At 40.5% G+C, this 144,179-nt stretch overlaps 1 protein-coding gene across 4 annotated transcripts; it reads left to right on the top strand.

The window, feature by feature from the left end:
* The first annotated feature begins 38,997 nt into the window (after positions 1 to 38,997).
* LOC148023213 (uncharacterized) lies at positions 38,998 to 124,099 on the top strand. 4 transcript variants are annotated; one of them, XM_087696214.1, is made up of 19 exons: positions 39,005 to 39,286; positions 39,414 to 39,846; positions 39,923 to 40,008; positions 40,121 to 40,624; positions 40,716 to 40,901; positions 41,026 to 41,139; positions 41,277 to 41,335; positions 41,422 to 41,488; positions 41,631 to 41,682; positions 41,783 to 41,875; positions 72,968 to 73,051; positions 73,193 to 73,620; positions 95,929 to 95,990; positions 96,118 to 96,187; positions 118,993 to 119,073; positions 119,681 to 119,782; positions 121,411 to 121,601; positions 123,072 to 123,234; positions 123,312 to 124,099. In XM_087696214.1, the coding sequence occupies exons 2-19, from the start codon at positions 39,795 to 39,797 to the stop codon at positions 123,501 to 123,503; spliced, it is 2,586 nt and encodes an 861-aa protein (XP_087552340.1). In that variant the 5' UTR covers positions 39,005 to 39,286; positions 39,414 to 39,794; the 3' UTR covers positions 123,504 to 124,099. The 4 variants fall into 4 exon arrangements, with proteins under 4 accessions (XP_087552342.1, XP_087552340.1, XP_087552339.1 ...); XM_087696213.1 differs by having other exon boundaries at positions 39,005 to 39,846; XM_087696215.1 differs by having other exon boundaries at positions 39,006 to 39,850; positions 39,939 to 40,008.
* Positions 124,100 to 144,179: the final 20,080 nt, after the last annotated feature.

Genomic DNA, 144,179 nt, shown 5'->3' with positions numbered 1-144,179 from the left:
AGGAGAGAATTCTGACTTTTGTTGCCAGAAGAGGGCTCAATCTATCATCACCTGATCAAGGACAAGAGTAATTGCTGTCGCATGTTGCCTGGAGGACGCCAGCTGCTACTGGACAACCTTCTGGTGCTGTCACCTGCTGTCTAGAGGTCCCCTAGCTACTCTAACTTGACTTCTCTTACCTGAGAGCCTCCTGTATAGCAGCTGTCCACCTTCAGAATGGCCAACCTTAGCCTCCACCAGCCCCTAAACAACCTGTTCCTAGCTTGCATGGGCAAGTTACTTCCCTAGCTGCCAAGTGGCATAATATCCAATGTAAAACTAAGCCTCTAAACTCAATTTCTAGTCATTTTTAAATTGGTTAGAAAATAAAATTCATTTTTACCCTTGCCCATTGATTCGCATGTGTCCATCCACATTTAAATGCTAAGCCCTTTGAACTTGAAAGTTGTTTATACTTTCATTTGGCCTTAGTCTACACATTAAATGTTTAATTTTTGCCTAGGCCACATGATTCCGCAAGTCATTTCAAAGGCCTGTTTAATGTACTTGTCCAACATAACTTATGACAACTTTGGCCATTGTCCCCCATTGCAAACTTAAAGAGTTTTGGGCTATCATCATGCCCCAACAGAAATTTGCACTTCATATGTGCACAAATTAGTAATGCCAAAACTAAGTATTAAACATACACATCCCTCCACAAGCACCACCCCTTAATAGAGAGGATATCCCAAAGTTGTGGGAAGCTTTTACCAAGGTACAACTATATTTATTGGACATTAGCAACAATGGAAGCCACAAAGATTAAGGTAGAGGTGTGTTTGTGGAAGAGCATTGGATTCAGACTATACATTACAAGGGCATCCGGCTCATAGAGGTAGGACCATGTGGGTCTTTGTGAGAGTGGATGATGCATTCGATGGTTGGTTGATCATCTATGCCTCAAATGGCTAGCACAATAGGAGATAGCTGTCATCTACCCTCTACAATCCTTACCCCAAGCCAACAATTTGATAAGCTGGAAGCCTTTTTTTCCTTCTTGTGATCGTCAAAGGACCCCACTCTAGTGTGAGTATTCCAAACCACCTATACCAAGATGAAGTCCTCAAAGAGTCAATCACATAGAATTGAGGAGCTAGGCCTTTCTTAGTTGGATATGTAGCTAAAAACTTGGAGGAGAACCTACAAGAGATTAGCTCATGCTTTGGAGAAGCCACAATGAGGAGACAAGGTCCTCCAGAGAAGAACGAGTGTTAAAGCATCAAAATGGTAGCAAAGAGGATGCATGCTCCCATAGAAGAGATTGATGTTATGAAGGAAGCTAGATCAAAATTTAGAGTTTGTATGAGAGCTCTTTGTTTAGAGATATAGTTTATTGATACAAGTTTTGCTGCATTACACAATCCAAACACTCTAAACAGGGAGTGCAAAAACTTAAGAGAGCTAGCATTAAGACCTCAAGAGGCAAGGTAGATGGCCCAAGAGTACTACATAGCCTTTTCTCTTTAATCAATACTTGAGATTAGAGCCTAGCGACTTTCTTAGACAAAGGATCCATCTTCTTTGGGGAGGATTCTTCACGCAGGGTGATTTCTTAATTGATTCGTTTACTTTTTGGAAGCTATTGCAGGAGATTAAAAGACAATGACTATAGGGTCTAAGAGGGGCCAAAGTTATAATAGAGTCAATGATAGAGGAGTCTCTCTCTATTAGAGAACTACGACAAGCACACCTTAGACGTTGATAGGTTTTCCTCTCTAGAGAGGACATTCTACTTGAGTTTATTGCAACTAGCAAAGATGAGATTTTTACTTTCATAGTGGAGGATGACACCCAAGAGCATTAAGAGAGAGAACTTGGACCATGTAGAGATCACAAGCTACTCTAGGCAGAGGATCTGAGTAGTGGCATACTGTGAGGGGAGATGGTACACAAACCCAACCCCATTTGTTTGGTTGATCCATTCCTTGATAAACTATCCAATGTAGCCTTCTTTAGTTGCACCATTAGGTTGGGGAGGATCATATAGGTGAGCAAGATCAAAGCAAAGTCGGCAACCACTTATCATTGGTATAGACAAGCTATCCCAAATTCACTTTTTTGGCAAACTTTTAAAGAAGACTACATGACTCCTTCATGTTTGCAAAAATCTCTGAAACAACCAAAAGCTTGTAGTAGACTCGCCTTCATACCTTCATGCATTGTGGTATGATTGCCTCATCTCGTTTGTGGTCACATGATTCAAGTGTGGCTCCTTCGATCTACTCTTGTTGCTCAATCACGACCAAAAGAGAAGGCACGGAGAAGGAGATATGGTAGCCTCAACCTCAACTCCAACTCTCACTCCTCAAGCTATTGTAAAAGGAGAAGAAGAGAACACAAGGCAAGAGAGAATCTTCACTCTCCAAAGTCACTCACTCCCTCAATCTCACTCTCTCACTCTCCCTCACTCTCAATGTGATGTATAAGAAGGTAGAATGGAAGCAAGAAAAGGAGAGCTTTGAAAATTACACGCACCTCAATGAGCATTTCTATTCACTTTTTTGCCTATATACATGGATTATGGATCTTTGGTTCCCTCCATAAGTTGGATGCCCTTCCACTTTTTAGGCTCTTAACCAATACCCTTTAATACATGCACACATCTTATGTTAGTCGGGCTAGTCCTATCAAAAGTGAATAGAACTACAACCTCTCATGATTACGGGCTCCCCTATCTACTTAAAGATTACTTTACAATTTGAACAACAAGAGCGAGTGTGACTCTCAAATGTCATTACAATATTAGTGTAAACGAAAGTTGTTGGCTCTTATACAAATAATGGTGTCCCAAGTATTTTGGTGCTATTGGAAAATTATAATCCCTTTGAAATTAATTTCAGCATGTCACACTTTTACTCGACTCGCATTCTTCTTTACCATTTGTAGTTAATATAGTATGCCCATCTTAGGCGAGTGCGATTCTTATGGTACTCACCTACCAAATTCTCTTTTTCATAGGGAACCTCAACAAGAGGACATGTTTAGATGAAAAGAAGGGGTGGTAGACCAACCTCTCTTTGCTCTCCTTTTCCATGTAACAAGTCATTGGGACATCGTGCCACCCAACTTTGTTGTCGCTTGCCAATAAATACATTGTTACTTTTGTCAAAACTCTTCTTGCTACACACTTTATCTAGCATTACTCATGCTTTGGATGTCCAATAGCGCAAGGGGCTATCATCGCAAGGGTTGAGGTTTGTAGGCTAGTCACTCTTTTTTTTTAATTTTTTGCTAAAGAGCTCAACAATCCAATTAATCTCCCTAACTTCCAACTTGAACTCTTCATGGAATAGTAGCCACAGCTTCCAATTCTACCTCTCCATGTTCCATAGGTCTATCCACTTATTCATTCCCTTTGTAGGGATAGACTTTGAAAGTGACTCCTTGTGCAGGCATGGACAAAAACATTCTTCAAAGGTTGTAGATTTGATCAAGTTAGGTTGTGGTAAGGTAGGGTCCCTTCTAATGTTGCTCGTCCATTTGGACTTGCACAAGATTTCCTTTCAATGAAGAGAATCATGGTAGTATCTAATCCTTCAATCTTGAGCTTGATGTCATTGCAAATGAGATGATCGGAAAATTCAATCTCCTTGAATGAAGGCCGACATTTTGTGTGCTCAACAAAATGGTGTATCATCAAACACCAAGGTCAAGTCTAATCTAGCCCTTAGAGTAGGAAAAAGTAGAGTCTTCCAAATTTTGAAGTGAGATGTTCAAGACCTCTTATCTTTAGTATTGATTAAAGCCACTCTATCTCGCTTTCACTTGCATGGTGTTGAAAACTTGCTCAAGTATGATGCACTATTGATTAGAGAGTTGAAAGCTTGATTGATCATGAGTTGCACTTAGGGCACTTGAATTGTCGCTTAACATATTGGATAAGAAAAGTAAAAGCATATTTGTGCACACATGATTTGTCATGAGAATTTGGGAAAGAATTGTGGATGCCACTAATCTTGCAAAAGAAACCATTTGACAAGAAGTTGCAAAGAAGCACAAAGAGAAAACAAATTGTGATTGCACTAAACAAAACTACCAAAGAGGGACAAGTGTACTTGTGAAACAATATCTAGAAAACAAGAAATCGCACCAAAACATATGTCAACACAAGAGGGATTGATGCATAATTAAGAACACTCAAAGAAATAATAGTGGAGCAAGAGAAATTCTAAAAGAGCGCACTAGAAAGTGAACTCGCTTAGCAATAGGGCTCATAGTTTAAACAAAAACACAAGGATGAAAACAAGGGAAGCCCTTGCCATAATGAAAGAAAAACAAGGACCATAGTGCTTAACAAGCCTCTCTATTAAACAAGGGCAAAACAAGAAAACCATTTCAACACCTAGCATGCGATATATTGAACATAAATTTAGACCAAGACGTGTCTTCTTCGAGAGCCATTGTCTCACTGTTTGAACTAGTTAAAGATATTGCATGTAGAGAGGACAGTGTAAGAAATACTAGCAAACTTGGACAAGGGGGGAGAGGAGACTAGGGAATGCTCTACTAATGCAAGTTGCTAGATTCTTATAGCTGCAACAAATAGGTAGGCAAAGAAGTGAGGATGATGAACTAAATTAGGTCCAATGGCTCTCAATGATTAGCAAGATGAATGTGACCATGACCAAATGTTGAGAGAGAACAAGCCCTCAAAGTAGCCTTCACTTGTTCCAAACTTCTCATTAAACAACTATTGGATAACTCTGCCAATAGACAAAATAGCACCACTATAGCAGTCTCAACCTTAACTAGATTTGAAGTCACACTTAACACTTGGAATAAAAGTAAGATCCCCATCATTGTGAAGCAAATAGAAAAGTACAAAGAGGATGGCAATCCCTATAGTTTTGTGGAGTATTTTGAGCAAGTTTGCAAGGCCAACAACCTCTAGGAATCAAACAAGAAGACCTCTTCATTAAACAATTCTCAGAAGTAAGATTCATTGATTACCTCATAGCCGCTCATGAATGTAAGCTAGAAAGACAAGGAGGGGAGTCCATGATTATATCACTTATGTTTAGAGTCTATATGAGAGGATTCCCATTGTTGAAAAACCCACACAAAGAGGGTCTCCCTGGGCTTCATATATGGGATTAGTGACAAAAAGCTTTACAAAGCCCTATCAAGCAATTCAAATTTGCAACAAGATGTGTTGATCAAGGTATCTGAGGAGGAAGTACGGGTGGATAACTTATTGAAAGAATGGAGTGCAAAGGCTATTCAACATGTAAGAGCCATCACTATTCTTAGTGAGAGATCCACTATATGAAGTGAGCAACCAATCTATGAAACAAGAGAAAGGAAAGGGGATAAAACCTAATATAAGTAATGGTGGGACTAAAGCTAGAGACGGCAAAACTCCAAGATGTGCTAAAGCAACCCACTAGACCTCATGTGCAATGCACCCACTACAAAAGGAACCACCTCCTGACAAAATGCCTTGATTTACAAGTGCGCACTTGCATAAACTATGGGAGATATGGGCCCAAGGCCATACATTGCCAAATGCCTAGAAGACTACCATATCTCCAACCCTACCCATGACAAGTCGATCCATTGGATATGCATCTCAACTTTGGACAAGGAGATTTGTTGGCATTATCGACACCTAACAAATGGCGATGCACAAATCCTAGGGTAGAAATCAATCCAACAAGAATACCCAAACCACATCATGGGCCCATTGCCATTCACCCGCCAAGTGATGCATGTGGAAGATCCAATGGTTGATCTTAATGGACCTCAAACTAGTTCCTGTGATGGCATTGGGTAAAGGAAAAGGTCAAGGTACAAGAGGTGTGCAATCACAAGAGTTTCTCACATTTTGGAACTATTAAAATACGAGGCACGTGTCATCAAGATGCACAAAAAGAGAGCAAGCAAATAAGGAGACGTTAAACATCAATGTCTCGAATGTGCATTACCCATCTTCACACACTCAATGCATATAGTTAGCCCTTCCAAGCATGGAAATTATTGCAACTTTTGTTAGAGGTGTAGCAAGGGTGTATGAGGGAAGGTGAGATGTGAATGGAACTAGAGAATTAACCCTATGCTACATCCATATTGGGGGGATGATGTTAGAAGTATAGCATGGGAACCCTATCTAACGAAGGGTGCATGAGGGAAGGTGAGGTGTGAATGGACCAGAGGACAAGGGAAACCCTAACCCTAGCTCCCAATGGCCATATAAACAGCCTAAAGGTCGCTCTAAGTAGATGAGAGAGTGTACCTTAGTTGCACTTGAGCAACTTACTAAGCAATATCTTTTTCTTGTGCTTGAGCTCTCTCCTCCCTCTTGTGCACACATTTTTATGCTCCCGCTCTAATATTTCAACAACTTTTAGTAATGGTAACCTCGCCACTACCATACATAGCATGCCAATGATGTCTTCCATGAACAAAAGTGATATATTTGGAGAGGGGATAACACCTTACTCTACAGTCTATGAGAGCAAAAAGACATTAAGCAAAAATTGCCAAGCAAAACAACGCATCCTAAAAGTGACTCGAAGCAGTGGATCCCAAAAGTAAAAAGCTCTAACAAAGAAGTTGCTACATCCATAACTTAATAGTTAGGATCTACTATCTATAAATTGAGACTAAGGCATCGCCAATACAAGAAGAGAACCATCTCAAAGCTACAATGGGTCCCCAAGGTCTTATTGTGTGCTTAAATTTATTATGTCGAGGACATATGGATCTAGCTTCCCAAGATTTTACAACCATTTTCTACCATGAAAACTACCAAGACATCCTACACAATGATACATCTGTCTCAATACCATTAAAATCCCACACAGTCAGTCCTACAACCTCAAGTTGCAGTATTAGCATGACAAAGAAACAACGTAAACCTACATGACTATTTATAGGAAGAAAGAGATTGGAGGCTTTTATAGGATCCAAAAGCAAAAAATCCCACTACATGTGCCAACCACATGTAAATAAGTGCCACAATGATCTCTGTGAAATGACAACATTGATTGTGCAAAAGAAGGCACCACAATAGCTATGGACTGATACCATCACACAAACTCGTGACACTTTAAAAGGAGAAGAACAAAAAAGACTCAGTGAGAATCATCCCATCTTGCTCTTCATTAGAGCAACAATAGCTAATGGCTACTATAGTCATAACAGAGGAACTGGTAGCAAATGAGATTTCAAAAGAAAAGGTGCTACATGACTATGTAATCACCTCCTTCAAAATGAGTTGCCTAGAGATTGCACAATGAGAAACTTTTCTACAAAAGTGGATTACTCAATGTGTGTAGTGGGAATGGATAGGCTATCAAATAATGACAAACATGGAACAACAAGACCAGAAATCAAGACTAGTGAGTATGATCCAACCTATGTTGCTTCTACATCCTCTAGGATGCTTGTGATAATCTAAAATAGACCTCTAGAAGATCACATTATGCTACATCCATATTGGGGGGATGATGTTAGAAGTATAGCATGGGAACCCTATCTAACGAAGGGTGCATGAGGGAAGGTGAGGTGTGAATGGACTAGAGGACAGGGGAAACCCTAACCCTAGCTCCCAATGGCCATATAAACAGCCTAAAGGTCGCTCTAAGTAGATGAGAGAGTGTACCTTAGTTGCACTTGAGCAACTTACTAAGCAATATCTTTTTCTTGTGCTTGAGCTCTCTCCTCCCTCTTGTGCACACATTTTTATGCTCCCGCTCTAATATTTCAACAACTTTTAGTAATGGTAACCTCGCCACTACCATACATAGCATGCCAATGATGTCTTCCATGAACAAAAGTGATATATTTGGAGAGGGGATAACACCTTACTCTACAGTCTATGAGAGCAAAAAGACATTAAGCAAAAATTGCCAAGCAAAACAACGCATCCTAAAAGTGACTCGAAGCAGTGGATCCCAAAAGTAAAAAGCTCTAACAAAGAAGTTGCTACATCCATAACTTAATAGTTAGGATCTACTATCTATAAATTGAGACTAAGGCATCGCCAATACAAGAAGAGAACCATCTCAAAGCTACAATGGGTCCCCAAGGTCTTATTGTGTGCTTAAATTTATTATGTCGAGGACATATGGATCTAGCTTCCTAAGATTTTACAACCATTTTCTACCATGAAAACTACCAAGACATCCTACACAATGATACATCTGTCTCAATACCATTAAAATCCCACACAGTCAGTCCTACAACCTCAAGTTGCAGTATTAGCATGACAAAGAAACAACGTAAACCTACATGACTATTTATAGGAAGAAAGAGATTGGAGGCTTTTATAGGATCCAAAAGCAAAAAATCCCACTACATGTGCCAACCACATGTAAATAAGTGCCACAATGATCTCTGTGAAATGACAACATTGATTGTGCAAAAGAAGGCACCACAATAGCTATGGACTGATACCATCACACAAACTCGTGACACTTTAAAAGGAGAAGAACAAAAAAGACTCAGTGAGAATCATCCCATCTTGCTCTTCATTAGAGCAACAATAGCTAATGGCTACTATAGTCATAACAGAGGAACTGGTAGCAAATGAGATTTCAAAAGAAAAGGTGCTACATGACTATGTAATCACCTCCTTCAAAATGAGTTGCCTAGAGATAATGCACAGTGAGAAACTTTTCTACAAAAGTAGATTACTCAATGTGTGTAGTGGGAATGGATAGGCTATCAAATAATGACAAACATGGAACAACAAGACCAGAAATCAAGACTAGTGAGTATGATCCAACCTATGTTGTTCTACATCCTCTAGGATGCTTGTGATAATCTATAATAGACCTCTAGAAGATCACATTATGCTACATCCATATTTGGGCCAAATCCTAAGTAAAGAGGAGTTTCATGTATCCAATCATCAGATAGGCTCATGTGATTTATTAAGTGATATCCTAACCTACATAACCCACATTGGCATACACCCTTATAATATGGATCACTATGTGGTGATTGAGCACAATCCTAACTTTTATGGATGGTTGTTGTTATAGGGTTTGTCAAGTGTGAATGAACTCACGTTCACTCCTTGTAAGTAAATAAAATCTCTATTTGTATCAATGATTCATTAAATTTTTTGTTATAAAATATTTTTTAAGAAAGAGTTACATCCTTGAATTTTTATTTGGCCACATCCTCATCCACTCCTATGATACTCATCAATGCTCATGAAGTGCATGGGGAACCTCAATATACAAATCCACAATTAGCATGCAAGGTAACTTTAAAATTTCCTAAGTTTGTACTAAAATCAACTACATGATGCTCTCACATCTTCACCAAGTGGATGAAGGCAACACAGGTCGCTGAATCTTGTAATCTCATCACCCTAAGCCACCAATGGCAACCATTCCTCTTTAAGAAACCATCAGCTACAACACCAACAAGTGAAACCTATGTGGAAGAACCAACTGAAATGAGACTTCAACGACCCATGTGCAGAGATCATCCTCACATGCAAGTATGCCTTGCTAGGAATGTCTGTTGAATACTCTCTCTTCCCATAACCAAGACCTAATAACAACAATTAGATTGAGAAGAAAAGCTTCCATCAATGGTGAAAGCTTCCTTCATTCACTAGGCCTCAATCTTTAAGATGCCTTGCTTCAAGTCCCAAGAACCACCCAGCCTCAAGTCCCATGAACCACCCAATCACTACCTCTTAGACATCAGCCAGGTTATCCCACCCACGAAGACTACTATCCTCTTGTACTATGTTGTATATCAAAATGAAAAGGAGAGAGAGAAGAAAATAAGAAAAGGAAAATAAAAATATGCACTCATTGACACGGTATCATATCTAGGGATCCTCAAGATAGTTATGTCTGATGGCCTTGATCAATTAGTTCCATCCCTAACCCCCTAACCTTGCCCCCTATTTTCCCATGTAAACTCAAGGCATGTCAAGGGTAGGACACACCTAAAGAGTCTTGGCTCATCTATGTTTAGACATGTCCCCTTGAGTCATTGATATAATTCTTTCCCTTTTCACTACCAACACAATGATATTGGAAGTAATTCATTCTACAAGTCAGCTGGGAGTCGCCCAGCATTGCAACCTTACACGGCACTACAGTCCCTACTCATGGAAGCATAACAAAAGACCATCAACCTCTATACCCATGACTATGAGCTCCACTCTAGTCAATTAGCTCAAGATTTTCCTTCATAATTATCTTGACTATCTCTTAGCAATGACCATTCTTCGCATCACTTATCCATCAACTAGTGCCTCATCTCATCAGCGAGACGATCAACAAGTGAAAGCCATAAAGTTGCCTTCTAACTACAAAATAGCCTATGTAAGCACGTGTACTCAGTAAATTTACCATAACCTATACACAGATTAGGACATCAAGTGTTTGGCAGCACTCTAAGGCTTGCGTGGAGGCCTGAAGTTCAATCCATCTCCCAATCCATCAATATTTCCTTTAGCACTCCCCTAAGAAGAGATCGCAAGAGGCTTTCCCTTACAAGTACAACTAAATCTCGTAATGTGTAAATTCTACCTTGACCTAAAATCCTCCACAACGACCAGCTTCGACCATTTTGTTAAATCCAACCACTCTATAAAATAGATCCCAATCTTAAGAGCCCATCTCATACCAACCACCACTTCTTGCTTGATATCTAGCCTCCAAAGGACTCTAATACCCACAGCGAGCTCCAATGACAATCACTACTCTCCTCACAATAGCCATACCACTATCCCCTACACTCCTCGTCTTTAGTGCAAGTTGTAGCATGCTACCTTTGACAAAGAGTGTCATGGGATTGGCACTCGGGTAAGAGAGGGTAATGTCAATTGTAAAGGGAAAGGGGGGGGGGGGCCTAGAATTCACAAAAATAGATACTATAAGGTGGAAAAAAGCAAATAAATTTGCAAATTTGACAAAGCATCATGTGTCAAAATTATTTTGGAAACTCATTCTGGCACGCATACAAAAAAAAAGTGAATATCTACAATTATATTATTATTTGTAATAATATTTTGAGACCAGTTATAGTACCCATGCAAGTTGTATTATTTTTTGCTAGAAAGGAAGACCTGCAACTCGACAAGGGCAGAGGTGCTAGCTTCCTTCACTTTTGGAGTGGTCGGTGTAATCCAAATATGTATGCATAAAGTGAGAACAACTAGCTAAGAGTTGAAAACAAGGGAGGGACAGCCAACGTCAATGGAATCCTAATGTATAAAAGCCAAAAGGTGAATAGATAAGCTCATTTTTTTAATGTGTAATCTTGAGAGCATTCTTCTCCTTCTTGCTTCTACTCTATGCTATTGTACTTCTTCTTGAGAGTGAGGAAGAGTAAGAGTTTGAAAGTGAGGGAAAGAATGAGGACTTGGAAATTGAAGCTTCTCTTTTGCTTGGTGCTTTTCTCTTCTTTCCCTCCATCTTAAGTGAGAAGCGATTGGATGACAAGTTGGGTTGCTTCTCTTCTTCTTCATGTTTGCTCTTATGGATCAATTTGGGAGCTATGGAGTAATGGAGATGGATCAATGATCATTGCATGGATTGTAGAGCCACTTGTGAGCATTCACATTGTTGTATCAAGGAGAAGGTAAGAAGGTGAGCTCACTACACCCTTATTAATTTGTTTGTTCTATGTGAGAGGTGGCCATTTTCAAAATGGGACAAGTACTTGAAACAATAGGTAGTCTGTCAAGTCCAACATGGAGCTTACAAAAGCTCCAATGCAAACCTTGATCATTGAGTACTATTACAACAATGTTAAATTGTGTTTATTCTTGAGGGCATGAAAAAAGAATTTATTAGGCCCCGCTCTATCTATGCTCCATCTAGCTTTGAGTTGAAGCTTTGCCAATTCAACTCCTAAGGACTCTTGGTATTTTAAGAAATCTTCAATGTCTTGAAGTAGTCTCTTTAGGTGCAAGTAGTCTGGAGAAATCTCCAATGCCCCCAATGCAACCTACATCCACATTGGATGCCTTCACAAACATTTTTCTTCCCCTCCTGGCCTTATTGCATCTATAGCCCTTTGATAAGCCAATCACAACTTCAATGCACCCATTTCAATTAGTGGCCAGGTCTACATGAGCATCCAAACTTTCTTTCTAGATCCTTTGAACTACTTGCATCATGGAGTCTCCTTCAGGAAAGAGATGTTGAGTTTGAAGGGGGTGGACTGCCTTTGGACTGTATGCAAAAAACTAGATTAAAATAAAATATTATTGTTTGGGGTAAAGGCACCTCCGCCTAGCCACCTGTGTATTACTACACTGACAGTACCCGCCACTGCACACTCCAGGTGGCGAGCGCCCGTCATAGTCACTTATTCTTTATTCTTTTAGTAACAATTTGAATAAACGAAGGCCCGGCCACGCATTGTGGTTGTTGGAGTTTCCACTTTTGAGTCTCTCTCTCTCTCTCTCTCTCTCTCTCTCTCTCTCTCTCTCTCTCTCTCTCTGCTCTTCATCTCATCTCTCTCTCTCTCTCTCTTCTTCCTCCTGGGTTTCACTTCCCTTTCAACCGGTATCACAGCAAAGGCATTGGAGCTTGCCCGACATTCTCTTCAGCCCGAATTTGAAGAGCTTCAACCTGAGCTTCAATGGCAGCCATGGCACCTTCATTTGCAAGTACATTTTGATCTCCCGCCTCCTCCCCGAGATTTTGGACCTTCATCGGCTTCTTCTCAGGCTGCATTGGAGCCCCCTTGACCTTGCCAAGTGCCCCCGAGGGCTGTTGTAGATCCCCCATCCCCCAGGAACAGTGAGCGCAATTTTTGGCGCATTTTTAGGGGGCTGGGCTGATCTCCTCCTCAACATTTCCCTGCTCCTCCTCGGCTTCCCGACACTCTTGGCAACCTTCCCGAGCATTGCTTGACTCCCCGGCATTGGTGCTTGACTCTCGGTGATCGATTCGAGTGCTTCCCCCTTCAGCCCTTCGTTGTATACATAGTCCCAGGACTGTCAAAACAGGGCAGCACTTGACATTTACTATTTAATGCTTCTTGGCATTGCCCGTTTAATGCCTATTGATGTCCAGTGATGCCCGGATGTTATGGGATGCTATGTTTATGCTTTGGGACTGATTTGGAGCAAATTTGAGCACCGTTTGAGCTTCATATAATAGTAAATTGCTTGCTGTAATACAATGGGCTGAAGCTCATTTACTTGGTGTATGCATTGGTTCATGGATACGAGGTGCTTCTTAGAGGTTTGAATTATCATAATACCGATGTATCTAGAGGTTGCCAAATGCTTCTTCTTGGTTCTGGAATGCTTTTCAGCTTGTATTAAGCTTCGACTTGGTTGTTCTTCACTGGCATTTGGCTTCAGTTGGCATACTTTGGACTAGTCTATGCCTATTGTCACTGCTTGACATTTAGACTTCTTGCATTTATTCCTTGGTCCAGATAAGGATGCCACTTGGTTTGCCCGTCCTTGACAATTACTTGGAGCTTTATCTTCAAATGTATTTGAGCATTTTGGATCTACTAGGCATTACATTTGGTTGTCAGTTACATGCTCTTTGTATGCTTTCAGGCTTATGCTTTACGGGTCTGAGATAGCTTGGGATTTATGCTACGGATGTACCCTACTCGGATTTGGCATGTCTAATGCTATGTATTTGATTTATTAGAGTGTTTCTTGCTCTCTTTGCATCTGACTTCACTTCCAATGGGCGCCTCTTGGTATATTCGCATGTACACAGAGTCTTATTTACAAATGAGCTCGAGCTTGTGGGACAATTACATGCATTTTCTCTTTTGAGAGCTTTATATCTGCAGTTTGTCTGTAGTGGGCTGATTTGATACACCTATTGGGGTAGACACCTATCTCTATCACAGGTTTGTCAGTTTTGTATGTATCTTAGATGGTTATGTATTGAGCTTCTTGCTCTATCGGTTATGTTTGTGCTTGGTCTCTTCTCTTACCTCGAGACCCATTACATGCATGACTTCTAGACCTATGAGATGTCTCTTACCTGACAAGTTATTGGTTTGACAGTTCTTGGTACCTTCTTGTCCTTGGAAACTCACTGTTGGATATATCTTATTACCTGGCAATTGCAGTGACATATGTATAAGTGATTGCTTCATTTTGGGACAGTTTTACATACTGCTGTCATTTATTACAGCAAGCTGAAATCTGCAGATTTTGAGCACTTCTATGAGGGTAATGCTTACTATTTGATATTATCTTGGTCATATTTGGTGGACAGGTGCTTCTCTTGGTGAAATCCACCCTTTCAGCAAGTTTTATCAATGGTATTAGTGCATTTTTTGCTAAATACAGCAACCTGCAATTTTGCTTTTTTGCTTTGATTTGGGACAGTATGGCTGGTCATCTGAAAGATACAGCTCTCTTTAACATTGCCAAGTTGGATGGTACCAACTATGGGTATTGGAAGTCCCAAATATGGCAGGTTTTGGTGCAGAAGTTGCAAATTAAACCCTTGTGTTTCAAGGGTGTTAAACCTAAGGATACGGATGATGATGTTTGGATGGAAGTTGATGAGCTATGCAAGTCTGCCATTATTTTGATAATCTCAGAAGAAGTCTATCATAATGTTGCTGAAGATGAAAATCAGAGTGCATGGGATTTATGGGAGAAGATTCATGAGCTCTATGCGTAGCAGAGTCCCGTGTCATAGATGTATTGGCTGAAGCAGTTAATTGACATTCTCATGAAGGAGGGGACCTCCCTTCTTTCATCTCATTTCAGTCAGTTTCATGCTATCATGAAGAGTCTGTTGTCACAGCTGTTGTCACAGGGTATTGAGTTCAAAGACAACTTACACCTGTTGTTTCTGCTTGGCACCTTGCCTGAATCATGGGATGTATTCCATACTGCCATATGCACGAACAAGCTTGATGGGCTGAAAATCAAAGATCTTGAGAGTGCTTTATTGACTGAGGAAATCAACAGAAGAAACAATGATGCTTCCCGCCCTTCACATGCATTGATTGTTAGAGGTGGTAGAAATGGCAGGCATGATAATGATCATAAGGGCAGGGGCTCTCAGAAGTCCAAGTCCAAGTCACGTGGTCGCAATAAGTCCCATGGATGGAAGTCTGATCTTACCTGTCATTATTGTGGGAAAGCATGACATATTAGGCCGCAATGCCATAAAATGCGCGATGATAAGCGCAAGGAAAAGGGAAAATAAAAAGTATAAGAAAAGTCTTCTGAGGGCAGTATTGCACCTACAAAGTCCAATGTGAAGATAGAAGAGATTAATGTCATGCATGCCACTGATTCAGATGATGATTACATATTTGCAGCTTCTTCATGTGATGCCTTACCGACTTTTGAGATACATTCTATGTATGCATAGTGCTGACTCTTGGATTCGGGTGCGTCCTTTCATGTGACACCCTGTAGAGATTGGTTTCATACCTATCGTACCATGTCTGGTTCTGTGCATCTTGGTGATGACAGGTCTCTTGACATTGTGGGCATCGGAGATGTTCGGTTGTAGTTTCCTTCTGGAAGTTCTTTTGTTTTGCATGATGTACGCCATGTACCTGCATTGACTCGCAGCCTTATACCAGCTGGACAGCTTGATGATGCAGGATATATCGTGTCCTTTGGAGACTTTGCATGGAAGATTACTCGTGGCAGGCTTGTACTTGCAAGAGGTGCCAAGAGTGACAGCCTCTATCCCTTACTTGTATCTAGAGCTACATTGGATCATGTTTTGTCTGTGGGTTCTATTCCCCATGTATCCCTTTGGCATGCTTGTTTGGGGCATATGTCTCTTAAAGAATGAAAATGCTCCGTGCTTTGCAATATCTTCCGCCTTTTGACTCTTCACATTTTGATTCTTGTGATCATTGTTTGTATGGCAGACAGACTAGAAATACGCATAAAAAATATGGTAAGAAATGCATGGGTGAGCCCTTGACTCTTGTGCACTCAAATGTATGTGAGCCCATGCCCTGTCAATCACTTGGTGGGGCGAAGTACTTTGTTTCTTTCATAGATGATTGCTCACGTAAGGTTTGGGCTTATCCCATAAAGAGAAAATCCGGCGTCTTAGACACATTTCAGCATTGGCTTGCATTGGCGGAGAACCAGCCTGAGAAAAGGCTCAAATCCCTAAGGTCAGATAATGGGGGTGAATATGTATCATGTGCTTTTAAGTAGTTTTGTGATGAACGGGGTATTAAGTGTCAATTGACCTCCCCTTACACCCCACCCCAGAATGGTATGGCTGAACGCATGAATAGGACCATTCATGAAAGGATCCGTAGCATGCTTAGCCAGGCTGGCTTACCACATCACTTTTGAGCTGAGGTAGTTACTACTGCAATGCATCTCATTAACAGGTCACCTAGCAGTGGCATTGACTTTCAGGTTGCAGAGAAGGTATGGGCAGGCAAGCCCCCGTCTTATGATCATTTGCATGTCTTTGGATGTGAGGCATTCTGCCATGTGCCCAAGGACAAACGCAATAAGCTGGATCCTAAAAGTGTTAAATGCATTTTCATTGGCTATGGAGATGCAAGAGAGATGGGTTACCGACTATGGGATCTCCAGGCGCGGAAAGTTATACGCAGTCATGATGTCATCTTTCATGAGGGAAAAATGCATATGCAACCTGAGAAAGTAGTTGAGGTACGCAGAGTTATCTTTCAAGAGGAGCCACCTGCTCCCGTTCAGCCCGCGCTCCATGGCCAGCTAGACAACATGCAACATCACCTGATACTCATGGCCCAGATGTTAGGCATGCTGATGTTAGACAGGATGTCGGTCAGGCAGCAGAGCATGGATTGAGGCGTTCTACTAGAGATAGATGACCTCCTGACCGTTTTGCTCCCTCTATGGATTATGTATTGGTTACAGATGCAGGAGAGCCTCTCACTTATGATGAGGCTATGCACAGGGGTTATTGTCACTCTTGAGAGAGGGCTATGCAGTCTAAACTTAACTCATTACATAAGAATCAGACTTGGGATTTGGTTTCCTTGCCTCAAGGTAAGAAGGCTTTGCCATGCAAGTGGGTGTACAAGCTGAAAAGTACCCCTTGGACACCCCAAGCCGGCATACAACGCTCGATTGGTTGCTAAGGGTTTTAAGCAGGAGCATGGTGTTGACTTTGATGAGGTCTTTTCTCCTATGTTCAAGATGACCACCCTACGCTTAGTCTTGACCTTGGTTGCACAACTTGACCTGGACTTGTACCAGATGGATGTCAAGATGGCTTTTCTATATGGGGACTTGCATGATGAGATTTACATGGAATAGCTTAAGGGCTTTGTAGTCCCTGGCAAGGAACACCTAATGTGCAAACTAAAGAAGGTCTATATGGCTTGAAGCAGGCACCTAGGGAATGGTACCATAAGTTTGGTGCATTCATGCAGTCACAGGGCTACAACCGCAGTGCTATGGATCCGTGCTTGTACACGAAGAAAGTCCGTGACGGTTCTTTACTGATTTTGGTACTCTATGTGGATGACATGCTTTTAGCAGGGACAGCTCATGAGGAGCTAGATGCTCTTAAGGCTCAGCTCAAGAAGAGCTTTCAGATGAAAGATCTGGGATAGGCCTCTCATATACCTGGTATGTGCATTACGTGCGATCAATCTCAGGGACTACTCTATCTGTCAGAGAGAGTATATTCATAAAGTCCTTGAGCTCTTCCACATGCAGGATGTTAAGCCTATTGGCTATCCATTACCTTCTCATGTGAAGGTTTCACAGGCCGATTGTCCACAAACAGATGAGCAGAGGGCCGAGATGGCCAATATTCCCTATGCATCAGCCATGGGTAGTCCTATGTATGCCATGATAGCCACTTGTCCAGATATAGCTTTTGCAGTTGGAGTTGTGGCACATTATATGGCTACACCTGGCAAGAAACATGCCATAGAGGGTATCATGAAGGGTACAGCAAATATGTACCGTTGCTATGGTAGCCAGGATACAAGAGTCATGGGGTACATTGACTCTGATTATGTAGGACATGTAGATAGTAGGAAGTCCACTGCTATGTGTTCACTTATGTTGGAGGGGCTATCTCTTAGATGTCTAGGGCATAGAAGTGTACAGCTCTTTCTACTACAGAGGCCGAATATATTGCAGCCACAGAGGCTTGCAAGGAGGCTATCTGGTTAGGCCATTTGATTGCATACCTTGGTATGGCAAATGCTATGCCTACACTGCATTCGGATTCTATGAGTGCCATTCAGTTGGCCCATTTTAGGGAAAACTATACATGGCTACAATCAAGAGACCTATGAAACTACACCACCTACGAATGTGAAGAAAAAAACTATCATAGAATTTAATTCCTTATATAATTAGCATTTGCATATCCAAGGGTAGATACATCCTTCCTTCCAAAGCATATGTACATAACTCTAGTATCATTCAAGTATCTCATGATACTCTTCATTGATTTTTAATGCTTCTTACTAGGGTTTTCATATACCCACTACACTTTCATTGTATAAGCAATGTCTAGATGCATAGCATCCACAGCATACATATAGCTACCAACTACGGATGCATAAGGAATTTTAGCCATTTCATCCTTTTTCTCATCTAACTTAGGGTTGTCCTTTGGGCTAAGGTTCAAATATAGAGGCAATGAAACACTAAGAGCCTTCTATCTCTCCTCTCTCTCTCTCTCTCTAAATTGAAATAGTTATCTTTCCAATGTACTTTTATTGAGATAAAGAGTATCTTTTTGTCTCTATCCCACATAATGTGCATGTTAAGAATATGACCAATATTCCCCAAGTTCTTCATATCAAAGGGTTTATGCAACATTTTTCTTAATGCATCCACATCCATGACTAACTTCTCACATGTCATCCACATAAAGAATCAACATCATAAGACCAATCCATAGCATTTTGTGTGTATAAGCAATGATCGATCTCATGCTTAGTGTATCCTTGAAACCTCATGAAGGCATCAAATTTATGGTAACACTTAGGAGCCTATTTTAGACAATAGAGCTTGTATACCAAGTGTTCCTTGCCTCCCACAACAAATGCCTATGGTTGTTGCACATAGATATCCTCATGCAAATCTCCATGTAAGAAAGTTGCCTTTGTATTAATCTAAACAAGCTCTGTATCATTTTTGGTAACCAATGCAAGTACCATATGAAGGGTGGTCATCTTGACTACTAGCAAGATTATATCATCAAAGTCTATTCCCTTCTCTTGCTTGAATCCATTGGCCACCAATCTTTCCTTATATTTAGGCAATACATTAGATAGAGATACTTTCAATGTGTAGACCCACTTACATGTCAATGCATGCTTGCCCTTAGGCAAAGGAAACAACTTCCAAGTAGCATTCTTTGCCAAGAAGTCAATCTCCAACTTCATAGCCTTCATCTACTTATGACTCGATCCCTAGTCATTGCATTAACATAGTAAGAAGGTTCACTACAATCAGTAACCATGACATAGTCTAGAGATTATGTCTATCTCTCTAAAGGTCTAGAAGTTCACGTATAGCATCTCAAATCTAGCTCAACCTAAGCCCTTGGCTATCCCATCTATCAATCTCAATGTGAGGCTCCCCACACATATGCGGTGCTCCCACCTCAACACTTTAACCTTACCTGGCTATCCAAGCCCTACATCATGTGGAATAGGTCATATATTCTACTCATATGATGGTTTTCCATCCTCATGAAACACTTTAAAAACTTAGCTTTTGATTTTTCAAAAATAGTAAATAGGTTCTAAAATTTTTGAGAAATTTTACAAACATTCCCAACAATATACCCTATGTATCTCAATTGTCTTAATGGCTGCTTATGCATTTTTTCCTCATTATAAATGATATCATATATGTGGTGCTCCCACCTCATGTGGAATATGTTATAAAGTTTGCTCATATAATGGATGTCCATTCTCTTGAAATACTACCATGTGTATCTCAATTGCCTTAATGGCCTACTTATGCATCTTGTCCTCATTAAAAATGACATCATGAATGCATATTGCCTTCCTAGATTTAGGACCCCAAAGCCGATAACCCATCTTACCTAAATCACCATATCCAAGAATGATGCACTTTTTGGATTTAGGATTAAGCTTGTTTCACTTATACTTAACAATATGTATATATGTCTCATAGCCAAACACTTGCACACATGCTCATAAAAAGGTATCTTACTAGACCATGTCTAAGAAATATTTTCATCCAACGGCTTGCTAGGTGACCTATTTTTTTATCAAGTAAACAATTTTCTTAATAGCTTTAATCCAAAAACCATGTGTATGGCCTGCATCAGATAGTATACCATGGACCCGTCCCATTTGTTTTCTCAACCACCCCATTTTAAGCTGAGATTTTTGGAGCTACTAATGATTGTTTAATGCCACACATGTCACAAAAGTTTTGAAAAGCATAAGAGGTATACTCTCCACCATTATTAGTTTACAAGCATTTGAACTTCTTTCCTAACTCATTCTTAGCATAAGCTAAGAATTTTTTGAAGATATCCAAGACATCACTCTTCGTGTGAAGGGCAAACACCCACATATTTCTAATGGCATCATCAATGAATGATTATGTATAAAAAATTTCATGTAAAGTTATGTGAGAGAAAATGTCACATATCTATAATGATGCAGTACCAGATGGATTAAGCCAGCTAGACCAACATTAACCATTGGAAGATGTCACTAGATCTCTAGCGAAGGTTTTACATGATGCAGCTTTAGAGGCATTCCCATGTAAGATGGGCTCTATTGCAGTACGCAAATGTACTACCCCTCAAAATGCTTGGTATGCTGATGACTACAGACAAACTAGGACCTACCTCTATAGAGGGATATTACATTAGGGACATGCACACACAAGCAGGCACGGAATGTCATTCGTCATCTTGTGTGGAAAAAGAAGAGAGATTATTTAGCCAAACTAGAGTTAGAGATATATCAACTCTTTTTTAGTAGAGATAGCAAGAAGGCATGGAAGAAATTTCATGGGAGACAACCTCCAATTCAATTGACATCACCTATGGTATGGCATGAACAAGCTAGGGCACTATATGATGTTCCATCACAAGAGGAGATACCTTGTCCATCAAACTCTAGGCCAACACAGTGTGCTTTCTTTTCAGAAAAGATGGTGAGTTATGTCATTTGGAGGTTGAAGAATGGGAGAGCACATGATCAAGCTAGCCTTGTTGCAGAGCATTTTGCACATGTATGTTATACACTGACCCCTATCTTGGCTAATCTCTTCAATAGAGATGTATGTAAGGGGTTTCGAGTAAGTTGGTGTGACCACACAATAGTGTCGATTTTTTAGAGTGGAGATCCATTGGTCATTAACAACTACCGTACTATTATGATTGGCCATATGCTAACAAAGATATATGCCTCTATTGTGGAGCATGAGTTGAGTTGGTGGGTTGAAACAAAGAAAATACGGTCTACAGGACAAGCTGGCTTCTGCCTTGGATACAATACACTAGACCATATATTCATACTAAGGGCCTTGATTGAGGAGGGACGATTATGGAGGCAAAAAATCTATTGTTGTTTTGTGGATTTCTGCAAGGCTTTTGATATTGTACCACATGCAAGACTCATGCAAAGGTTTCGATTCATTGGGGTCCCAAAGAATATGCATTGTATGAAACTATGATAGGGAGAGTACAAGTGCCTGGAGGCACAACAGACTTATTGTCTAGCACGGTTGGTGTAAAGCAAGGCTGTCCCCTCTCTCCTTTGCTGTTTGGAATATACATTGATGAGATTTCTAATTACATACAAAGATGGGGTGATATGGGAGCCAGCTTGGTTGGGGTATTGATACCAATTTTGTTATATGCAATCGATATAGTGCTTATCTCAAATTCACCTAAGGGACTACAATGACATCTGGATGCATTGCATGTATTCTGTGAAGATAAAGATCTCAAGCTTAATCTTGCAAGGTCTAAAATTATGGTCTTTAACACCTCGACAGCTTGGGTGACACACTTAGAGCATCACTTTATGTATGATGGTCAGCCTGTGGAAATGGTTAAACAATATGTATACCTCATGGTCACTTTCAAAGGGCCACAGTTTTCATGGAAGGAGACTTTGGAGGCTAGGCTTGCATGGGCATATGGAGCTTTGGGTACTCTAGAGCAGTAGTGTGTACACATACAGTTTCAAGAGCCTCGTATCGAATTGTGGCTTTTTGACACTTTAGTTATGCCCACACTACTCTATGGGACAGCCATTTGGGCCCCAAGCCTTTATCATACTAGATGGATGCCTTTTATGGATTGTGATGGACCGGAAGCACAAAATTGTGATGGCTGGGAACATATGGAAAGACCATCGGTCATTATAATAGCACATATGATAAGGGCAAAAACTTCAATACCACAAGAGATCATCTAAGCAGAATTGGGCACTGCACCCATGGTAGTTGAGGCATTATTCCAAGCAATTACTTTCCTCAAGAGTATATGGCAGCTCCCTAAAGACTGGTATCCTAGACTAGCTCTAAAGTCTTCGAGACAACTTCTAGCAGAGGGAGATAGACAGTGTTGGTATGCACATATGAGCACATGGCTAAACTTACATGGCATGAGTACAGATAGGCTTCCATTGTTCGATTATAGCCTTGACTTTCCTACTTTGAGTCTTAGTCGTGTAGAGCCGAATAGTGTGATCAGAACAGACATCACTAAAGTGGAGACACAAAGTGGACTCCAAGTTGATATTGGTCAGATTCACACCTCATCACATCAATTAATGATTGAGACATGTCGATGAAGCCATGTTGTAGCTGATGAGAGGATGTGCCAACTTTGTGGATTGGAGCCAGAAACAGAGGAGCACTACATGAGATGTATTGTATATTGTGATATCCGAGGCCACTATCATTGCCTCTTTAAGAAGAGCTTTAGACCACTAAGATGGGTGATGGACTATGAGGACCAAAGATGTTTGGGTATTTTCTTATTGGAGCTGCAATGGCGCATAGCCATATTGTTACAGGATAGGAGGCGACCCCAGCCTCATCCACCCCTCCCAGAGAGCAATTACAGACTTTTTTAGTGTAGTTGAACCCCAAGCTCCTGCCACCCCAGACATTACATCTCCTACTGATAGGTGTCATCAAGGGACATCATTAGGTGGCATCACAGTTGTTGACAGAGCTGCAGCATTATGTAGAGCAAACGCCCTAGAGTACCTACTTGGCAACATAGGCATGCCCATATGTGACACATTCACATCACGATTCCTTGTTATAGATGCAGATTGGCACGCTGACTCAGTCAAAGGTAGCTTGCAGAGTCTCAGTAGATTCCATAGATAGAGGGGGAGATACTCTACACTCTTTTTAATCTTTTTAAACCTAATTTTTCTAGCTTTTTTCGTTTTCCATACTTCTCGTTCCAATCTACTATGTAGACCTACACATAAACTTTATCTCTTCTTCTATGATGAGAGATGATGATACCAATTGTATTGGTTATTGTCGAGCTTTTCTGGGTGTGGCAACTTCACCTTTGCCTAACTCCCCATTCCTAAGGGTCCCTTCTCGGCAAAGGAAAGGGAAAGTTTGAGGAAGCACCCACCAACCACCAAACCAACACACAACACGACTCAACTCTAGTCCATGAATCAGGTATCCCCATATCTCTCCCTAATAATGTTTAAATACATGGAATCGAGTTTAATATTCCATTTATAGCCCTCTCCAATGGAGTAAGAGCACCAATTGAGTATCTTGAGCTGTGGATCAAGAACAACCAGGCTTCAATTGGCTATAGAATCCAATCCATACTATGGAACTATTCCCGCATGGGTTGCTCGCCCCAAACAGTTTTCAATATGAAAATGGTTTCCTAAAACATTCTTGGGTCACATAAAAGGGTTTCCAAAACCCCTATTGATATAATATTAATGATAAAGTGGTTTCTTTTTCCTATACATGGAAATTGACTTGGCACTGAGAGCCAAAAAGGGAAGTGGGGCCTAGAGATCGTTGGGTTTTTTTTTGTGGAAACACCGATGGGGGTATTTTTCTCAAAAAACTGGCTGGTTTTGAAGAAAAACCAATAGCCCCATGTGACCTAGAACGGTTCCTGATTTTTGGGAAAAACTTGTTGAAAACCCCCTCTCAAAAATCGAGGCAAGAACAACTCCTATATCTTTTAAATGATTACATGTTCTTCTTATTTGAGACTGAAGAAATGGCTCTTGCTCTGTTGGAGCACAGACAATGGATGCTAAGAAATGCCCCCCTTTCGCTCTCTTTAAAAGGATTGAAGGCCATGTGGGTTCTAAACCCTCTCAAGTGCCATTTGGGTTGAATTACCCAATCTACCTCTCAATCTTTACCCTTTCTTAAAGACCCTAGTGGCCCCTTTAGGTAAGTTGTTAGGTCACAGACCTACCAACTCCTGCAATCAAGATGGCATCCACAAGTTCTAATAGAAATCGACATTAACCAAAAGCTTCATGAATTCCTTATTATTTTTTACTTTATTCGGAATCCCTGAGGCAACCTATAATTTACAACAACCTTCCTAATGCATGTTTTAAATGTTTAAAAGTAGGGCACTACACAAGGGATTGTCCATATTTAAAGTCAAAGGTAGAACCGCAACAACCTCATACACAAGCAGAAAAGCCAGATGATGGCTTTCAAATTGTGCATAAAAAAGAAATAATAAGAAAATAGTGCAAAAAAAGAACAAGAATACAAAATACAAAAATAATAAATATACTTCATTGCTAATGGAGTTGTCGGATGAATATAAGGAACCAATATTGAAATTACCATGGTCGAGGGCCGCCCAAGATAAGGAGAGCTAGCCAACTGCTCAAGATAACCCTAAGATTGACCTTATTGAACAAGCCAATGATGTGGAGATGACTAATGCACAAGAGGAGGAACTTCCCTAAGGTGATGAATTCCTTGCATACCCCATACCTACATAAATCCGCATTAAAATGAAAGAAGCAAAACCCTCCTATAGCCCCAAGAGGCGATATTGTAAGGTGCTCATAGCAATAGCAATACCTTTGGCAAAAGAGGGTGACTTGAAGAAAGGAAATCAAAAAAGTCTCTCTAAATTAAAAATGATCATATCATTAAAGATTATCTCCTATAATTCTAAAGATCTAACTTATATTAAGAGACATAGGGTGATCAAGAGCTACTTTAAAGATATGCTACCCCCACATGATAGCCTATGTCTTCAAGAAATCAAAACAAATAAGAATAGACCAGAGAAAAACTGGAAGCCATTTCTAACAATTTCAAGTGGTTCTACATGAACCACAACTGAGGAGGGGCACCCATTTGGTATTAATTAGAGGACTTGTCATTGAGGTGTCTAGAGACTTGACTAATATATGGGTGGCTTTGCAATAAAAGAAGAAGAGGAATTTGTTATAGTCTCCATGTATTTGTTATGCAATAACCAATGCTAATGAAAGAACTAACATCTAGGAGGGGCTCCTTAACATCTAGTGTCCTATCATGTCGGTTAGTGAATTTAATATGGTAGAAGACCTGGAGGATAAGTTCCAAAAGAAAGGGTAGGTTATCAATGGTAGGGAATAAAATTGTTGGGACACTTGCAAAACATTTCACAATCTAGTCAATCTAAGCTAGGAATTAGAATTCACCTAGACTAATAACCAAAAAGGAACCTAAGAGAAGCAAGGCTTGATCGATCATACACTTCTAAACTTTGTTAGCTATAGCAACAAAATCTTATGAGACATGTGTGATCACTTCTCAATATAGCTAAACACTCTCTAATATGTATGATCACTTCCTGATACAACTAAACACTCTCTAATAGTCTACAAATGATAAGGGCTAGGTGGTCCCATCTAGATCCTAAACTCTTCAAACTAACACCTATAAGGGAAATTATACGTAAGATATGGACTCAATCCTTTGAAGGGAAAACTCAACTAGCGAGAGCTTGGAGCACTACAATTAGAAATTTGCAAGATTTGTATGAGAAACTAAAAGAACTATCACTTTTAAAATAACAGAAAATGAGAATAGAAAATACGCATGATGCCAACGTGTAAAAATAGAAGTGGATAGGGAAAAACACATAGTTACAATGAGAACTTATTAAAGTAAGGCAAGAACTTAGATGTCGTGAAGAAGAAGAAGAAGCTGAAGGCTTCAAATTTTACAAGAACCTGGTGGGATGGAAGGGTGGATAAACACACAAAAGAAATATTCTCTATTCTCAATAAGAAAAGTGAAAGAGACATTATCCCTATGCTCAAAAAGGAAGATGGCAATGTAGCTAAGAATAATGGGGAGAACCTCTTAATAGCCAATGACTTTTTTGAAATGATCTTTAGTAGCTTGAGCCTAGCAAATGGATAGGTAGCATCTACTAAAGCCCAAATAGCTAGAACCAAAAAGATAGTAGTACTGCACTCCTTGGCTGAAATTCTTGATGGAGATCTAACAACTATTGAGATTGGAAACACAATTGACTCATTGGCCAAAGGGAAAAGTCTTGCATTGACTCACTGGCTAAATTTTTTAATGGGGATCGAGATTGGAGACACGATTAACTCATTAGCCAAATGTAAAAGTCTACGATTGGATGACTTACCTAATGAATCCTACAAAGATTTCAAAGACATCAATGCTCCCCTCTATAGAGTATATGAAAGGAAGCTATGAGGTTTGGGGCCCTTCTATCAATATTAATGAGGGGGTAATACAATTGATACATCCTATCAATCTCTTGACTATGGATTCTTTGAAGGTAATTACCTCAAGTGTCAATACCTCCAAGGATATATCATATTCAAGAATCTTTATTTTTCCAAACCAATTTGGATGCATGTATAAGCTCTTCCAAATGAGTAGCCTTCAACATTGTTTTAAGTGATCTCTCGATTCTCCTATTAGTTGAACTCAAATCGGCTTTGATCCACAACTTGATTGCTGAGCAAGACATCTACTTGGGTTTGGGCTTTAAACTTCAATGTTGCACACAAGACAAATTCGGAATGTGAGAATCAATTCAAGGTAATCTTGGCTTTCCTACACTCTATTCAATTGCCATTAGTCTATTTGTCTTTATTCCTAGTCACATTGATTTTCCCACTCAAATACATATTGATGAACTAACATGTACATTTCATAAGTCTATACGCATACTACTTGTGGATGATAAAATGATGCCCATGTAGTAGCTACACTACTTGGATCTAGGCACATTCATTCAATCCCATGCACTCGACCCGCACTTGGTGCACCTTGCATCTACACTAGGGGACCTTAAGTGCCCACCTCAACTACCAAGTGCTCATTCCTTGCATCTATATTAGGGGACCTTAAGTGCCCACCTCAACTATCAAGTGCTCATTCCTAGCAATTCATTGTTACCTAGTAGAGAGGAGCATCAACTACAATACCAAATTTGTGTATCCTACTTTGAATGGTATACCCATACTCCTTGCCTAGTGCAAGTAGACATAAAATTGAGAATTAGTCCATACATCCTTATAATGGGACAAGACTTTTCCTTGCCCAAACTAGCATGCATCTAGCTGACGAACTAAGTAATAGTGCATATTTGGAGTCAAACCCACCAAGAGCACCCCAGAAGCACACTTTCTTGGAAGTGATTAAAAAGCCACATATGCATAAGAACCTAACCAAGCCACCTAGAACCTAGCATCAAACTCAACTCTTAGACATGCACACTAGCTTGAGTAGTTAGGTTCTTACCACTCAATCACACTAACATGTAGTTATCACGCATATACTAGTCCATGCCACACACCCTAGAAGTTAAATTAAGAGCACATCTTCCCTAAGACTACTATACGCACATGTCGTAGGCACCCTCATCATGTATTCTCAACTAACTAGCATTTGGCATGTAAGCACCCTATAGCATAAGCATAGCCTTTGCCAATTAGGATATTAATCCCTGATCTTAGCATAAGCATACCCTTTTCCAATTAGGATTTCAATCCCACATCCTAGCCACCATCCATAGACAAGGCATTCCCTGTAGGCAATTGAGGTGCTAGGAGTACACTTCCTTCTAGGTATATATACACCCATGCTCCTAGTGTTAGATCAGTCCCCTTGACATGCTAGTTGTCCACAAGCAAACCATTTTCCCCATGAAGCACCACATTAACCATACACACACTTGAGCCTGGGACAAACTCACTACTCCACTAGTGGACTGAGCTCTCTTGCACAATTATAATTAAGTGTACAATACTTAGGGTGTGGGACCTCTAGCTCACACAGCCATAGACTTAGTGAGATAGTTGATACATTATCTTAAGGATATATAACACCTTCAATACTATACAAAAGGTAGGCTTGCATAAGCCATTGCAATGGTGAGTAACACCACCTAGGGCATTCAACAATTGATTACTAAACCTAGCCACCACTACTTATGCTCTATTAGACTACCGATGCATCCTTCTAGGTTTTGATTTCATCCATCCATACTAATGTGATCCCTTAGGCACCTTAGATATACTTAGATCTTTTAGGAGCACTCTAACTTAGGGTTAAAAACTCATGAGGAACATGCTTTGGTCCCAACTTAGCAAACTCACCACATCCAAACACAACACACTTGATTTAGGTCACAAAGAATCAAGCCTCACATTTCTCAATCTTACATGTATAAGTTGACTACAATTGTCAAGAGGTTAAAGGATTGAGGTTGCAAGGAATAGTGGATTGAAAACTAAGACACCATAAGGCATGGTTGGAAGTGTACCAAGACCATTGTAGTGATTTAAAAGCCAACAATTGAGTCAACACATCTAAGACAGAGCAAAACCAAGAATTAGAATTGATTGCAATATTTGTGATCTAGTCACCTAACCACTCTATCTAAGCTCAATTGGGCAACAACCTAATCAATTCTCACAAGTTGCACAAAAATAAGTTGTACTCACCTCTTTTGATTATGATCAGTTGAATGATCTATTCTTAAGCATTGTTGCTTGAATTGAGTTAGTATTGAGCAACTCGCTCAATCTCTCATCAAGTAAGAACCTACTTGGGGAAGCTAGTAAGAACCTACTAGGGGAAACTAGGTGACGTGAGAGCTTGCACGTGGACCTATTGAGCTTTAGGACCAACAAGAACATTGAGAGGGTCAAAAAGCTCAACATCTATAATAAAGTGACCCTCAGGTATACAAATCCTAGAAGACACAAAGCATATAAGGGGTACTAAATGCCCAGAACCACGAGCAATCACCATCACATGGCCTAGAGAGAAAAAGCCTCACCATGAGCAAGACACACATGAGGAACTAGAATTTATTCTACCTCATTAGCCATCAAGGGCAACTAAGGCAGCAACACACCCAACACTTACATGCTAAAGAATACACCCTCTATCTCCATTCCTTAGGCCAAGTTCATCAACCTCATAGAAGCCCTAGTCAACCAAGAAGAGCCCAAAACAATCTTGGAGTCAAATTCAAACATTGAAAACCTAGGATTTGAACCCACTAATTTCCTATTGGAAATCCAATAGTTAATTACACAATATTGCCAATGCATAAGAGGATCATGTAGGGAGGTTGGTGGAGGATATATTGTGGATGTAGAGGAAGAGAGAAATTTGAGTATGGACCCCTTGATACAAGTGGCTAGGTTCACTTGAATGCAATGACTCGACAATCATAGCAAAGAGATGGAACCAAAACAAGTCAAACGAATCTTAAACCTATCAAGATGACCCAAGCTCAAAGAAAATGTAGAGGAGGTTGGACCATCAAATGCAAAGCTCACCACCTCTAAGCTCCTAATCAAGTGGCTATTAGATACAAGTGTAGTGTAAAGAAACAATGTTGCTCTCTTACTACTTTATCACAAAGTAAGTCAAGAAGTACAAGGCAAGTGATGACCCGTGTAGTTTCATTGAACAATTTGAGCAAGTCTATGAGGTGATAACCTCCAAGATGTTGACAAAAGATTACATGCCTTTGAGTTATGTGTAGGTGGTAAAAGGTCAAACTTAAGTTTACTGGCTTGAGAGTAACTCTAATATGCTTAGGAATCTATTCATAAAAGGATTCTCCAAATTAGATTACATGAATAACCTCATCATCAAACTCAATAATGTAGGTCAAAAGGACAAAGATGAAATTTGGGGCTACATCACACATGTGCATATTGTCTAGAAGGGAATCCTTGCAAGTTGACAAATCCACTCAAGGGACCGTAACAATATTTTTCATTAATGGGATAAAGAAAGAAGGGCTTTGTAAGGCATTAGTGAGCAGCTTAAGCTTCAGGCATGACATGTTGGCTAATGTGTACAAAGAATCCATAAGAGTCAATGATTTGTTAAAGAAAGGGAACATCAAAGCTATTAAACCCATAGACATTACGCAATCCATAACAAAAGACCAACGACCTATAGTGAACAAACTATATTTGAAGAGCTAGAAAAAGAGAAGGAGATAGGTCTCTCTCAACAAATGTCCAATCTCAAGTTGGAGCTTGCCAAGCTACATGAGGCTTTGTAGGAATACATGATGAGGCCTAATGTACAATGCATACATTGTAGAGACATCCATCTCTTGGTTGAATATCGTGAGTCTCAAACAAGATGGTGCACAAATTGCAAGAGATTTTGGGCATGACACAACCAAATCCTGATTGCCAAGGAGATTACCATACCCTCAACCCTATTAGTAAAACCCATATCCAATGAGAAGGTAGTTTCACTATGGTAAAGGAGCTCCATTGGTGATTCCCACTCCAAATTTATTAAAGATTGGCTCCACCTAAGGTGGATATTGAGACCCCCTACACCAATCATAACACTTCCAAAAAGTAATGCTCCCATTCACACTGTGGAGCAATTGTTGGACAAATAATTGTAATCTAAACCCCCTATATCTTATATGACAAAGAGGGAAATCTATTCCTTATGGATTACCAACTAGTTCTAGTGATGGCATTGGGTAGAGGAAGGGGTCAAGATTTTGGAGGCATGTAGCCTCAAGAACTAGTTACTTGTTGGGATTGTACCCACCTTGAGTACATTTTTTCTTAATGCTTAGAAAAGAAATAAGCTAGCAAAGACAAGGTTGACTAAGATGCCCTAAATGCAATGTCACACACTTATATGGTGATTGTCTAAGGTGAAAAGCTTCTACCAACAAGGCCATCATTTCAATAGTTCCATGAGGTCTATTTAGTGTGGAATCCTTTAATGACAAAGTAGTATCAATCTTGCTCGATATAATGATGAGAGCATAAGCAAAGTAAGCAATAATAAAAATACTTGGGCCAAGCAACTTAACTGCTTCATTGATTTTAAAAAAAACAAAAAGCAAGAGAAGAAGAGATAAATATAAGCTCAAACTTAAAAGGGACAAAACCACCATGCTCATCATAAGAAGATCAATCATGGATATGGAAGTAGAAGCCTTGGCTTCCAAGATAGAAAAGAAAGGAAGCACTAAGATTAGAGAGTATCCTAACTCAAATTGATAGATGCAATTCATAGAAAAGGTCAAAAGCTAGGTGGAAGAGGCCCATGTGCACCTTAAAGACTTAGATTCAATATTGGATCATGACACAAGAGCTCTTAAGTAGAGAGCCACCATCCGCGACTTACATCAATTCTATGGAAAACCAATTTTCTCATCCTACTGCTTAAGAGCAGGACAAAAAGCCAACCATATTTTACCATGGACTAGGTCCTAGAGCCTAGAGGTTTAGGAAGCATTATTATAAGGAAGTAGTTGCAGATTTATTGGCCACTCTATCCTCAGTGTCTTTACCACTAGGTCTACTGATGAAGTAAGATTATGTGATGTGGCAAGCCCTTTAAACATGGATTGATGGACTTGCACAGTGAATTACTAATCAAAATATATAAAAGCTTAATCCTAAGATACTAATTGCTTTAGAACTATCTTGGGATCTATATTTTAGTCCCTTATATAAAATTACTTTGGTAAGATCAATAATATGTGTTTGGATGTCCCCTATTTTTATCATCAGCTCATGGAGTGTTGCTAAGTTAGTTAGTTGTGATTTTTCTATCACTTTCTCCTTTCCCTTCCAATAACTGTTCTCTCCTCTTTCAGCTAGCATTTCTATTAGTGAAATGGATTGATCTTTTTTGTGCATTGCTTCCTTGAAAGATTATTGTATGGTCCTTTCATATTCCTCTTGGCTTTATTTTATCCTAGAATTTAGCTTTTTCCACTCCTTTTTAGACCCCTTCTTAGCAACACAAATTATCAATTGCTACTTTTCAATTTTCCCTTCATTAGAGTCTCCTAAGGTCAAGCTCAATTCCTCTTTGCTCCCTTTTTTGCCTCTTCATTAGGGTTGGGGTTCTCTACTTCTTCTCTCTTCCTCTTTTCCCTCTCTCGAGTGCCACTTGTACCATTCAAATACTCGTTCCTAATGTGAATTCAAAATTTTAGCTTCCAAGTGTGTATCTAAATGCAACATTCAAATCACTTTCTTTAATTTATGGAAATATGAAGAAGAATAATAATAAGAATAAGAAGGGAAGAGCTTTGCCCATGTTGGTCCCTCACCCTCCCTCACACACTCTCCCTCTCTCTCCCCTCTCCCCCCCCCCCCCCCACGTAAGCAAGATAGAGAAGTAAGAAGCAGGAAGAGAGATCCATAAGTTTGCACACCACGAGAATGAGCTTATCCATTTACTTTCTAGCTTTTATACATAAGCTTTGAGTTGGGTTTCCCTTCGAGTCAAGCACCTATCCTTTCTATTAGTCATCCCTATTTAGATTCCATTGACTACTCTGAAAGTGAACATAAGTTAGTACCTACACCCTTGTTGAGTTATAGGTCTTCCTTCCCAATAGAAAATATTGTAACTTCCATAAGCGTTACACTTGGCTCTCAAAATATTATCACAAATAATTATAAGGCCATGGTATTAACCAAAATATATCACACACACATGCTTGAAATGATCAATTTCTAAAGTATTTGTGCGACCTTGCACCTTGATTTGTGCTTTCATTGCCTTTTCACCTTTGTTGGCCTTTGCCATTTGTCGATTGCTTGCTACCAATTGCCCCTTTGGCCATGAGGGAGTTACATATTGAGAGGAATTGTTCTTAACCATAGGCATCACACCATCATTAGATTTCACTAAGGTCCCTCTTTTTACATGCCTATTGCATCTAGTCATTATGAGGGGGATACTTATTGAGAGGCACAATTCTTAACCATAGGTATCATATCATTATTAGGTTTCACTAAGATCCTAAAGGTCAACATTTTGTTTCAAGAATCCCTCATGGTGAGTGCTTTAAATACATACTTTAATGGACTAGGACATGGCATGGTTGGCTTACTATGAATGCTTTTTGTTTGATAGTTGTATGGAAAATTTAACCACATTGGTAGGTGCAAGCTTATTGTTGTGACAAGTTTTTTCCACTTTATCAATTCAAATGTTTGTCTTGGATCATGTACTGACTCATGGAGTGTTCACACTACTCATGTGTCTCCAAGGACATAAGATTTGAATAATTTGTTCGATTTTTAAGATAGATGCTAAGTGGAAGAAAGTGAAGTAGCTACACTAGACAATGGATGTAGAAAAGCTTAAGGAAAAGTGGAGACCAAGAAGATCCTGTCCAAAGTTTTAAAGACAAATTGTAAGTTATATCCTCTATTGGCATTTGGATACTTCTTGGAAATAGTTTGCACATAATGCAACTATAAGTGGCTAGCTAACCTAGAATGCTTATAGAATCAAGCAAGCCCCACAATCAACCTCAAAAGACTCTAATTAGGAGGCAAATGACACATTAGATCATACATATAGTGTCAAAGTTTTGAAACATATGGAACAACTTACACTCTTTTGCCATTTTAAAACCCTTCTCCTCATCAAAGTGAGATTAGGATAGATCATACATATCTTGCACCATTGTTTGAAAAATTTTAAATGTGAGAAAGAATCTTCTCAAACATATGAGTAAGATAAACAGAGTCAAATTAATCTCCTCATAATGAAACAATAATAGCTAATGGGGTTGTAGTGGTGATTAGAATGAGCACAATGGGTCATTTGACTAGAAATGTTTGTTTTGGATGACTAATATTTTATGAGCAACATAAATTTGATAACTCTTAAATTGAATGTAAATGATACGATCACGCACAATGTTCTAGTGCCCTAATTCATGTAAACAATTTCATGTGGAAATGATTAGATGGACTTGACTAGCTTTGACATTTGTTTGTGCTTTCATCAAGTAAATTGACTTCAATTGCTTGTGATAACTTATATTTATCGAGAGACTTTACAATTGGCTACCTAATAGCAAACTCTAAACATAATGACCTCACTACAACCTTCAAAAACTATATAAGAAACCAAAATAAGCATAAATGTTATGGGAGAGGAATGAAAGTTCTACAAATTACTATTTATACTCAAAAATCAATGGAACTTATGAACTGTTCCATTATTTTAGACTAAATATTCCTCACAGTGATGGAAATTCCTTACAATATGTCATTGAAGATGTTAATTCCAATGTTTTTCTTTCTATCGCTAGACTCCATGTCATCTTTGCATGTGTCAATTTATATGCATGAGATGTTCATATAAGATTATCAATCTAAACAAAAGTCATGGTATGACAAGGCATGTTCCAAGTCAAACTATGCATCGTGACTATGGATTAATGCATCACAACTATGGATTGCACACCAAAATCCAACTAATATGAAAATTTTGATAAGATCTTTCTGTTACCTCTCCTTGCCCCATTATTCACAAGCTCTACATTCCCTTGTTTTGGCATTAACTTGAGAAAAACTACAAAAAATAGACACACAAAAGGTGTTGGTTTTGTTCCTTATCTTTGTTCTAGCTTTTTGTTAATCTCATTAGAACTTATTAATTTGAGACTATTGGAGGACTACTTTGTGTTTATTAGAGGCATCTCACTCGTGGTATTAGAGCAATGGTTTTTAAAAAGATAAGTGATCAATGAATAAATTGAATAACAACACTAGTTTGAATGAAACTCGTTTGTTTGTTTTCCACTTACTATAATAAATGAGCTATGACCCATATAAATTTGGAGAATAAGATGTTGCATGGTTGAGGGAGATTTTCCTACTAATGTATTAGATGGCCATAGATTTAGAAAACTTCTATATCAAAAAGCCATATTTGAGAATTGGAGAAGATAGAAATGTATTTAGAAAAGCATAAACTACCTTACAAAAGGCAAGGAGTTACTTGCATATCATAGAAGATTACGGTGGTGAAGTTTAGTGGAATCATGATTCATAGAGCTTGTCAACGCATACTTGTGTGTGCATACTCTAGAAGTTCATCCTTATGGAAGCTATGGAGTTTTATAAGATGTTGGTAGTTTTCTTGGAAGGCAAATGGTTATGAGCATGTTTTAGAAGTTTATGCTTATGAAAGCCATAAAATTTCACAAAATGTTAGTGAAATATTCATTTAAGTATGTATTGCCATAGCAACTTGATCACAATACAACTTTCACTATAACTATTGTCTTAATTATTTGTCATACAAGTATGAATTTCTTGGATTTATTTGCATGGTGAAAATATGTGTAAAATAAAGCTCTCACTTTTGTGATTTTGGAAGGCCTTCATGCATGCTAGAGAGCATTTTTGGCGTCTAAGCAACTCAATAGGAATAGACTAGTACAAGTATGAAATCCCTAGAATTTTTTGCATGGTAGCAATATGTGTAAAATAAAGGTCTCACTTTTGTGATTTTGGAGGGTTTTCATGCATGCTAGAGAGCACTTCTCATGTTTAAGTAAGTAACTCAATAGGAATAGAGTAGCACATTACAAGGATTGCACACCAAGGAAGTGTTAGCAAAGTAGTTCTTTTGTATGGAGCGTATTATTTGGAGATATGCATCATGAGGAACTAAAGGGACCAAATAAACAACTACATTCAAAACTTTGAGACTCTTCAATGAAGAACAATTCAATCAAATATTGAAGAAGCTTTGAGCATTTAAAAAATATTGAAGATGCTTTCAAAGTTGGAATTATCAAAATTGCTAGGATGTAGTTGTTTAGTTGTTGATTAGTCAACTAAATTAATTCTAAGGTAAGATGTCCCTAAAAAACATGTCCTATGAATACTTTTGCTATATTAGTTTCTTCACCCATAAAACCATCCAAATGCTCAAATGGACTTTCACATATATGACATCTTACAATGACATGCTTAAAATGTAGCTTGAAATAACTTGGCACCTTGTTAAAGTGTGGATTGTCGTGTTTTGAAGACTACCAGCTTCCATTGTTAATGGAAAAATGTCATTTAGATTGCACAGACTATGAGCTTTCATTGTTTTGGAAAAACGTCGCTTAGAGAGTGAACGTTCATTATCCTATGGGGGCCTCTTCTATGAAATCGAGAAGCATGGCTATTAGGTAACATGCAAAAAGTCATACTTGAAAGGTTTAAGGATTGGAGTGGAAAACAAGGCACTATATTAGAAAACTTTAGAAAATTGTTAGAAAGGGGACAGTGTGCCCACACATGCAAGGTCCACATGATAAAAGCAAATGCTTTTTTGATCAATTAGAAGAAAGGCAAGGTAAAATTTTGTTTTTGAAGGGTACAACTGAGAATATTTCACTTTGAGGATTAGGGTGCAATACTGATAATGACCTTCAAGTAAGTCACCCTTAACTCTGAATATTCATGAAATTATTACTTTAGATTTTATTTGTGAGATCGGACTTGTACTTTATTGAATGTGTACACTTTTGCATTCTTACCTATTAGAGTTGTTGTTATTACAAAGGTAACCATCATTTACATATTTTTGAAGGACCTTTTCAATGCCAAACTTAAATCTTACACTACCATATTTGGATTTATATTGGCCTATCTAGACCTTTCATTGTGCAAATAATGTAAGTTGACGATGATTGCAATGGCTATTCTCAAGGATGGTAAATTTCTACATCCCCACTTAGTTAGGGCTAGCTAACACATGTTTTCAAATGCTTATAAAAATAGAAGGAATATCAACGAGACTTTCATCATGACATTTGTGAGTAATAATCCCATCATGTCTCAAAATTTGATATCAAAATATTCACATACTCCATTAAAAGGATCTTTAACCTTATTTAAGGTGAAGACCATAAGGTCATTCCATCACCATGGGTAAACTCTTTGGAGGTTCTAGTGCAATATGTTAAAGTTATTTATTTAGATATTTGAGTATCCACTCAAACTCTCTACTCATTGTGGAGCCAAGCCATGGCTACCCATATCAATGTCTTATACAACTCAAGGTGTTTTTGATGGGGTCACCTTTTGTAAAAGCTAATACCAATGGGGAAGATTGTAAGTATGCCATATGCCTAAAATATTGTAAATACTATATGTCAACGTACTTGAAGGAATAAGAGATGCACCTAGCTCACTCATAGGGATGAAATGTGTTGTGAAAATTTGGTGCTTTTTGTAGCAATGACCATCTCTAGTATTTCCTTTGGATCCGGCTCCTCTCCTCTCACTCCTTTATCACTAAAGTCTCTTGGATGTTCATTGTAGGTATCATGGGATATTATTTTCTTTTGAAAGGCAAATATATAATGTGCTAGTTTACTATGCAAATGTGTTATTGGCATAGCTTGTGAGCACTTGGAGATAAGACAACTTGAGGGCTAAAGCACCATGTGAGCAACCCAATTTAGGGTTTTGAAGATTTAACCTTCTAAAACTCATGCACCTCCCTTCCACGTGGGATTGTTGGTGGTTCTTAGATAATCAAATTGATTGAAAACTACAAATCAATAGATTGAGATTCACAATTTTAACACACAAAAGGCATAGGGATTGATGTTTGAACTAATGGGATCTACCATACTCAAGGTGCTTTATATAAGGTAAAGGAGCATACGACACTAAACAAAAAGTGATAACTCTTAGAAGAATTTTCCATTTTGAGGCCAAAAAAAATAAATCATCATATGGTTAGCTTCATTCAATTAAGATGCATTCAAGGACCCCACCGGCAATAGTTTTTATCATGTTACTTGGTATTTATATAAGACATTATGCATATTTTTGGAGGTTAAAAATGACATGGTCGTAGGGTTAGCAATATGGCATTTTCTAGAGAAACATATAATAACACCCAAGCAATATTCCAAGAATATAGCTCTTTAAAAACCATAACATTGGTGGTAGACATGTCTCACTATTGGAGCCCGCCTTGTTATTGGCCCTTTTTCAAATGCAAAACTAGTATTATGTTAGCAATAATACTTACATCGTCTAACAAAAGAGCCATGCACAAGCCAAAATCTCTCAAACCCCTTACTAAGGGGTTTCAAGGTAGACCTCAAAGGCACGATTATTCTTTCACAATGCTTTAAATGTAGCTACTAGACAAACTTCGTAGCACATAACCTAGACAAAACTTTAAACAACTTTTTTATTGGCTAATGTGATGTATGTATTATATATTGAAATATTAACATTAGAATCAGAGTCGAGTAGGCTTCAACTTTACATTGGACAAACTTCAAACGATTTTTACCTTAGAAAAATTTTGATAATAGAAAGGCGTTTATTGGATTAAGTAAGGTGTGAGGATGACGTTGACAATGACATATCTTTTCCGAGGACTTCTATCTATAGTTCAACCAAGAGAGAAGAAGAAGAAGAAGAAGAAAGACAAAACATAGATGTAGATTTTGATTCAAGTTAGAAAGAAGAAGATAAACATGGATGTAGATTTTGATTCAAGTTATAATATTGAAGATCATTATCCACATGAAGTTTTGGACATTTTTCCACGTGCGTAAAGGGGCTCTTTTTCCTTGCTTTTCCCTTATGTGTAGAACATGATGAGCTTATGTTGAGGAGACATCGCATACCTAGCGAGGGCTACCGGCTCGAGGGCGGGGCCCGCCCGCACGCCGGGCTGGCAACCCCCTTGCAAAAGCTCATGATGTTATCATAATTCACATCACAATGGTAGAATTATTAGTAATTCACATCAGAATGGTAGACTTATAGTAGGAATTTGTCTAAAACGTCTTCTTATGATCCATCGTCCTGACTCCTCTGCCTTCCTTAAGTCCCCTTCTTCTTCATCGTGGATGCGTCATCATCATTGATGTTAGTCGTCATCATTGCCACCACCATTGACGTCGCACCTCGAGCTTGCAAGACATACCTGGCGCGCACACAGCTTTGTGCGCAGACGTGCATCGGCCATTGCCCGATCGTCTCTCTACGGTAGACCAGCACCATTGCCGTGCAGGTGCAGGCCTTTCTTTTCCCCCTTCCCTTGTCCGTTTTTCCCTTCCATTACATCCTCAGGACTGGATCGCCAGCATTTCTTCCGAAATCAGAAGCTCCTGATACTGTCCATCCAGCATTTGTTTCAGAAGCACACGCCACGGGGAGATTTTTGCCGTTTCATCATTCCATCGGGTCTGGATCGCCAGCATTTCATTCGAAACCGGGAGCTCTCGATGCTTTATCCGGCACTGGTTTCAGAGACACACGCCACAGGAAAATGCTTGTCTTTTAGATCCTTGATCTGATTGAGGAGCACCATCCCGAGCATACATTATCTCGCAGAGTCCATTGTGGACGCAACCGTGACCTTCGCGTAAAGCACACAGGAGCAGGAACGCCATCTCCAGCTCGCATATGCCAAGGAACTGTCCCAAAATCTTAACATGGAGGGACCTCAAAATGCAAGCTAAAGATGAGAAGGGGAACAGGGGGCATATTCATGACCTGATTTTTATATTAATGTCGGAATGGCCCCACGTGGCCCCAAACCTTCAGCTCCTGTCTCAAACTCAGAACTGAGTAGGTACTGTCTCTCTGTTTTTTTAACCTGATATCCTTTGTAATGCCATGGATTTCTCAACACAATGTTAATCAGACAACCTGCCAATTAGGGATGTTTATGGCTTCACTGTGCGCCCTCACCATTTCCAGCGCTACAAAGAGTACGCTGTTATTTACAAGGTAAATTTTTGATCTGTGATCACGTTGGGTAACTTGGAGTTTTACTTGCATTCTGTTGCTGCCTTAAAATTGCAAGGGCAAAGACCATTAATATCTTTTTGCACATCCATAGGAAGAAGAAGCAGAAAGGTCTGCCAGATGGGAACGCTTTCTCACAAATTATAGCCAGTCTGTCTCACCAGCAGAACATGATGCTGATTCAGGGGACTCACGGACAGAGGATGATGAGCCAACAGGGACTGCAAGAACTGATGGGGAGAGTAAATTAGAGACATGGGGAAAAATACGCCCCAGTTTGTGGCCAGTGGAATGTGCTTTATTCTCACGCTTCAAGAAGAAGAAGAAGAAGAAGACCACGTTATCTGAGAATCATGACTCTGAAGAGCTAGCACTGCCCAAAACTGAAAGCTCACCTCAAAACTGCAATGCGTTATCTGGAGATGAATCAGAGGAAGAATTTTATGATGTTGAACGATCTGATGCAGTGCAGGATGGTTCTCAGAGCTTATCTGAGGCACCTATCAAAGACACAGAACAAGAGGAAGAAGCATGCCCTTGGAAGGATGAGCTGGATGCCTTGGTGCAAGGGGGTGTTCCAATGGCTTTGAGGGGGGAGGTATCTGCTACTTGTACCTTGCTTTGCAGGTCAGCATTCTTAGTTAGTGTTAGGCAATCATCTTATGTCTTGGGATTGGGCATTCATACAGCTGTGGCAAGTGTTCGTGGGAACAAGGGCCCGGAGAACAAAGGGTCACTACCAAGCTCTTTTGACATTGTTGGCAGACGGTGGTGGTGATAGTGATGGGGTTGGAGGCCTTTACAATGGCTCCTCAGCCAACTATAGCCTTTCAGACTCTGGGATACTTGAAAAGTGGACCAGCCAAATTGAGAAGGTTCAAAGAGAACGATCTTTTCATAATTCTTTTCTGCACTCTGCTCATATGCATGAAATTATTTGGTTTATTATAGCCAATGGGTTTCCAGACTTCAGATTTTACCTGGCCTTGCATTGTATAGGACCTTCCAAGGACGTTCCCTGGCCATCCAGCTCTGGATGAAGATGGAAGAAATGCACTTCGCCGATTGCTAACAGCATATGCTCGCCATAATCCCGATGTTGGATACTGTCAGGTATAAGTGTTGGTTATGGTGATTCATTCTGTTACCTCCTAATGCATGTGGAATTTGAAATAAATTGCTCAATGGAGGCTTAGTTCATGTATTGCCCTGTAAACTAATTGATCAGTACTGGTTGGCGTTGTTTGTAGGCAATGAATTTCTTTGCAGCACTTCTTTTGTTGATGATGCCAGAAGAAAATGCTTTCTGGTATGTGTCAGTCTCGTAAATTATATCCTCTTTTCTTGGTTCTTTTAACACTTTTACCCTTTCTAAGCCATGTATTTTTCTCACAGGACTTTGGCTGGCTTTATAGATGATTATTTTGAGGGTTACTATTCAGAAAGGATGTTAGAGTCTCAGGTTTGAGTGCTCACATTTTGTAGCCATCATTTTCTGTTATGTTTGATTGAGCACTAGCAAATATCAAAATATTTATCCTGCAGATGGATGTATTTTCTTGTGCTCCTTGATTTGCTATTTTGATTTGAAAATGTCGATGCAGGTCGATCAGCTGGTTTTAGAGGATCTGGTGCGCAAATACTTCCCAAGACTAGGTGAACAAATACTTCCATATAGTTACTTCCTTGTCATTACTTTTAGCATGTTCGCCTGAAAGGATCACTGCTTGAGACAGTTTTTGTGGTTCTATGCCAGTGTCTCATCTGGATACCCTTGGAGTGCAGGTGGCCTGGGTTACTGGGCCATGGTTCTTATCTGTATTTGTCAATATACTACCTTGGGAAAGTGGTGCGTACTGTCTTTTGAATGTCTCCATAGTCAAGTTTCAAGGAACTTTGCTTTGTTGCTTCTGTTTGTTACTGGCATATGTTCGATTTAAATGTTTGTGGGACAAATATTTTTTGTCAAAGACCTAGAGATATAACTCGAGGCTTGAGCAACTCAACTGTGTCTTTGTTTTAAGTAGTATAATTGCCTATTAGTGCCCTTCGATTCGATGGACGTATTGCAAAGTATGACTGTTTCAAGTGATGTGGCTGCTTGATAACAGCAGCATAATGACACCGTTGCCTTGACAGGAATGTTTCACTTCTTTTTTGCATTAGTGATGAGTGAAAGTTTTGCGAAATCCTGTGGAACATGATCTGAGGTGATTGATGCGGGTGAGAACGGTTGAAGGAGAGAGGGTCTGTCCTCCTTAGGGCAATATACTCTTGCAGCTTCATGTGTTCATTTTGCTTATGAATTTCCAGCAACTTGTCTTGAGGCGTTGGAGGCATGGAGTAATCATGAGTGTTAATAGAGGCTTATTGCGTGACAGGATTGCTAAAGCCTCTAACGCGTCTTAAAGAGCTTGGCTTTGGGATGAGCTTAGGAGGGTGATGACCTATTGGCATGTTGTTCTTTGGCCTTCACATGTGCAACCAGTGTGGTGTTTGAAAGGTTGAAGTTATATGTTTGTGTGAACAAGGCTTGGATTGTCTCTCATTGAAAGAATGTCCAAGAAGTATTCTTTATCCACATGGTGGATTTTTTTTTGGGTAAGCTTTAAGAGGCATTTTAGTGCATTTAGCTTACAATAGAGAGGAAGGAGATGCTACTTGTCTGATTTGCAGCCATTGGAGGATCTTCTAAGGTAGCTAGGGGTAGAAGAAGAACAATCAATAGCAGATGATAGCATCTACAGGTTGTTGAGATAGGGTAGAAGTAGTAAATGATTGATTTTCTTCAGTTCTTTGCATCTATAAGCTGTTGAGACAGGATTAGTAGCAGTAAATGACTGATTTTCTTTAGTTCTTCGTGAAAAAAGTCTAAATTTTCTCTCCTCTACATTCTCTCATCTCCCCGCCTTTCCACAGCCTTGCTCTGAAGATTACAGCATTGAGATTACTAGAGGTTGAGAAATTGCAGATTTCTCTGTTGTAAATCCTAATCTGCAGTAGAAATTAGGGTTTAAGAGCAGTCTCAGGAAGCGTGCTAGAAATTGGAAGCTCCAAGACTTGGATTTAACAGGGTTGAAGTTGTTTTCAGTCAAATTCAAGTGGAGGGACCAGCAAATCAATGAATTTGGGGCATTTTTCATCTCCATCAAAGCAAGTGATGGCTAATTGATTTTCTGAATCAAGGGGTAAATCAGATTGAAGACTTGCCGGTCATTTTAGACTGCAACGGGACTTGGAATACCGAAAGGGATTGAGAGAATCCCATTGTACATCAACTTCTTTTTTAATTAAGTTAAAGAGATACTGAAAGGGGTGTCAATTTTGGGAGCAACAGGGTGTCCATTATCCAAGATTGTAAGTTAATTTGCATTTCTTGGTTTTGTAATAAATGTTACTAATATAACTAAGTTGTAATGAAGGAATTACCACCCATCTAGGAAAGGAAGGCTAGTTTCAAGGTTCCATTGTCGGGGTACCACTCGATCCCTTGATTTGGTGGGTTTGAGGCACCTGATTGCAAGCCAAAGCTTTGTGCTAGTGCTAATTTTTACTCTCAGCTGAGACATTACAGCAATATGTCTTCATACAGTGAGATGGACTCGAGCAGTGATGATGTCTCTTAGTATAAACATTCACATGGGAATGAAGGAAATGCAATGCTTGACTTGACCTTGGATAAGGCTTAGACCATGGACAACAAGTTGAAAATGTTGCTGTTGGGCAAGATGGATGACCTTCAGGGCATAAGGAGGCCGATGACTAGCAAAGCGAGGAATTTGATGACTAGTTTAAGAATCAGCTAAGGGCAGTAGAAAATCTCTTTGCTGAATTGGCAAAGAATCCTCAATTTACTCGATTTTCGAATGCTCCAAAGAAGGATAACAAAGGCAAGAAGAAGAAGAAGACGTCTTCTACACGTTCGAGACAGCAAGATGCATCGAAGATAATGCCAAACCCTTCATTTGAAGCTCCCAAAGATGCTAATGAAACTAAATAGTTGGTAGTTACGGGGCAAGGAATGCAAATGTAAGGCCATCACAGAAGTGCCAATCCGATGGATTTTGGATAGTCGGGCATGCACGTTATGATGGGGAAGCTAGGATATTTTGGTGGAAGCACGATCTTTCATGCTATGTTTGGACAAGGACCACATACGGGAATGTATGGCACAAATCCCTATGGTACGCAATAACCAATGCATGGTGTGCAAGGTCCAATGTATTCGGGTATGGTTGGAAGTATGCAAAACCCTATGTATGGCAGCATTGACTTGATTCCTAGGGCACAAAGTAGCATGTTTAGTATTGCATTTGCACCCTAGAATGCTTATGGGGCTCGAGGAATGAATGCTGGTCATGAAAATGCTTCGTTTGGCATTGGTTTTGATGTAAATTCAGCAAATGCATCCTTTTTGTAGCAGGCAGTGTATGGCAACTTGATACTTGAAGGGGCAGCAAAAGACTATGATGAGGGTGGAAAAGCAGTGAAGTTTGAGTCTTTCAATGGTGTACAAGATAGGCTGAAAACTTTGACTTTCATTTAGTAGTTTGATGCAGCCTATTCAGGGGGGAACTTCAGGAGTCCTCGAAGATAGACTGAAAGCTTTGACTTTCATTCAACAATTTGATGAAGTCTATTTAGGGGGGAACTTCAGGAGTCCTTAAGATTCAAAAGGCAGCCACTTTTTTGAAAGGGAATGCATTACAATGGTGGTCCACTCTTTTGATGCAAGGTAGAGCATGGTCAATGTGGATACAATTCAAGCAAATGTTTGCATCAAATTGGTTGACAAGTACCTTTGAGGTGGACATCATGACAGCTTGGAATAAGCTGGATGCTAAGGACTACAATAATTTGAAGCAATATAATATGAAGTTTTGGGATGCATTGCTACCTATTACTTCTTATCGCCCCGTACCCCTTCTTGAGCAAGTGAAAAAATATGTTTGTGGACTGTCCAAAGGAATCATGGATTTTTGCATTAAATCCATCGTGTCTAGCATGTCTCAGCTCATAGAGACTGTTGCTATAGCCAATGCTTTGTTGCGTGAAAAGGATTCGAGCTTCCTAGAGAGTGGGGAGAAGTCGAACAAAAAGAAGATTAACTTTTAAGGTTGAGAACATAGTTGTCAGGTACGAAAGGTACGATATGGTACGGTACGATAAAATACGGTACTAATTGGTACCTTATGATTTTATAAGGTACGATACGATATTAGTAAAAAAAAGATGATTTTTTAAATAACAAAAATCATAAAACATTAAATGATAGATCATAGAATACATGTTTAAAGTGGAATTAGCCATTTCATTACAAAATAAGATGAATACATGTGGATGACCATCATGGTCGCATGGGCTACGCAAAACATGCGATACAACTACAGTCGACAGTCTAGTATATGTGATACAAAAAAAAAGAGAGACCTATGTCATATGAATCTATAATGAGGCATCACTACCATCATCATCATCATCATCATCATGAGAACCATCTGAGTGCTCATCAAGAGAGTCTGAAGATGACTCCTCGGCATCCGATGATGAGACACACTCATACTTATCCTCACTGATGAGGTTACCATCATTATCAAATGATGGCTCCCTAGGTGGCGGCTGTGTAGGCAAGGGGGGGATGTCATCATGAGGCACAGGATGTGAGCTACTAGAGCCCCACCTTACATATGTGTGCAAGCCACTTGAACCACCCCTCCTCGATGATAGAGGGCGTGGAATGACCATGCCCTTGCTACCACCTACTGGAACTCCTCGCCCATGAGCACGTTGACTGCGAGTGTCACGAGTATCTGTTGCTATAAGCTCTTTATAGAGCTCTGCGAAAATCATCTCCTTCTTGTCCACCTCCTTATGTATACTCGGAAGAGTGTCGCCCGTCAACTTAAATGTATCAACATTCACCTACACAATGCAGTGATGCATGTAAGATTGATCATTGTAAATGCTAAAGTCTAAATTGTAAAGAATAAAGTTTAAACTTCAAAGTTCAAAGTTTAAAAGTTAAAACAACAAATTTTAAATGTTATGGTTAAGTGTTTAAACTTTACCTGCTTTGGACTACCCATGCTCATCATAGCCCTCATCATGCGTAAGTTAGTGCGGCAATAGACTAGCCGCTCTAACTGTCGTGTGCGAAGCCGATTACGAATCTTTGTGTGAATGAGAGAATAGGCACTCCAGTTTCTCTCATATGCACCCGAAGAGCAATCCTGGGCAAGGACCCTCATGGCTAAGGGCTAAAGGGTCTCTAGTACGTATCCAAAGCTTTGCCACCAAAATAAAGGCTTTACAAGTGACTCTCTCCTCCAACAAGTGGGAGAAGCAAAAGCCACATGCCCTCTCTGATCTGCGTAGCATCCTAGCTCCTCTAGCACTGCATTGTGGTCATCCACAGGGACCACACGAGTTAAATAAGCAAGTTAGTCTGAACGCAACTCTCTATCATGCATGACCGCTAGTGACTTGTAGGCCGGATGTACCGATGCGGTAAAACCATGGATGGGCTTATACATCCACGTCCATCTCCTCTCTGCTATCTCTTAAACATGTGCACGATGTGTCTTTGTGATCACTGTACAAGCACGTGCCTTCGCCAATGCCGCTCTAAAGAAGTGAACGAGAAGGCCCATGGTGGACCCCTCGCAATTACTCATACATAACACCCTATAAAAGGGAGTCACGACAATGACAACTGCGTGGACTTTTTGCCAAAACGCAAGGTGGACCGCACCTCATAAAGACACTCCAGCAATAACCACATGTAAACAAAGCAAGTTGAAGAAGGCTTCTTCAACTCCAGTGTGCTATGCTCACGATACATCGCAAGCACCTTTACCTTTACCGTGAAGAATGTGACAATTGATGTAGCTTTGTGGACCACCCTCTTTACCCACTTGAGCTTCCCAATGTCCTCCATGAGCAAGTCCAAACAATGACTTGCACATGGAGTCCATACAATCATAGGGAACTCGGCCTCAAGCAAACGGCCCATCCGTTGACAATTCGATGCATTGTCGGTAACAACTTGCGCCACATTTGAGGGGCCCACCTACAACCACAATTTACAAATTACAAGTTATGTATAAATCAAATTTCAATCATGAATCATGATATTATCATAATGAAAGAAAGTGAAACAAATTTAAAACGCACATTGCAATGTATACCTCAATGATAGCTTGTCGAATGTGGCGGTAGATGAATGAGCCCGTCATTTTTCTCCCCCTCTTGCCGGTATCTACGGCCTGCAAAAAGTAAGTGCCAAGTGGACATGAGACGAGTATGTTGATGATGCCCTGTTTCTTACGATCACTCCATCCGTCGGTGAGAATGGAGCAACCATATTTTATCCATGCGGCCCGAATAGGATCAAGGGCTCTATCAATCCTCTCCTTCTCTTCATTAATCTTTATCGTCCTCATGTCATTGCATGTGAGACCGATCCATCTTTCACATAGACCCACATTGGCAATGGCTTTTACCATATTTTTGCATTGCTCTTGCTTTAGGACATTGAATGCAAGATTGCACTCAATCACCGTGCGTGCAATTTCAATGTTCGCAAGTCGTCTTTCTTTAAGAAAGGCAACCGATCCACGCACATGATCGGGAGCTTAAGAGAGGGACGATTGTCTCTCCGGCATCGCACGAGCCTCCACTTTGTCTTTTACCGGAGCCAGATGCAAATGTGGAGCATCCACCACCAGTGGTAGAGGCCTCTTCCGCGTCAGTTGAAGATACGCCCACATTGGATGCTTCCTCGCTAGTAGGCATAGGAGTTGGTGCCGATAAGCCACTTCCTCCTCCTCTTGTGGATCCCCCTCTCATCTTGGCGAGAATCTCCTCCGCAATGTTTTGAGGGATCTCCTTGCATGGAGCAACTTGCCCCCCCGTCTTGGAAAGATGTTGGAGAAGCCGAGTTGCACCTCTTGTATAGCGCTTCCCGCAATACTTGCATGTCCAATGGTGGGAGTTGGACTTCTTTGTGTCCCTCTCCACATGGATCGCATGCAAATTGAAGGCCTCGTGCTTTTCACGAGTCATGGTGCCAATGACGGATAAAGAGGCCCGAGAGAGAGAGAGAGAGAGAGAGAGAGAGAGAGAGAGAGAGAGAGAGAGAGAGAGAGAGCGCTAGCTACCAATGTTAACTTATTTCCTGCCATTGCTGCCGTGGACGCCTACTACTTTGAAGGCTCTCACTCATCCCATTCGTTTCATGCTATGGAAGAAGGATTCCTTGCAGGCAGGCATTTCATGGATTTCATGGTCACATACATGCACCCCTAAACGCATGGGTGGTGGCGCTATTTTGGATGCAGAAACTCATATGTTGGCTCTTCGTTGGTCTCTTTTTCGTGCCATGTGTGTGGATCATCACCCGTGGACCATCATAGCCCGTTATTTTCTTGAGGACAGCGGGCTACGCCATGGTAACACACGGCTTCGGGCCTCCTGGTGGCATGTCCTTAATGCTGACTCTCGATTTTCCAGTCCCTCTTCTTCTTTGTTACTGCACTTGGTCGGCTCTTGGAAAGTGGTGCTCCAAAAGGCCCGTTGGCATCCAGTAGGGGACCGCTTGCAGACTAACTCCTTTCAGCTGGAATTGTTGGCAGTATCCAGATTACTTTCATGGGAAGACAAACATCAGCTCAGACCGAGATTTAACCGCATGGCCCGTTTAGGTGTGACGTCGATTGCGGATGCTACCCTTGCCACTCGCAATGTCCTTGCATCGTTTCGGACTGCTAGGAGACTCTTCAGGATCCCGCGCGGATACCGTGGTTTATGGGAAAAGCTTTTGTTGGAGCTTCAGGGTAGGCAACCCTTTCCTGCCTTGGTTGTGGATCGTCCTTGGCAGGACTGGGACCTTGCAGGTCGGTTGAGTCTGGAAAAGGCCTCTACTAATCAGGTGTATCATCTTCTCATTCAAGATCACCATTGGCTGGGTGTGAAAGCTAATACTGTTTGGGGACTGCGGAAATCGATGTCATGGTGGCAGGCGACGCTGATGGAGGGCTGGCGGAATAAGGCACCTTTCAAATGCAAAGTCTTTCTTTGGCGGGTAATGATTGGTGGTCTTCCTCTTGCCTCGGCCCTTTCCAAGTGTCGAATCTCGAATGGCAATTGTTTCTTTTGTACCACTACTGCGGAATCGGCCCGACATCGTTTTCTTTCTTGCCCGCTCGCCAAGAATATCTGGTTACTCTTGTCGCACATCTGGCGCGCGGTGGTGGGGTCCTCACTAACTCCTTTCGATTGGGTTTTTGTGCGCCCAAAGTACCCCACACCGCCACAGTTACATATGCAGATCTTATTTCACTTTTTCAGATACTGGGGATGCTGGCACATTTGGACAACGTGCAATGCTTTTCTCTTTGATTCGGCCTCTAATGTACCGAGACATATTGCCAAGCTTAAAGGGCTCTTGCATTGGCAGCTAGATCTCATTCGACACTCCGACTTGCTCCCTCGGGAGGATTTGCATCCCTGGCATATGACAATTACCTCTGGGTCGTTGCCATGATTGGTGTAACCTTTTTAGTGTATTAGTATGGGGATTTCCCACACGTTGGCCTAGGGCCCTCGTGTCTCTTGTAATCATGTAATCATGTGATCTTGTACCTTTTTTCGTAATTAATACAATTACCTTTTACGAAAAAAAAAGAGAGAGAGAGAGAGATGCTTGAGTCTCGACTCTTGAAAGTTGAGAGGGAGACTTGAGAGGCCCGAGGGTTGGGGTAAAGTTGAAAGAGCAAGAGTGAGAGAGAGAGAGATTCTTGAGTCTGGACTCTTGAAAGTTGAGAGGGAGACTTGAGAGGCTCGAGGGTTGGGGTAAAGTTGAAAGAGCAAGAGTGAGAGAGAGGGGATGGGAGATGAGAATGGCAAATGCTTTGATAGGGTGCACCGTGCAGGATAGAGGGAATGGGAGATGAGATTTGAGAATGGCAAATGCTTCGATAGGGTGCGGGAAAGAGGAGATGGGAGGTGACTCGTGAGTCGTGAGATTCGAGAATGACAAATCACACGTCCATTCAAGAATCGAGCGACGAGATCCAAGAGAGGAAGATGAGAATGGTAAGTCACAAGTGCTTGCTGAATTGGTGTGCAAGCATGGAGGAGAGGAGCACCTTTTGTAGATGAGAGAAGGGTCAAAGTTCAAACAGTCAAAGAGGAGTCAACGGTCAAAGAGAGGGCTGCCAGCTAGAAGGAATCCAAAGAGGGCTGGGGAGGGGAGTGCATGGCTGGAAAAGGGGGTGGGGTGAGGTATCCAAGGCTTCCTACCCCCCAAAAAGTGCCATGCAGGCACGTAGAGAAAATGCAGAGGCGCAGAAAACGCGGGACGCGGGATCCAAGTGGCGCATGCGACGTAGCCAAAATAGGCCCAAAAATTCGTATGGACACGTACCGTACGAACTAGTCCGTACCTCATACGAAGGCAACTATGGTTGAGAAAATGAAAAAATCTGAAAATCAGGCTGAAAAGAGACCAAAACAACAAAGAAAGGGCTCAAAAACATTGGCACAACATAGAGAATTGATGGCAGCAAATGAATGTTTTATTTGTGAATAAGAGGGTCACATTGCAAGGGACTGTTCCAATAGGCAGCAAGCTGGAAAATTAGAAAATCAAGGAGTTTCTAAAGGAAAGAAGCCCAAAACATTAGTGGGATTGGTGCTCAATGTTGTTAGTGATTAGCACAATGATGATGCTACTAAGTTGTGCATACCATAGGGTTAAATTAGGGATCAACATGTATTGATTTTCTTTGATAATGGTGCATGAGCCAACTTCATCTTTGTTGACATAGTAGCCTATCTAGGCATCAGAGAGGATGAGATGGAACCCATGGGGGAAGTTGGAATGGCATGTAAAGGCCATGCAGAGCTCGTCACACCTCTCATTGGAAAGCTTTGGTTACATATATAGGGATATGTGGACAGCGAAGATTGCTCCACTTGAGGGTTGTGATGTATTGCTTGGTATGCCATGGTGTCACTATATGCATGTAGTGATTGATTCTCGTGCAAAAAGATCACTATTCAACATAAGGAAAATATACTTACACTTGATATAAAGTTGAAAGGCCTGTCACTGTTGTATTTGTATAGTTGCCATTCCTAAAGTAATGAAAAATCATCTTTCAACGTACTTGGTTTTTACTAAGGATAAAGATGATAGTGAGAATGTCGGGAACATGTCTAAGTTAGAGAAGGATCGCATGTCATTTTTGAAAATATATGTTGATTGCTTCTCTCAGTCACTTCTAGGGCAGCTACTACCTGAAAGGCCAGAAGGCATAGATCTTATCCTTGGAAGTAGCCCACCTAATAAGCCACCCTAAAGAGTCAATGCAGCCCAATAGAAGGAGATTGTGAATCAGGTGAATGAACTGCTAGAAAAAGGGTTGATTCAGGCCAACTCATCTCCTTTTTGTTCTCCAATGCTTTTGGTGCAAAAAAAGGATGGTTCATGGCATATGTGCATTGATTATCGTGCTCTGAATAAGATTATGATAAAGAATGGCTTTTTGATTCCTCGGATCCATAATGTTATGGATAGATTGCAAGGGACAGCCAAATTCAGCCGTATAGATTTGAAAAGTGGGCATCATTAGATACGCATTAGACCGGAAGATGTACATAAAAAAGCTATCAGGACATCTTTTGGATTGTATGAGTTTCTTGTTATGCCTTTTGGACTTACGAATGCTCCTGTTACTTTAAATCGGATGATGGATCGCATCTTCAAGCCACATAGAGGATTTATGGATACTTTCTTTGATGACATGATTGTCTATTCAAAGAACGAGACAGAGCATAGAAGACACTTGGACATTGTGTTTAATGAATTACATGAGCATAGGTTGGTTATCAATGACAAGAAAAGTGAATTCTTCTTGAATGAAATTCATTTTTTGAGGCATATCGTATTGGCTGATGGTATTTACATGGACTCTGCAAAGGTTAAGACAAACGATCATTGCCACCTTTGAGGAATGTGCATGAGATCCGTAGCTTCTTGGGCTTTATGTTTTTACTACAGAAAGTATGTACGCGAGTTTGCCGAAATTGCATCTTCGTTGTATACTTTGCAAAGGAATGATGTGCCATTTAGATGGACAATAGTGAAAATTTCAACATTTGAAAAGTTGAAGGAAAAGATGACTTTGGATCTTGTGCTTGTGTTGCTCGATCTAAGAAAGTCATTCTAGTTGAATGTGATCATGTGGTAATAACATTGGGTTTATTGTTATATAGGACGATCGAGTTGTGGCTTTTGAGAGCGGAATTCTCCACGCTACACAAAATAATTTGTAGGTCTATGAGAAAGAGCTCTTGGGTGTAATTCATGCATTGTCTACGTGGAAAGATTATTTGTTGGGGATTGATTTTACTGTGTAGATAAACCATAAAACTTTAAGGTACTTTTTGACACAGACAAAGTTGTCAAAGAAGCATATGAGATAGGTAAATTTTCTCTCTATGTTTCACTTTTAGATTGTACATATTGATGGTAAAAAGAATATTGTGGCCGATGCACTGTTATGTAAGTCACAAATTTCAGTCGTTAGCATGGTTTATTAGATTGAGTTGGATGCCATGAAAAAGCAATATGTTGTTGATTCGGACTTTGCTAATGTTTATAATAAGCTTTGCAATGGCCAAAGGCATGAACACTTTGTGCTAAGAGATGGATTTTTGATGATGCATGGGTTATTGTGTGTCACAAAGTAGTTAAGGTCTAGAGTTATCATTGAAAGTCATGCTCTTCTGTATGCAGGACATAGAGATATTGATGCCACGGTCAAGGCAATGGAGCATTTCTTTTATTGGCCAGCTTTGAGGCATGATGTAGAACAATTTGTTAAGACATGTATCGTATGTCAGAAGGTAAAGGATGATAGGCAAAAGATACCGGGTTTGTTGCAGCCCTTGCCTATTCCAGATAGCCTTTACCTATAGGGAATGATGGGATACGGACTATCGTTTGAAGGTTTAGTAAACAAGCCGATTTTATTCCGGTGGGGAAAAAAATAAATGCTGATCATATGGCACGATTGTTTTTGCAATACATCTTTAAGTATCATGGTATGTTAGAGTCGATCATTAGTGATCGAGATCCTCGGATGACCAGTTTATTTTGGAAGGGATTGTTTGAGAATATGGGTATTACGTTGAAACTCTCATCATCCTTCCATTCGTAGACAGATGGTTAGTCTGTGGAATAAAATTCCACAGCGTTAGATCTTTTGAGGTGCTATGTTTTAGACCACAGGACATAGTGGGAGCAATATTTGCCCTTGGTTGAGTTTGCTTACAACAACATAGTGTATAGTTCCACAGGTAAAGCTCTATTTGAGGTGGTTAAGGGTGACAAGAAGATACCACCTATTTTGCAAATCAAGGATACGATCTTTGAGACTGATCATTATGTGGAAAACTTGGATGTAGCCTATGTAAAGATAAAATATGCACTTAAGAGATTGCAAGAAAAGCAAAAGAGGACAGCTGATCGCCATGGACGTGCTTTGCAGTTTGTAGAGGGTGATTATGTATTGTTGTATTTTGAAAAGGCAAGGCTGAAAAAGATGAAAGGAAGAGAAAGATTGTATTTGAAGTCGAGTATGAGATACTATGGGCCCTTCCAAGTATTGGAGAAGATTAGCGATGTGGTATATCGGCCGAAATTACCCCCACATCAGCGGATACACAATGCCTTTTATGTTAGTTTGTTTAGGTCTTTTCATGGTGATGTATCAGAGGATATGTCTGCTCAAATTCAGCCTGAGGTTGAGGAGTTGGATGAGATTTTGGTACATGAGCAAATTTTGGCACATAATAAAAGAAAGGTCAAAGGTAAAGTTTCAAGGAGGTACTTGGTGAAATTTCAGAATTATTTACCAATGGATGCCAAATGGATGGAAGAGGATGACTTGGTAGACCATTCTTAGTTGTTGCAGCTTTACCTAGATACCTTTCAATTAGAGCCGACTTTAGTTTGGGCTCTGTCAGGTTGAGCAGAGCAGGGGTCCAGAGTATTGCCTAATGCTCAAGGGGGAGGTAGCACTTCCACTCCTCTAGTTACACACAACTCATGTATGTAGTGGATCTCAGATGCATTCAGCATGCATCCAAGGTTCCATGTTGATGGTATGTTTGCCATGAGGTCCTACTTAGTGCACTAGTCATTGTGAGATGTATACAGATGAGTATGAGTTTCACCCAAGCATTGAAACTATACTTTTGCATTAGCTTATGATCAAATTGGCATGAATTTTGCCTCAAGTTTGAGAAAAAAAATTTGATCAATTTCAGCTCAGTTTTTGGTCAGCTTGAGGACCGTTTATGGTCACTTTTGGGATCAGTTTTGCATCAGTTTTTGCAATGAGTTTGTGATTAGTTTGGGGTCACATTTGCAGCAGTTTGTGATTAGTTCTCAGATCAATAAGCGATTAGTTTATGATTGGATTATGCTCAGTTTTCAATGGTTTATATCTGGTTCCATAGACAACATCATATGTTGTGATACCATTGATGTTTTAGTCATGGTTTATACTTGGTTATGCTATGGTATGGTTTGGTTTTGCTAGATGAGTTGAGCTCATGAGAAATAGACATGTCACATGATAATTTGACAATGTTTTTGAGATTCTTTGTGAGTCTTATGTCATGTTATGTTGGCTGGTAATTTTCAACATGTGTTGGGTTTATGGAATGGTTGAGCAACAATGTGCAATGTTCTGCTAACTATGATGCCTTGTGGAAATTGCAGTTTACTATTTTGCTTTTGATGCATCTAGCAGTGCAATCAAGGATGATTGCAAGGATTTTAAGGGGGAGGGTTGTCATGAGGACATGTATTTTCGAAACCTCACTTAACATGTGGATTAATTTTTAATCACACGATTAAAGTAAATGTTGCAGATGTGAGGTGTAACTGGGATTAGAATAAATGTATGAGGTTAAGACTCCAGGAAATCACGAGATGTCAAAGGCAAAAGTTGCTATAAGTTATGATTCACAGGTACTTGGTGGTATCTGTTGCCAGTTTTGTTGGCCGAGGTCATTCATTTGGCCACGAGTGTCAGTTATGACACTAGAGAAGTGTCAATCTAATGGTCAAAGATGGTGTAGGGACACACTCGGGAATGAAAGTTGCTTAGCCAATTTAATTATTGGCTAGTCAGATTATTTTTCAAGGCACTAACATAATTGTTAGATTAATTTAAGTATTTAAAGACTAAAAATTAATATGTAATTATGGATAATGTTGGAAAAACCATTTGAAAAGGCTGCCATTTGTCAAAAATGCCCATGCAAGACTGAAAAACGTCTTCAGAGGCTGGAGAGAGACATTTTAGTGCATTCAACTTGCAAGAGAGAGGGAGGAGATGTTAGTGGTCTAATTTGTAGCCATTGGAGGACCTTCTGAGGCAGCCAGGGGCAAGAAAAGACCAATTATTAGCAAGTGACAGCATCTATAGGCTGTTGAGAAAGGACAGAAGTAGTAAATGATTGATTTTCTTCAGTTCTTTGCATCTATAAGTTATTGAGACAAGGTAGTAGCAATAAATGGCTGATTTTCTTCAGTTCTTCGCGAAGAAAGTTTGAATGTTCTCTTTCCTCAGCATTCTCTCTCATCTCCTCGTCTTTCCACAGCCTTGCTCCAAAGATTATAGCATTGAGATCACCAGAGATTGAGAAATTTCAGATTTCTCTGCTATAAGCAGAAATTAGGGTTTAGCGGTAGCAGCCTGGGAAGCGTGCCAAAAATTGGAAGCTCCAAGTCTTGTATTCAATAGGGCTGAAGTTGTTTTAAATCAAATTCAGGTGGAGGGACCAACAAATCAATGAATTTGGAGCATTTTGCATCTCCATCAAAGCGGATGAAGGCCAATTGACTATCCTAATCAAGGGGCAAATCAGATTGAAGACTTGCTGGTCATTTTGGACAGGAAGGGAAGTTGGAATACGGAAAGGAATTGGGAAAATCTCATTGTACATCAACTTCTTCTTCAATTAAGTTAAACAAATACTGAAAGGGGCATTAGTTTTGGGGGTAGCAGGGTGTTGATTGTCCAAGATTATAGGTTAATTTACATTTCTCAAATTTGTAATAAATGTTACTGCTATAACTAAGTTGTAATGAGAGAATTACCACCCATCCACGGAAGGAAGGCTGATTTCAGAGAGTGGGAGGGCACATCACCTATGTGTAGGTAAAAAAAGGGGCCAAACCCCAAACAAGGTCAAAATCCTAAAAATGGTCAAAAGCGCCCAAAAAATAATGCACTAATGTGCCTTCCATCTAAAGTGTCTAAAACACATAGAATGAAATATAAATACAATATTAGATCTCCTAATGTCCTTGTTTGATTCAGATTGAGGCTCGCAAGTAGGCGATGTCTACACAAGATACACATGATTGCTAATACCCCCTCTCAAATCTTGGATGTGGTAGAAAGCCAAAGGAGATGAGGATCCGAGGGTGGTAGAAAGAGTGCCAATGCTGATGAAGTCTGTCGATGAAGAATGCTAGCCAAGGAGCAAGACTCTGTCCCCATGGAAAGATTCGATCAAATAGATGACTACCAAAGGACAAGGGAAACGGAGAGGCCTTGAACGGATCACTCTTGAAAACTCAAGTCGAGGATAGGTGAGCCAAGCTTTCAACCCAACTATGAGACGATAGTGAGAAACTATCGAAGGTGCCATAAGTTACATAGAAACAATAGTGACCAAGGGCTAAGTAGCAAGGATGGTGGCTTGGTAACGAAGAAAAGAGGTCGTTGCTTAAAGGAAAGGTCCAAAGGAGATCGAAAACCCAAGAAATTCCTCACGATCTTAGGAAGCCCCCTCTAAAACTCAAAGGGTTAGGAAATCCATAGCCGCATCACTAATATTGTCCCCCTTTGAAAGGGGTACGAGGGAACCACTAGAGGAGATTGTGGGGGATGGGATGGAACCTGTTGGATAAATGGTGCACAATTATGAATAGGTGTAACTACAAAAAGCTGCGTAAGAGGACTCTTCACAATGGGAGGGGAATGGAGTATAGACAGCCCTCTCTCTAGCCAACCTATCACAAAAGTGGCTCTTGTAGAAAAATCCTTAATGAAGATGGTCGGCTTGGTAAAGACAATGCGGCTTGTGGGTCTTGAGTCTAGGAAGGCTAGAAACTGAGAGAAGATGGAAGCCGAAGTAAGGAACATGGAGGGCATTAGAAACAGAGCTCAATGGATGGTCAAACAATAGAGGCAAGGTGCCAACACCGCTAATAGGCATTGAAGAGATGTCACCAATAGTGACGATACCCTTCGACGGATAGGGATCCTACAACAAATCACCTTGAGGACTTGTTGAACTCAATGCACCAGTATCAAAGAGCCAAGGTTGCTCAAAAGATGAGACAATCGAAGAAGGCTCCTCCACCAATAAATGTGTAGAAACATGGTCTTGGTAGTAATAGTGGGTGAGGAAGTAGAGGTAGATGAAGGCTTTAATGTAGATCCACCCTTCACTCTCGGATGAAGGTGAGGGTATTTCCTCCAACACTTCTTCTCAGGGTGCGAGGTCTTCCCACAATGAGAACACATGGGATATCCTTGGCTCTTTCCCACAAAATCTGTAACAGAGTTTTAAAATGACTCCAACTTCTTCCTCTCGCACTTCCATGGGCACGGGCTTCGTAAGAATTTGGCTCACTACGACATGCATCTTGCTCAAGCGCCAATGGGACTAGCTCCTACCAAGTGAGTGTTGTGCTGTTTTTAGTCTTTCTCTCTCCTGTTGTATGCGTTTTTTTATCTTTCTCTCTCCTCATTGTTGTCTGCATCAGATCCAGCTTCTCACTGTTGCGTTTGCTGGTGTTCGACATTTGGAGGCTGCCTTGCTGCGATTTGGGATCCGTTCAGAGTACAACACACTTTTTAGCTCATTACCCCTGCTTGGTAGGAAACCCCCTCGCCTTGCCATGACGCGGCGCCTCCTCTCCTCGTCGCGATTGTCTTTGCGTACGTCGTGCCTGGCCCCTCCCTCTGCCTCGCTTTCACGTGATACCCCCTCCTCACGATGCGAGGTTTTTTGGGAGCCGAGGGTGTGCCATGTTGTGGGGGGGCTCGGTGAAGCGGGGTTTTCCGAGGAGGGAGGGCGTGCCATGTTGCGCGGGCGGGTTGTTGGAGCGGGGATTTCTGAGGAGGGAGGGTGTGCCATGTCGCGGGGGGGTTGGGTGGTGCCATGTCGTGGGGGGGTTTTTTGAGGAGGTCCGTCGGGGGGTGGGTGGTTCCATGTCGCGGGAGGGGGTTGTGTGCAGTGGGGTGTGTGTGTGCCGTGTCATTGCGGAGCAGGATTTCTGAGGAGGGAGGGTGTGCCACGTCGTAATCCTTGAGATACAAGAGTTCGAGGTTCAGTATTCATTCACTACATAGTGTGTTTGTTGCATGAGCATCGTATTATTAGTATTCATATCATTTCATTTATTAACTGTGTTCATTGTCTCTGAGTTACCCTAACCCTAACCCTAACTGTGTTCTTTTATCAGTCTGTGCTTTGTCGTACGGTTTCTGTTTATGCTTTTGTGTTAGGGTATTTTCTTTACAGTGAGTGTCTCTCAGCTACGAGAAGTGAGATGATTGGTGTAGAACACATCATATGGTAGTGACGAAAGATGTGAAAGAAGTGTCACAGCTAGGTCCTTCAAAGAAATCATAAACGTGTGTATGAAGGGATGCAAGCTCATCTCAAAGCTCTTCTATCCTATGGATGTGATCCCTCATCGTAGGGGAATCTGCAACGCAAAGCTGTTGTAGCTCAACTCAAGGGATAATCAATGCCCAAATTTTTGGATTTGGAAGAGAGATGCCAATCTCCTCCAAATTGTTGTAGTGGTGTGGATACATCTAACATACATGAGCACAGAATTTGTACAACTCAAAAAGAGAAAAGAGCAGGTTCTGGCTTTCAATTGATCCCATAAAGTTGTTGAATCCGCAGTCACACCATCATGAGGATCCATGGTAGGTTGGGGGATAGGGACAATAGTAAGATTTTAAAGTTCATAGTCATCGAGGTGACACTCCATGTAGCACGACCATAGATTGTAGTTCGTCCCATCCAGCTTGTCAGACGCGCGTAGAGAGGGTAGGATTGGCACTTGCTTGGAAGATGCCATCTATGCCAATTGGGGATTGGGAGCCTTGGAAGAAGATAGTGGGAAAGAGAGATAGGATGGTGGTTGGTTTGAATCGTCTCGAACCATATGATCTCCCATAGCATACACCGGCCATAGATGTCCTTCAATAAAGTATGTGCAAGAAAACAAAGAAGATGCTGTAATTGGGATATCCTCCACATGTACAAGGTCTGTTGGTGTGCTGATCAGAAAGGAGTGACGGACAGCAGTGTAGACGGAGAGTTTCCGAGGTGAGAGAGATGACTTAATGTGGAGTAGAGAGGGGGAAGTAGTAAATGTAGATGTGTATAGGTTTGCAACTTGTAAATGCAGCCTATCTAGGGGCTGGTTAGAGATCAAGAGTGCCTGGAAATGTTTTCTTGCAATAAATACAGATCTGCCCTACTTTAGGCTTGACAGAGAGTCCACCCAACACCTAGAATAAGTCACCCAGGTTATAAACAACCACACTGTATGTAAATGCAAGAAAGAAAGAAGTCCATCAACTTGTAAACAGGTTGCTCAACAAAGAACAGGTGTTGCCTATGAAGAAGAGTGTGGAGGAATTGCTGTTGGGAATAAAGGGCCATCGTGCCTTTTATATGTGCACGGGTGTGAACGCACCCTTAGCACACTTGTACTTTCATATATATCTATCTAAAAACCTAAAGTGGTACACACTCCAATTGTACCCAAGAACATCTTGCATCTCTCGCTCTCACTCGCTGCTGTTGCTCACGTGTTTGCTCTTTACCTGACATTTCATCGCCGGACATTGCATCTCCGCAGCGCATCACTCACTTCAAATTTGGTATCAGAGCTTCGGCTAAGGTGTTCGCGCTTCTCGCAGTCCGTGCAGAGCTTCGGTTAAGGTGTTCGTGCTTCTCGCAGTCCACAGGTCACGTTTTTCAGCCAGGCGACATTTCCCAGGTTGCGCGCAGGTCAGTCAGTCATTTTCTGGTCAGCTCGTCACTGTTCTTGGACAGTGTGCAGTCAGGCGTGCAGTTCCAGGCAGCGTGCAGGTCAGGTGCAGGTCAGAAGTGACGTGTTTTGCACAGGCGCTGGTCACGCAGGTCACGCCAGGTCAGTTCGTGACTTTCCAGGCCACGTGCAGCTGGCGGCAGGTCAAAACGCTGGCGGCAGGTCAAAATGCAGCAGTCGTCACGTTACGGGACAGTTTTCGTCAAATTTCTCTTGGAAAATTTTTTAATTTTCAAAGGTTTACTGCAAGCTGCCCCCTCTGCCCACTGACGGGAGTTCGCGCGTGTAAGCACAGTTCTGTGTTTTGGGCAGATTTGAGCCACAAATTTGGGGATTTGTCCGGATTTGACACGAGCAAGACACACAGTGAGATTCTGTCTCAGAAATTGCAGGAATTTGTGACATTTTGCCTCCGAAATTTGGGGCTTTTCATGTACATGTTAAAATTGGGCTGAAATTGACCCAATTTCTTGACATTGATGCACATTGGACCCCGTGCAATTTGGGGCTTTTGCTGTTTGAGCAAAATTTGTGCGCAAATTGGTCATTTTATATACATGCGGGTTTAATTTCATGCAATTTGGACGCCCGACACTTGAAAAATTTGGGGGTTTTGCTGAAATTGCTTCATTTTGGCAAAATTGGTCTACTCTATGCATGTCAGAGACAGTGCAGATGTATGGTTGATGTTTTGAGCACAAAACTTTGGGGCTTTTGACCGTGCGGGTCAAATTTTATGCCCGTGGGTGCATGTACAGCAGAAATTGCAGCTAAAATTTGGGACTTCTCATGTAATGTGATGTATTTGTCCTTGGAACAGCTGTCATCAGTTGTGGAGTGCTGTAGCACAACATTTGGTGCTTCTGAAAATTGATTTGCAGATCTGAAATTTCTGCTTTTAACTGGTACTTATTGCTGGTTGGTACTTGTTTGTACCTTGGTCACTTGTTTGACAGTTTGGGCCTGCATTTGCTGAATTTGTGGTCATATTTTGGACTGAAAATCATGGCTGGCAGCAGCGATAGCAGCCATCTTATGCACATCAAGAAACTTGAGGGTGCACATAATTTTGCAGTGTGGCAAAAGCAATGCAACAATATCCTGTTGCAGAAGAAGCAGGCTAAGCCGATCAAGGCCAAAGGGGTAAAGCCCGCAGATGTGGAACAAGATGTCTGGGATGAGTTGAACGAGCTTGCACGCTCGACCATTGAGCTATCTGTCTCTGATGCTCTGCTGTTTAACATAGAGGGTTTGGACACTGCCTATGCCATTTGGACTAGACTGGAGGAATTGTATGCTCAGAAGAGTGCAGCTAGTAAGGTGTATTGGCTAAAAAAGCTTATGGATTTGCGGATGAAAGAAGGAACTGCTATGTCAAATCATCTGAGTGAATTCAACTCAATTTTCAGCCAGCTGGTTGCTTTGAAGTTTGTCATTGATGACGAGTTTAAAGCTACCTTTCTGCTTTGCACTCTACCAGAGAGTTGGGATACATTCAGGACTGCCTTGAGTAACTCGAATGCTATGCTTATGTATTCTGACGTGGAAAGCTCTTTGCTTATGGAAGAGATGAATAGGCAAAATAATGCATCAAGTAAGTCGTCTAGTGCCTTGCATACCAGGGGCAGATCACAGCAGAAGGGAAAATCTGATGGCAAGGGTCGCAGCATGTCTCGCGGCAAGAATGTGGAATGCCACCACTGTGGCAAGAAAGGTCACTTCAAACGTGACTGTTACAAGTGGAAGAAAGAGAAAGGGAAAGGCAAGAAGACAGAGGACAGCAAGGAAGAGAAGAAAGAGAGCCAGCCCAAGAAGAGCAGCGTCAAGATCGAAGAGGTGAATGTAGTCACTCAGGACAGTGACAGTGGGAACGATGTACTCTTCGTGTCTTCATGTTTTGATGCCCATGCATTGGTTGCCGATTCGGCTGATGACATGCATACCTGGATTTTAGATTCGGGTGCCTCCTTTCATGTCACCCCTTACAGAGATTGGTTTTTCGATTATACAGGCGGTCGACATGGTGTTGTCCATCTCGGGGACAACTCAGCATGTGATATTGCAGGCATTGGCAGTGTGCAGCTTCAGTTTCAGCATGGTTCTGTCTTTACTCTTCAGAATGTTCGTCATGTACCTGAGCTCAAGAAGAGCTTAATCAGTACTGGGCAGCAAGATGATGATGGTTATCATACCACATTTGGCGATGGAAAATGGAAGATCAGTACAGGATCTAGAGTCCAGGGGTTCAAAGAGTGATACTCTGTATCCTCTTCATGTATCTAGTGTGCGTGACCATGTTGTCGCAGTAACCGAGCAGCCAAGTGTTTCTTTGTGGCATGGCCGGTTAGGACACATGAGTCAAACAGGCATGAAAGTTCTTTCTCGTTTGGGTTACTTGCCTTGTCTCCGTTATGCTGATTTTGAGCATTGTGATCATTGTGTCTATGGTAAGCATGCGCAGACATCTCATAAGAAATCTCTTTCTTTGAAATCTTCACCTCTAGAGTTAGTACATTCAGATGTATGTCAGATGCCAGGATTGTCTTTGGGGGGGAAGAAGTACTTTGTCACCTTTGTCGATGATGCTACACGGAAGGTATGGGTTTACCCCATTCGTAGCAAGGATGAAGTACTTGACAAGTTTAAAAACTTCTTGGCATTGGTTGAAAATCAGACTGATAAGACACTTAAGTGTCTTCGCTCTGACAATGGTGGGGAATATGTGTCCAAGGCCTTTCAGGCATTTTGTGACAGCAAAGGGATAAAAAGGGAGCTCACTGCCCCTCATAATCCACCCCAGAATGGAGTTGCAGAGCGTATGAACAGGACTATACAGGATAAAGTCCGTACTATGCTGTCTCATGCTGCATTACCCCATGGTTTTTGGGCAGAGGCTGTTATGACAGCCGTTCACTTGATCAATCAGTCACCAAACAGGTCTTTGGGGGGGGGGGGGGAATCCCTCAGGAAGCGTGGTCGGGCAAGCCACCTTCTTATGCTCATTTACGAGTGTTTGGCTGCGAGGCTTTTGTGCACATTCGTAAGGAAGACCGCAGCAAACTTGAGCCAAAGTCCTGTAAATGCATATTCCTAGGATATGGTGACGAGGGTGAAATGGGGTATAGATTGTGGGATCCCGTGAAAAGGAAAACAGTGCGTAGCAATGATGTTATCTTCCGGGAAGGTCGCATGCATAAACAGCCCGAAAAGACTGAGGAGGTTCGTAGGGTTGTATTCCGGGAAGAAGTACCTTTTGGACAGCAAAATGTGCCCGCTGTACAGCAGCAAATACCTGCTGTAAATGAACCTGCGAATGCAGAAAATGATGCTGGAAATGATCAGCCAGCCATTGCCCATAATGACGAGCCACTAAATGTGCAGGAACAGCCAGGACAGCAAGCTGTTAATGTTGATTTGCAGGCTGAAATGCCAGGACAGCAAGCTGTAAATGATAATATGCAGGCTGAACAGCCAGCAAACAATGATCATTGGGTTAGGAGATCGTCTAGGGCTACTAGACAGCCCGATAGATTCGTTCCTGGTGCAAATAATGTGGCTGATTATGTCATGATCACTGACTGTGGTGAGCCGTCATGCTTCAAGGAAGCAATGGACAGACAGGACAGCAAGAAATGGTATAAAGCCATGCTGTCAGAGATGGAATCTCTTGAGAAAAACAGCACTTGGGACTTGGTGCAGTTGCCTAAAGGGCAGAAAACGCTTCCATGCAAATGGGTTTATAAGATGAAGGTCACTTCTGGTTCCTCGCCAAAGTACAAAGCCAGATTGGTTGCTAAGGGGTACAAGCAGGAACATGGAGTTGATTTTGATGAGATCTTCTCTCCTGTAGTCAAAATGACTACATTGAGAACCATTTTGGGCTTGGTTGCAGCTGAAGATATGGAGCTCATATAGATGGATGTAAAGACTGCATTTTTACATGGTGATCTGCATGAAGACATATATATGCAGCAGCCTGAAGGGTTTGTGGCTAAAGGCAAAGAGAAGATGGTATGTAAGCTCAAACGGAGTTTGTATGGGCTGAAGCAAGCACCAAGAGAATGGTATCATAAGTTTGATACATTTATGCAGTCTCAAGGTTTTCAAAGAAGTCAAGTGGATCACTGCTTGTACACCAAGAAGGCCGCAGATGGCAGCCTAATTATCTTGGTTCTGTATGTTGATGACATGCTGATTGCTGGCAGGGATACTCATGCCTTGGATTTGTTGAAGCAAAGTCTTCATGGCAGCTTTGACATGAAGGATCTTGGTGATGCAAATCACATTCTTGGCATGCGAATACTCAGAGATAGGTCCAAAGGATTACTCTTTCTATCTCAACAGGAGTATGTCTCTAAGGTTTTGCAACGTTTCAATATGGAGGGGGGGAAACCAATTGGTGTTCCATTGCCTCCATATGTGAAACTCAGTGCAGAGGACAGCCCTACATCTGATGATGAGAAGGCTGAAATCGTCAAGATTCCATATGCTTCAGCTGTTGGCAGCTTGATGTATGCTATGGTTGCTACACGTCCTGACATTGCCTTTGCAGTGGGAGTGGTTAGCAGATATATGGCAAACCCTGGCAAAAAGCATTGGAAAGCAGTGAAAGGTATTATGAGATACCTCAAAGGCACAAGTGATTTGTGCATCTGCTTTGGAAAGCAGAAAGCATCTGTCGTTGGCTTTACGGATGCAGACTGTGCTGGTCATGCGGACTGTAGAAAGTCCACTTCTGGGTATGTGTTTACCTTCACAGGAGGAGCAGTCTCTTGGATCTCCAGGATATAGAAGTGTGTTGCATTGTCTACTACAGAGGCAGAGTATGTGGCTGCTACTGAGGCATGCAAGGAGGCTTTATGGCTTTCACGTCTGGTGGGAGATCTTGGCATTACAGAGTTACCTGTTCTTCATTGTGATAGTCAGAGTGCTATCATGCTAGCACGGAATCCCGTCTTTCATGCAAAGACGAAGCACATACAGGTGAAGTATCACTTCATCAGAGATGTACTTGACAGCAAGAGCATTGAGCTTGTCAAAGTGCATACAGATGATAATCCTGCAGATCTTCTCACGAAGGGTCTTCCAGCAGAGCGGTTTGCTCATTGCCGACAGATGATGGGAGTTGGATAGATATATGTATTTCAGCTTTGTACATACTTAGACTTAGCTGATTCTTTTCTCCTCTTAAGGCACATTGCCTTTAGGTGGGAGGTTGTTGGGAATAAAGGGCCATCGTGCCTTTTATATGTGCACGGGTGTGAACGCACCCTTAGCACACTTGTACTTTCATATATATCTATCTAAAAACCTAAAGTGGTACACACTCCAATTGTACCCAAGAACATCTTGCATCTCTCGCTCTCACTCGCTGCTGTTGCTCACGTGTTTGCTCTTTACCTGACATTTCATCGCCGGACATTGCATCTCCGCAGCACATCACTCACTTCAATTGCTAGGGTTTGCACTGAGAAAAACAGTGTACAACCACGACAGAAGCACAATGAGACAAAAACTGGCATAGAAAGCAAAACTCAAACCCTAAATGCAAAACTCAAAACTCTAACACAAAAACTCAAACCCAAATAGAAGAAGGAATAGAAAGAACACAACTTTGAAGTGAATGAATGCTGCAAATGAATGTAAGAGTATATAGTGTCCCCAAGGGCAGAGCAGTGTGTTGGAGAGTGATGTCCACCGAAGACAGATCCCAAGTGCGGTGACCACCAGCTGGATTGACAGAGTGAGAGAAACACCAAATACTGATCACTAGAGTGTGAGGAGACTGAGGCGATTGCAAAGGATGATGCTCGATGATGTGGGCGAAGGAGCAAAACATTGCAATAGAACGTCGTAGTAAAATGACGTAGTAGAATGCCGTAGTAAAATGTTGCAGTAGAATATCGTAGTAAAATGTCGTAGTAGAGGAGCAAATTAGGTGATGACAGTAGTTGCGAAGGCTGGATTGCCACGTGGTGGGAGACTGATGGTTGAGGTCTGCACACAAGGGTGAGAAACCTGCACAGAAGAGATGAGACTGAATGGGGCCAGCCTGTCTATTTATAGATGAGGATGGACCCTAACAAATTAGGGTTTCAATGAAGTCTCTTGAATTGCTCCCCATTTTAGGGTTTTCATTAAACTAATCTTGTTTTGGGGCTGTTTAAGTGGCTAATGAACCTGGAATGCATTTCTTAGCTCAACATTGTGCTGCTCAGCTAAAGGGTGCCCTGCTGTAAAATGGAGATGTCGAGGGGGGATGCTTGTAGAAAATGTAGGCAATGCAAGGTGTGGTTTTGTAGCAAGTGTGTTGGGAGCTGCGTGTAGGAAATGCAGGCTTGTACGGTGCAGCCCAGCCAATAGAATAGCCGGCTAGCCTATTTGATGCCTCCCAAGTGTAGTAGTGGTGTTGCCTAGCCTGGTAGAGGCCACTTAGGAGCAAAACACAAATCCGCCCTAGTAAACGCAACCTAAAAGGGCTTAAACCAGGCCTACTTGCCGTGTTGATTCCAAATGCAAGGTCCCTAGCACATGAGGATGACTCTTGGCAAGTTTCATTGTGGACAACACCCTCCTCTTCAAGATCTCCAGCTCCCATGCGTGGCTTTGATACCATGTGAGAATGCACAACGGAAAGAGGAAAGTGAAAATGGAGAGGAGACAAAGAGAGAATGCGGGAGAGAGAAGGAACAATGTGATTGCAATGGCTGAAGGTACAAGGTTGCAACAGTCAGCCCTAACACGTAGTGCTATATGCCAGTGTGGGCGTGATGAGAGAAGGAGGGGGGCTTGCTGATCACAAAGGATCAATGATGGATAATGAGAGTGGGAGGGTAGGTCCCCTATATATAGGCAAAAAAAGGGGCTAAACCCTAAATAAGGTCCAAACCCTAAAAATGGCCAAAAGTGTCGAAAAAGGAATGCACTAATGCGCCTTTCATGTAGAGTGTCTAAAACACATAGAATGATAGATAAATACAATGTCAGAGCTCCTAATGTCCTTGTTTGACTCAAATTGAGGTTTATAAGTAGGAGATGACTGCACAAGACACATATGATTGCTAATAGAAGCTTGGCTAATTGTATGTTTCAATGCTGATGATAACTATATTGTAGAAACTTGTGTTTTACATCAAGTTGCTTTGCTAACTTGTGCAATCGATACCAAAACTTTGGATGATAATTGCTTTTGTTGTAGTGGACTTGAAAGGGATCACCTTTGACATTTGTTGCATAAAAAATGAGAAGCCTCAACTTTTTTAGTTCACATCAATAATCTTGTCACATAATTTATGTAGTCACATAAGTCTCATTGATCATTGTCACACAAGTCACAATTGTCAACCTTTTAAGTCTTTTGTCAAACTTGGCTTTGGGAAATTTAAGTGTTTTGTTAAGCTCGAGTTTGGGAAATCTATGTGGTAAATTTTGTGAAACTTATGAGCACTTGATTAGTGAAGATAAAAACAATGAAGTAAACTGCTTGGAAATATTAAATAATTGAAAATAATTACACTTCCTAAAAGTTGGAGAAATGTAACTTGTCTCATTGTAACTTGTGAGACTTGTGCTTTTGATGCTTGTTTTTGACACTTGTGCCATTTTGTTGCTTGACTTGAAATTTCTCCCTTTAGATTGTCTCTCTAAACTTTGCACTACTCTTGGCTTTTACTCATGTCTTAGGGCTACAAGAACGCATACACATAGATAGCTTGGAGAAGAAGAAGATTGAGACAAGCACATCACAAAGTGAATTGCGATGTATCAATGTAGAAGATTTACAAGACTACACTTGCTCTAGAGTGAGTGGGCATAAGGTGGGGGGAAAAGAGCTAGCGAGGAAGAAAGGTGTCCTATGTCAAGAAATGACTTAAGGAAATAAAGAGACAGTAGGGTTTGTAAGGAGAAACACAGAGTGTGTACGGCAAGCATTGAGAAGAGGAGAAAAGAGAAACTTAGGTGAATGAAATGAAATAATGAAGTGAATCTAATACAAGGGCGTTGTAGCACGAATGATGCCCTAGAGTAGGAAGATTGTTGAAGAAAGCTCTAAGACTACAAGTGTAGGGATGATGAGGTGTCACCTGGAGTAGGGAGACTGCCATCAAAGAGGAGCCTTTGAATTTGCAATATAGGGATGATGTGATTGGTGATGCTTGGAGTAGGGAGACTGCCATTGAAGTGCGAGGAGCCTCTTGAGTTTGCAAACACAGGCCTAAAGATTGATGCCAATTGCTGGGAGTGACGCTGGAGGTGAAGGAAGAGCTAGAAATTGAAAATGCAAATGTAGACAATCTCTAGTAATGGAAGCACTAGTAGAAAGTGTGATGCGTGATGAAGGGGAGTGCCCAAGAACTAAAATGCAAATTTTGGGGCGTGGAAAGCTGATGCCATATGATAATGCAGACGCTAGGTGAAAGGAGGACCTCTAGGGCAGCCAAATGCAAGGATCAAATCTCTCGGAAGGCCCTAAAAAGCCTTTCTAGGGCTGGAAATTGAAACCAAAAATGGGAGCGAAGAAGGAAAACTGTACGGAATGATGTGGTTTCTCAACATCCAATGGTCCTAAGTATAGTTTTTATTAGATGCGGCTAATTGGCCATGTGGATATTTGAAAGATGTACGAAAACAAGAGTATGAAATTATGTTTCATACTTCACATACTTTTGAAAAGGGGGAAAAAAACCAGATAGCTAGAAAAGGCAGGTAACATCACGATTTTGCCTAAAAGGCTATCACTTGGCAAAAAGCATAAAACCACTTGGTGATAAGGATCTTTGAAATCTCTGATTAGAAGTCTGAAGTTTCTGAAATTCTTAGAAAATTTTGACATTACAGCCACTAAACTCTCAAATTCTTGAGAAACACTCTTTTCCCCTTTAGTATTCTATTTAAAATCTCCATAGTCACAAGTGACAGCCTTTTTTGGACTCCAGGATTGTGGGGATGGTAGTTTCTTTCCGTTCCATGTCCCATGTCCCATTCCATGTGACTATATAGTCACAAGTGATGGCAATTCCTCCCTGTCATTGTCCCATTTTGTGTCACTTATGACTATGGAAACCTTTGAAATACATCTCAATCTGTTTAATGGAAGCATGGAACACTAGGTTCCATGCAATTGCCAATGTGCTTTGATTGTTAGTAAAGATCACGATAGTAGATGGCTGTCCAACACCCAAATCAACCAAAAGATGTTTGAACCAAATACACTCAGTCATAGTTGTGAAAGTTACTTTGTATCCAGTCTCACAACTAAAAGCGGCCATAATGGACAACTTGTTGCTCAACCACAGCATGCATGAGTTGCCAAGTGTGAAGAAAAGTTACTGTGGTTACGCAAGTATCATAACAAACAGCCTAATTAGATTTTGGAAAAGCATGTAATTTGGTGGGAATGATTTTACCTTGGGATAAAAAAATAGCCCAAGGTGCTGAGTTCCATGCGACAATAGCGATAGATACGCTTCACTGTCAAGAAAAGTGACGAGACGGTATGCACTCATACCATATCAGAGAGATAGTAGGGTTTGCGGGGAGAAACATAGAGCATACGGCAAACACTTAGAGAAGAAAACTTCAAAAGTTCAAAGGACGAAGAGCGAAGAAGATGATGAATGATGAATCACTGAATCATGCTAAATGAATCAAGCTGATACAATGGAGCAAAATCTCGTAGATGATTGTGCCTGAAATAGCTTTAAATTAAGAGGTACAGTTGGGGATTTTGCTGCTGGTCATTTGTGACAGCAAAAAGTTCTAGAATTTCCAGGAGAGTTGGCTCAATTACAGAGGAAGTGGAGACTCAAGAGCATATCTTTGAGTCTAAGGCAAGGCCTGCTACCTTCTTGGTGATTCGAGTCAAATCTCAGCTGTACTACAAGATTTATGGAATACATCTTAAAGAAATACTGCAAAGGATGCCAAAAAGTGGTAAAGAGTTAATCTCATTCACAGTGTTAATTTATTGTTTGCTGTAAATTGCTGGTTAATCAGGTATTTCACCACCCTATCCAATAAGGAAGGCTAGTTTCTTGTTCTGCCTTAACCATTTGCTTTCTCACCTCTTTTGCTGTCCATAGCCCTTGGAGGATGTGCTGCCTAGCTGCCTGGTGGTGCTGCCCTGCTGTCCAGCCTGTAGCGAGTCTGCAGGATGCTGCTTCTCTGCCTTGGGAGGACATTGCTGGTTTGAGGAGGTCATCACTAGCTGCTACCTCATGTTGTCCATGTTGTTGCTATCAGATGTAGGTTGTATTTCCATTATTGCTGCCTATATTTTACTGCATTGCTGGACTACAAGCTGACATGATCCTCTTTTCCATCACCTATTTATTGTGGAGCAGCATTTCAGCCAAGAAACCTTGCGTTTTGCTTCTTTGAGTTGTATTTGACATCCTCTTGATAGGAGGATTGTGTTTCACTCTGTCCATTGCTGTCCAAAATATTCCTTTTGTTGTTATTGGGTGTCTTCTTCAATATCATGTTGCCTAGAAGATTGTGTTTCACCCCCTCCACACGCCTTCCATAGGTTCTGCCCCACTCCATTAAGTGGGACCTTGCAGTCATCTCGAGCTACTCCGATGTTACTAACTCCTTGGCTCTCCTCAATCTTGGTCCTAGTGACATGGAGGTCTGATGTCATTGTATAATTATTGTACTTTATTCATTACTCATTCGTACTTTGAGTTTTTGAGTTCATTCATTATGATGGTTTATCTTACACTTTATGGCCTCCAATGCAAACTCTATCGTTTCTTTACATGGTACCAAAGTAGAGGGGCTTTCAAGTGAAAGATCCTCATTTTCAGTGAAAAGTTCAAGGCCTTGCAAGAAGTGATGAGACAGTTGACAACGATTCCTATACTTTATTTTGCTATGACATTTGGGAAAGAACTATATCTTTTGCTCTCATTCGATCCCCCATTTAGGTTTGTAATTCTATGACGATTTGAGCACTATTTCTGTAATGTACTTGGAAAGAGCTTTCGCATGATACCCATATTTTTGGGGAGGGGAGGGGTTCCCAAAATTTTAGGGATGTATAACATTTAGGAGGTCCCTAAACTTTAGGAGCCTCAATATGGCTTAAAAATGGTAATCCTAAAAAATAGGGATGGCATTCTAAAAATAGTAAGTTTCTGTTGTGATAGTGCTTATAAAATTTGGTTGTTTCTATTTTTCATAGTTCTTAGCCTAAAAAGGAAGGCCATAAATAAGAGATAAGTGTCAAGACACTTGTCACATAAGCTTCCAAGTGTTCCATCACTCGTCAAAGTTTATGAAATGTGGCTAGATACTTGTGTCTTGTGCTACTCCACTTTTCCTCTTTGCATTGAATCTCTCCTTGTTTTTTGAAAAGAGCTTATTTCCAAGGATATTAGAAAAAGGATGATGGATTCGTCATATGTGTTTTCGATGCAATGATATGTACATTCTAAACTTTCAACCTACATATGTATATTGTACAAACTTTTCATGATCATGCCATCTTATTGATTGGAACTGTCTTTTTTGTGAGATCTAGTCGATACTTCAAGGCTTTGATTATTTTTGTGTGCGAGTTTGACCTTGATATATGTGAGCTCTAGCTATAGGTGCCCAATATAGGTGGTGTGTACCATCTTTTTGACTCACTATGTGGGTCCACCATAACTTTGGACCACTCATCAATAGCTAGCTCTAATGCACTTTTCTAGGTATCTTTTAATACAAGGGAATTGAATTTGATAAATAATTAACCATGCAAATTTATTATAAAAGGTTACAAGTGTACTTTTTTTGTTGCTGACAATGGTACAAAATTTTCTTGCAGAAATCCTCATTATTGGATGCATTTCTAAACCCACTTTTGAATATTGATTAGTACTAGGATACTTTCTAATTTATTAGGGCTATATGGCAGTTGAGAGTTAAGGAGTTGCCACTTGCATATAGAGGAGAAGATTGATCTCTACTTGTCTTCTGTCTTTATAGTGAACCATTGGGCTTTATGCACATTTGAGCAACCCTAATTCTCAAATGGTATATGACCCAAATTCTTGAGTTCCGTGTCTTTTACTACTGGACTTGTGAATATTTGATGTTACTTAAGTCACACTAAGACTAAGTTATGTAAAGTTGCTTCTTAAAGTGTGCTCGGAATTTTTTATACGGATGTCAATGCTATTCTCCTTAGCCTCAAGCTTATTCTTCACTCTTTCTTCTGCACCCTCAATTTACTGAAGTGTATGAAGTTACTTAATGATTTCAATATTTATGAGAACAAACAAAAAATCTAGTGCTATTAAGTATTTTTTAACATAACAATTTATTGTCGTCATACTGACTTTTGCCACCACGTTGCAGAATGTGTGGAGTGAGTTTGCTCTCATATTGTCAACAATAGAGCCTTAGTTTTTTTGTAACTTCTAAGGAGAGTGAGCGTGAGCTTAAATGCATTTATGTGCATAGCATATGACATTCTACTGAATGGCATGTGATTTGTCCTGTATGGGATAGAAAGAGTTCAGCACTATGCAACCAGAGTAGTAGCTCATCAGACCAATTGAAGTGGCAGGAATTGAATTGGAATTCAAGACTGATATTTAGTTTGAAAGGTTTAAACATTTTATCTATACTAATTCTGTAAGTGTAGAAAGGCTTATATTATTGAACATAGATGTCCTAAGTAAGCTGTGTTCTCAGCTTTTGACCCTTTTTAAACTAATATGAATTTATTTATTTCTTTGAGAAATTAACCTCCTGAAATGAGTTGTTTTGATGGAACAGTTTTACGAGTATGGGATGTCTTGTTGTATGAGGGAAATCGCAGCATGCTTTTTCGAATAGCCCTAGCCTTGTTGGAACAATATGGTTAAGTACATTGCCAGTTATCCTGTACCCGTCTTCTACCTGTAATTAAAATCTTGAGATTGAAAAGCTGTCTCTTTTTCTATCTGTCCACGATTCTGTCTAGTGTTGTTGGGGGCTGAAGTTCTTGAAGTTTTGATACAGGCCCAAAAATAATGGCTGCAAAGGATGCCGGGGATGCAGTAACAATTTTGCAATCTTTAGCTGGCTCAACCTTTGATAGCAGCCAGCTGGTGCTTGTTGCTTGCATGGGCTACCAGTCTGTGGATGATTCACTGCTTCAGGAACTTGGTTCACAGAAACGTCCTCAAGTGCTTGCAGCGCTTTCTGAGCGGTCGACAATGGAGCGCTCTGGATGGCGAAGTGTTAGCAGAACGGTTTCATCTAAAGTGTACAATCATGACATGTCCAGTAATCAGCTAGCTGAGAGGAATATTGAGAAAATACTTGGTCAAACTCTTCCCAATGGTGAAGCTTCCATTAAGAACGATGTAGATGGGAGCTACAAGAATCTTTCCTGCATTGATGTGCTTGACGAAGAAGAGGCTTGTGTAACTGATCTGATAGAACAGGTATTGCTCTCTTTGCAGTAGCTTATACCAGGGTTTAGGGGAAGTAAAACCCCTCAAAATTTATGTTTTCTTTATGAATTGAATCATGCAAATAAGTAATAAACTGTTTAAGTCAAATATAGATGTACAACAGTATGACATCTTTTCTAATGATGCCATGAAAAACTGGTGCTATGAGGAAGCACACCGTTACCTGAATCAAAGCCAGGGTAATAAAGTGTCTGAGTCAAATATAGATGTACTACAGTACGACATCTTTTCTAATGATGCCTTGAAAAAGTGGTGCTATGAGGAAGCACACTGTTACCTGAATCAAAGCCAGGGTTAATGGATGGATTCTTTGCTCAAAAGTTTGATGGATTCTTTCTAGGATTATGTAAATATCACAATAAGCATCTGGATCTGTTCTAAACCGAGAAATAGAAAATTGTTTCAATTGAGGGAATAGCTTTTCAATATGTTTGAACTGTTGTGCATTGTCACCCAAGTTGCTCTTTGGTTCTCTTTTTTCTGCCTTGACTGTTTTGAGGGTGTCATACATGATATTAAGATTTGGCATCATTGTTTACATTTTAGTCTGTTGCTGACAGTCACATTCATGATTCTTGAGGGAAGAAAAGTCTGACTTTATGATATCAGTAGGTGAATCTATTGTTTGAATTTCCAATATAGCTGTTTGCCATTTTCAATTTATATCCTCAAAACTCACTCGGGGTTCTAAGTGAGGTGAAACACCATTACAAATATCCATGTGAAAATGATCTTTGCATTCACACAGATGAAAATTATCTGAAGTTCTTTTGGTACCATAAACAATTTCTTGACTAAGCATTGATCAAATTTGGATGTCCAAGTTAGGCTTTCTTTGTTAGCCTGCCCATGTCAGTCATGTCAGTCTATCATCTCTTGGTTGTGAGCTGTTGTTAGAGTTTGACCGAGGCATAGGAGCTTGCAGTTTGGTGCAATTTCTTCAGTTCTCGACTTCCTATGTGTATTCCTAGGTTAGTTTCTGCTTTCCACAATCTGCCTCTACATGCCGGACATTGTCATTGTCATTTGGGATTTTTCTGGGGCCTTCCCTATTTTTTCTAGCAATTTTTGAAGTGTGACCAGCATTAATGCTGGTCAGCTAGCTTTTTGGCGCTTATTGGTGCATGGCCGGCCAGATTTTGGGTTTCTTGGCTATTTATACCTAGGCTCCCCACTTGGTAGACACACTCTTCAGTCTTCAGTCTTTTGCTTGCAGGTGCACACTCTGACACTCCGTGTTTGGTGCTGCCATTGTCTAATATGGTGCCCTCACTGACATGTGGGCTGCGTGGAGGGATTGATCAGTCCATCCCCATTGTATCAACATTCTTCTTTAGTCAGTGCAGGATTCTTTCTTCATCTTTCTTCCTCTCTTCCTCTCTCTCTCTCTCTATGCTTCTCTCTGTGTTCATGTTTCTCTTCCGTTGCGCACTCTCATGTGGTATCATTGCTTAAGTGAGGACATAGTTTGGAAATTTATTGTAGAGGAGCAAGTGCTTCGTGGAGAAGCGGCCAAGATCACAACACAACTTTTCAGCCCGCATTTGTTGCACAAGCGGTCCAGTCCCCCATTGACCATCTAGGTTGCCAGTGGACAACTCTCGGAGGCAAGGCAACATCATCTAGGGCTAGGCGAAAGCTTATAGACAGGAGGTAGCCTCTCCTTGTGAAACTAGCCCTCCTTGGATAGAGTGGTAAATAACCTAATTAAGCACTTAATTACAACAATTAACAAATTCACAAAACTGACATGTACACTTTACCATATAATCTTGGACATTGGATATCCTATTGGCCCTAAAATTGGCAACCCTTGCGGTATTTCTTTAACTTTTATTGCAAATGGATGGAGTATAACTGACATCCTTTGACTTCTTTCGCTAATCCAAGTGTCTCTTGTTGTAAAAACGGACCAGAAAGTCTTCAAACCAATATGCCCCTTGGGTTTGCTTTGGGATTGGTCTTCACCCCACTCCTTGGAAGACAAATTCAGCCCCAAATTTGATATTGGCTAGCTGGCCTCTTGAATCCCCCTGGAATTCCTCAATTTTAACTGTTGGAATCAAGTCCTTGTAAAGAAATGCTCTAAACGCAAAAAACAAAAAACCAATCATACGACAAAGCATAGATTGATAAACACAGAATATAGTTAGGTTAGGGTTAGGGTAACTTAGAGACAGTGAATACAATGAATAATGAAGTGAATGAATAAAGAACATACAGTGCTCATGCAACAAATACACTATGCAATGAATACTGTATACTATGCAATGAATATTGAACCTTGAACTCTCGTATTTGTGGGATTAAGGTAGAGGTTATGAGCTGAAGAGTATGTCGTATTTTGAACGAATTCCGAATCACAGCAAAGGCAATCTTTGTGTGTCAAACACTAGTAAATGCAGCTAGGGAAGGCAGGATCTGATGCAGATTTGAGTGTAGGAGAGAAAAAGACTAAAAACGCAGGTATCAAAGGTGAGATAAAATTGGGCGACAATTGGAGATGGCAAACACGATAGTTTGGAGGTGGGCGATGGTGTAGGTGACCCTGTGTAGGAGAGAGAAGATTAAATGTAGATAGTCAGTGCAAGCAGATAACACCTAGATGATGGCGATAGCTTTAGAGACCCTTGATGACTCTAAACACATCCTTGATGATGATGTCAGTAGGTGGAGATGGACACTGGCAGCAAACGCAAATCTAACAATAATGATGGAGTAGTACACGACAGCTGGATGTGGGTTATGGAGGTTGGAATCAGGCGCCGGATGGTAGTAGATAGTTGGAGGAAGCTCTCAGCACGATGTCCTCCGTGAATAGGGTGTGGGCAGTAGAGATACGGCTCATGGGTGCATATCGGCTACCTAATGATCTACCAAGACTACATAGGCGATGGTTATCTTACCAAGGGAGCCTAAGTGATCACCTAAGAAAGGCTAGGGCATTGGACTAAGGGTCCACGTTGGCTACCTAGGGGTCTATCAATTCCGACAAAGGTAGATGGAATCAATGATGGAATTTGTGTTTATTTTTTTGTTAAAAAAAAAAGCTTTGGGCTAATTTGTTTACAAGGTTGAGCATTAAGTGAGAGTTTCAAATAAGTGTTTGTTCCATTGAGTCACTGTGCCTTGAAGTATGAGAAAATAAGAATGGATAGCTCCACGACCTTCATAAAACAAGCATAACAATCCCACACACTACTAGGATAAGTACTTAGAGATTCCTAAGAGGGTGTATGTGTGTTCCAGTTACCTTTGGAGATTGCCATGTGCAATGCCATGAGTATGGTGGATTTGGAGTCAACCACTCCAAGAGTGACTGAAAAGAGATAAATGCACACAGATGCATGGTGACATGAACGGAATGCTGATGCATGGGGTAATGCAAAGAAAGATGCAAGTTTTCATACTCATGTAGAATGTGATACAACGATGTCACTTCAATAGTGTCCTCGCAGGGGAATTGTTCACTTGTCCAAGTACCCTTTTACAATCATGTCATCTTGACAGTGTGAATAAATTTATAAATGTCCATAATAGTCGATACAAAATAAATAAATGGCAAAAAGTGAAAAATTGTAAGTATTATCATTGTCACTATTAAGACAAGGAGAACCGTCTCCTCTCAAATAGGAGGGAGAAGTAACAAGGAAGCACATTCTCCTCGTCAATTTGAAGAAGTAGAGAAGGGTGTACCCAAGCTGATCTGTAGTATAAGATACTATAGAATTGGCCTCTTGATTGCCTTGTTAAAATTATCTACAAAATTGTCATTGGATGGTACAAGCTCTAGGCGAATAGTGCCTAGCTTAACGTGCTCTTTGGTGAAATGGTAATGAACTGCGATGTGCCATGTCTAAGGGGTAATGATAGGATTGCTTGCAAGGGCAACGGTACTCTGGTTGTCATAATAGACAATTGTAGACGACTCACAAGGAAACTAAAGTGTGCACAACAAGTTCCTTAGATAGATGGCCTCTATAGTACCATCGAAGAGAGCTTGATACTTTGCCTCAGCTGTAGAAGCCACCATCGTCTCCTGCTTATGGCTAGCCCAAGAGATGGGTGTTGTGCCCAAGGTGTAGAGGTAGGCGCCATGGGAACGCTAGGTGTCAGGATCTCCCGCCTAGTCAGAATTAGTGTAGTCTTGCAAGCATAAACCATGACTATAAGTTAGTTCATAATTATAGGTATATCTTAGATATCTTAATAGACGAAGACAAGCAATCCAATGAGACATTCTAGGTACATTAAAATAGTGACTAAGAAAACTAACCAAATATGCAAGATCTGGCCTAGTATGAATCAATTAGAGTAATTTTTCTAGAATAGAACAATAGGTATAAGCATGAAAAGGCTAATCCAAGATATCCTTGTGTAGATGGACAATGGGATTGAGAGGCGTGGCAGTGGGCCGTGTTTGATCAATGCAATATTGTTCCACTAGCTGTAGGGCATACTTCTATTGTGACAGAAAGATACTTTCCTCAGATCTAACAATCTCCATCCCCAAGAAATAAGACAATAATCCTAAGTTTGTCATCTCGATGTAGAGCAAAATTGTGCCTTAATTTTTGCGATATCTGCAGAATTTGAGCTAGTGAGTAATATATCATCAACAAATAGTAGGATATAGTTGACCCCTGTGCTAGTGGTGTGCATATATAAATTTGGATCATAGGGGGTAGAACAACATCCATGAATCTGTAAAAACTTGTCCATCCTATGGTACTAAGACCTCGGCACTTGCTTCAATCTATAGAGAGCTTTTTGCAAGCAAAAGACCTTGTCAGTTCGATTAGCAGAAGAAAAGCCGGGAGGTTGCTTCATATAGACTTTCTTCTTCAAATAACCATTCAAAAAGGCACTTTTGACATCCATCTAATAGATCGGCCAATTGTGGTGAGCAGTGAGCATAACCAATAGACGAAATGATGTCAACCGAGCGATAGGTGTGAAGGTTTCTTCATAGTCAATGCTATGCTTTTGCGTGAAACCTTGCACTACAAGGTGAGCCTTGTATTTGCCTAAAGTATCATCAGCCTTTAGCTTGGTCCTAAAAATACACTTCGTCTCGGTGACTAGCTTGTGACGAGGATGCTAAGAGCCTCAACCCAAAGGCGCTTAGGGAGCTTTGCTGCGAACAGCATAGAGTGTTATATTCATTACTGTCTAATTCCTACACTCTACGACTTTATTTTGTGCAAGGGAGTTGATAAAAGTGAGTTGGCGTGCAATGCCGTGCTCCTCTAGAAACTCAGAAAACTCAGAGGTAAACTCGCCACAAGAATCACTCCTCATAGTATCCACATGATGACCAATTTGGTTATGGACCAACACCACCCAAGCACTGCAATAAGTGAAAGTATCTGACTTGTGCTTTAGGAAGTACACCCACATGTATTCGGAGAAATCATTCACTATAAAAAAGAAGTACAGTGTGCTATTCAAGGCATCAGTGGATGTGGGACCACAAAGATCTAGATGAATGAGCCTAAGAGGCTTAGCGGCATGAGTAACACACTATTGAGAAAAGGGTGTATGGTGCTGGTTACCTAGTTGACATGCTTTATAGAACTCTCGAGATAGTTTTAGGTGTGGAAGGCCATCAACCATCCCCTGATGCAACAGCTCATAAAGAGACTATAGCCAAGATGTCCTAAGTGAAAATGCCAAAGATGCTCAGAGTCCATGGGCTCCCATGTGGTTAGTAAAGCTTGGAAGCAATGGGACTCCGAATTCTCGGCAATTGACTTGGTAAGAAAGTGCGTTATGTGGTAAAGGCCATTAGGTTGTGCCTTGTCTCAAGCAATCACTAAACCAATCTGAGAGTCCAGGACTTCGACTGTGGTTGTGGTGAAGAAAATTGCTCGCCCCAATTGGCAAAGCTGTTGAACGGATAACAAATTCACCCCAAGTTGGGGGACATGATAGACATCATCCAACGAAGCAAGATTTGGACCTAGGTTTGTGGGAAAATTGATGCGATCTTGGGCTTGAATCTCGAATGAGGAGTTGTTTTCTACGTGAACACTCTTGGCTACAAGGGCTTGGGAAATAAAAATGTCGGCTATAGGAGTTATGTGATGGGTAGCTCCACTGTCCACAAGCCGAACAAGTGTTGACGTGCTTGGCTGTGATGAGTGGGTCTTTGCAGACACCTCATTAGGAGGTAGCTTGCAGATGTGAACGAGACTCATATCCAATGTCTCTAAGGAGACAATGTGGGCCTCTGTAGACCAGTCAGACAAACCCTCTGGAGTTGAGTAGGTCACCGATTGTGATGACTGATTGGTGGGACTGTGATGACTGACTGGTGGCAATGTGGGTCTGGCCTTGCCACTGTCTCTGCTAAGGTTTGCCACTACCCTGCTTCCCTTGCTGGGGGTTATTCGACTGGGGTGTGGAGGTCTGATTTTTGGATTTTGGTTGTGTGCTTCTTGCCTTAAATTGACACATCATAATGGCCAGCCTTTTGACAATGTTGACAATGTCTATTCTTCTTAGGTACATTTTGCCATCTAGGTTTGAGAGTAGATTGAGTGGTTCCTTGGGATTCACTAGCCGTGTTTTGATTTGGATTTTGATACGAGTTTTGTTTGTCCTTGCCTTGTTGCCCCCTCTGAGAAGATGTAACTAGAGCCCTCTCTATCGATGATATATTATAAAATTGATTGAATAACCGCGCATAATGCAAGAATTGACACTCAAACTCATAAAGTGTGGGTATATGAGGCTGTGAAATTACCTGTTGCACAATATTTTCTTGGCAGCTTGTTAAGAACAGGGTAACCTGATCGTCAGATGACTTAGAAGCCCCAGTGGTTGAGAACTTAGTGAGGAGACCTGATACTCAACCAATTTGACTTTTAAGTCATCCTGGTTTGTGATTTTAAAGTTTTGGAGCGCTCACGATCCAAATTGATGTGACGGGTCCTATCCTGAGCCGCATATTGGTTAGTCAAGGGTATCCAGCACTCTGATGCTAAGTCAAAATGCTGAAGCTAAGAGTGCAACTCAAGCAATAAGCCGTGCATAAGCTCCATAATAGCGGAGGCGTTATGAGTCTTCCATGAGCGGACGACCTTGTATAGGGACAAATGCAAGATCAGGTTGGGATTCCAATCCCTGCACTAAATCTCATAGGTTTTGAGAGTCTAAGGCATGTCTCATTAAATTTAACCAAGTGGTGTAGTTTGACTGTTGAAGCGAGTCTTGCCATCAAATGTATTCTTGGTAGATGAGGAGCTAGAACCATGAGGTGTTTGTGAAGGTGGATAAGTGGGTAAGATTGAGGATAAGATGGTGGTGGGGGTGGTGGATAAGGAGGAGGAGGGGGCAGTGGTGGATAGGCAGAGATAGGTTGCTAATGTCCAATGAGTGTTGATTGCTGCAAAGATATCGAAACGGACATAGGTCCATATGATACCGTAGATGGAGGTGGAGATATTGGGACATGATAGCCTTGTCCAAATGTCGGTTCGGACATAACATAATGACAGGATGGTCCACTAGGTAGTGCCATAGAGGCAAACTGTGATACCAAGCGATCCATACTTGAGTATGTTTGGGATGCATTCCGAGAGGGATAACTTGAAAGTACGTGTGTGGAAAGTCGAGTCACCGTTGCAGGTACACCACCCGAAAATGAGTATGTAGAGGTCCTAAAGGGTGTGTCTAAATGTGCAGAACCCCCTAGTGTGGTGTGTTGTAGATAATGTGGAGCAGTTAATGGAAGTGGAAAGGAAGGTGCAGTGGAAGAGGAGGGAGGGATGGGTGGGAGCCCAAATAGATTTGTGATGGATGTTGTGGGAAACATTGTTGGTTTCTTTTGTCCATTAAATGCAATAGATGAATATGCACATACTCTAAGTTGAGCATGAGAAATAAAATCATTTGAAGAAAAAGGAAGAAATGGAATACTTACAAGTTTTTCTTTCAGCTTTTTACCTAGTTTTGAGTTCATAAAGAAATACCTGTCTTCCTCATTACTCAGAAACCAAAAATTGCTTTGAAGAGTCCCTTCTTGACAATCCAACAAAAAATACGGAATTAGTTGGTAAAGAATTTGAAATAATAGGGTTCGTACGTGGCATTGGAGAAAATATGTACTATGAAAGTGATGTGTAATCCGACCTAGGTTCCACTTGCAGATGGCCAATCCATAGTGGAGATTTCGAAGGTCTTGTAAGATCATTAGTTCTGTGGCACCAAATCTAAAGGAGAAAACTCAGCTTACCTTCAACCTCCTGCTGAGCCCTATGCATAAGGATGAGATCATAATTAATCCATACACTTGATTATGGCTTGTCCTTGACATCACCCCCTCCTCAGTGATGAGTTCCATGAGGAGCGGCTTGGTGGTTTAGTCCAAGTTTCATTGGATTCCTCTTGTGAAATTCTCTAACTTTGAGAGGTGCTCTTTGTAGATATCTTGCAGGTTTCCAAGTGTGATCATTGATGTCATATCCTTTCCAGTGAACAAGGTACTTCAATCGACCTCGGGAGATCCTTGAGTCTAAGACAGGCTTGACCTCAAATTCTTCATGATCTTCAATTTGGACAAGTGGTGGGGGACTAGATCTCTCCCCCCTTAGTGGTGAGCTATGGTATGGCTCGGGTAAGGGAACATGGAAGACTAGGTGGATCTTCATGGTGTTGGGGAGTTAGAGTTGGTAAGCAATTGGGTTGATTTGGGCTATGATAGTGAAGGGCCTAAATCTTTGGTGGTCTAGCTTGGTGGAGGGCCTTGTTGTCTGGAGGTTATGCCTAAGTAACCATACTTTATCACCGACTTTGTATGTTGTTGTACTGATTCTGAGCCTTTTGGATTTGTTGCTTGAGTTCTTGGTGTATATTTTCTAAGTGTTGCGCTTTACCTTGGGCTGCAAGGTTCTTTACTTGATTGGAGAGATGTACATCCATCCTTGGATACTGGCCATAGTTTGCAAAGAAAGGAGTTTTCTTGGTAGATGCATGGATATTATTATTATAAGCAAATTTTGATGGTAGTTGATGGTGCAATAGAGATATTGTTTCAAGACTTGATTTACCCGTTCTGTTTGACTATCAGTCTATGGATGATTGGCTATGCATAACTTAACTTGGACTCCAAGGAGATTGCAAAGGCTCTTTCTAAAACTAGATATTAATTGGGGACCCCGATTGTGGTGATGATGTCGTCTGGGAGTCTATGTAATCTGAAAATGTATTTGAGGAAGAGCGTAGCGGTAGCTGTGCCTGTGATGGTCTTGGTGGTAGGGATGAAATGTACAATTTTCGTGAACCTATCTACCACAACAAGAATAAAGTCATATTTGTCTGATTTGGACGATTTGTTATGAAATCCATGGAGAGAGGAAACAAGGGTTGTGTTGGAATGGGCAAGGGTTGCAAGAGGCCATGTGGTTTGTGACGAGGTACCTTGGCCTTGTTGCATGTATCACATCATGTTATATATTCCTTAACTTCTTTCCACAGCTGGGGCCACAAAAAATCTCTTGAAATAAGCTCTAAGGTCTTATTAACTCTAAAGTGTCTTGCTGGTGCTGGGGTGTCATGGTGTTGTTGGAGTACTTGAAGTATCAACTTTCCTGGAGGGATGTAAAGTAGATCCTTATAGTATAACAATCCATTAGTTTCGTGAAACTCACAAACTTTTAAATTTTTTTCTCTTGATTCTTTCTCTTGACATTGCTAGCCAAATCATCATGCGGCAGGACTTCATGGATTAACTCAATTAAAGTAGGGTCGTCTTGGTGACAACCGGAGATGGCTGCTAGTTGGAGGTGGTGTGGCTTGAGTAGTATTGCTCATTGTTGATCAAAAGCTTTTTTTTCCTTCTTAGATGCCAGGTAGGATCTTCTTGATAAAGCATCTGATTGGCATCATTGGTGGTCTGGTGAGTGGTGTGCTAGACTATCTTTGAGTAATCTTTGATAAATATCTTGTAGAAGTTGGCAAAGCCAAGAAACATTGGACATTGTAGACACATGTGGGTGTTTGCCAGTCAAGAATAGTCTCAATCTTCTTGGGGTCCTTGAAGATTCCTCTCTGGGAGACATTGTATCCCAAGAATTCCACTTCTGTTTGATGGAAAAAACACTTCTCAAGTTTTGCACATTGTCCTTTTTCTTTGAGCTTTTCCAAAACTTATTTTACATGGTGCTCATACTCCTTTGGATCTTTTGAGAATATCAAGATATCATCTAAGTATATAACTACACAATCATCTAGATGCTCTCGGAAGATATCATTCATCATATGTTGAAACACTGCATGAGCATTGATGAGACTGAATGGCATAACAACATACTCAAAGTGACCATACCTTGTGCAGAAGGTTGTCTTCCATTTGTCTCCTTCTTTGATTTGTACAAGATTGTAAGCCCCTTGTAGATCAATCTTTGTGAAGATCTTGGCTTTTCCAAGGCATTTCAAGAGCTCTGGTATCAACGGCAAAGGGTATCGATTTTTGATTGTTATCTTGTTGAGTCCTCGATAATAAACACTCATTCGAAGTGACCCTTTTTTTTTTTTAACGAATAAAATTGGGGTTCCAGCAAGCGACTTAGAGTGCCTAATGAACCCCTTGGCTAAGTTCTCATCAATGTTCTTGCGTAGTTCAGCTAGTTTATTAGGGGATAGCCTATAGATGGGTCCAAAAGGTGGTTGAGCTCCCTCATGGAGTTCTATAGCACAATCATATGGTCTGTGTTTGGAAAAGAGATTTGCATTCTTTTTTTCAAAGACATCTTGAAATTCTTGATACTTGCTTGGTAGCTTGATTGACTCATCCTTACTAGATTCTTGAGCTGGCTTATGATATATCATGTAGGTCTGTTCTTGCCTTGCTATGTGCATAAAGGCTTTGGCTCCTAGATATACCGACTTTCCTTGATTTTCACGATGTGTTATCTTTTGCTTACCCCAATCAATTTCTGGGTTATGTTTCTTAAGCCAAGGCATTCGAAGGATGATTGGATTTGTGGGACTGAATATGACATTAAAGCATACATGAGATTTGTGTTCACGAAGAGTTACCATGTGTGGTCGGGTTTCCTTGGTAATATCTCCAGATGCTAGAGGTCTTCCATCCACGACTTCAGTTGGTGCAAGATAAGCCTTTTGGAGTACTGGAATGTGGTATCTATTTACAAAGCCATCATCAATGAAACATGCGGAGGTCTCAGAGTTGACCAAGGCTTTGAGAAAAAGAGTCTTTCTCGGCAAGATCATTTGGATTGTGACAAGGAAAGTTTCCATGGGCGTGGCTGGGATTAAGCGACCCTTTTTTATATCAAGGTCCGGTTGTACGGTCTCATTTATAATCGAATATCATTGTTTTTATGCTTGAGGATGGTTGCAGCAACTTTTGGGGTTCTTGCCCTCTTTTTTTTTGGGCAATTTAGAGCGATGTATCCAGGGTTTCCACAATATAGGCATAGATGATTCTCTCTTCGTCTTTGCTTTTCTTGTGTGGTTAAGGACTAGAATTTGGTATCATCTATTTGCTTTGATTCGGGCTTGGTTTTTTTCTCTGATTTTGGGATTGGGTTCCATGGGCGAGGCCTTAATTCTTCTTGCTTTTCTTGCTTCCTCTCGAACAATCTATTATCACACTTGATGGTTTGCATGATATAATTTTTGAGTGTGTTTGCCTCAGGCATAGTGAGCGTGAGGTCCTTGATGTCATCTTGAAGACCCCATTTGAATTGGCTGATAAAATACTCCTCATGCCAAGTGAGGTCATAGATTAATGGCCTAAATTTAGATGCATAAGTAGAGAAAGGTGATTACCTTGTCGTAGCTTCCAAAGTTTGTTTTTGCTACTTGACTAGTGTCTGCATCTCCGAATGTGGAAGTGAGACTAGACTAGATGCAAGATTTGTTACAAGAATTTTGATTACTAGATAATCCCACGTAGGGGCACAAGGTACAATGATAACTTAACAAGATACGGAAAATCCCACAACTCGAGACCGTAGGTATGGATACAAGATATTAGAATTACAATATCTCCCTCGACGGGGATGAACAAGATACAAGACAGTACTATACAAGATCTCGTACTACAAGATTATAAGGAGACGAGACAATATAAGTATAATGGAAGAAAGACAAGACTAGATATCATGGCTAGACAAGAACTAGAACCGGAATTCAAAGTTACTTGGAGGTTTGTACTCCTTGAGCTCTTAAGATTGGTATTGGTAAGACTGAGGAGCTCTATAGCGAGTCCCTCATTTTATAGGTGTTAGAGGGCGGCTAAAGATCTTCTAGAATGTTCCATGATAATATTATTGAGGATGCATGTGATGACATGGCATATCTTCTAGAAGGTTCTATGATGACATGGCAAGGGTCGGTTGCATGGTTGGCTTGAGGATGTCCTATTAAGGGTGTGCTCTCATGGAGTGTAGATTCATATGGCACAAGCAAGAATTAATCCATACACTTGATCATGGCATGTCTGTGACATTTTGCATATGTGACACAGTAACTCTCTAGCATCATGTTTTTTTTAAAAATATGATGGTTTCTTGATAATTAAGCGTGTTTTGGGGTTGTTTAAGTCAGACTAATGCATTTTTAGTTCAATAGTCCTACACCCTCAATTCTAAGTATGCATCGTGAGCAAGGTTGTCCACATCCGACGGACGGGTTAACTCGTCCGACCCGTCCAGGCCCATCCAGCATGTTCGGTCCCGTCCGGACCCATCCGGTTTGTTCCCTAGCAGAGTTGCCTAATTGCGCCCTGTCCACAGACCTCAGACTCTTGACCGTTACGTGGGCAGCGGGTCCCATACGCCTGGGCCTCTTTTCTTTCCTACCTTTCTTTTTTTCTTTTCTTTCTTGAATCTTCTCTATTCTTCTTTTCTTTCTCTCTATTCTTTTCTTTCTTTTCATTCTCTCTTACACAAAGACTCAAGAGAAAAGATTAAAGATTAAAGTTTTAAACTAACAAATTCACTCTCCCTTTCTATAAAAATCTCCCCTCCCCCACCATCTCATTCATCCTTTCAAGTTCTCCGATTAAAACTATATGTATTTTTTCTTTCATTGGACGTAACATCGGACATAGGTCCAAGATTTATTAGTCCAATTAGTACCGTACTAGCATCGGACTGTACTAATCGGACGCCATCAGATGTGACAACCCTGATCCTGAGGTGGTTGTCAAACTCTAATTTTTGCTGTAAATTAGGATTTACAGTAGAGATAGACCAAAATCTATTTTTTTGATGGCACTGATTGCTGAAAAATGCTGAGATAACTTGAGAGATAGGTGGGGGATGAGAGAGAATGCTGTAGAGAGAGAAATTTTAGAGTTTCATTGCGAGAAATGTTGAAAGATTGTTGCTGCCTTGCTCAAACAATCACGGAAGTTGTCACATATAGCTTAGGACCACGAGAAAGAGTGTTGCCACCTCTTGTATATTGTCATATGCACTAGAAGGTCCTTGGGCTGTTGTCATCTGCTCCTGGAGGGCTCTAAACTGCTGTCACATGTTGTAGGAGCGATCCTTGGTGGTTGCAAATCACATCAATAGCTTCTCCTTGCTCTCTAATAGCCTCCTCTCTCACAATGGCTAGAATAGACTTCCACTAGCCCCTAAAAACTTTTTTTCCACTTGCATAGGTAAGTTTTGTCAAGTGACAGTCTTCTTATCCCATTTTTCAGCATTATGCAACATAATTATTCTAGTGCTAAAAAAAATGATTTTCATTAGTCAATAATTAAATTGGCTAGGCATGTTTGTCTTCCAAGTATCCTCGAGTAGTTATTAGCTCTTAGACCGACATTAATTGCTTAATCAATGCATAGTCTCTAATATCACCATTGACATTAGTGGGCAATTAATTGGTTTAGGTCAAAATTTGATGTCGGGTACCACCTAGTAGCTGTTAGGCATAACTTATTATAACTTTTGCCTTTGGAACCAATTGATATCTCGAGGTCCTATGTTCCACATTGTGAAATAATTGACTTGCACACCACACATATGCAAGTCATGTTAGCACATTTGATTAACTTTTAATTAAATGCTCAGCAAAGCAATAAAATTTTATGTCCTTATAACACCTTTCTGTGTTTTGCTGAAAATACAAATTCACTGCTGTAGGCGACTGCTTCCTAGTATAGACGACAACTCCCTAATGCAGGTAGCTCCTTTTGGTGGCAGGCGACAGGTTTCTGTAGATAGACAGCACATCTACATATATTGTAGTTGAGAGTGTCTTTTGTTTTCCCGTGTTGTTTCCCTTTGAACGTAACTTTTTGGGTGATTGTAGGATTAAAGATATCTTATCAGTTTACATGCTTTGATAACTTAGAAGAGTAGCTTCTTTCTACACACTTCTCTGAGTGGAGATGCGATTATCGTCGATGGGAGGAGACTCCTATTTGCACCCGTCCCTCTTCTATTCATATTTCATAGAGGCCCCCATATGAAGTGAAGATGCTGTTATTGATACCCTCGGTGCAAGTGCATGTCTTACATTCATTACCCAAAGAAGACAAACTCGATGGTTCAAACTATTCGTTATAGTCATGTAAGGTGGAGTGCATACTCAACACCTTTGATCTTTGGGCTCTTGTTTTTGATTCTATCCTTGGTTCTAAGGAGAATCCAACAAATGGGACTTGTCTGGATTGAGCAGCCTTGTGGAATCGACTCAACACTCAAGCCTGATTCCTTCTCTTTATGAGTTTGCAGGATTTTGTCATTGTTCATGTTGGCAGGTTGAAGACTTCGATGGAGGTGTGTAAGAAGCTTGTGTCTTTGTATTAGCACAAGAAGTTTGCCCATAAGATTTCCCTAAAGAAGAAGTTGCGGATGCTCAATCTTGATGACTCCTCTATGAAGGAGCACATCACTAAGACGGAGGACATGAAGGGTGAGGTTACCTCTCTTAGTCGGATGATATTCTGTGAAGACATGGCTATGATCCTTTTGATGGCCGCCATCTCCTTAGTTTGATGTCTTTTATACCGGCCTTATCACATCGAGGACCCACGAGACACTCTTATGGGAGGAGCTTTCACCACTTGTCTTGGAGCATGACGAGCGACTCAGAGAGGTTGGGGCAAGTGGTTTTGGCTCCACCAAGGCATTCACTGCAGGTACAGGTGGAGGAAAGAAGAGGAAGGCACAGGCTAAGGACAAGAAGTAAGAGGACAAGTAGGATGAGAAGAAGGAGAAGAAGCCCAAGTGCCCACACTGTGGGGAGGACACTCATCCCAAAGAGAAGTGTTGGCAAAAGTATCCCCATTTGAAGCCAAAGAAGAAGGATTCGATGAATATGAAGGCCACCCCAACTACAATAGAGTCTGTCTTTATGCATGTGTTTGTCGAGAAGGATAGAACTCTTACTTCTTTCGCTCAGGAGAAGCCTTGGCTCATGGATAGTGGGGCTTCTTCTCAGATGACCTATAGATAAGATTGACTTCAAGATACGAGTGCTAGAGAGGGCATTGTCACCATTGGTGGCAAGTCTATTGTTTTTGTTTGAGGAGTGGGTACTATTCCTTTATTTCTAGACATATAGTCTTCTTCGGTCAAAGTTCTCTATGTACTGGATTTAGGTTTTAACGTATTGTCTGTTCATGGTCTTACATGGCTTGGTACGTGTGTGGTCTTTACACAAGATGTGGTGACAATGGAGGATACATCTACAGGTGCTGTTCTTTGGATAGGATCCCAAGAGGGTGGGCTTTATAATACGCTCACAACCTTAGCTACAAGGTCTTCCCATGAGCTTGGGCTGGTTTGGCATGCTTTTATGGTCATCTAAACTTTGACACTATTTGATGGGCTTCTCGAAAGAACATGGTGGAGGAACTTTTTGATTTCCCTCCTATTCACACCTTATGTCCTAGCTGTTTGTGCCACATCCATAGGTTGCCACTCATCAGAGGGCTTCTACACTGCTTGACTTGATACACATCGACCTTTGTGGACCTATGGGCACGACCTTCTTGGGAAAGGCGAAGTATTTAACGCTTATTATAAAGGACTTCAGTTGTTAAGTGTGGCCTTATCTTCTGGAGTACAAGAGCGAGGCGTACTACCGTTTCTACTAGTGAAAGGTGTTTGTGGAGACAGACTACTTCCAAAGTTCGTGACGTACAAACAAATCATGGTGGAGAGTTTACTTCTAATCTCTTTTCTCCGTTTTGTAGGGATCACGGCATTTGGGTGGAGTATACCCATTCGAAGATACCTTCAAAAATTTTGGGGTGGAGTGTATGAATCAAACCATGCTATTGATGTGCCAATCGATGTTGGAGCATCGGGTCTCCCTCATTCCCTTTGGGGTGAGGTGGTGGCTATTGCGGTTTACATTTGCAACTGCTTCGTGACTTTTGCTTTACAAGACATGACTCTCTATGAGACTTTCTTTGGTCGAAAGCCTTATGTGTCTCACTTCCGCATCTTTGGATGTGATGCATTTGTTCGTGTGGACAAGAAGAAGAGAAAGACAAACCTTGACTTAAAGCCTAGAAAGCTCATCTTCATGGGCTATTCGCTACCACGACAGGCTATTGGCTCTACAACTTGATGACATGGAAGCTTGAAGTAGTAGAGATGCGATCTTCGACGAGGGTGCAGCCTCCTCAGATCCTATTGATGGTTCTCTTGTAAGTGATTCTTTGTCATCGATTGACCCTCCCCCACCCTCAATTCCTCATCTGCCTTTTAGGTTGTCTCTTAGCACCCCTTCTTTGTCTTTGGCTTCTCCCTCTTCTCTGTCTCCACCTTCTCCCTCGGCTTCCCTATCACCTTTGATGGATGCGACTACTTCCTCTTCTTCGCTGAGTACTTCCACCCCTTCAGCCTCCCCTTCGGAGTCTTCTAGGGATGCTTAGACCTCAGAGAGGGAGCCTTTTTCAGATGACGAGGATTTAGCTTTCCTTGGTGAGGGGGAGTCCCTTCCACAGATAGGTGCATTGCAGGTACCAGAGGCTACTCAGTCTCCCTCACAACAGGATAGAGCCTATTTGGATTTCTCTTTTGTACTGACAACTCATGCAAGAAAAGTGTTTATTACTTTTTTGATTCTCCTATAAGTCCATGCAGATCAACTCACTTACAAGCCCAATGGAATAGTTTACTCTATGTGAACTGTGCTCTCATGTAGGAGTTCAATTCTATTGAGCGTAATTAGACTTGGAAATTGGTTCCACATTCCCTAAAGCGGAAGGTGATAGGTGTGTAGTAGGTCTATAAGACCAAGTAACTTGCAAATGGTTCCTTCAACAAGCATAAAGCTAGGCTTATTGCCAAGGGTTTTACTCAGAAGGCAAGTTTGGACTATTTTGAGACTTTTTCACCTATGGCTTGGATGTCTACTATTCGGGCTATCTTGGCTCTTGCAACACACTACCGTTGGCTTGTTATGTGATGGATGTAAAGTCTGCCTTCTTGAATGGTGTCCTTGAGAAGAAGATTTATGTTTCACAGCCTCTAGGTTTTCTTGTGTAGAAGGAGAATCATGTCTATAGATTGCAGAAGGTCTTCTATGGCCTAAAGCAGGCTCCTAGAGCTTGGTACTAGAGGATTGATTGATTCTTTCTTCAGAGTGGCTTCCATTGATCAGCTTATGGTGCTCATTATCATCTTGGGAAGTCAAAGGCTCCTTGGGCACTAGTGGTCTTTGTGCACACTCGACGGTTACATTTGATATCCGCTTGCTAGGCACGCTAGGCTCATGATCTACCTTTAGAATAGTCATGTTTAGTTTCTTGATTTCAATCGTGAGGGGCTCAGTCACTCCAATGTTTTTGACTCAAGACTTGGATTTTCGTTTAGTTTTCCTCCTGCGCTTCTTTGCTTTTGATAAAATCTAGCCTTCAGCTAACAAAGGTGGTTTAGCCGGGGGTTTTGGTACCCAAATCCATCGGTTACTTGTGTAATACCCTTCAGTACGTAGCAACATTTTGGATATCCATCGCGGCGTTGTGTTGGCTCTTCATTGATACTATACTCAGGAGGGTGATTGGACTTCAAAGATTTGAGAGAAGAGTTTGACATGATGAATCTAGGGATCCTATAATTTTTCCTTGGATTGGAGATCTATCAGATGGCATAAGACATGTTTATTTTCTAGCTCAAGTACAATACAGAGCTTCTCTCGAAGTTTGGTATGGCCAATTGTTGGCCTATTTTATGCCTTATAGATCTAGAGTCCAAACTTTTGGTAGTTGGAGCTCACTGTAAATTAGTATTTACAGCAAAGATTGACTTAAATCTTTCTTTGATGGCTCAAACTGCTAGAAAATGCTGAGATAGCTTGAGAGATTGTTGGGGAATGAGAGAGAATGCTGTAGAGAGAAATTTCAGAGTTTCATTACCAGAAATATTGAAAAGCTACTCCTGCCCTACTCAAACAGCCATGGAAGTTGTTGCCTACAACTTAGGACCACTAGAAAGATTGTTGCCCCCTTCTATATGTTGTCATCTGCACTAGGTTGCTGTCACTTGCTCTTGTAGAGCTCCAAATTGCTGTTACATGCTATTGTAGAACTGATCCCTGGTGGTTGTAAATCACATCAGTAGTCTCTTTTTGCTCTCTAATAGTCTCCTCCTCTCTCACAATAGTTGGAATAGACTTCCACTAGCCTCTAAAAACGTTTTCGGTGCCAAATGATGGCCTTCTAATCCCATTTTCCAACATTGTTCAGCTTGTTAAATTAGTTTTCATAATAATTTTAAAAATTAATTTAATAATAATTATTCTAGTGGCAAAAAAATTACACCAGCTAATAATTAATTTGCCTAGGTCAATTTGTCTTCCAAGTATCCTTGAGCAGTTATTAGCCCTTAGATTGACATTAATTAATTAATTAATTAATACGAAGTCTCTAATGTCACCACTAACATTAGTGGCCAATAAATTGGTCTAGGCTCAAATTTGACACTTGTTAGGCATAACTTATTGCAACTTTTTCCTTTGACACCCGTTGCATCCTTGAGGTCCTTGACTTGTTACCATGAAATAATTGCCATGTGCATTACATGTGCTAAACAACCTTGCATATTTGATTAACAACTTAATCAAATGTTATCAGCAAGATTAAAGCATCTTAAAATTTTATGTTCCATGGCATGATGTGGATTTGAGACGGTCCACTAGAGGTTATGCCTTCTTCCATGGATCACGAGCTATCTCGTGGAGTAGTAATAAGCAATCTAATGTGGCTCTTTCTTCTACAAGGGCAGAGTATCGTGCATTGTGTTCTACAACTATGGAGATGGTTTGGCTTTGCCACATATTGGTGGAGATTGGCTTTTCTCGGCCTCGACTTAGAGAGTTGTGTGTGGACAACTAGAGTACTCTAGCTTTGGTGAAGAATCTTGTGTCTCATGCTTGCGAGAAGCACATAGAGGTTCAATATCACTATGTTCGAGAGTAGATCGTAGATTCCAAGTTAGTGGTGGCCTTTTGTCCCATGGTGGATAATGCAACAGATCTCTTTACAAAGCCTTTACCCAAGGTTTCTATGTTTCATCACATGAGGTTGTTGGGTCTTTAGACACTCCTAGGTTCTGAGAGGGGGTATTAACCTGCCTATGTTAGTCATTTTAGTCTGTCATCTTCTAGTTGTGAGCTCTTGTCAAAAACAAATGGAGACACAAGAGCTCTAGTAGTTTAGTTGCATTTTCTTCGGTTGTCAGCTTCTTGTGTGCATTCCTAGGCTAGCTTTTGCTTTCCATAGTTTGCCTCTACTTGTCGGACATTGACATTGTCATTTAGGATTTTTCCGAGGCCATCCCTATTTTTTTGGGCATTTTTTGTAGTGTGACCAGCATTTAATGTTGGTAACCAGCTTTTTGGCACCTACTGGTGCATGGCCGGCTAGATTTTGGGTTTCTTGGCTATTTATAGCTTGACCCTCCACGTGGCAGATACACACTCTTGAGTCTTCAGTCTTCCACTTGTAGGTGCACACTCCAACACTTCGACACTCTGTGCTTGGTGTTGCCATTGTCATCAGCTTGATTTGGTGCCCTCATTGATGCTGTGGGCTGCGTGTAGGAACTGATCAGTCCATCCCCATTGTATCATCATTCTTCTTCAGTTAGTGCAATATTCTTTCTTCACCTTCTACTTCCTCTCTTTCTTTCTCCCTCTCTCTACTTCTCTCTATGTTGGTGTTTCTCTTCTGTTACACACCCTCACATTCTCGTGCTAACCAAGTGTCTACAACTAGTCCTCTATGGACCATTGACTAAACAAAGAAATTCCCCTCTTGAAACTAGAATTACCATTATACAAGAATGTTATATACTCATGGCCATATTGAATCAAGCAACAAATTGCCAATGCTTATGGAGGGATGGATACACTAGGCTTATTAGGGTAGGCCCTTACACAACTTACAATGGACCATGGGAGAGTCAATTTGTAGAGATTCATTCCTTGACAAACCTTGTGACATGGCCTTCTTACACCACCTAGTTGGGGAGGGGATATTGATGAGCAAGAATCTCAAGGCGGAGCTTGTTGCTACACAACATTAGTACACTCATGGTATCTTTGCACCTTTTTTGACTGAATTTTGAACAAGATTGTATGATGATAGCTTCAAATTGAGGAAGATTTCACTATTCGTGTGATTATTAATAGCACATGGGAGCTTGGTAGTTGGCACATGACTTGGCTATTCCAGGTTTCATGTAGTGTGTTCAAGACGTGGAGAGCCAAAGGAGATTTAGAGACATTGCCTATGGGACTGCCCTAGGGCCCAGGAGGTACGGAAGAGAGTGGTTAGGATGGTCTTCCATGTCACAATTGAGTCTATGATAGTGACTTGGACCTAGGGGGCAGTAGCTTGGTTCATGGATAGAGGCCAATCGTGTGGATACAAGGATATTCATGGAATCACTCCTTTCTCATTGTTGGTGAGCACTTGAGCATGATTCCTATGTGAGACGTCTTGTAGCTCAAGTGGACACAGGGAATGCCACAGATGGGAACTCTTTTGTACTAGAATTATTGCTTGGCTCATTTGGAGTGTGAGGTGCAGCCATGCCATTGTTCTACAAATCATTTCTATCCTACATGCTCTCTCTAGGATCTGGACAAAGCTTATCCATACTCTGTTGGAGATGTGAGAGACTAAAGGGTCAATTTGAGTGTATGAGGAGGAGGAGAGATGCTTTTAATTGTGCTATCATTATGGACTGTAGCACCTTCTTGAACTTTGAGTGACATATGGTCAGGCATTACAGCTAAACAGGGCCTTGTAGTTTGATGTACTTTGTAGTCGTTATATAGCTTAGTTTGTATTTTGTATTTTACCTTGAGGAAGGTTTTTCCTGAGGTGTTATTAATACTTTAATAGAGAATTTCTTTTCTTTGGGAAAAGAAACAACTTAGCAATGACAAAGCAGGACCTCTTGACAGACCATAGTCATCATGAAGAATTATAATCATTCTAGCTATCAACCAGCAGGGCTGAAAGATTTGCTAACATGAGGCATTGACTGTCCGAAACTTCATTTTCTGTCAGCTACCATATTTTGCTCTCTTTTTTTTTTTTTTTTGGGGGGGGGGGGGGTGTGGAGGAGAGGTGGGGAATGATCCTGAATATGCATCGGAAATTTCTCTGACATGATATTTTAGAGTAGTTTGACATTTTCATGGAAATGTTCCTTCCAAACAAGTTACTCTTTTGGATTCAATGCTGCAAAGAAACCTGTTTTCTAGCTTTTTGAATTGTATGCAGTGTTTCATGCTTCTAAAATCTCCTAGAAAACACCTTCCTAGTTATGGCCATAAGAAACACGTTTTCTGAAAACACAAGTCTTAAAAGACCCAAGTGCAGATAATCTTAATAATGATGTAAAATAAAATGGAACATCTGTGAGAGCAAAAACATGGGTGATTCAAGCGTCAACCATCTCTTAAACAAAAAAAACAAGGAATAATTCTTTCATGTCTAGTTCACTTCTGTACTTAAGCTTCTAGTCTAATGGCCATTTTTGCATCTTTATCTGGTCTAGACTTGTTACAGCCTTTAGTGCTACATGGATCATAGGTTGACCATTGATTAGTCATGATTGATGGATAGATCACCCTCATGAAATCTAGTCCTCAATCTCACTTGTGATATTTGATCCAAGCTTAGACATAGATCTCATGCTCTTAGCATATTCTGTATGTAACTTGTTTTTTGCCATTTCATAACTTATGTGAAACATTCCTATTTCTCAAACCTGTACAAAACCTCCTGTTTTTGAAACTCCTGGATATATTGTATTGGAATAGGTGAAATGGCTGAAGGTGGAACTTTCTCGAGCTCTGGAGGAAAGCAGGGCAGCCAATTCAAGGTTTTTGTGCATTTAAATTTGTGATGTCTATTATTTCAAGTGCTCATACTTATGTTGCTAGTCTCTCTTTGTACAAACCAGCTTAGCTGGGACTAAGGCTTGAGTATAAGTTTTCCTTGCTTTTCAGGGCAGATGAGCTGGAAACAGCATTCATGGAGTTGGTAAAGGAAGATAACAGGCGACTGCTATCTGCTAAGGTGGATAGTGTCCTCTTCCCCCCCCCCCCCCCCCCCCCCCCCAAAAAAAAAAAAAAGATTTGTTAGGCTTTGTTTTGAATCATCACAAGCGAGTTTAACATTGGAAAGAGACCAGCAATGTTATGTTCAAAGACTGTGCTGGCTATCTATTTTAGAGACTAAAGCAAAGTGCTCACCTGTTTCATCATAGATGGAAAAGATTGTCTTGTAATGCTCACTTTGATTTAATGAACTAGATATGTGGAATTGGGACCTATATTTTTTTGGATCTGGGAATCACTAAGGTGGTCACATTTTTATTGAGGTTAGGTCTTACATCTCGTCTTCATAGAAGAACTCCATTAGCCCACACCTCAATGTTTGTGAAATCCCCTCATAATCTCAAAGATAGAGAAAATCACTAGATCAGAATAACCATTTTTTCTGAAGAAAAGTCCTATGAGATAAAGCAAACATCCGGGCTGGCTGTTTTTTGGAACAAGGATTTCTTTTTTCATTCAGAGGGGCAGAATGTCCATTGTACGTGGTTGAAGAGACATGCATTGATGGTCAATCACTACATGTGAGCTATCAATCCAAATATGCAAGTAGTGAGATTGGCCAAAAGGTCCCACCGTGATATGTGCGAACACACCTGTTGGGCCACCTTTTTCCCTCATGAGGAGGTTTTCTTTCTTGGCTTTGTATATATGCCCATTTGTTTTAGGGAAAATTGAGTTTTGTAATTCTTCTCTATTGAATTTCAATACACTTTGAGTTGTGTGCTCTCAAGCTTTTCTTCTCTAAGCTGTGTGTGTGCATTCCTGCAACCCTGAATCCAACATTTGAGCTACCTTTTTTTTAAATACTAGTAAGCACAAATTTGCAAATACTGTTTAGATAAGTAAGGTTGGTAAGGATGAGAAGGAAAATGAGAGTAAAAGCTTTTGTAGGTATTGTAAGGTAAGAGATCATGCCATAAAGGATGTCCTAGACTAGCTAGGAAAGAGACTATAAGAAGAAAGAGGCTAGTATGGCTGTTGCAAATGCCCTTACTTCCAATTCAGAATTTGCAAATGTTATGTAGAATGTAGAATGTGCATTTAGTACACAAAGGAGTTGTAACCCTTTGGTATACGATTCTCGCATGCATATTGTGGATTTAAGTGTGTGGTACTTTGGCAATGATGCTATGCATTGGTTGTTTCTAATATGTGTTATGATGGTGAGCATGCTTCTTTAGAAGAGGTACACATTTCAGAAAATCAGATTACTGTTGTGCAATCTAAGTATGATGCTATTATAAAAAATGACACTGGGTTCTTGTGTGATTTACCTTCTAGCAAAATGCCATTAGTAGTACTAAGTGGGTTTACGAGTTGAAATGTAAACTAGATGGTAGTGTTGATTGCTACAAGGTTGAACTTGTGTCAAATGGTTATGCTCACTAGAAAGGCATTGGCTTTGATGAGAACTTTGCTCATGGTTGTCATCTAAGGCCAATTTGTAGTATTTGTGCAATAGGAGCTCATAATAGTTAGAATGTATATCAATTGGACATTAAAATTGTATTTTTGAATTGTGATTTGCATCAGGAAGTATATGTATTTTGGCCTCATGATTTTGTTCAGAAAAGCTAGGAAAACAAAGTGCGTAGATTGAAGCAGCCATTGTATAGTCTAAAGCAAGCACCTTGGACTTGGCATGAGAAAATCGATGCATATTTGATTACATGTGGTTTTCAAAATAGTCCATTTGCAAGCACCTTGTAGGTTAGACATGTGGGTGATGTGTCTCTAATAATTGTGATTTATCTCAATGACATGATGCTCATTGGTCCTAATGAGGTATAGATTGTTGATTTGAAGGCTGATTTGGTTTCGGATTTTGACATGGTAGATTTGGGCCTATTGTATCATTATTTTGGCATTCGGTTCAGATAGTGGGATGGAGGAATTTCTTTGTGCCAAACAAAGTATGTTGAGATGTTGTAGGGTTCGGTGTTGATGATTACAAGTCTATTGAAACCCTTATGGAGACATGTTTGAAGTTGGGTCTTCATGATGCTAGAGACTTCTTTTATATCCTTCATTATCAACGTGGTAATCGGATGCTTGATTTATGCATTCATTATGAGGCCCAATATCTGGTTTGCAGTCTCACAAATGAGCAAGTCTATGCATAGCCTAGATACCAAGCATTGGCAAGGAGTAAAGCGTATCTTTCACTATTTGAGTAGTATTGAACAGCTTGGGCTGTTTTATTTGAAGGGAAGATCATTCCTGCCAGATTCACGTGCCTTTTCAGATCTTGATTAGGTTGGCGCTAATGATACTCATGTATCTAGAAGTGGTTTTTACTTCGTGCTTGGCAAGTCATGCATTTGGATGTTGGATAGTCATTTGCTACCACCATCTTCATTGACAGCTAGAGCGCATTGGCAATTGCACGGAACCTAGTGTTCCATGCTCACACTACTAAGTACATTGAGGTGCATTATTATTATAGTAGAGAGAGACTCTTTGCATGAGAGATTATCTTTGCCTATGTGTCACTACAGAACAACCTTGTAGATCTCTTCAGAGAAGGCTTTATCCCATAAGAGGTTGGAAGTTTTTTAGGAGTGGGGCAAGATTGCATCACAATCCCCAATTTTTTGGACCAAGAAGGCTTTATCCCATATGAGGTTGGAAGCTTCATCACAGGCTTTTGTCAGATTTGGGGGCTGTGATGTAGAACAGGATAATCGGACCTAGAAATTGCAAAATCGTTGCACATTTGCTCGAGAAATTTTGGGGCTTTTCACATTTTAGCGAAAATTTTTCAATTTCATTGAAATTTATGCACGCCGGATTGAGGAAAATTGTGCAGAATTTCATCAATTTGTGCAAGAATTGCCCGGTATATGCACTTCGGTACATGTATTGATGCAATCTCGACGGATTTCCTTTTGAAAATTTGGGGCTTTTGATCGAAATTGTCAAATATGTGCCCACGAATGCTTTTGGAGCACAAATTGCAGTCAAATTTTGGGGATTTCACATGTAATTAGTGCCTTGGCCTCTAAATGTGGTTGTACTTGGTTGTGGAGTGCAGTAGCAGACACTCTAATTCTGAAAATCAATTTGCAGATCTGAAATTTCTGCAATTTTTTGATTTTCACTACTGGTTGGTACTTACAGTGTACTGTGGTCACTTGTGGCCTCACGGCTAGTAGGAGCATCTGGATGCTATGAAATGGTTAACCTAACGAATCCTTTTATAGACACGAGTTTTGAGTTGTAGTCCAATGTACTACCCATCCCGACTCTAAGCAGAGGGAGTATCCCATACATATATGTGACTAACACCTCATTACACACATAGATAGTGGCTGATTGCTGTGGCTCTTATGGCTCTCCAACACCCAAGTATTGGCCCCATGATGCATCATCTCAAACATAACAAACAAATGTAATAAAATCCTATCATGATGTATATAACAATCGAGGAATATTTTAGCCTCACATAACGTCTCCCCAAAGAACACCATACTACCTTATAGGTAAAGGAACCTCACGCACTCAGCGTTGGTCATAACTACGCATACAAGTGCTATGCATCGAGGAGTTTTTCTTTTGATACCATGCTCGAATGCAAATGCAACATGTAGGACTCATTGTGCTCAAACAATTTTAACTATAAATCAACCAAGTGTTATGCGAAAATAGACTTTCCATGATTTCTTTTCTCTAATGTTATGCTGCATTGCAAAGGGACAATACCAGGCTAACCGGTGCTACTATTCCTCTTCAAAATTAAATAAATCAAAGGCTATATGCCATAATATGCAATGGAATGAAAACTTATTCAAATTTTATCTATTTTCAAACCTTTTTTCCCTACCACTTAGGTTTGCTTTCGTGCATAGGTGTAAAAGGGTTTTGTCGTTATTTTTTGTATGAATAAGCAATAAATACACACTTTTCACACACAAATGGAGATAGACTAAGAAAAATCCTCATGTCCTACCCTCATTATACATCCACGTACAAACTCTTAAATTTTTATAACTTTTAGCATATTAAAACTATTTTTTTCCTTCAAAAATACTATTTTTCATGGTTTTTTCATTTTATTTGAGCATAAATTACTATTTTTCTTGATTTTTTGATTTATGTGACTGGTGTGGATAGTGATCCATTAACATATCAATTATTATTCCATGCAAACAACATTGAATCCTCAAAACCCAACAAGATCTCCATATCTCGCATCTCGGGTTTTGTGATCTTAATATTTTTTATGCAAATGACTGAAAGTGACCGATTTCTTTATGATTTAAAATATTGGAAAAAATATTGAGGGTGCTCATAATCTTGCAATATGGCAAAAACAGTGCTACAATGTCTTGGTGTAGAAGAGGGAAGGGAATAAAACGAGTAGATATGGAACAAGAAGAGTGGGATTATTTGGATAGCTTGCATGCTCTACCATTGAGCTATCAGTGTCAAACAACTTACTTTTTAACATTGAGAAGTTGAATTCAACATATGCAATGTGGGAAAGACTTGAAGAATTGTATGCTTAGTAAAGTGCTATCAACAAGGTTTATTGGCTGAAAAATTTGATGGACTTTCGCATGAAGGAAGGTACAGCCATGTTTAAACATTTTTCAATGAACTGATTGCTTTGGATTTCCATATTGATGATGAGTTAAAAGCTACTTTCTTGCTATACACTTTGCTTGAAAGTTGGGATACTTTCAGGACAGCCTTAAGTAACTCAAATACTTAGCTGTTATATTCTGATGTGGAGAGTTCTTTGCTGATGGAAGAACTCAACATGCAAAATAATTCAGCAAACAAGTCTTCTAATGTATTGAACACTAGGGGCAGGTTTCAGCAAAGGGGCGGTTTTGAAAATAGAGCACGCAGTAAGTCTCCTGGCAAAAATGTGGAGTGTCATCATTGTGGCAAGAAAGGACACTACAAATGGGACTGTTTTCAATTGAAGAAAGAGAAAGGCAAAAGCAAAAACACTGAAGATAACAAGACTGAGAAAAAGGATAACCAGCCTGCAAAGAAGAGCAGTGTGAAGATAGAAGAGGTAAATGTAGTCACTAATGAGAATAATAGTGACGGTGATGTACTTCTTACTTCTTTGAGCGCACATGCATTGATTGGAGATTTTGAGGATGACATGCATACTTGGATACTTGATTCAAGTGCATTTTTTCATGTTACACCACATCATGAGTGGTTTTCTAACTACAATGGTGGTGCACGTGGTGTTGTCCACTTGGGGGATAACTATGCTCGTAAAATTCCAAGCATTGGCAATGTGAAATTGGAATTTCAGCATGGCTTTGTGTTTGTTTTGCATAATGTGAGGCATGTACCTCAGCTCAAGAAGAGCTTGATAAGCACAGGGCGGCTAGATGATGAAGGCTATCACACCACCTTTGGGGATAGCAAATGGAAAATTTGTAAGGGCTCTTGCATTGTTGCTAAGGGCTCCAAAAGTGATACTTTGTGTCTTTTATATGTATCTAGTGTGCATGACCATGTAGTTACCATAATCGAGCAGCCAAGTGTGTCTTTGTGGCATAGTCAGTTGAGACACATGAGTCAAAGTGGAATGAAAGTACCTTCTCGCTTGGGTTATTTGCCATCTTTGAGGTGGGGGACAAGTTGGTTTCTGACGGGGGTTTTCTACACTCGACCTTCACCTTGAGGAGTACGATTGAGCAAGCGAAAACGACAAAGAAGAGGCTTTACTGTTACTTTGTGGATTTTCGAAACGCCTTTGATATAGTTCCATGAGATAGACTATTATAGAGGTTGTAGACACTTTAGATTCCATTAGACATGATTTGGGGTATCTATGCACTGTATGAGAGGGTGGTAGGCCGAGTGAGATGCCGAGGAGGACTTTTAGACATGGTCTCTAGCACCATTGGAGTGAAGCAGGGTTGTCCTCTCTCCCCCACATTCTCTGGTCTCTATATCAATGAGAAAGAAGATCACATCACATGAGGAGGTGGCGATGGGTGGAGATAGGAGGTATACTTGTCTCCATTATGCTTTATGTTGACGATATTGTTCTAATCTTTGAATGGAAAGGTCTGTAGTAACATTTCCACACCCTTAATGACTTTTGTACACAATGCGGGTTGACGGTTAATCTCGAGAAAACCAAGATCTTGATCTTCCATACATCAGCCCTAGTGAGAGGAGATCAGTTTTCACCCTAGGAGCTAGATAGGTGGAGGTTGTGGACTCATACGTTTACTTAGGGATCACTTCCACTACATCTGTTGGGAGATTCACCATGGCAGAGATAGCCACAGATTGACTCACACGAGGATACGCAGTATTGGCCATGATGGATAGACAGTGCCACCAGACACACTTCTAGGAGTTGTACATGGAGATGGCTATTTGACACATTGGTCGCACCGGTCATGATGTATGGTGCATCTATTTGGACCCTTGGCCTGGCTATACCTATGGACACAGATCGAGAGACCATAGATCATTATGCTCTTATGGATGATCCACAACAGACCATTAGTACTAGATGAGATGATTAGAGTTGGAGTTTACCACATCCCCCCTGATGATGGAGACCGTTTTTCAGACCATCAGCTTTATATACAGAGTATGTGACATGCATCCTGATAGAGTACGTGAAGGGGTGAGTGTGCAATGAAGTGCGAGATCAAGGCGTTAGCTGAAGAGCAGAGATGAGCTGAGAGTTAGAGGGAGTGAACACAAAGATAGGTGTACTGTTGTGATGGCACACAAAGAATAAAAGAATATATTTATATATTAGGGTACATTAAGGGTGTGTTCGCACCCGTAAGACTATACACGGAGATGAAGGGACTTTACACCCAACAACCTCCCACTTAAAGGCTCGAAGTGGTACCTTTAAGCTAACCAACTCCCACTAAATGAATGCAATGCTCATGCTGAGCCTTTGCAAGACACTTAGTGAGAACATTTGCAGGGTTATCTTGGGTTTTGACCTTAGTCAGTGTGACAAGACCATCATCCAAGACCTATCGAATAAAGTGATACCGAACATCTATGTGTTTGGTACATGCATGGAACATGGCATTCTTAGCCAAACATACTGCACTTTGGCTATCACAACCAAGCATTGGAGTACGTGAAGAAAGACCAAAATCCTTGACCAGACGGCCAAGCCAAATAGCTTCCTTAGAAGCTTTAGTGGCTGAAATATATTCAGCTTCTGTACTACTCGGTGCCACAATTTTCTGCAATTTTGAACACCAAGAGATAGCCCCACCAGCCAAAGTAAAAACATACCCACTAGTAGATTTCCTAGTATCAAGATCTCTTGCCGTGTCTGAATCACAAAATCCCTACAATTCTAGTGTACCCTTTCTATAGCATATACACTTTTCTTGTGTACCTTTCAAGTATCTGAAGATACATTTCATTGCTTCCCAATGTGGCTTGCCAGGGTGTGCCAGGGTTAGACATAAATCTGCTAACAACTCCCACGGCATGAGCAATGTTAGGGCAAGTTGCAACCATGGCATACATCAAAGATCCACAAGCTGATGCATAAGGTATACCCTTCATGGTACTAGCAGGTGCATCATCCTTAGGGCAATCAGATTTGCTAAGCTTTGTATGTGGCAGTAAAGGCACACCAAGAGGCTTAGCATCAGCCATATTAAACGTGTCAAGTACTTTGCTGATGTACTTGTCCTATGAGAGAAACAACAAATGCTGCCCTCTGTCTCTTTTAAGTGTTTAGCTGCCCCCAAATCTTTCATAGGGAAGGCTGAACTGAGCTGCCTTTTAAGAGCATTCAAAGTACTCTTATGCTGTCCTGCAATCAGCATGCCATCCACATAAAACCAGCACAATAAGGCTGCCATGATCAGCCTTTTTAGTGTATAAACACTGATCTGCATGACTGCGTTTAAATCCATCGTTGAGCATAAAGGTATCAAATTTTTTGTACCATTGTCTAGGGGCTTGTTTCAGCCCATATAAGCTGCGTTTCAGCTTACAAACCAAATGCTCTTTTCTTGGAATAGCAAATCCTTTTGGCTGCTTCACGTATAGCTCTTTATCCAAGTCACCATGAAGAAAAGTAGTCTTCACATCCATCTGATCCAACTCTAAATCCAAAAATTCAGTGAGAGCAAACAAAACACGGAGCGTAATCATCTTCACCGTTGGTAAAAAGACCTCCTGGAAGTCTATGCCTTCCTTTTGTGTGTAGCCCTTAGCAACAAGCTGTGCCTTGTACTTGGGCTTCCCATCAATACATTTCACTTTGTAAACTCATTTATTAGGAATAGCTTTTCTATCCTTGGGGCAAAGGTACAAGCTCCCATGTGTTATTTGCATATAGAGACTTCATCTCTTCCTGCATAGCAAGCTCCCACTTTCTCTTGCTTTCACATGACTGTGCCTCTTTAAATGTCAGAGGCTTACCCTCATCAGTCAACCCCCAATCCAAAGATGGCTGAAACCTTTGTGGCTGCCTTTTGACACATGTAGACTTTCTTACCCAATGATTTGTATTATTAGGCAGTGGGCCTACATCCTGAGGAATGTGCACACCATCACCAGGTGGCTGATTTTCAACATTTTCTTGCTGCTGTAATCTGTTTTCAGCATGTTCTTCTTGCTGTCCTATTTTATCTTGTTCATCTAATTGCTATCCATGATCTTTTGGCTGTAGCACAATAGGTTGCTGCTCATTTTCAGCATCAAAAGGGACAAAATTTTCAGCTAATGGCTGTTGAATGGCTGGCTGTTCATGCTGAAATTTGACCTTCTTTTTGTCAAGATCACCATGTGTAGCATTTTTCAGCAACTTTGCCTTATTAAATACTACATCTCGGCTGCGTACTATCTTCCTGCCTTGAGGAAGCCAAACTCTATAACCCATCTCTCCCTCATCTCCATATCCCATGAAGATGCCCTTGATGGATTTCATGTCTAGTTTGGTCCTCTGTTCTAAAGGTACATGCACAAAGGTATCATAGCCAAAGACACACAAATGGTCATATGAAGCAGGTTTGCCAGACCAAACCTTTTTAGGAATGCCATTTTCCAATGCACGATTGGGAGAGCGATTGCATATATGAACTGCAGTTTTAAGAGCCTCTCCCCAAAACTGTTGCGGGAGATTAGCTGTGGATAGCATGCATCTGACTCTCTCACAAAGTGTGCAGTTAAATCTTTCAGCCACGCCATTTGATGCAGGATTATAAGGGGTTGTCAACTCTCTCTTAATGCCATATATCTCACAAAACTTGTTAAATTCTTTCGAGACATATTTACCCCCATTATCTATTTTTATGGCTTTCAACTTAAGCCCTTTCTGTGTGGTAATAAAAGCATGAAACTTTTTAAAAGAATCCAACACTTCCTTTTTCTCTTAAGTACATACACCCACGACTTTCTACTGAAATCATCAATGAAAGTAACAAAGTACCGTACACCCCCATATGAATTAATAGGCATTGTGCACACATTAGAGTGTACTAAGTCAAGAGCACTAGACTTCTTAACGACACCAGAGTAATAAGGAGACTTCACTTGTTTTCCATGTAAGCAATCATTACAAAATTCGAGACCAGAGCCTTTTACATCAAATCTCCCTAAAGAGGAGAGAACCTGAAGGCCTTTCTGGCTCATATGACCAAGTCTTTTTTGCCGAAGCTCCATCTGTGAATGGACTTTAGCCACAGCCAAGAACTTGCCAGGTAATGCTTTACAATGCAAGTAATATAAACTCCCCCTTTTGCTGCCTTTAACAATTAGCATAGAGCCCTTATGGACCTTCCAAGATCCATCACCAAAGGTAGTAAAACACCCTTTAGCATCAAGCTGTCCAACTGATAGTAGGCTTTTCTTTATGCCAAGTACAAATCTAACATCCTGCAAAATCAGCTCTTGGCCATTTTCAAGAGCCAAGTGAATGGTGCCAACACCCTCTATCTCACATACATAGTTATTACCCAAGCAAACCTTGCCTAGACAACCTACAGTGTATTCAGAGAATGGCTCCAAAGAGGGAGTAACATGAAAAGAGGCACTGCTGTCCACTATCCATGATTGTGACAGCCCATCATGAGCTGAAAGTAAGGCATCAATTACCTCCTTTTTGGTGATGTGTATATCACCTGTTGCTGCCATAATATCTGTATCATTACATGAGGCTACAACAAGTATCTCTTTAGTGTCAGGAAGCTCTTCAATGACCACACTAGATGCAACATTTGCCTTTGCAACTTCTTTTGAGGAAGAGCTATCATCATCTTTCTTATCATCCTTCTTTTTTTTACCCTGCCGTTTCTTTCTTTCTTACTCTTTCTTGAAGTACCGACAATCGAGCTTTTTATGCCCTTTACTCCTACGCTGTTAGCATGTGACATCTTGCTATTTGCCCTTGCTTTTGCTTTTGCTTTTACCTTTACTGGCTGCATTATCCCTCTTTTCAGACCTGCCTCTCACATGGTAAGTTGAGCCATTGCTTTCTCCACTAGATTTTCTTCTGATTTCTTCATTAAGGATTGAACCTCTTACACCATCAAAAGTCAAAATTGGATTGTTGCTAAGTGACACAGCCAAAGATTCCCAACTGTCAGGCAAAGTCATCAATAAGAAAATAGCTTTCAATTTATCATTGAAAGTTGCCAAACCAGAGTCCTGCAATTGACTCAAAACCCCTATGAAAGCACTCAAATGCTCAGATGCTGGCTTAGACTCATCCAACTCCATGTTCACAAGTTTACGCATAAGATGCACTTGATTCACATGAGTTGTATTTTCATAAGTATCCTTAAGCTTTTTCTATATAGCATAACGTGTATCAAGACGCTTGATATCTGTAAGTACATCATTAGACACTGCCATCTTAATGTATGCAATGGCCTTATTATTAAGTCTAGCCCACCAATCCACATCTGTCATAGCTGCAAGCTTAGTCTCCAAGAGAGCATCTTCATAGTCCTTGAGAAACAAAATGTCTTGCATCCTATCCTTCTACAAGTCAAAGCCAGTGTCATCAAACCTCTTGATTTCAAAGAGGGATTTAGTGTCACTGCTACTAGAAGCATTTGCAGTCATTTTTCAGCAATAAACCAGAAATTCAATGCTGCAATTTATGACAGCAAAATGAGCTTAATATTCAGCTGATTATAGCTCAATTTTTCAGCAAATAATAGCAAGATTCAGTCCAAGTACATGTACAGCGGTAGAACGAATGACTTCAGCAGTATGACTGCAATTTCAGCATACATTAAATGCATACATCACTGCCAAATAACTCCCACTTCAGCAATATCACCAAAAAATACATTTGCACCAATCCCAAATCTGCAAATGATCACTAAGACTGCTGCAACATGAATAATCAGCAATACATCAACTCAATGGGAGCTATCCAACATGGTATTGCATACGCATGTGCTCGTATCATCTTTTGATATCCAAAACACCAAGAAATCTCTGCAATTTCTTCAAAATTGCACAAGGGGGAGATTAAAAATACTCAAATCACTTTGCTTATAACCACAAGATTGCTTCAGAAATATTCCCAAAGTGCATTTCACGCATTAAATTTGCCAAAATCCACATATTTCAGCAAAATCCCCAAAATTTCACTGACCGATCTATCCCAATTGCATTAATACATGTTCCCGAGAGCATAAAACATGAAAAATTAGCAAAATTTCACAAAATTTTGCAAAAGCCACAAATTTCTCGGGTCCAATTGTGCACCAATGTTAGCCAATCTGACTTAGCTGAACAAAATTTCACCAATATAGAAAAAAACCCAAATTTTATGGGTCCGATGTTGAGAAATTTCACTCTAATGAGCAAAATTTCAGTAAATTTGGTGAAATCCCCAATTCAAACGTACACAATGTCTGCAATTTCTAACATAAATGTCTCAATTTTGCATGAATAGCACTCAATCTGGAAAAGCCCTAATTTTTTGGGCCTAAATCTGCACAAATCTGCGCACTCTGCTTGCGCGCATGAAAACTAGGAAGAGATGAGATAAAATAACCCAAATTTTTTTGAAAAAAAACGGAAGATGTGTTCGTTGACCCGACATCCAAGTCCGTGACCTGTCAGATTTCACGTCGTCTACCCGATTGTCACCTCGTGATAGTCACGTTGGCGCCTGGTCGCACTGGCATGTCACATTTGGCTGCGAGTGTCTTCTGGCGCCTGGTTGCTAGCGCTAAGTTGTAGTGTTGGACACGAAGTCGAGTTGTTTGCGGGACACGAAGTCTAGTGCTATCTCTGACGTCACACAGGTCACATCAAGACTCCGTGCAGTTGCCGCTTGCACGTTGGTTCCCATGTTGGACTAGTCCTGTCACATCTAGTCCTTCGCTTGTGCTGGTTGTTAGTGGCACACTCGTCCTGGACTTCGTTGCGTGCAGTTCATGTGTGCTAGTCAGTTATACGTGGCGTCCATCAGTGAGCAGTCCCATCGATTGCTTGCGCACATCTGCCTTTGACCTCGGGAAGCGTGCACTCTGTGCTCTGATACCAATTTGAAGGGGTGAGTGCACAATGAAGTGTGAGATCAAGGCGTTATTTGAAGAGTAGATTTGAGCTGAGAGTTAGAGAGAGTGAATGCAAAGATAGGTGTACTGTTGTGATGGTACACAAAGAATAAAAGAATGTATTTATATGTTAGGGTACATTAAGGGTGTGTTCACATCCGCAAGACTATACACGGAGACGAAGGGACTTTACACCCAACAACAAGCGACTTTACACCCAAAGGTACCTAGGAGGGCCTTTGAGGCCTCTAGGGAGCTAGCTCAAGTAGGATAGGAGACTTCATTGTATGCATAGGTTGAGCAGTGGCCTATAGGATATGGGACCGACATGGACCATCTCCCTCTCTTTTAGTATGATCATGACTCTCCCTTTATACACCTCTCCCACACAAAGAGGAACTTGGTCATGTGACATGATCTCTACCAATTGTACATATACCATCTATGGCTATTACCCAAGCAGCCCCTCCCCTCCAAGAATTCTTATTACAAATACCACTTCGTGAAGACTACCCTGGATGGCTTCATTAAGAGACTTGGATTCCTAGATGCTACGTGAGAGGCAAGTAGCCATTGGCCAGCTTAGGGTATCCTCTCACTAGCTCAATAGATTGGGAGAGCAGCCCACATCCCTAGAGTTGAGTAGATTTTCAGAACATGCCAGGAGGAGGTAGAGAGCGAGGAGCACTACATCTATAGATGTAGAGCCTATAGCATAGTGCGTGTAAGTTACCCCAAGCTATTTGGGGGAGACACCTCGGTTAGACTAGTTATGGAGTCCCCATACTAGCACCACTTGGGCCAGTACCTAGTTGAGATTCAGAGGCTCCGCACATCACTACTACATGCTGGCACTATACAGAGAGGGGGGCATGTAACCGGCCTGTTCACTGGAAAGGGCGGTAGTGTACAACTAAAATATATAAATGCTTTCACCCAATTAACAGTCGCCCACTTTACGTGAACTTAAAGACACAGAATCAAGAAGAAATACAGGAAGCTAGAATGCTCCTGTTGCCACACAGACACCCTGTTGGCCCCTATGTTAGGCGCCCCTTGCGGTATTTCTTTATTTTTAAAAAGAGAGAGAGAGAGTACAATGGGCTGTCTTTCACCTATTCTGGGTGAAATTTGGCAGCATAACAGTACAATTACTGACCCAAAACAAGCCGACTAGGAGGGGAAACTCTGCCCAAGACTGAATCTTCTGTTTGGAGTGCAGAATTGACCATTTCAGTCTGCTGTAATTACTGGTTCAGACCTGTTCTGAAACCTGTTTACAACTCATACCGTTCCCTGTACTGTTCAGCCCACTGTAATTACTGGTTCAGACCTTTTCTGACACCTGTTCTCAGCTCATTTTGTTCCCTGCACTATCCTGCATCATTTGGGCCAAATGCCCCTTGATTCTGGCATCAATTGGACTTTGAAATAGCCTCTGAACAGTCCAGAATCAGAACTGATTTAGTGCTGTTTCAGACACTTGCTTGGTGAGGTTACCACCCTCACCTGTTCCTGCTTGTGGGCAGCAAACAACTGCTCCTGTTCCTGGAGAAAAGAGGCTCTTGCCTCATGTAAAAACAGCATATTCCACATAGCTGTACCTGAATCAGAAGAAAGGCCCTTGATTTTGCAGCATAACCTTACTGTCAGGGGGAGAGAGAGAGAGTAGGAAGCAAGCTAAGCCCTCTGTGCATCATAGACAAGGTAGACCAGCTCTCAAGAGCTCTCCATCTGCAGCTGTTTATCACAAATGAGCGCCTTTCAGGCGAAAAACTGCACACCAGCCCTCTTTAAAGAGGTAAGTGCACCAATTTGTGCCAAGTGGCAGCACTGGAAGATATTTCCCGTTCCAGCCTTCCGGTCTAAAATTCTCCATGCTCGGTGCAGAATTTGACCCCGGCACAGACCAGAGGATTGATACTCGTGCAAAAACGAAGATAATGACGCGAACAGATTTTGAGGTCCAAAAATAGTAACTCCCTAAATTTTAGGAGTTGCTTCCATTGCATCCCACTAGTTTTCTGACCATCTTTGCAGACTAAGGCTACATCCAAATCTGTAATGTAGCTCAACTGAAAGTGAATTTCCACTGATGACCCCACATGGACTAATCTCTTGCAGATTTGTCCATCTTCACTTTGAACTAGTCTCTTCCAGGCTAGTTCTTCAACACACTTGTCCATATACACTTTCACAAGTCTCTTCCAGGCTTGTCAATCTACAGTGCCATCAGTCTCTTCCAGACTTGTACTGGATCTTGACTCACTAGACATTCCTGTCCATTTCACACACTGGCCATGCAACTCAGGCGTTTAGATTTCAAGAGGGATCCTTCCAAAAAGAAAAGCCAAATAAAATATGTAATAAAGAAATCAACAAAAAGGTAATAGTTGTCACAGTCTTGTGACATACCTCCCTCTCCAGTCTTCTTACCATTGATAAGCAGCCTATTACTGCAAAGCTCATCAAAGACTGCTTTCAAGTGTTCTCTATGCTCCTGTTCATTCTTTGAAAAGACAATCATGTCATCAAAGAATGTACCAACAAACTGCTTGTATGGACGAAAAATCTTGTCCATCATTTCATTAAACGTAGCAGGAGCATTAGTGAGTCCAAATGGCATTACCAAGAACTCATAGAGACCAAACGTGGTCCTAAATGCAGTCTTATGCACATCCTCTTGCTTAATCCTGATCTGATGGTATCCACTCTTCAAATCTATCCTGCTGAAAATTGACGCTCCTTCCAAACGGTCAAGGATGTCGTCAATTCTTGGAATGGGGAACCTGTTCTTGATGGTACTCTTGTTCAATGCTCGATAATCTATGCACATGCGCCAAGAGCCATCCTTCTTCTGCACTAAGAGCACTGGTGAGCAAAAGGGAGATGAACTTGGCTGAATCAACCCTTTTTCCAACAGCTCATTCACCTGGCTCAATATCTCTTTCTATTGGGCTGCACTAACCCTATACGGAGGTCTATTTGGTGGGCTACTGCATGGCACCAAATCTATTGCATGATCCTCAGACCTCTCTGGTGGCAACTATGACGGTAATGAGTCAGAAAAACAATCACTGAACTGAGACAAGAAAGCAGACCTGTCTCTATCTAACATAGATAAATTTGACTCATCATTATCCTTGACATCACGTGCAAAGATCAAGTACGCAGAAAGATGATTCTTTATTACAGATGTAATGGCAGAAGCCGATACAACAGGTACAGACTCTCCTTTAAGCTTCACATCAAGCACATGAGTCTTTCCCCTATGTTCCAAAGTCAGTGTCTTGTTAAAGGCATCCAACACACCATGCTTTCTGAACATCCATGGCATTCCCAATAAGACATCACAGCCTTCAAGTGGCATGATATAGAATTCTTCTGCATCAACATAAGACTGTACATGAAGATGCAGCTTTCCAAGAATGGGTGTCACAGACTCTGAGTGGCCAGGACATGCCAACCCTGCCTCTGTTGTGTAGCCCATCTCATCTGCTCTGATGCCCAAAGTAGAAGCCAACTCTGGTGAGATAAAGTTTGCCTTAGCTCCAGGATCAAAGAAAATAAGTACATGTTGATCCCTAACTTTACCCCAAGCTTTGCAAAGCTCATTAGCATCTGAGTGTGGCTTGTCTCCGAGCATATCTGGCACTAAACCTGCTGAAGGTTTGGGCTTCTTTCCTTTCCTGTCCTCTTTATCATCATCAGCTGATCTCTTATTCTTGTCCGGACAATTAGACGCAATATGACCAGTTTGCTCACAGATAAAGCACTTCCTCTCAGCCATTAAAGCCTTTCTCTCTTCAAGAGACTTGTGCCCAAAAGGTTTCTTTTGGTCCTTTGACCGCTGTCCAAAGGACTTGGCTGGTTTCTTCTTGAACTGCCAAGGTTTACCTGTGCTTTGAGAATTTTGGTAAACCTGTTTACCAAATGGCTTCTTTGCTGAAAATTTTTCAGATTTGTCCTGTTTAATGCTGCCCCCAAAACCACTTGACTGTCCCAACAAAAATGCATTTCCTGTAGTAGCATTCTCAATTAACTGAGTCAAAGTGGTGACCTTTGTCTTTGTACAATAATTCCAAAGTTCCTTGGGCAGCCCACAGCAATATTTCTCTATCTGCTCAGTCAATGGCACAACCTTGTAAGAAGTGACTGGAAGCAAAGCCTCCCAAAACTTCTTGTTATAGTCTTCCAGATCCTTGCATTTAGATGCATCCAAATTGTGCCAAGCTGACATAACATTGATCTCAAATTCATTGGTCAACCAAGCAGAAGCAAATACTTGCTTAAAGTAAGTCCAAGTGACAGGAGCAACTCCACCACTGACTAGCATTGTCCTTAAGAGAAGTGGCAGCTTTCTGAACCTTAGAAGGCTCTGTAAAGTTTCCCCCTGCAAATGCGGCATCAAATTGCTGTAAGAAAGAAAGAGCCTTAGTCCTATCTTCAAATCCTCGAAAGATGTCAAACTGTACGGCTGCACCACCTTCCTTGTATGGCTTTGGCTTCTCATGAGCCATCAAAGGATCCGTAGGATATGCCTGTAACATAGGAACACTAACAGGTGGCATTGGAGTTGCCTGACCACTGACTACTGGGCTTGTAGACACAATACTTGCTTGCTGGTTTTGATAACCAGCCATACCAAAAGTGCCCTGTGGCATGCCAGAACTGCCCTGAATTCCTTGAAATCCAGGCTGCATGCCTATATTGCCATACATGGGGTTTGGCATAAAACCCTGTGTACCCCCAAACACTGTTCTTGGTACATAAATCTGGTTTCCAGGTGCATAACCAGCCATACTCTGAAATACAGATCCACCTCCAAAGTACCCAGGATGTACAGAGGTCGATGGGAAAACCTGTGGTAAAGCCTGAAAACTGTTTCCCTGTCCATTTAAACCAACATTTGGCTGCTGTAAAGTGGCGAGCTGAACTGGCAATGCCTGTGTAACTAGCGTTTCCACCACCTGTTCTTGGACAATCGGAACCAATCTTGGAGTCTCCATTGACTCCGCAAGCTGCCTTGGTGTTTCCACTGAATCTGCAGCATGCTTACCCTTATCCTGGACCTCTACTGGATCCGAAATCTTTGTAGATTGCCCAACTTGCTGTAAAGGAAGAGAGGGCTGCAAAAATGCCAAAAACCTTGGATTCTGCATCACTTGAGAAAACATACTCACAGCAACAACTGTCCGAGTCTTGAAAATGTCTTCATCCATAGAAGAAGCCGTATGAACTTGTGGCTCAACCATAACAGGAGGAGTAACAAACTGTGGAGGTCTAGAAGACTCTCCCACCTCATGAACAACAGGGATCTCCTGTGATGAAGACGCTTCCTCTCTGGTGTCTTCCTTTCTATCAGCCATAATGCACAATTCTGTGTCTTACACCCAAACAAACCCTGGCTCACTCTTTAGGGAAAAAGTGATTCAAATCCCGGCAATGGAACCATGTAACTGGCCTGTTCACTGGAAAGGGCGGTAGTGTACAACTAAAATATATAAATGCTTTCACCCAATTAACAGTCGCCCACTTTACGTGAACTTAAAGACACAGAATCAAGAAGAAATACAGGAAGCTAGAATGCTCCTGTTGCCACACAGACACCCTGTTGGCCCCTAAGTTAGGTGCCCCTTGCGGTATTTCTTTATTTTTAAAAAGAGAGAGAGAGAGTACAATGGGCTGTCTTTCACCTATTCTGGGTGAAATTTGGCAGCATAACAGTACAATTACTGACCCAAAACAAGCCGACGAGGAGGGGAAACTCTGCCCAAGATTGAATCTTCTGGTTGGAGTGCAGAATTGACCATTTCAGTCTGCTGTAATTACTGGTTCAGACCTGTTCTGAAACCTGTTTACAACTCATACTGTTCCCTGTACTGTTCAGCCCACTGTAATTATTGGTTCAGACCTGTTCTGACACCTGTTCTCAGCTCATTTTGTTCCCTGCACTGTCCTGCATTATCTGGGCCAAATGCCCCTTGATTTTGGCATCAATTGGACTTTGAAATAGCCTCTGAACAGTCCAGAATCAGAACTGATTTAGTGCTGTTTCAGACACTTGCTTGGTGAGGTTACCACCCTCACCTGTTCCTGCTTGTGGGCAGCAAACAACTGCTCCTGTTCTTGGAGAAAAGAGGCTCTTGCCTCATGCAAAAACAGCATATTCCACACAGCTGTACCTGAATCAGAAGAAAGGCCCTTGATTTTGCAGCATAACCTTACTGTCAGGGAGAGAGAGAGAGAGTAGGAAGCAAGCTCAGCCCTCTGTGCATCATAGACAAGGTAGACCAGCTCTCAAGAGCTCTTCATCTGCTGTTTATCACAAGTGAGCCCCTTTTAGGCCAAAAACTGCACGCCAGCCCTCTTTAAAGAGGTAAGTGCACCAATTTGTGCCAAGTGGCAGCATTGGAAGATATTTCCCGTTCCAGCCTTCCGGTCTAAAATTCTCCATGCTCGGTGCAGAATTTGACCCCGGCACAGACCAAAGGATTGATCCTCGTGCAAAAACGAAGATAATGACGCGAACAGATTTTGAGGTCCAAAAATAATAACTCCCTAAATTTTAGGAGTTGCTTCCATTGCATCCCACTAGTTTTCTGACCATCTTTGCAGACTAAGGCTACATCCAAATCTGTAATGTAGCTCAACTGAAAGTGAATTTCCATTGATGACCCCACATGGACTAATCTCTTGCAGATTTGTCCATCTTCACTTTGAACTAGTCTCTTCCAGGCTAGTTCTTCAACACACTTGTCCATATACACTTTCACAAGTCTCTTCCAGGCTTGTCAATCTACAGTGCCATCAGTCTCTTCCAGACTTGTACTGGACCTTAACTGTCCAGTCTTGACTCACTAGACATTCCTGTCCATTTCACACACTGGCCATGCAACTCAGGCGTTTAGATTTCTAGAGGGATCCTTCCAAAAAGAAAAACCAAATAAAATATGTAATAAAGAAATCAACAAAAAGGTAATAGTTGTCACAGTCTTGTGACAGGGCATCAGTCACAGCTTACTAATTTCTTCCAGACAATGACCACCCACATGGCATCCACATAGAGAAGGGTGATAACCTAGAGAGATGAGGAGATTAGAGCAGCACATTGCCCAAGGATACAAGGTACCAAACATATGGTACATCAGAGGGCGATGAGGGAGATCGGGTAGCGACATGAGTAGGAGCTGACAGAGTTGAGGACCTAGCCCAGATGCTACCCTCATACTATTTTATCTGGGATGTACGACATACTCAACCCATTGATTTTGACTAGGTGGAACTAGATACACGAGTATCATTCAGCCACATAGCTAGACATGTACTATCTCATCCTCCCATTGTAGCCCTATATGAGCACTATTTGGTCTTGGACACCCCCTTGGCTTCTTTTACAAAATATCACTTCCAACATGCCACTTTTTGATGTCTAGTGACGATCGACATTGTACATGAATTTGTTTCATAGGCTGATTTTGGCCTTACAAGATGTTAATATATCTTTCTTTCTTTCTTTCTCTTTTGTGCCACCTCGTCCATCCTCATGCTCTCTCTCTCTCTCTCTCTCTCTCTCTCTCTCTCTCTCTCCATGATGCAATTGCAGCTCTCCTCCTGCTTAGCACCAATGTTTACTATTTGACAAGAGAAGGTGGAGTATATGGATTCTTATATTCATTTAGGAGCTCTCTCTCTCTCTCTCTCTCTCTCTCTCCATGATGCAATTGCAGCTCTCCTCCTGCTTAGCACCAATGTTTACTATTTGACAAGAGAAGGTGGAGTATATGGATTCTTATATGTATTTAGGAGTATTATTCATAGTGCACATGGTCCACTTCCTCCATGAGAGAGGCAATAGAGATTAGATTTGACATGAGGGTAAATAGCATGGGGTGGTCTGGAGAGGATGTGCTTAGAAGTGTAGCCGTGAGCCCCACACTAAATGGTGGCTATTTGATACATTGATCACATCCATAATATAATATGTATTATGGACTATAGATATGCGGGCCTAGCCTTGATCATTGCAGTCCATTGAGTGGCATGACACTGCCTAGAGAGGGTTTTCTTAGGATGATATGTATCTCCATGGTCCTTGTATCCCAACCTCTAGGCATATTAGTACCTTCATCACCCATCATAGTATTGGCTAGGATTCTCTTAAAGCTTTTATCTTCTAGCTTTTGCCTTTTATTTTATGGATTGTTTCTTTTCTTGATAGTTGCATCACTCTATAGATGGTTGTAGCTCATGGTCTCATAAGTCATTTTGGCCTTTTCTAGGGGTGCTTGATAATTTAATTTAGTTTAATTTCATTCTTGAAGGACCTTGGGGATACATGGCAATACATCATTCGTCACTTTTTCAAAGATATAACTACATCTCAGACTTCAAAGCCCACTTCAATTGACTTGTGGTTCCACCACATGGAGTTACCTTAGATAGAGCCATAGAGATATGCACAACATGCCATGGCCCATTGGTCCATGTCCTCACTTGAGGCATCATTGGATGATACAGACAATACTACCATTCCATCAAGCAGCCATACCTCAATGCTTCAGCCTATTCATGTCCCAAGCTTCCTTTGAGTTTTTACATGACCGGATATGAGGCAATTAGAGATAAGGCCCATGCATCCTTAGAGTTCCATTTACTTTGTTCTTTTGTATGAGGAATGTGGCCACCAACAGGGGCAGCATGCTGTCCTCTAGCCCCTCTTTTAGACATTTGAGGTGCAAACCCTCTTGGTCTACTTGAATTGCTATTCACAAAATCCCAAAGACTGTTTGCAACAAGCACATTGCGTATCATGAAACTCCACAAGGAGTAGTTGGTGCCATCTAATATATCCTCTTGAGTGAGGATACCCAAAATGTTGCTATGGTCTCCGTGACCTTGTTGAGCCATTGCTGCAATAAAGTGCAGAAATTGCACCCAGACACTTTCAAATTGAAGTACAAAATGTACACTCATGAGAACCGAGATTCCAATGCAGGAAATGAATGCAAGTACAAAAAAAAAGTCCAAAATTGTCAAGTGCTGCAAAATACATGCCAAAACTGCACAAAATAGTACAAAATTTGCAATACACAGGAAATCACTACTGTACCACTGCACTTGCCTTGGAATGTGTGCCAAATACAAATTCCAGCAATTTAATGCTGCAAATTCCCGAATTTCCAGAGATTTTTCTGCCAAATCTGATCGAAACAACAATTTAATGCTGTTGCTACACTTGTTTGCTGCCTTGGGATGTGTACCAAGCAAAAGTCCCAATTTTTCTCGATGAAATTTCAAGAAATAGAACAGAATTTATGCTTACAGCCTTAGGATTCGGTGTAATGTTGCCGCGGGATGCACGCAAACAGCAACCAACAACTAGGCTGCACCTCAGGTAGCAATTTCGGTGAAGATGTGTGCATGGGAGCTTGAATCGGGCAAAAGCCCCAAACTTTCAGCTATTTGTGCTCGCTCGGGAAGCATGTCGTGGATTCAAGAATGTCGGGAAGCATGTCGTGGATTTGGTGGTGGCAGTGCAGTTGGTGGAGTCAGCAACGAGCTATGGTGGTAGAGGGAGGCTGAGATGGTGCAGTGGTGAGAGGGTGACGTTGTCAGAGTAGTGGTGGCATCAGAATGGTTGGCGGCAGGCAGCCCTGGAGTGCAGGGTTGGCAGTGCAGGCAGTGGCAGTGGTAGGCATCCATTGCTGGAGCTGTGCTGGGTGGTGGCGGTGGTTGGATCTACAGATCTATCTACCGCGTTATGTCATGGTGAGCTGTGACTTTGTTCCTCTGTTGCATGCAGCTGGAGTATTGACCTACGTTTACTTGCAATGGTGGGGTAAAGGGCAAATTGAATTGTGAATCTGCTTATGTGTACTGAGCCCAAGTTTTGTTGGTCCTTGAACATACTTGATGGAAATTTATGTACTTGGAATTGATACATGGTGAGATGCTGTTGAATGCAAGATTATGATACATGAAGCCCATGTACAGTGGAATGACTGCTTGCGAACCTGAAAATGGTTATTGTGGTCCTAAGTAGTAGTTAGATTATGCAGGCTTACAAAACAGTTGACCTTTACCCATCAAACAATTTTCCTTGTTGCTTCATTTATATACGAGAAGAGTGGGAGCAAAGCCTTTTTTCTAGCTTTTATATCAGTCCTTGTTCCTCCATTCTCTAAGACCACCTTGGTCCAGCTTCTATTGAGTCTTATTCTTATACTGCAACTTACCTATATTTTTATCTGAATTCATGCAGGTGGAAACTTTGGAAGATGAACTGCGTCACTTGAAACAAGTAGTTGCTGACAAAGAAAAACAAGAAGAGGCTATGGTCAAGGTATTGGCTTCTAAAATTTTATGTCTGGCAATTTACTTTTCTCCTGTTCTTTACTTATCTGGTTGAATTTATAAGAAAATATATAGTTCCTGTGCAAGCTGTGTGCCTCTGGGGATATGCTTGGATGTGTTTTACTATCTTGCTTTCAGCTGATAGACCAGCAACTGTTAGATTCATTTCTCCATTCTTTAAGCTATGGGAGGATCTTTCACAGTAGGGGATCTTCTCTATTGGTTTATAAGGGAAAAATGGTGCTCCAAGTGCTTCAAACACATTGATGTATTGTGTTAGGCTTCTACAGAGTGACACCAATTTGGGACATTATATGGAGCATCTTGCTTTTTGGATCCTCATACATTTTGGTTAATAGCTAGCTAGCATACACTCTGAATCTGTTACAATTTTTCTACTTTAACATTTTCATGAAATGCCTATAAATTGTGATCCATTTGGGACAGTGTGTGGTCATCTCATCTTTTGATGTTTCCTTCATTTTGGTTGATTGCTTTATACACTCTCACTGTCAATCTTGTGATTTTCACACTTCAATGTGGCTCATCCAAAGGGTGAGAAGAAAAGAGAAGGTTCTTAGTTTTTGGTGCAACAGGTAATGCTGCAGATGGAGCAGGAGCAAAGACTAGCAGAAGATGCTCGGCAATATGCAGAAGAAGAGGCAGAAGCTCAGAGGAATGCTGCCAGTATATTGCAGGCATGTTCTTTGCACCATCTCGTACAATGTTCTATTAGAAAACAAGTGTTAAAGCTGGAATCTGATTATTGAATTATGGAATAACTTTTCAAAAATATTTCCACAGGTGTACTGTTCTTGCTATGTGGTACAATTTTTGTTTCGGGACACTAATTTTAAAGTAAGCTGGAATGTGGTTATTGAATTATGAAATTGAGTAGGAAAAAAAATTCATAATGATCTCTGAGCATCTTCACTTAGGGTCCATAGTTCCCTCTGATTTGCAGTCTTCTTTTCTGTCTAGCTTTCCATTTTACATTGGCAGTTCCAATGTATCAAATAGAAGCATTGACTATTGTTCAGAGTATTCAATAAATGAGATTAATTGAATCGCAACAAATCTGATCACCATAAAGGAAACAATGTACAGCAATGTGATAACTCAATTCACGCACCAAAGAACTGCAAATGCATCAATGAACTCAACTGCAACTGCAAACTGCAAACTGCTGTGAATATTAGCAGTATGTGTTTGTCACTTGCTCTTTGCACATGTGATTGTAAACCTTTTTTTCAAAGGAATAGGTTCTTGGTTCTTGCAGCTCCTTATTGTTCTATTGGCTTGTGACAGGATGTGATCTCCATTTGTAATATCAGATATGTAGAATTGGGAGAGCAGTATATGTTTTAAAAGAAAAAAGTCATATGGATCTGTGTAAGAATAAGAAAGAATGTGAAATGCAAAGAACTGGTGCCACTGTAGCCAGAAAGTCCTCTTGTCGAAAGGATGATAGAATTGTTAAAACTTTGTTTGATTCATATGAGGCACTTCCTACATAGTTGCACACCAATTTATGCAAAAGTGCTCACCTCCCATTAGATCCCCATACAGGTCAAGTGGAAGTCAATATTCAGAGCAAGTGAATGAAATTCTCAAAAAAGGATTGGTACAAAAGAAGGACAACTCATTCTGTATGTGTGGAGACCATGGTGTTTATTTTGGGCAATTAGCCGCAAGTTTTGGCTTTTGTCTCAATGTCCAAGTGATCTCCAAGAAACAAGCTGCGGTAGTTAAGCTCAACAAATTTCTCTATAAGGAGCTCAAAACCTGTTTGGAACATCTATGTGAACAGTTTTTACTGATTATTACCCTGCTGCTTGACATCCAGGACTGTTAATTGCGGGGATAGAATTCCCCTGCGTCCTAGTCATAAAATACAGACAGGGATTAAAATCCTGTAGACTTCATCTAGGGGGGCAAAATGGCTTGCACGATACATTGTGTCGCACCAGTTACAAAGGTTGGCATTTCAATTTCTATTCAAGGCTTTTAGCTCTGTAGAATGAAGGTTTTGTATATGCAGCATAGGCACCTCTTTACTTGATGCATCTTAAGAGGAGATCTAAAAAAAGCACCTACTATAGCAACCATGATACCAATCTTGAGCATTTCGTTCTTTGTAGGTCTTCTCTGCCTTTTGATGGACATTGTGCTTGGTGCTCTTGTAGTTGGCTCTTTCATTTGATGTTCTGTTTCATTATTGTTACCTAGACTGGAAAGTTGAAAAATAGTTTAGGGGTGCAGGAATCAGACGTTTTTTTTTGTTTAACAAAGATGAAGCAACGTGTCTGATTATTGTTTCTTGCAGGCTAAATATGAAAGTGCAATTAAATCAATTGCTGAGATGGAGAAGAGGGCAGTGATGGCAGAAAGCATGTTGGAAGCAACTATACAATATCAAGCTCTTGGTAACGGTCAGGTTGTTTCTTCTAAGACGGGGAATGATTGTACTGCACAGGAAGAAGCATCACGATGGAGTTGGCCCCGGCTTACAGCTAAGTATGTATTCGTGTGCATTGTATGTGCCAAGCTGCTTTTGTTAAAAAGAAATTGCTCATTTTGCAGAACTTAGTCTGTAAACAGATTTTCCTGCAAGAATGTGATCTTAAACATTCTGCAGTGCTTTCTTTGGCCATATTTTTGTGTGCCCAAGAATGTCAGGGTGCACAGTTGTGCACAGGCTGCATGCTGATGGGTGTGGTTCTCTGACACTTAAATAGCTGATAACGAGGGAGACATGCTGTCTATGACATCTGACAGGTTGAAAAGAGGGTGATATGATCTGTGCTCTCTATGACATGATAAATAGGGAGGCATGATCTATGCTGTCAAGAGGTGCCTGATGGTTAGAATAGTTGTCCTGTGGCTAGGATGCAAAGCTGTATGAATATATACCACACTAGTTTCTATTAGTAGGTCCTAATCTCAATTGCATGAACATCATCTGAGGCTGTCACTTGTTTGTGCCAACAGGCCATTTTGTCTGCTGTAGCCTGCCAAGACTTTCAAGGTGTACATGTAAGCAGAGACTTGTTCCATTCTCAGAGGCAGTTTGGCCGAGTCCAGCATGAATGTTTTACAAATTATATCACACTCATTTTAGTCAGCTGGAACATGTTGCAGCAATACTTATCCCCACTTATTTCAGGCAGCTCAATTAAAAGCTGGATCTCCTAAATCTTCCCCTGAAAGACTAGTTGCTAACCAGTTTTTAAAACTAAATGAGTGTGAATGCTGCTTCTTACTGTGCAACCACCACCAAATTGAAATTATAGAAGAGGACACATCACGAAATAGCTCAGTGACTGTTGTTCCCAATGCATTATGGAAGCTTTGCCTTCTTATTCACTCAGCTTCATAGTGCACTTCCCACTGCATGTATGCTGAATCTGCTTGTGCTTTTTGAGTTATTTCAATAGCTAAAGGAAATATAAAACTATATGGACTTTGAAGTTCTTTTTGAGAGAAGAGAGCCAATACATTTTGGCATCCAAATCAACAAAACCAGGACTAAGATCAGTGATATTGGAAATTGGAATTTACCATGTATGAATTTACTGAATTTTGTGAGGAGTGCACAGACCTGAATTATGGTTGAAAACCACAGTTAAAGATAGTCTCTACCTCTTTTGGGATTTCACACTGGATAGGGTCAAATGACCTGACTCAGACTCCAATGGCTCATGGCATCCAGCTCAATGTAAAAGCAAAACCCAGTTCTCCTTCCAGTCATCACTTCCTGCAGAAGCTTCAAGTTCCCATAAAAAAGGGGGGGGGTGTTGACGGGGGTGCAGGTTTTTTTTCCCTCCTTATTGGTAAATCTCAAATCTCCTTGATGGAGCCCAAATCAGCTAAACTGGGACAAAGATCCGTGGCAGTAGAATTTAACATGTATCAATTGGCTGGATTTTGGGAGAGTGCACACCGGTCTTTACCTCTCTTGTGACTTGACTTTGTCCCTGATGACAGGACTGTTGAACCATCCACTCCATCAACTGGAGTTTCAGCAGATGGTGATTATGTGAAGGAGCTAGTAAGGTCTAAGAGTCCTGATGCACAGCTCACTGCTTCTCCACAAAGGCAAAGCCTACTTTCACGACGATTCTCACTTGGTTGGCGTGATAAGTCAAAGGTGCTTCTATATCCATTGTTTCTGTGTTTGTGGTATTTAGGCAATCAAAGATTGATTACTTTTGTTTTTACTCACAGGGGAAGAATGATATTCCGGATGTGCCACTTGTGTCATCTCCTTCTGCACCATCTCCAAGTGTTCAGTCAGATTTCTCTTCCACATCTCTAAGTCCTCAAAGCAGCTTGGATGAGTTGTCTGCTGTCTCTCAAGGCGATACAATTATGAAAATTGACACATCCACTTCTAAAGACTCAAATGGGTCGATTTGAAGTTTGAATGTCTAGCGTTTTCTGTATCTCGAGTTGCATACCCCTAAAGTGGAATGACAAACATTGACATCAGCTTATCAGAGGAGAGTACAAAGAGCATTTGGCTTTGTAACACCATTGCTGATAGATTATCCATGATTTTTGTGTGTGAATCTTTGCATCCAGATCCGGGAACCCTAATGACCGGATATGTCAACATGAAAGCAATACCCATTTCTGCTTCTGGGACGGTGGAAAATTCCTGATGCAACTGCATTTCAACTTTATGCTGACTGGAAGGTGGGATCACTGTCCACCATACAACCATCACACTGCACCAAAAGCAGGGCAGACATTCTTTTTACTGCTAGAGTCTTCTGTGTTATAGTCTGATGAGATATACTGATCAATATGTAAAGGCATATGAATTCCCAGAAAGCAGCCTTATAATGATGTAGCACTGGGCAGACAAATACTCCCATCTTTGCTATTGTAATGTACTGATCTTTTCAGCAGTCCCAGTGCTCAGCAACATTCTTTTGTCCTTTGTAAGACCATGAAAACAAAAAGTTGTGAGCGATTAATATGATCATGTTGTGGCAGCCACATTGACTTCACTGGCAACCTTGTCACTTTGTGTGTCTTATTCTCACTTCATAGTGGAATTAGTTCCTTGAAGAAATGATGAACAATATCAAAATCTCTTGTTTTTTAAAATCAAGGTTGTTTGAGAGGTTGGGGGAGCAAAGGAGGGAGTGGTGGTTGTGGTATGTCTGGATATCATTCACACCACCCTATTGTGCCCCCTTCATGATCCCCTTCTCTTATCCCTGTAGCTTCTTATTTTGTAGCCTTTTGACTTTATCGGTATTTGTTGCCTGTTTCTGATTCTGTTAGGCTGGCCAGAAGACCTGTTGTAAAATTAATTACTTAAAAAATCTTCACGAAAAAACAAAGAGGGGAGGGAGGGACATTGCATGCAGGACTTTGGTGCTCTATTGCAGGGATTTACTTCAGATTTCACAATGAAAGAGTCAAGTGGCATAGACGTGAAGTTTTTGGATGATCATCTTCATTGCATTTGGAAAAAAACCATGTAGACTGGGATGAGGTGACACGTGCAGGTCACAGGTGACTCCCATGTTGATGGTGAGGATCTGGGTAAGCGGTGTAGGCTTACCATGGACACCATGAATTCAAACATTAAAAAATACCATGAATTCAAGCGTTAAAAAATACAGCTTTGCAGGATGGGGATGCTTGTTCACCTCTTCAAAAGGGGGGGAATGTTTTGGCAAATGTGTCAACAGGCCAATGCTTTGATGCGTGATTATGTTAATGCAAATTCAAATGAAGAAAGGGCAGCTGCATTACCAGAAGAGGAACATGTGGTGGCTGTTTGGGGTGCCAATATGGTTTTGCAGTAAATTCTGCCTTTCATGAGAGGGTCACATCTCGTTGATAGGACATGTTAGGGTCTCATTGGAGTCTAGGTCATTGCATGACAACACAGGAGTTGGTGGTTGAAAATGGTCCCCAAAGGTTCTTTTGAGATATTGTGTCACACTCCCTTGGACTGTGTCCCCATTTTGTAGCAGGTTTCTCTATTTTTGGATAGTTGGTTGGTACATATAGTTCCATGGACGACATTGGATGAGTTTAAGGATGATCTTTGGTATGTATGTCTGCTTTGTGTGGAAGTGATGGACTTCCCTTGCATTTTTGGCACATGCTGTCTTGACTTATGCTACTTGGGACAAGTTTTAGTAGAGACTGGCTTCTTGGAATAGGACGAGCTTGCTTGAAGTGGGATATAGGTAAGCCTCTTGCATCTTTGGCACATGCTTTTTTGGCTTATGCTACTTGGGACAAATTTCAGTAGTAGAGACAGGCATCTTGGAATAGGACGAGCTTGCTTGAAGTGGGATATAGGCAAGCCTCGTATTTTGCTTTAAGACTCCTGGCTTGTAGTCACTTGTATACAAATAAAATAGGGCAACTTTTGTTGGTCATTGTTTTCAATGTGGTCAATTGAGTCATTTCATTTCAGAGGGTCACTAAGAGATTTCAGAGGACCATCAGCAATTTTTGTTGGAAGTGGAGGCTGAAAGGGATTTGATACAGGATGTACTACTACAACTGGCTTTGAATAGCTCCACTTTTAAACCCCTTGCAAAGATGGACATTCTGTTTTAGGCAAGTCAAGGCATAGACCCTTGGATGGTACGCCGGTGAAGGTTATGCAGGTTTTGCTGTTATAAAAAGGCATTGGTGACATGACACTTATTCTAGGTTGTCTACACCTTGAAACATCATCCACTGTTACATGGATTCTTCAATGGAGAGGAAAGGGATTTTAGTTGAAGTCAAGACAAACTGTATTAAGTGAGAAGGTCAATTCATTACTGCTTTGCTACTAGCTTATCCTCCTTGCAATACTTTAAATGGTATGCCAAAGGTTAATGTTGTTGAACATGATTAGGTTGGAGGTTCCATTTAGGCAATTTCGTTGCTGCAAAAGGCAAGACTTTGCAGAATTAGATGCATGCAGTTTGTTATCATGAATGTCGTCAGTGAAGGAGTATCCTCCCGCATCAAACAATATGAATTGTTTTATCCCTTTGTATTAAAGATTGAAGGAGTTTAGTCCCGAAATCTGTGTACTTCATCTTCAAGCAATACAAGATAAAGAAGTACTTCAAGGGGCACCAGTTGTTGGGGCCAATCAGGTGTAAGTTGTCCAAGATTATTGTGATAAAGTTTATTTTTGGTTTGTCAATTATTTGTTTGTTGTAGTTAATGTAAAATTAGGTCATCTATTACCCTATTTGAGAAGGAAGGTTGGTTCCATGGTTCCAAGATGCTTCAACTCCTTTGAGTAGGTGGGCTCAAGGTGCCTCATTGCAAGCCAATTAATTTGCTCATTGTTGGAGTTACGATAGGCTAAATGCATTTTGACAAGCATGCCATCATACTACAATGAAATAAATTCAAGACATGATGCTTCACAGTTGGAAGGTTCACAAAGCATTGGGGGATAATGCAATAGCATGATCTTGGAATGAGTATGCAAGGTAGGTAGCATGTTGAGAATGTGGGTTTTGACCAAAAAGTGGGTCCCTCAAGGTCTCAAAATGCTAATGATCGATTAATTTAAGGTTTATTTAAGGACAACAATTGATCTGTTTACATAGATGGCAAAGGATCCTTGATTTGTGTAATTCTTACATATTTCTATAAAAGACAACAAAGGAAAAAATATGTAATATTCTAGAGCTTTGGGACACTATGAGGTTTTGAAAGAAGAGCCATCACAACCACAAGATGCATATAATGTTGGCAAATGATGCCAATAGGGTAAGTATTGCAAATGCAAGGCCAACTTAGTAGTGCCAATCCAATGAGTTTTAGATAGTAAGGTATGCATGCTAATGTGGGACACCTGGGATACTTTGAAGGTGGATCTATTTTTCATGCAATGGCTAGTTGAGGATCGTCTATAGGTATACACGGTTCAAATCCTGATGGTAAGCATAAAAAAATGCAAGGAATGAAAGGACCAATGCATTTGAGTATGGCAAGTGGAATGCAAAATCCCATGTATGTGATGGCATGATGCTCAGTGCACAAAGTGGCATGCTTGAAAATGCATTTGCTAGTTTTGGGGTGTAAGCTCACAATCTTAATGCTAGTCATGTAAATACTTTGTATAGTGTTGGCCATAAGGGGAATGTAGCCAATGTATCATTTTTTGCAGTAATATAAAAGTTCCAAGTATGTATATAATCAAGTGGGACAAAGATCTAGAACCTAATGGAGGTTTTAGGCAAGTGAAGGTAAAAGATAAAGTTTCCACATACTACTTGGTGAAATTTGTGAAATTTTAGGTTTGTTTCACCTATGGATGAATACGATAAAATGTGGAGTAAGAGTAGAAGCATAAGTGGAAGCAAGAGAAAAACTAGAGCTATATTTACCAAGTGTGACAATGCCTACTTGGTCCCACGAGTCCGTAGCATAGAAACCCGCACAAGTAACATGGTTTGCGAAGCTCAAGCAAATAAGAGAGAGACCGATATGCGGGAACTCCTACAATCACAATGTGTGCCTTGCCTTCCCTTATGCTATTGTCATGTAAAGAATAAAGAATAAAGTGACAATGACAACCGGCCACCACCTACAATGTATATGTGTACGGGTAGTAAGCACAAGTAAATGTAGGTAGCTAGGCACATATGGTCTTTAATCCCCAACAACCTCTCACTTAAAGGCGAATGTGGATGCATGTGGAGAAAATGAGAAAAAACAGTGAGTATAAAGTGCACATATAAGTACAACAAGATGAGAAAGAGACATCATCTCATCGTATGTCCATTATCTTCCTAAGGAAGGCATAACATTTCATTGGGACACTTCTAGTAAGAAAATTTGTAAGATTCTTATCAGTCAAGCTCTATCTACTTGTCCTCAATCACCTCTCTGATAAAGTGATAACAAATCTCAACATGCTTGACCTTTGCATTAAGAGCCAGACTATGTGCCAATTGAATGGCACTCATAGAGTCGAAATGCAATGCAGGAGTCATAGTCATACCAAGGTCTGCCACTAGATACCCTAACCATAGTGCCTTCTTACAAGCCTCAATGTGGATGCAATATACTCAGTCTCAATAATAGATAGAGCCATGCATCTCTACACCCTAGACATCCAAGCAATAGTATCTTCAATAAAGGTGAAGCCATAGCTAGAGGTGGACTTCCTACTATCAACATGTTCTATATAATTAGAGTCTATGTAGCCCATGACTCCAACATCCTGGCTACCATAATAAATACACATATATGTAGTGCCCTTAAGATATCTCATCTTGCTTGAAAATGTATCAATGGAAATATCAGAAGATGTGCCTACAGTCAAGCCATGAAAAATAGCCTCTTTGTTTATTGAAGAGCCTCAAGTGGAAGTAGTTAAAATAGAAATGGCAAAAGGGACATATTTAAATCTGGGAGCTTAATTGGAATCCCAAGATTGAGAGAGATTTGAAGAAGTATTACGAGCACATGTTGGGGGATTTGCTTGGTCTTATACTGACCTTAAGGGTATTAAAGCTGAACTTTGTCAACATTATATTGATCTTGAACAGGCACAAAACCCGTATGTCAATGCCAACGATGAACAAATCTTGTGTATGTAGAATTGGTGAAAGCTGAGATCACTAAGCTTCTTGATGCGGGATTTATATATCCTGTTGCATAGAGAGGACCGAGGATCATGAGACTTATTGCATGATTACTCAAGACGTGTACTTGCCCTTTTTGGGTAGTGAGTCTTTACCACAATTATTATTCCCATTACCATCTTGTCGACCTTTCAATGTGAGTGTATGAGAAGTATGGGTTGTATCAACATTCTTCCTATTTACTTTCTTAGTAATCAAAGCACCCTCTACATCCTTGAGCTAAAAAGACAACTTTAGGAGGGTTCGTACTCATAGTAGTGCAAAATGTATCCCAAGACTCATGTAGTGTGACAAGTAAGAAAATAGACTTGAAATTCTCCTCAAACTTACCCTACGAAGTAAGCTGATTAAAAATGGAATGAAACTCATTTAAGTGCAAACATAGACATCCCTTCCTTCATACAAACATCCATGACTTTCTTAAGCCAATACAGTTGAGTTGCATGACACTGCTTATCATAGAGATCACAAGTCTTTGTCCATAATTCATAAGCACCACCCTCAATCTCAATGGCATTGAAATATACCTGCTTTGATAATGACAAAATAATGTTAGACTTACATAACTTATCGAGCTTTTCCCAATCCTCTGCATCATAAAGTTCTGGCTTTATGCCCTCTAATTTCAATGGCTTGACTTGCTTCTTTTGCACCAATACCCACCAAATTTGCATTTTCCAATATTGGAAGTTATTGCCATCCAACTTCTCTATGTTGAAGATGACACTGTCATTGAAATTTGCATACCTGAAGAGCATGTGTGCATTCAATACATGGGACGTTCACTGTGAATGCTTGTTGTCCAAACTAGAACTATTATGTTCTATAGAAAACAAAGAACTAAAGACTACATAGAATCAACTCTGTGATTGCTTAGATTTGTAGTTTTTGTTGTGCTCTTCGTTTTGAGTTATGGAACCTCAATCAGATTTCATATGCAAAAGTTATGGCCAAAATAGGAAAGTGTTGTCAAGTTGCCATAGCTATCCATGACTTCTATAAGAATAAAGAATAAAGTGATAGTGATGGGTAGCCGCCACTTGCAGTATACAAGCGTGCAGACACTAATACAAGTAGATGTAGGCAACCTTTAATCCCCAACATACAAGTGGATGAAAGGAGGGTGACTTGGCAGATTATCCTCAATGATGCACTTTATCTTGATGTGTTTCAATTAGAGCAGGGGCTTTTTTAAGCTCATTAAAGCATAAAAGTTCAAGAATATTGCTTGATGCTCAAGTGGGAGGTTGCACCTCTATTTCCCTAGTGATGGGGATAGCTTAGTTATATAGTGGATCTTGGATGTACTTGGTTTGCATTCAAGTTATTGTAACTATACGATGACAATATTTTCGACATTGGAATCACTATTGAGTGTACTAGTGTCACAACCAGCTAGTATGTAAATGTGTATAAGTTCAATGGAAAGAAATTCTTGCACAATACGTTCAATAGGATAGCAAGTTTGGGCTTGCACAAATTTGTGATTATTGGCTGTTTTCAGTATGCTCCTACCATATTTGACAATGTTTTTGGGGGCTCCTGGGAGTGTAGGTTTATTTGATAAGATTGCATGAGAAACTAGGGGATTTGAGTGGTCTAGGTATGTTGTTGCCATAATTGGTAGTATATCTAGGGGCTCCCAAGGGCACAAGTTAATTTGGACAAGCTTACATGAGAAGCTAGGGTATATTCTCTTTGTGGTGATTATTGTTATGGCAAGTTAGTTCCATGGTTTCAAATGGTATTTTCCTTTTAGGACTAATACTTGCACAAATGGAGATTATATGTTCTAATTTAGTTCGACCTCCTTTGTGAAGTCTTTTGCACTAGTAGATTAGTGAATTTTTTAGGTGGTCTTCTACATGTCCATTTTTGGATTGATCTAGTAGGCAAGAATGGCCTTTGTACATACATCTCTTCTTTACTTCAATACTCTTGTTAACATGTGTGTGTGTGTGTGTGTGTGTGTGATCATCTACCATGTAAGATATTTTTAGCATAAGTTGAGGAGTTAAAGTACTCTCTTTCAATGCTTTATTAGTGAGTTTTAAGAACAAGTCAAATGGCTCATGATTCGAAGCTTGTAGTACTTAGAATGTTGCCAAAAGGTTCCTCTCCTCAAGCTTTGAATCAATGGAGGCCTATTTTAGTAAGGGGTTCTTATACAAAGCATTTTCTAGCCATTTCAAAAAACATTTCCACAACTTATAAAGATGGGGTAAGAATATGATGTATTATATCTTCAATATTAAGTTGGGGATTGGTTATGCCGAGGCCTCTATCTAGGAGGTTATTATAATTCAGTTGGATATTGAAAAATCTTTTGATTCACGAGGATTTCATGGTTCAACTAGATATTGAAAAGATTTGGCTTATCCGTTCTTCACTAATAGACCTCTACTATGGGGTTTGGTCTTACAATGATGTCCTTTTTAACGTGGTTGGCCCTGGTCAATTGTGCATCACACTCAACAGGAGTGTATTTTATGAAATTTCTATCACTCACTCCTTTAAAACATGATGTCCTTTTAGCCCTTTATTGTTTGCATTGGTGACTCAATTAATATTTTCTTTGCTAGATAAGTTGGCAACAAGTAATAGTGAACTAACTAGTCTAACTATTCAAAATGGTGCCAAGCTCCTTTGACAATATCTCACATATGATTCGTTTATGTCTCTAAAGGCTAGGAAACCCAATATAGATAGATCAATGGCAATACGTAGACTATTTGTTTTGGCCTCCCATCTCTATTCAAAGCATAAAATTTTGTTGTGCATTAGTTGTAGACAAAGTGGCCCCCATGCTTTCGGCTAGCAAGGTATGGTTAATTTCCAATTATGATGTCATTTAGATGCTTGAGCTATCCCATTGGATTGAATGTGGCCCCTAGAGTATTGTTGGATTTCATTTCCTGCATATTTGTGAGACACCTATGCAATAAGGCATTAGCCTTGCATGTGCATCTTGGAATTATGGCCATCTATGTATCCTAGTATATGCCGATACAAGGCTTAGGGGCATGACTATTATGGAAACATGAGAAAAAAATGTGAACATGGGCCAAAGACAAGCATACATTAGAGTCACTAAAAGCATATCCAAAGGATGGCCTAGTGGTAAAGCTTGTTCTTTACAACCTAGAGGGTGTGGGTTCAAGCCCATAAGATGCATCGTGAATAGGGACACTGATGTTCAAATGAAGTGTTTATGTGGTTAGGACTCTTGTTCCTTGAACACTCAGGCGAACCCTCCTCCTTGGTGATTGTCTTGAGGAGGAGAATCCCACTTGCAATCAAGCTATGTCATTTGCTTGGCCCACTGATTATCCTTGGTGTTGATAGGAGATTCTTATGATGTTTCATGGCTAATATTTGGAGGGGAGACACCCCCTTGTGGGCATTTGAGTGTGTGAGTCTAATGGGAAAAAGGAAAATCATAAAACATGTTCATTAGGGGGTAAAGCAATAGCTCACAATAACCTTTTGTCCCTTTGCTAAACCCTAGAATCACTTTAGCCAATCTATCATTGGTACTAAAGCTAGCCAATAATCACTTTATCCAATCTATCATTGGTACTAAAGCTAGACAAGAATCACTTCAACCAATCTATCATTGGTACTAGAGCCAATGAGAATTGAAGGAACATGCAAAATTTGGCCGCAACTTCAATAGTTGTTGCAATCAATTGCTTGACTTTTGGGTATGACATTTGAAATTGCAAGGATACATTTGATTTTTTCTCCAATAGTAGAGTCAATTGGTTTGCACTTTGCCACACTAGTATCTACTTTAGAGAAGTACATTAAATTAAAAAATAAGCAAACTTGAAAACAACACCTTTGAAACCTACAAATAGAGGTTTAACATGGCTTGAAAGGGAAGCCATGTCATCAAAATTGTGTCCTACAATCTCAAGCAACAATATAAAAATTATTAAGCAATTCAAGACAATTTATGAAAATTTGTATTAAATATCTATGTAAAAATTAGTAAAAATCTAATTTATTACAACAAAAAAGTTGTGTATGGTTTGGATTCACATTTTGAATATGCAAGACACATGATGATGCGTTGAATTTACATTACAGTATCTAAGCAAATAAGGAAATTTTGAATTTATCTCACATCTTTTCACTTGCTGAATCAAAGTATTTTAAAATTATTTTAATAAATAATAATATAATGAAAAAATGGATAAAAATACCCAAGTGAGCTTAATATCAAGGGGATCAGTCTATGGTTGATGTAGAAGTGGAAATAACATAAGTTTAGTATAATAATTGGAAGGATGACATGGTCATTCATGAGGCTTGCATGGATAGCTTGGAAACCCATATATTGATGCATCTATGCACAAAGAGAGAGAGAGAGAGAGAGAGAGAGAGAGAGAGAGAGAGAGAGAGAGAGAGAGAGAGAGAGAGAGAGAGAGAGAGAGAGAGAGAGAGAGAGAGAGAGAGAGAGAGAGAGAGAGAGAGAGAGAGAGAGAGAGAGAGAGAGAGAGAGAGAGAGGATATTGTGTATGCGGTGCTCCAATAGCTCTCTTGTGAGTAGCTCTTTATTCACTCAACATATAAATAATAAGTGTGTACATGTATAGCTAGGGTTAGCGAGCAAGATGGGTAGCTTTCTACAATGGCCTTTACCCTAGTAACCTCCCAGTTACATGTCACTTTAAGGGGGACAAAACAAGAAAAGAATATGTAAGGTATCCTCACCTAATGCCCATAAACTCTTGACAATATGCAAAGTTCTCTAAGGGCAAACTTTTAGTGAGAAAGTCTGTGGGTAGCTAGCTACATTGGCCTTTACCCTAGTAACCTCCCAATTAAAGGTCACTTTATGGGAGACAAACCAATAAAAGAATACAGAAGGTATCCTCACCCAATGCCCATCAACTCCTAACATTATGCAAATTTCTCTAAGCGCAAACTCTTAATGAGAAAGTCTATAGGGGTTTTCATTTGTATCCACTTTGACTAGCTCTACATGCTTTTTCTCAAGCTTTTGTCAAATAAAGTGAAACTCCACTTCTATGTGATTGGCCTTTACATGAAACATGTGATTCTTTACAAACATACTAGCAATTTGGCTATCATTGCAAAACAATGGCATGCCTTTTGCAAGGCCCAAATCTCCCTAAGCTATATAGCTTCTTTGCATGCCACTATGGTTGCTACATAGTTTGCCTTAGTGGTGGTAGATAATACCACACATTTCTGTAAATAACATATTCATGAGATTGTACCACCGTACAAGTAAAGAAATCTCATGTGATAGATAATGCCACACATTTTTGTAAACAAGACATCCATGAGATTGCAACACCATGAAAGATAAAGACATATCATGTGATTGACTTTGTTTTGTTAACATTCTATACATAGTTGCATCTATGTACCCAAATATGTGAGTACTACTCCTCCCAAAGCATATGCATATTCCCCTTGTACCACTAAAAAACCTCAAGATGCCTTCCACTACTTCCTAATGTTTCTTGCCAAGATTTGGCATGCATATTCTCACAACTCCCACTACATCAAATGCATGCAATTGCCCATGCACACATGAGACATCGCGCGCATGATGCATAAGGAACCTTGGCCATTTTATCATTTTCCACATTATATTTGGGACAATCATTAGCACTAAGTTTCACATATGGAGGCAATGGAGTAGTTATTGCTTTCCCCTACCTCTCCATATTGAAACATCACAATAATTACATTTTCCTTTTGGCACCTCTTTCTCACATAGATAGATCAATCTCTTTATTCTATCCCTAACTATGTGCATAGCAAGAATGTGCTTGTCATGTCCCAAATCCTTTATCTAAAAGCTTTCATTACTGTATGCTTTAGGGTATCAATCTCATACCTATTTTTCCTAGCTATCAATATATCATCCGTACAAGCTAAAATCTCTCAATGCGATGAGAGACACAAGTAGATATTTGCAACACAATGGGCTTACTTTGAGTTGGAACTTCATTCTCCACTCTTTCTTCATGAGGCACCATAGGGCTCTCAATGTGTTGCTCATCAAATCTATCTACTTCTTGCTTATAGCACTAGTTAAGCCCTCTCTATGCATACTTGGTATATTAGAAATTGCCATGTGCAAAAAGACAACATGTGGCAATGCATCTTGAAAAGTAACTCTTCTTGTTTCCACTTCTTTGAGGGGTAATTTATGCATCTTTTTCTCATTGAAGACAACACCATTACTATATACGATCCTAGCTTTCGGATCACAAAAATGATAACTTATTTTTCCACTTTCTTCATAGCCTATAAATATGCATTTTCTTGACTTTGGCTCCACTTTACTATGCTTCTCTTTTGGCACATGCACATAAACTTCACAACCAAACACTCTTAAATGATCATATGAAGGCTTCTTGCCTATTCAAGTATCCTCAAGAATGCCACCATTTAATGTAGTAGTATTTGGTGACTCGTTTATCAAATGTATAGCCATCACCATAGCTTCATCCCAAAAACCTTGACTAAGACTAGTATTTGAAAGTGGACTTAGCACCCTCTCTTTAATGGTCATGTTCACACATTCTACCACACCATTTTGTGCAGGATTAGTAGGTGTAATGAGTAGTGAGCTCCCTCTTGATGTCATGTGCTTCATAGAAACTTTTGAATTCATGAGAGATCCACTATGATCAGCCACCATAAGAAACTTTAGTCTCTTCTATATTGTTTTTCTACAAGCACAAAAAATATATGAAACCAAGACAATGTATTGACTTTCCTAGCCATAAGAAAAGCCATATTTTCCTAGTTGCATAAGTAATAAATTTAATAAATTAAGATACTCCCTTAAAAACCTTATAGTAGGCATGAATGACTACCAAAGACATTAGGCTAGAGAAAACAACAAAAAAAACTCCTTGGATTAAGTTTTATCCATGTTGGCCTTGGGGAGGTCTAGCACCATCAAAGAGCACTGCCTCAGTTGACGTTCTGTGCTCACAGGAATATTGGCTCAGTCAGTGCGGTCTATACTCGATTACCCATCTTTTAGCCTGATGATTTTAGGAAAGATTAGTACCTAACTTACAATCACAAACATCTTATATTGAATGCATTATTCATAAACTTTAAACAAATATTTTCTTTCCTAAAATAATAATATCAAGGAAAAACTTGGTGTAAGTGGCAATACATTCCAACTAATCTTCTTTGAATTATCCTCCCTCGGAATCTAGTTCAGATTGAATCTAAACAAGAATTCTATTTGATTTTTTTGAGAACAACTCCTTGGATGGTCTTTTCTCAATGGAGTTAGTTTTATTACGAAAAGTATTCTTTTAATAGATTTATCTCAAAATCTTTTATATACCGAGAATTAGCATCTGTGTTTATCTATCAGAGGTTCCATTAGATTAATACAAATAAAAAATTTTAAAGTCTTTTAAGGAATACAATACCTTCCTTGTACTTCTCCCAAATTACCCCTTGGAATTTACGGTTAAGAACTTCTTTAAATGATTTTATGCAAGAAAAAAATAAAATCCTATTTTACGAATGTAGCTTTTTGTTGCCAACTCATAGAATGATGGCATGCAAGTTGCCTTTAATATCAAAATATAGTACCTAGGGATCTATGACGAGTGCTTGGTTGATGGTATTCGCAGTTTCATCCGTAATCCGAGTACTCGTCATTCCATTTGTAGTGCTCGTGTCCACAGCGTTGTTGGCAATTCTCTTGCCTCCGCGACCTTCATAGCTTTCTTCTTCGGGGCCATGGTCTTTAATCACGAGATTGTAGAGGGGATTTTGGTAAAAGAGCTTGGGGGTTGTCACAATTGGATTGATGGGGAATGGCGATCACTAGGAATTAAGGAAAATTGAGTAGAGTCTTGATTCCACAGAAAAGTGGTGGTAGAAGGGATGGAGGATTCGATTCCAAGAGCCCGCGGAGTATCCTCCTTGTCTTTGTGACAAGAATTTCAGTCCTTGCGCTCCTCTTGCCCCACTCCCTCTTGCTCTATGCTCTTGAGAAGAGCCTCTCCTCTCTTGCTCAGGCTACCCCCAATGGTTCCTCATGCCCCATATTTATAGTTAAGTTGAAAAAGAGGGGTTGTGGCCAGGAAGAGGAGCTCTTTGTGGAGGGTATCTTGGCAATTCAGCAATCTAGAAGCTTTCAAGATGCAATCTGATACTGGCGATCTGATCTGTGAGGTCTAGAGAGGCTGCCAGAGATGCCATGACTGATTCTCTTGGCTCTCGAATGATATTGCTTCAACCTAGGCCTCTTGTTGAACTGAGAAGAGGGGGAGATTGCTAGAGTCTTCTACTGAGATTGAGGAGGAGAATTCAGGCTTTGTTTCGTGATTTCAGCATCTCAAATTTTAGTAAGAGAGAGAGAAAATATGGCACTGTTTTTTCGTTTAAAAAAAAAGGGGGAGGGGTGACCTGTTCGTTGTTTTCTTCTTCCTTAATTTTCTTTTTCTTTAAAGCTTAAATCTTTTAAACTTTCTCTTATTTCCTAAGTTTTAAATGCGCTTAGTTAGTTTTGACTTACGGCCCATGACTTTTGTTCATATGGTAAATTTCGTAAAGGATGTCTATAGATCCTATCGATCCTTGAAGGTGTTGAGTTATGAATTTTGGATTATTTTATTCGATACTTCCTCTATTTAATGGTCTAGAACTCTCCAAATCTAATTATGAGAAGTTGAGAAGATTGAAAATAAAGTCGGAATATCACATCCTCTTCCCCTTAGAGGAATCAAGATATCCTCATCTCGAATGAAACTGGGGATATTGGTTACATAGTGATTTTTGGTCAACCCTAGTGGCATCCTCTTTAGGGTAGTCTTTCCATTAGACAAGATACTCTCTAAGGGTTTTTCTTCTTAGAGTTTTCTCTCACATATCAAGTACCTTTTCTGGTTGAAGTTCGAGGATTCCTTGACTTGGCATCACTATTTGTTGCTCATTAAGTACATGGTTTGGGTTAGGAATATATGCTTTCGATAGACTCACATGAAATACATTATGTACTTTCAAGTTATTAGGGAGTTGCAACTTGTAGGTATTTGGTCCTAGACACTTTAGCACTTATATGGTCAGCAATACATGGGACTTAGCTTCTTGAATTCTCCCAAATATATTTCCTTATAGTCTTTACTTACTGATCCATTTCTTCTAGCATTTGCCTAGATGCTTCTACCCATAGGATAGGATTGGAAAAATTTAGTGGTGTAAGACAACCCTGCCTATATAGTGCCTGAAAAGGAGTCATTTGTATACTTTGATGGTATGATGCATTGTAGGAAAATTAAAGTAAGGGTAGGTATTGGATCCATCATTTTTGGGCTCCCTATTACAATAAGCTCTTAGTATGTCTTCAATAACTTGGTTGACCCGCTCTATTTGACCATTGATTTGGGAATGGTAAGTAGTACTAAAGCAGAGCTAGGTTCCTAGAGCTTCCGACAACTGTTCCAAAAGTTTGATGTGAAGAGAGAGTCACGAAGCTGATGATTCTTTGGGGTAATCCATGTAGTCTGAAAATTTCCTTAATGAAAAGCTTGGCAATATCAGAAGCATTGTAATTGGTTTTTATGGGAATAAGGTGCCTAACTTCTGTTAGCATATCAATGACTACTATTATCGAGTTATATCCTCCTTGTACCAAGGGCAATGCAACTATAAAGTCCATGGTAATATACTTCCATTTCATTTGAGGGATGTTAAGTGGCGAGAGCTTTCCTAGCAATTTAACACATTCGGTCTTAATTCATTGGCAATTTAGGCATTCGGTGACATGCTCGAGTATATCGCCCTTGAGTCTTTCCCAATAGAAGCTTCTTCTAATTGTATTAAGAGTCTTAGCATATCAAGGATGACCCAAAAATGGAGAATCGTGAGCTTCCCAGAGTATTTTCTTCTTACGTATCTAACTTGCAGGATACATAGTCTTGTCTTAAAATATGCAAGCTCCTCGTTTATGGAAAAATCTTGATACTTGGACTTGAGTTTTGGACTTGAATCCTTAACAAAAATTTCTCTTAACACTCTCTGATAGCTTGGATCCTTTACTGCTTCTTCTTTAGCCATTTCTATGAGAGGGTTATTGGGCATTGGAATCATTGTAGCAAGAGTTCCTACCCTAGAGGGTTCCTCTAGGATTAGAGCATTAAGAAATGATGTACGGCTTAGGGCATCCAGAATCACATTCTCCTTGCCTAATCTATATTTGATTTCAAAGTTAAATTCCTACAAGGTCTCAATCCATCGGCATTGCCTCATATTGAGATCTGGTTGAGTAAAAATCCACTTTAGGCTTTTATGATCAGTGACTAGAGAAAACCTATTATCAAGCAGGTAATGTCTCCATAGTTTAAAGGCATGAATTACAACAAGTAATTCTAGATTATGTGTGGCATAGTTTCTTTCGTGGATCTTTAATTTTCTTGAAGCATAGGCTATGGGATATCCTTCTTGCATAAGCACACAACCCAAAGCAAGAGAGCTTGCATTAGTTATGACTTCGAATTCTTTGCTTAGGTTAGGTAGCCTTAAAATAGGGGTGGTTACCAAACTTTGCTTAAGCTTCTCAAAGCTAGATTGTTTGGCAGATGTCCATATAATGAAGACCTATTTTTTGAGAAGGTTAGTAAGAGGCATGATGATCGAGATGACGTAGTCTTTAAGGAAGACTGTATACCAACCTATTAGCCTTAGAAAGCTTCACACTTCCGTGACCGTTGTTGGGGGTGGCCAATCTTGTATATCTTGGACCTTGGTAAGATCCTTTGAAATGCCATTTGCTGATACTATGAATCCTCGATATTCAGTCTACTTTTTGAAGAAGACACATTTCTTCTTTTTAGCATACAGTTTGTGGGCTCTCATTATTTCAAGAACTACTCATAGCTGTCGACCATGGTCTTCTTCATTCTTGGAATATGTTAAGATATCATCGAAGAAGATGAGGATGAAGTCATCAAGGTATGTCTTGCATCAACCTATTGAAGGTGGTAGGAGCATTTGTCAATCCAAATAACATCACAATAAAGCCATAATGATCGTACCTTGTGTTAAAAGCAGTTTTAGGGTTATCTTCCTCCCTAATTCCTATTTGATAATAGCCTAATCTGAGATTGATCTTCGAAAATACATTTTCTTCCTAGAGTTAGTCAAGCAACTCATCTGTCCTGGGTATTGGATATTTGTTTTTTACTCTCACCTGGTTTAATCCACGATAATCAATACAAAGGTGAAGTGTTCGGTCCTTCTTTTTCTAAAATAGAACCAGGGCTCCCCATGGTGAATTACTTGGCTAGATGTATCCTTGGTCTAATAGCTGCCTAAGTTGTTCTTTTAGCTCAATGGCTTCAGGAATCGACATTCTGTAGGGCTGTTTGGCAACGGGAGTAGTGCCTAGAATGAGTTGAATTTTGTGATCTACTTCCCTTATTTGTGGAAGCTCTGTCAGGTCTTCTGGAAAAACATCTGCATATTCCTTTAGCTAAGATGGTTGATCCTTGGCTTCACTATCCTACTTGACCTTGTTGATTTTAATTAGATAGACGAGTAATCCTTTCTTTAGTCCTTTTACTATTCGAGAAGCTTTAGCTAGCTACACCTTAGGGTTCCCCGCTTCTCCCTGAGTGGTTACTTGTTCTCCCTTCGATTTTTGAAATGTAATTTGGCCCTTTTCGCAATGGATATGGGCATTATTTGGAATTAACCAATCCATACATAGTAGACATTCATAAGCCTCGAGGTTCATAATTCAAAAGCTCATTTTGGAAGAATTGCCACCCAAGCTAAATTCTACCTTGCAAATTTGTTGTGTTGATAGAGCTTATTTGCAGTTTGCTAACTCCACAAGTGAACTAGGTGTAAGAGCAATATTTATGCCTAGCCTTTTTGCACATTTTGGTGATACGAAAGAGTGGGTACTTCCACAATCGATTAAAATTCGAAAGGGTTTACCTTGATAATTTACTAGTGTTTGAATTACTATTTGGACCCTTTTTATTGAGAGTAGCATGTAGTCTCACTCTCTCCATATCAAATTCCATTGTAGGATCATTATCATTACAGATCTCTTCTGGGTTTATTCGAGTAACCTTGCCCCTGACATCTTGGTTTTGCCCATGAAATTGACCCTGCTGTTTGTTTAGGCCAAGCTTTGGGCACTGCCTCTTGAAATGTCCTGGTTCCTTGCAATAGAAGCACCTTGGAGTCTCATTGCTCTTTCCTGTGGGTACAAAGTTTCCCATTGCTTTTGATTTGGCTCTCTTTGTCATGTTTGGTTGATATTGCCTTGGGATCTTTTTGCATATCCCTTGTAGTTGCCATTATTCTGACGGTTTTTGTTCCAAATTTTTGCATTTCTTGGTCTTTGTTTGATTTCTTGAACTATTGGAGCTGCTCAAATCAATGCATCATGTAAATTTGATGGTCTCATTGATTCAAGGCATGTATTCAGGGGCGGATTTAGACCATTGCAAATTTTGGATACTTGCTGTGAAACATCCATCGTAGGTGCATATTTTAGAAGTGTTACAAATTTGGAGTAGTGAGATTATAAGCTTAGGCTTAATTGCTTTAAGTTGAAGAAATCATTCATCTTCTAGGCTTGATATGTGGGTGGAAGGTATCTCCCATGCACATGTCCTTAATCTTGTATTAAAAGTGATACCACTTTCAGATGTTCTCCAGTCCTTGCACCACAGTTTCCACCAAAGACGCCACCTCCTGTGAGTTTTAGTTTGGTGATCATTGCTTGATTTGACGGTGCAATCTCTGTAGTAGTGAAATAGTATTCCATAGATTCTATCCATGTTTCTACTTCAGTTGGAATATCCCTCCCCTTACCATCAAACTTTGGTGGCTTGTATTGCTTGAGAAGAAATTTCTTCTATTGAGCTTCTGTAATATTGAGATTCGAGGTGATGCTCTAGGGAAAATTATGCAATGTTCATGATCAATTTTCTCTCCAAAAAGATGTTAACTTGCTTAATCTACTTTACTAATTTAGAAAGGGAATTATGTACTACTTGGTCTTTCTGATAATGATCAAGGTTTACACTTTAAAAGAGAGTTTTAATCTTAATCATAAATTATTTTGACTTACCCTGAATCTTTGGTAACTTAGCAAACCTCACTGCTGTGTATTTTGATATTGTTGTGGGAAGGTCTAGATATCCTTATGATGAGGGTTAGTCCCTAAAACAACAATTCCATCAATTGAGATGAACTTAGTTGATTTTCTGCTTACGTGATGATTTCGTAATCTAGTCGATCGTTAGTATGAAGAATGGGGTCCTGTTAAAAGGAAGGATATATCAACAAGCCTTTGAGTCCTCCATCCATTGGATTCACCTAAGGTTCTTCTAGGATATAGTCGGCGCGGTTAGCTTCAATGAATCAATCCATCCCATATTGCCATTCTGTCTTAAAATTGTATGAAATAACTTTTAATGTAGATAGAATATGTACCTATAGCACCTATCCTAAGTAGTATGCCTAACTAAATACTAGTAACTCTAAAGCTTAACTCTAAGTAATGCCTAGGTAAATACTAATAACTCTAAATACTTATGTAGCACCTAGGATAGGTATCTTACAAGTACTTGTATTAGATATTTCTAGAGTTCCTTTTAAAGGGATTTGTAAAATGTCTACACCAACTACTTTCATGGTACCTACGTATAGTAATCTTAAAAAAATAAATAGGTGAGCAATATTACTCAATTCAATGATAAGTTTTTTGAAGGTACAAATAAAAAACTTTCTAATAAGTAAAATGTACTTATGACATAATAGGGCCTTACATGTTTTCTATGGTACAACCTATACACCATAACTATATATAGGGTAATCTATGTATATTTGAATATCTATTATGGAATTATGATACCTAGTTCATGAACTTGGACATATATCTAGATTAAATCCACATCTAACTTGATGTTAGACATGGTCTTTTATAGTCCAGCTAATGTCAAAATGCATCACAAAGTGCAGACATCCACATTACAAGCTCAATTAAAATGTCCAACTGCTCAAGGGAATACTCAAATGAATGTCGAGACGAGCTCAAACAACTACCATCCATAGCCACTCCACAAACCCTAAGTTCTTCATGTCATGATTAGTTTCCTTCAGCTTTTCCTTCAATAGGTTCTCATGCCTATTTGTAGCTCTACTCACCTACCATCAAGGTGAAATCTTCACTTGTTTAATCTTAATTCACTTTCTCTCTACCATCTACTCTATGCCACAAAAATCTTTGTTCTTCATATGGTCTTAGAGGTAGGCACAAGGCTTTGTTACACCTCCTCTAGTTCCTTCTTAGAGCATTTCTTATATAAAGGGGCACTACCCATATGTTGCTAAGAATTGTTTGTTGCATTATCAATGCCTTCTATCTAGGTGTTCAACTTCTTTTCAATTCCCCTTGGTAAACTCTTGTAATGTCCCATAACTTTCCTTTCCAAAAGCACCCACATAACCTTATGGCCACCAAGTTATTTCTTAGTAGCTTGACATCACTTGTATACAAACAATACTGCAAACTTGTAAGTAATCTTGTTGTTAAAAGGGGAGCATGGTAAACCTCCTAATATGAAAATTTAAATTCTTCAATGTTCTATGGACGTAACACATGCCCAGAACAATTTAAACCTTTCTTTCTTATGTGGCTAAATACAATTATCCACTTAGTATCAAGTAGGTCTTTGAAGTAAGAATTTGTTGGAGCATTCACATGTTTGAGATTCCTTTCAATTCCACCCATATGTTTGATATCCTTGTACATGAGTATTTCCCAAGAAAGAACTCTATCTATTGCAAATACCAAGACAATTGTCTTCAATCTTTCCACTTAAGTATCGAATGCAAAACCCTAACATCTAGGATAAAAAATGATCATAAAAATCCAATAGTTTATCGATGACATTTGGTCTATAAAGAGTAAACAATGCACTTTTTAAAAAGGGAAGATTGTTTTGAATTTGGTCAAAGATTGAAGGTTTTATTTGCTTGCAACTCTTGTTGTAATTATTTGAATCTTGCTTATACAATGGAAATGCCAATAGACATGCAAATTTGATTATCTCAAAATGTGATATATATATTTTAACTCATAAATATAAATTAGGGTACTTCAGTAAGCGTATGCATAGAAAATTGTAATGAAGAGGCTACTGGTAGGGAACTCTTCAATTCTTATACTCAATAAATTGTTCAAACTAAAAGGTGGAGCCAAAAGTGGAAGCACAAGTGGAAGCAAGAAGAGATTAAGACCTATGGAGGTTCAAGAAAGAAAAGAAGGATCGATGTGTGAGGACTTCAACAATCACAATGTGTGACTTGCCTTCTATTATTCTATTGCTACTAAAAGAATACAAAATAAAGTGACAGTGATGGGCATCCACCACCTACAATGTACAGGTGTGTGAATACTATGTACAAG

This window comes from Lygodium microphyllum, chromosome 16 (genome assembly GCF_053477565.2).
Source record: "Lygodium microphyllum isolate KBCC chromosome 16, Lygodium_microphyllum_v1.1.10, whole genome shotgun sequence".
NCBI lineage: Eukaryota > Viridiplantae > Streptophyta > Polypodiopsida > Schizaeales > Lygodiaceae > Lygodium > Lygodium microphyllum.
The sequence above is the reverse complement of the archived record's forward strand: the minus strand, read 5'-3'. Positions and strand labels throughout refer to the sequence as shown.

What these genes read in the sequence shown, in the direction of transcription:
- LOC148023213 (XM_087696214.1), top strand. Translation starts at nt 39,795, where the DNA reads ATGGCCCCACGTGGCCCCAAACCTTCAGCTCCTGTCTCAAACTCAGAA. An exon ending in CCGATGTTGGATACTGTCAG is followed by an intron (nt 41,140 to 41,276) that starts GTATAAGTGTTG and finishes CGTTGTTTGTAG; the next exon opens with GCAATGAATTTCTTTGCAGC. An exon ending in CCAGAAGAAAATGCTTTCTG is followed by an intron (nt 41,336 to 41,421) that starts GTATGTGTCAGT and finishes TTTTTCTCACAG; the next exon opens with GACTTTGGCTGGCTTTATAG.